General features: G+C 51.3%; 1 long non-coding RNA gene across 1 annotated transcript; it reads right to left on the bottom strand.

Moving 5' to 3' along the window:
• Positions 1 to 44,473: 44,473 nt before the first annotated feature.
• On the bottom strand, positions 44,474 to 131,819 carry LOC140386049 (uncharacterized). Its single transcript, XR_011933560.1, has 3 exons — positions 131,670 to 131,819; positions 54,637 to 54,752; positions 44,474 to 45,098 (listed from the first exon to the last, which is right to left on the bottom strand). It is a non-coding gene; the product is annotated as an uncharacterized lncRNA (long non-coding RNA).
• Between the last annotated feature and the right edge of the window lie 12,360 nt (positions 131,820 to 144,179).

Below are 144,179 nucleotides of genomic sequence, written 5' to 3'. Positions count from 1 at the left end.
GTACATATCCCTGGACACTAAGGGGCAATTTAACATGGCCAATCCACATAACCTGCACATCTTTGGACTGTGGGAGGAAACCGAGCACCCAGAGGAAATCCACGCAGACACGGGGCGGAAGTGCAAACTCCACACAGTCAGTCACCCGAGGCAGGAATTGGACCCGGGACCTGTGTCACCGTGCTGCCCATAATTGGACAGAGTATTCCAAGTGTGGTCTCACCAATGTGGGCCCTCAGCCTTTGTTCTTGCAATCTGCTCCACAAACTCTCTAGATCAGTGAGATCTGTCACCAAAACATTGGGCAGAAATGTTAGTAAATTGGACAACAGATCAGAGCAGGAAATTGGCAAAAGAATATGGTGCATGGAGTACAAACTCCCCAAGAGGAAAAGAGGTTGCTTCAAGGTATAAAGTTCCCAAAATATGTAAAGAAATCGTAAGCTGCACTTAATTATAAAAAGAATACAAGTGAATAAACTAGGTTTAACCGTACTGATGAAAATCATCAGGAAGACTGGGAACTGGTAATTCTACCGGGTGAGTCCCCATCATTTATACCAGGATTGTGACCAGCAAAGGTTGTAGGTGTAGAGGGCGAGAGGGTCTCCTAATTTGCATGGGGGAAATCGCACAAGGGAGTGTAGCTCTTTTTCCTCCTGAAGTGATGCAAACCAAGACACAGAAGTCTCGGTGTCCCACATGCCAGCACACCCTCAAACCCTCCACCCCTTCCAAGTATCAGATGTCCATTCGGGGGGTGGGGGGGGGGAGGAAGTAGAGAGCGAGGGAGAGGCAAATACATTGGTTGTCATACAGAGCAGGAATGAGCAGCAGTGGCTGCTGATGGCAGGACCCAGGGAAAACCCAGCCGGCTGGTTGGGTTGCCAACCCTCCAGGATTGCCCTGGAGTCTTCTGGAACTAAAGCAAACTAAACCCCGGGATGCTTCTTGGGGCTATTAAGGATTATTTTGTAAAAAAAATCTCTTTTTGGATCCCTTGGTTATTTATAATAGAAATACCTGAGGTGGGGAGGGTAAAATTGAGTGATGAGTGTTGCTGATTGTCTGCAGGGACGGCAGTGTACCGTGAGGTTGGAGGAGTTTGATGGGGATATGGGGGCAGAGTGGTTAGAGGCAGAAGGTCTAATGAAGATGCCTCCAGGAATATGTCCAACCAGAGTTGGCAACTCTAAGTTGGCCCCAGCACAGAACCTGGGGACTCGGCAGCTCACACGGGCCTTGTATTTAACAAATGAGCTGAGAGTGCATCAAGTGGCATTGCAGGAACTGGGGCCCCTAATTGACAATGAATTCTACCAGTGCTAAGTATGGCACTTTGTAAAGCCATTTAACAGGGTGTATTTCAAGGTTAGATTGAGGATCGCTTTCTGGAGAACACCTTACTGACACCTCACTGTCCCTGCAGCATCGGAGGCAGGGACCGCCCAGGAGTCTGGCACTCGGAGACCAGCAATCAGAGGCAGGGACCACCCTGGTCTCTGGTACTCGGAGACCAGCAGTCGGAGGCAGGGACCGCCCAGGTCTCTGGTACTCAGAGACCAGCAGTCGTTGGCAGGTACCGCCCAGGTCTCTGGTATTCCGCGACCAGCAGTCGGAGGCAGGGACTGCCCTGTTGTCTGGTACGCGGACACCAGCAGTCGGAGGCAGGGACCTCCCAGGTTTCTGGTATTCCGAGACCAGCAGTCGGAGGCAGGGACCACCCAGGTCTCTGGTACTCAGAGACCAGCAGTCGGAGGCAGGGACCGCCCAGGTCTCTGGTACACGGGGACCAGCTGTCGGAGGCAGGGACCGCCCAGGTCTCTGGTATTCCGAGACCAGCAGTCGGAGGCAGGGACTGCCCTGGTGTCTGGTACTCGGGGTCCAGCAGTTGGAGGCATGAACCGCCCAGGTCTCTGGTGTTCGGAGCACTGCTGGAGACCAGCTGCTTGTTCAGGCCCAGTCAGATGGTAAGCCTCTGGAAGTGGCTGCCAGCTCGTTGATGGAGTTGCCATGGCAGGCAGCAGAACATCATGCAGAGCTTCAAAAGTCTCTCAGCAGGCTAGAGTGCACGATGGAAGAGTCTCTCTGTGTTCCGCCTGCTGTCCTGGCTCCGACATGCGAGTGCGTCGAGGTCACCATGGGAAGATTGGTGACCACCATGGAGACCTTGGTCCAGCAGGTCCTGCTGGATTTGCGCGTGGCACACACTCAGGTGGGCACCAGCAAGATGTAGGGCATATGGGACAAGACACTTTGGTTATTCTCTAAGTCTGAATAAAGATTGTAGACTTCCAGTTAACACAAATACTTTATTCAATGGGTTTGTTCTGTTTCCAGAGCTTAACTAGATATAATACATACAAGAGGTATGACCAGTGAAGCTAAGGTAAACTGCCTATGCTGAGCTGTTTCTGTCTGCTGTTGCTCACCAGCCCTGTGCTTCTGAAAGAGGCGGGTCCTACCTTGGGCTGGACCCTTTATATGCTGCCCTCTAGTGATGCTGTGGCTGTTACATCTGTCTGTAACCCCTGGTATATGTGCAGATGTATGTACAGATGTACAGATCACTCCATCCCCCCCTTTTATTGGACATGTTTTCTAGACTGGCCTCAAAAAAACTGTACATAACAAGTGGTGAGAATATGCAAATAGGCACACTGTGAAAATGATAAAAGTAATACAGAAACAATTAACTGTGTTGTGAGTCCATCGTAAGAAATGTCCATATCCGTTTTGTGCGTGTGTTGACGTGTCGTTACAAATCTCGCCGGTCAGGTGCCTTACGGCTTCTGCTTGAGCGTCTTAATGGTGGTAGTAGGGATGATGGTTTGATGTCATCAAGAGTACTGTCTGGCGTTGTGTGGCGAGGAACATCCTGTGGACAAATGGACTCGGTCATTTGTAGGTCGAATCTCTAATAGATCCCGGCGGTTGCGGCGAAAAAGTACTCCCGCAGACGATTTGACAATGTAGGACTGCGGTGCCTCCTGCCTGATCACTGTGGCTGACTCAGACATTCCGTCTTCTGGGTCCCTGATTCTGATGGTGTCACCTATTGTCAGTGGCTTGAGTGGGATTGCATGTTGATCGTAGTATAGTTTTTGTTTGGAGCATAGTGCCCGCATGTCGTCGAGAACCAGTGTGTTGCCGGGGTCTCAGAATTGCTTTGCCGGTAGGGTTGTCCGGATGTCTCTGCCGAAGAGCATTAGCGCTGGCGACAGTCCTGAGCTCAATGGGGTTGCTCGGTACGATAACAGAGCTAGGTTGATGTCGGAACGTGACTTGGCTGCTTTGTTGATGAGTCGTTTAATGATGTGGACACCTTTTTCCCCTGTTCCATTTGATTGCTGGTCGCGATTCTGTGTCGCACCTTTATCTGACCTCGACTTTTTCTTGTATTTGTGGTATTGATTCTGTATGTCATCATTCGGGAAAGTTGTTTTGCTTGTTTGTTCTGGAGCAGATGTGAATTCGTGAGATTCTTTATCATGCCATGGCATGTTTGTAGTCTTGTTTCGCAGTGGGCTGTGGTATTGTCCTTCACATGCAGAGTTGTACCATGTTGTACAGGTCGTTGTTTCATTGTTGTTGTTTCTGTTGTTTCTGTCTTTGTTGTTTTCGTTGTCACTCTTGTTGTTTTTGTCGTTTCTATTTTGGTTGTTTTTATTGGCATTCTTGTTGTTGTCGTTCTTGTTGTTCTTTTTGTCGCGCTTGTTGATTCTGTTTTCGTTGTTTTTGCTTTTATTCTTGTTCTTTTTCTTGTCATGCTTGTTGTTTCTGGGATGCTTCTTGGTGCCTTTGTCGTTCTTGTTGCACTGCTTGTTGTTCTTGTTTCTACTGTGCTTCTTGCGGTTTTTGTTGTTCTTGTTGCGCTCAATGAGTGTGCCATGTGGATGAAATGAAAAAATGAAATGAAAATCGCTTATTGTCACAAGTAGGCTTCAAATGAAGTTACTGTGAAAAGCCCCTAGTCGCCACATTCCGGCACCTGTTCGGGGAGGCTGTTACGGGAATTGAACCGTGTTGCTGGCCTGCCTTGGTCTGCTTTCAAAGCCAGCGATTTAGCCCTGTGCTAAACAGCCCAATGAATGAGTCATTGTCACAGGTATTGGTGTCAGTGTCCGTTGTGGTCTCTGCTACATTGAGCGTATCTTCTTGAGAATTGTGAGAATGATCTGATGTTGCATTGATGTTGGTGACATCAGTCATTTGTGGTGGATTCGATTCCTCTTCTTTGCTTACTTGGTACTCCTCTTTTGGAGTCATTTCAGGGTCACTTGAATTATCATTGATTTCTTGGTGCTCCTCTTTTGGAGTCATTTTAGGTTCATTTGAATCATCTGTGATCTCTTTGTGCTCCTTTTCTGGAGTCAAAGTCTTCAAGATTTCTATTGACGTGGTCTCTCTGGACTCATGGTCCTCCTCTTCTGGAGTCAAAATCTTCAAGATTTCAATTGACGTGGTCTCTCTGGATTATGGGTGGCTGTCCTCTGATTATTGAGTGCTTCTGTGCAGACGAGCTGGGATATGTCAGTCTCGCTGTGATCCTGCACATCCTGTATGGGAATTGTGATTTCTTCATCACTTGTCTCACATATAGTGGGTAGACATTCAGTGTCTTCTTCTGGTGGCTCAAATAAGCTTGATCGATCTTCATGGTCTTGTACATGCATGGCGTTCGCTATGGAGTATTTGCTTGTTTCCATTTTTGAGTCTGTCACCGAGCTTTCTGTGGAGGCTTGCGTCACTCTCTTTGCGGAGGCTTGCGTCGCTCCCTTTGTGGAGTCATTCATCGCTCTCTCTGTGGAGTCCTTCATCGCTCTCTCTGTGGAGTCTGTCATTGCTCTCTTTGTGGAGTCCTTCATCACTCTCTCTGTGGAGTCTGTCATTGCTCTCTCTGTGGAGTCTGTCATCGCTCTCTCTGTGGAGTCTGTCATCGCTCTCTTTGTGGAGTCGTGCAGTGTTCTCACTGTAGCGTCGATCTGTGCTCTCTCAACGGAGTCATTCTGTGCTCTCTGTGTGGTGTCGTCTTCGTCTTGGGTATTGCTGTCATCCAATGTATCGACGATCTGCCATGGCACCATGGTATTGGATTCATCTACCATGAGAAGAGTCATATTGAGCTTTTGCTAATGCTGTGATCAGGATTTCCGAATAACTCAGCCATGTCTGAGCAGTATTGTGTGTATTGTTCGTTGGACAAATCATCGCTTTTTGTTTCGGAGTTGTGATCGTTCTCTTCATGTTCAATGAACAAATCATCTTGTGTGGAGGTTGGGACCCTTCGTGTTGCGTGGACCACTCTCTGTTTCTTGGCGTCAGGCCGCAGCATAATCCTGCACTCACGAGTCGGGATATATGCTGGGCTGCAGATTTCCCATTCCGAAGAACTCATCGTCGGGGTCTTCACGGTACAACACCTCTCGTTGCGGTTCGGATTTGGTACTGGGGTAGCCATCTCCCAAGATGAAATCTTCGTCTGTGTCATAGCCTACAAGAACGATATCATCTTCTAGGGCGGTGCTAACTGCTTATTCCAGGGTGTTGTGAAAGTTATTTTCAACTGCTGGTGTAAGTTTGGGCATTGTTCTATCTTTTGAGGCAAGAAAATTGGGTTTTGCAGCCTTAAATTTCTTTTTGTTCATTTTCGTACATTTCCCTTTTAAATGGGCGTGGTCCTGGTCCTCTGACGTCATGGCGCTCGTGTCGACATGCGTAGGACTCGATTGCCCATGCACACACCGAGTTTCCTGTACTGTGCCCTCTTTTCGCAACTGAGCATGTGTGGCTCCTTTCTCAAGATGGCTGCCGCTCAGAACCTCCGTCTTTCTCCGATTCAACCCTGCCTCCGCCTCGTGGTGAGTGTTTGCGCCATTTTTACCGATTTTGTTTTCTAGATGATGATTCCGTGTTTGTAGAGACTCAAAGTACTGATTTTGTTTTTGTTCATAAGCAAGGCATTCTTGTATAGCGATTTCTAGAGTTAGATATTTATTTTATGAAAGTTCTTCCCACAAATTTTTATCAGATAATCCAGAAATTAATTGATGCATTATTACAGTGTCTCTGAAATCAGCATAATCACAGCCTTATGGTATTAACTTGAGATTTGCAATAAAATCAGAGATGGGCCCTCCGTTTCTCTGTCAAGAGTTAAATCTTTCCAGCATCTCACCGGACTGACTGTTACAGCGTTCAACAAATTTTTTGAGTCTAACGCCTACTTTGGTGTTGTCCTCACCTTCTAAGTAATTAAGGCAATTATCGATTTCTCTAGCTTCATGCCCTCCTGTTGAGAGTAGAAGGGCTAATTTTGTTGCATCAGAGGCAGTGCTTAAATCAGTAGCTGTGATAAATATTTGGTGTGGAGATGCCGGCGTTGGACTGGGGTGAGCACAGTACGAAGTCTTACAGCACCAGGTTAAAGTCCAACAGGTTTGTTTCGATGTCACTAGCTTTCGGAGCGCTGCTCCTTCCTCAGGTGAATGAAGAAATCTGTTCCAGAAACACATATATAGACAAATTCAAAGATGCCAAACAATGCTTGGAATGCGAGCATTAGCAGGTGATTAAATCTTTACAGATCCAGAGATGGGGTAACCCCAGGTTAAAGAGGTGTGAATTGTACCAAGCCAGGACAGTTGGTAGGATTTTGCAGGCCAGATGGTGGGGGATGAATGTAATGCGACATGAATCCCAGGTCCCGGTTGAGGCCGCACTCATGTGTGCGGAACTTGGCTATAAGTTTCTGCTCGGCGATTCTGCGTTGTCGCGGGTCCTGAAGGCCGCCTTGGAGAACGCTTACCCGGAGATCAGAGGCTGAATGCCCTTGACTGCTGAAGTGTTCCCCGACTGGAAGGGAACATTCCTGCCTGGTGATTGTTGCGCGATGTCCGTTCATTCGTTGTCGCAGCGTCTGCATGGTCTCGCCAATGTACCACGCTTCGGGACATCCTTTCCTGCAGCGTATGAGGTAGACAACGTTGGCCGAGTCGCACGAGTATGTACCGCGTACCTGGTGGGTGGTGTTCTCACGTGTAATAGTGGTATCCATGTCGATGATCTGGCACGTCTTGCAGAGATTGCCATGACAGGGTTGTGTGGTGTCGTGGTCACTGTTCTGAAGACTGGGTAGTTTGCTGCAAACAATGGTTCGTTTGAGGTTGCGCGGTTGTTTGAAGGCAAGTAGTGGGGGTGTGGGGATGACCTTGGCAAGATGTTCATCGTCATCAATGACGTGTTGAAGGCTGTGAAGAAGATGACGTAGTTTCTCCGCTCCGGGGAAGTACTGGACGACGAAGGGTATTCTCTCGGTTGTGTCCCATGTTTGTCTTCTGAGGAGGTCGGTCCGGTTTTTCGCTGTGGCGCGTTGGAACTGTCGATCAATGAGTCGAGTGCCATATCCCGTTCGTACGAGGGCATCTTTCAACGTCTGTAGATGTCTGTTACGCTCCTCCTCGTCTGAGCAGATCCTGTGTATACGGAGCGCTTGTCCATAGGGGATGGCTTCTTTAATGTGTTTAGGGTGGAAGCTGGAGAAGTGGAGTATCATGAGGTTATCCGTAGGTTTGCGGTAAAGCGAAGTGCTGAGGTGACTGTCCTGGATGGAGACGAGTGTGTCCAAGAATGCAACTGATTTTGGAGAGTAGTCCATGGTGAGTCTGATGGTTGGATGGAACTTATTAATGTCATCGTGTAGTCGTTTCAGTGATTTTTCGCCGTGGGTCCAAAGGAAAAAAATGTCATCGATGTATCTGGCGTATAACATCGGTTGAAGGTCCTGTGCGGTGAGTAGGTCCTGTTCAAACTTGTGCATGAAGATGTTGGCGTATTGGGGTGCGAATCTGGTCCCCATGGCTGTTCCGTGCGTCTGGATGAAGAACTTGTTGTCGAAGGTGAAGACGTTGTGATCCAGAATGAAGCGGATGAGTTGCAGAATTGCGTCTGGAGATTGGCAGTTGTCGGTGTTGAGTACTGAGGCTGTTGCAGCAATGCCGTCGTCATGGGGGATGCTGGTGTAGAGTGCCGAGACGTCCATTGTGACGAGGAATGTTCCTGGTTCAACTGGTCCATGGGTGCTGAGTTTCTGTAGGAAGTCCGTCGTGTCGCGACAGAAGCTGGGTGTACCTTGTACGATGGGTTTCAAGATGCCCTCGATGTAGCCAGAGAGGTTCTCACACAGGGTCCCTGTGTGTATATTTGGACAGCTGTTCAAACATTTTCCAGTTATAACTTAAATTACCGGCTGTGTCCAGCTGCCATGGAGTTCCAACAAGTTTCATCGAATCAGTTAGTCGGCGAGGATCCATTTGCTGTGAAGTCTTCCACAGTCGAATATCCGGTTTAAGTTTTTCTTCTCTTGCTGGGGTGTCTAGCTAGCTTTCTGAAATCACTCCTGGCATCATATGTTATTCTCTAAGTCTGGATAAAGATTGTAGATTTCCAGTTAACACAAATACTTTATTCAATGGGTTTGTTCTGTTTCCAGAGCTTAACTAGATATAATACAGTCAAGAGGTATGACCAGTGAAGCTAAGGTAAACTGCCTATGCTGAGCTGTCTCTGTCTTCTGCTGCTCACTAGCCCTGTGCTTCTGAAAGAGGCGGATCCTCCCTTGGGCTGGACCCTTTGTATGCTGCCCTCTCGTGATGCTGCGGCTGTTGCATCTGTCTGTAGTCCCTGGTGTATGTGCAGATGTATGTACAGATGTACAGATCACTACAACACCTTGACCTCCCTTTAGGTCCTCCATCTCCTCCTGCAAGAGTCATGCTGGGGCCCTTAAAGAGGATGAGTATTAGCTGGACACCCAGGGGCCTCCACCCAGGATGCTCCAAGGATATGCAGCCACTCCGAGTCTCCTCTGTCTGTGCCTGCACCAACTCCAACAGCACAGGAGACCTTTATGAATCTGGCTCCCTCCAGGTCTCAGGCCACCAGAGGATTCCCAGGCATTAGGGTGTAGCAGTCAGCAGGCTGCCTCTGTCCCTGCTGAAAATGTCAGGGCTGCAATAGTCTTATGATTAGGAAAGTTTAAAAGTTTTGATGTCATCTCTATTACTGTGAATAAGTTTTGAAAACTATTACATGGGGATGTGAACTTAATGGTCAGATGAAAGCATTTTGATTTAGATCTTTGCAATCCCTTAATTCCGATGTTGAACCTTTCTCACACTCAAAGTGTCCCCTTTTAAGATTAACATTCATGTGATGTCACCCTGAATGTCACTTGGTACTTGTGTGTCACCCTCAATGCAATGCGATGTCACCCTGAATGTCACCTGTGTGTTGCCAGGGAGATGTGTGTCACCCTCAATGCAATGCGGTGTTACCCTCAGTGTCACCTGTGTGTTGCCAGGGAGATGTGTGTCACCCTCAATGCAATGCGGTGTTACCCTCAGTGTCACCTGTGTGTTGCCAGGGAGATGTGTGTCACCCTCAATGCATAATTCTTTATTTGCAGTGTATCTTGGATGAGTTCTCAATCATTAGTCCTCAAGGGAGAACAATGGCTGATGAGGCTTCATCAGATATGTGACACTCTGCGCATCAGGGTTTCCTAACTGATAGTTACCAGTGGAAATTACTTATATATTGTGCCATTTGCACAAACCCTTGTCTACTGTACAGTGTATAAAATTAAAAACTGCAATAAAAACATTTTTAAAAAAGAGCATGGTCTGCTCTATGAGGGAGCGTGTAGTGGAGTGAGCAGCGGAGTATCTTTCCTGCTGGAGTCTGAGGGGGGACACACCGGAGACATGAGCCACTGTTTAAGTGGATAGCTCTTATCCACCACGAGCCATCCCGGTTGACTTTCTGGTCCCTTGGTGATTCCAGGAACCTGGGAGCGACTGAGGATGCAGGAATCATGGTAACTCCCAGGGAACCGTGCATAAACATGCAGGATCTGCTTTCAATGGTCGCACATCAGCCATGTAAGAACCGTGTGTGTTTTCACACCACCCCCTTGCCAATTTAGATTAAAAACCTCCCCACCATGCTAGTGAACCTCCTCGTCGTCAGGACGTTGCCAGTCCTGTTGAGGTGCAACCCATCCATTTTGGGCGGCACGCTAGCACAGTTGTTAACACTTTCGCTTAATAGCGCCGGGGTCCCAGGTTCGATTCCCGGCTTGGGTCACTGTCTGTGCGGAGTCTGCACGTTCTCCCCGTGTCTGCGTGGGTTTCCTCCGGGTGCTCCGGTTTCCTCCCACAAGTCCCGAAAGACATGCTTGTTAGGTAATTTGGAGATTCTGAATTCTCCCTCTGTGTACCCGAACAGGCGCCGGAATGTGGCGACTAGGGGCTTTTCACAGTAAAAACTTCAATGCAGTGTTGATGGAAGCCTACTTGTGACAATAAAGACTATTATTATTATTAAAGGTGCCTTCTGTATTGGCTTGCCAATATTATTGGCAGTAAGTTTTTTAAAAACCATCATTTATTCTCCGCAGCTAAAATATCAGAAGTATTCAAAATTTGGAAGTTTGAATGATTATCGTCTATTGTACTGTGTAAAGTAAGTGGAAAACTGGGCCCAGCCCGTTACAAGGACCAGTCACTATAAAATATATTCTTGCACACTAGAGGTCACTCCAGTTTAACCATTGCCTGAAATTCAGTGCAACAAATTTATTTTGTGATGAACCTGCATTTAATTTGCCTGACTGTAAATGGGGTGATGTGGAGTGCCGAAACAGCCAGTCATCACAAGGTTATTATCAATCATGCAAACAGACTGACAATTCATTTCAATGCGAACTTCAATGAGAATCTTGGAGCAGAAGTTCAAATTAGCTGAACCTCCCAATAGTATCAGAGCCTGTCACGGTCTGAAGTGTAGCCTTGGGGTGTAACAAATTGATTTGCTCCTTTGTAGATGCAAAATGCCTTTGTTACACTTTAGCTACAGATGAGTTTATTAAACAAGGGCCATCCTCATTTAAAGCTCTTTGTCAAACCTTCCTTTGTGTTGGGCAGGGGTGGGGAGAAGAAGGACAAGTCAGTCATGTGTCTTTTTGTTGTCACACAGTACGACACACGAGTGAGGCGGCTAAGTGACGGTCTGGCAATGTGCCGGCCATTTGTGAAGCGACCATCGGAAAAGGATTCACCAGTCCTCTCTTAAAAGAAGATAATAATCATTTTTATTGTCACAAGTAGGCTTACATTAACACTGCAATGAAGTTACTGTGAAAAGCCCCTAGTCGCCACATTCCTGGTTGGGTATACTGAAGGAGAATTCAGAATGTCCAAATTACCTAACAGCACGTCTTTCGGGACTTGTGGGAGGAAACTGGAGCACCCGGAGGAAACCCACGCAGACACGGGGAGAACGTGCAGACCCCACACAGACATTGACCCAAGCCGGGAATCGAACCTGGGACCCTGGCGCTGTTCAGCAAAAGTGCTAACCACTGTGCTACCGTGCTGCATGATCTTATGATTTTGATATCACATCTCTCCCCTTCAGGAGAGCCCAGTTAGTCCTCCCTGCTTGACATGAATGCAAAACTGTAAATTGATTTCCAAACTGGCCTGATGATTGAAAGGTTAGCAGGAGTTGCCACATATTGTGGAGGCTGCTCCATTTGCTGCCTGTTGGTGTCAGCTGCTCGCTGCTATTTATGTGGGAAGGGCAGGGCTGAGTTTTCTCCTGTTCCAGCTCGGGGTCCACTGGGGACCTTCAGCTTATTCCGACATGTGGCTGTACTCGGGGGCGAGCAGCCTGTGACAGCTGCCCCTCTGTCTGCGGCAGGGGAAGCTTTCTCCTGCTGAACAAAAGGAAGGGAGGAAGCTGGTGCCTGAGGCAGACGCATGGGCGGTGCGCAGCAGGGAATCTGCTCGAGAATACTTTTAATTTGTCATCCAAATAAGGAGAGCCTGGGGAGTCGGCAAAGTTTCAAGCATGTTTCTCAATCGTGCCCGGCATGTTTTCCATCAGGAACCGATGGGAATGCTTCCTTTATCTTCGCCTCCAGCTGGCACAGGAGTAGAGCCAATGTTCCAGGTTGTAGACCCCGAGGAGAACAGGGGGCTCGGCCAACCAGGAAAATAGGTGGAGATCCGAAGAACCAGGTCTCTACGTATTGAACTGCCCACAAGCATCCTGCTCTCCTCTGAGAAGACTTCCACTGCACTGCATCTGAAGAATGGTGGTAAACGTGCTGGACTAGTAACATAGAAACATAGAACGTTGAAACAAGAGTAGGCCACTCGGCCTATCGAGCCTGCACTGCCATTCAATATGAGCATGGTTGATCCTCTGTCTCAACACCATATTCCCGTTGTCTCCCTATATCCCTTGACACTTTTAGAGTCTAGAAATCCACCTATTTTCTTCTTAAATACATTCAGTGATTTGGTCTCCACAGCCTTCTACAGTAGAGAGTTCCACAGGTTCACCATCCTCTGAGTGAAGAAATTTCTCCTCATCTGAGTCCTTAATGACTACTCCGTATCCTGAGACTGTGAGCCCTTGTTCTAGACACCTCAGCCGGAGGAAACAACATCCCTGCACCCAGTCTGTCCAGCCCAGTCAGAATTTTACACGTTTCAATTAGATCCCCTCTCATTCTTCTAAACGCCAGTGAATACAGGCACATTCGACCCGATTTCTCCTCATGTGCCAATCCTGCCATCCCAGGAATCAGGCTGGTGAACCTGCGCTGCACTCCCTCTGAGGAAAGTATATCATTTCTTAGATGTGATGTGGAGATGCCGGCGTTGGACTGGGGTGAGCACAGTACGAAGTCTTACAACACCAGGTTAAAGTCCAACAGGTTTGTTTCGATGTCACTGGCTTTCGGAGCGCTGCTCCTTCCTCAGGTATGTTCGAGAAACATATATATAGACAGATTCAAAGATGCCAGACAATGCTTGGAATGCGAGCATTAGCAGGTGATTAAATCTTTACAGATCCAGAGATGGGGTAACCCCAGGTTAAAGAGGTGTGAATTGTGTCAAGTCAGGACAGTTGGTAGGATTTCGCAGACACAATTCACACCTCTTTAACCTGGGGTTACCAGGTTAATGCTCGCATTCCAAGCATTGTCTGGCATCTTTGAATCTGTCTGGGAGCCGGTGTCGACAGGGTGGGCCGAATTGTGATGAAACAATCCTGTGACTGTGAATTCTGTACAATCAAGACACCACCCGACTTCTCTCTGCCTTTGCTACCTGTGGTAGTACCAGGTATTGCGGTACCTAAGAGGTGGATGACCATTGGTTGGACCCAGGAGTCTACCATTGGCTGTTGTACATAGCTCCGCCCTGAGAGGCGGAGTATAAGAACCGGTGCCGATCCCAGCAGCCTTCACTTTCTGTATCGAAGCTGCTGGGGAAGAGTTCTAGCAGATAAAAGCCTTCAGTTATGAATCACTTCGTCTTGAGAGTAATTGATTGCGCATCAATTTAATCTGCTGCAACTTCAGTTGGTAGGATGGATCTCCATATCAAACCGGAGTGCCTTCAGCTCAGCCCCCACGCGGACAACTCTGCTGCTATTTTTAAACATTGGCTGGCGTGCTTTAAGGGCTACCTCGACACGGCTGCCGACACCCCCACGGAAGGACAAAAGATGCATCTCCTACGCTCACGGGTCAGCACTGGGATCTACCCTCTTATCGAGGAGGGGGAAAATTATGCTGCCACGATCGAGCTGCTAGAAGGACATTATATCCGCCCTGTGAACCAGGTCTACGCTCGTCACCTGCTGGCAACTAGGCGGCAAAGCCCCGAGGAAACGTTGGAAGACTTCTACTAGGCGCTGCTGGTGCTGGGCCGAAACTGTGGCTTCCCGCCAGTTTCGGGGAGCGAGCACACGGAACTTTTGATCAGGGATGCTTTCGTGGCAGGTATGACCTCCCCCGCTATCTGTCAAAGGCTCCTAGAAAGGGACACTCTGGGACTTACAAAGGCACGGGCCCTGGCAGGGTCCTTGGACGTTGCCTATAAAAACGCGCTGTCCTTTGCACCAGATCGCACGGCGGCTCCCTGGGCTGCGTGGCACCCCGCAGCGGCAGCCCCTCAGACCTTCCCCCTGACCCCGCAAGCCTGCGCAGCGAGAAGGCCCGTACAAAACTTTGGTAAGGCCACATTTGGAGTACTGTGTACAGTTCTGGTCGCCTCATTTTAGGAAGGATGTGGAAGCTTTGGAAAAGGTGCAAAGAAGATTTACCAGGATGTTGCCTGGAATGGAGAGTAGGTCTTACGAGGAAAGGTTGAGGGTGCTAGGCCTTTTCTCATTAGAACGGAGAAGGATGAGGGGCGACTTGATAGAGGTTTATAAGATGATCAGGGGAATAGATAGAGTAGACAGTCAGAGACTTTTTCCCCGGGTGGAACAAACCATTACAAGGGGACATAAATTTAAGGAGAAAGGTGGAAGATATAGGAGGGATATCAGAGGTAGGTTCTTTACCCAGAGAGTAGTGGGGGCATGGAATGCACTGCCTGTGGAAGTAGTTGAGTCGGAAACATTAGGGACCTTCAAGCAGCTATTGGATAGGTACATGGATTACGGTTAAATGATATAGTGTAGATTTATTTGTTCTCAAGGGCAGCACGGTAGCATTGTGGATAGCACAATTGCTTCACAGCTCCAGGGTCCCAGGTTCGATTCCGGCTTGGGTCACTGTCTGTGCGGAGCCTGCACGTCCTCCCCGTGTCTGCGTGGGTTTCCTCCGGGTGCTCCGGTTTCCTCCCACAATCCAAAGATGTGCTGGTTAGGTGAATTGGCCAATGATAAATTGCCCTTGGTGTTGAGTTTGGGTAGGGTGCTCTTTCCAAGAGCCGGTGCAGACTCAAAGGGCCGAATGGCCTCCTTCTGCACTGTAAATTCAATGATAATCTATGATTAATCTAGGACAAAGGTTCGGCACAACATCGTGGGCCGAAGGGCCTGTTCTGTGCTGTATTTTCTATGTTCTATGTTCTATGTTCTATGTTCTAACGCCGCCGGACCCTGCTGTTCCTTCTGCGGGCAGGCGAATCATCCCCGCCCGCGCTGCTCGGCCCGCACCGCCACCTGCACAGGGTGTGGCAAGAAGGGCCACTCTGTTGGGGTCTGCCAGGCCCGCGCCGTGGCCGCGGTCTCCAGTGACTATCGGCAACCCCCCCTTCAGGCCCCGACCGCCCAGCGCTCACCGCCACCCCCCTATCCTAAGGCCACGAGCGACCCGCGGGCGCAGCCATTTTTCCCCCGGACACTACGCTGGGCGGGTTGGCGCCGCCATTTTGTCCCTCGCCGCCGCCATCTTCTTCATCCCCGCACACCATGTGCGACCCGTGGGTGACGCCATCTTGGATGGGGCCCCAGGCCCCCAGCACAGCCGACTACCCGCTGCCCAACCAGAACTCTCAATTGCTTCAGCTGGCCTCGGTGACTCTGGACGCTTGCAACAGCTACAACGACGATCTCCATCAACGGCCACGAGACGTCTTGCTTGATTGACTCTGGGAGCACGGAAAGCTTTGTTCACCCCGACATGGTAAGGCGCTGTTCTCTTGTCACCCATCCCATAAATCAAAGGATCTCCCTGGCCTCCGGGTCACACTCAGTGGAGATAAAGGGGTTCTGCCTAGCAAACCTCACTGTCCAAGGCAGGGAATTCCACAATTTCCGCCTGTACGTCCTGCCGCACCTCTGCGCAGCCACCCTCCTTGGGCTGGATTTCCAGTGCCACCTGCAAAGCCTGACCTTTAAATTCGGCGGCCCTATACCTCCCCTTACTGTCTGCGGCCTTGTGACCCTTAAGGTCGACCCGCCTTCCCTGTTTGCGAACCTCACCCCGGATTGCAAACCCGTCGCCACCAGGAGCAGATGGTACAGTGCCAAGGACCGGACCTTTATCAGGTCAGAGGTCCAAAGGCTGCTGGGGGAAGGGGTCATCGAAGCGAGCAACAGTCCCTGGAAAGCTCAGGTAGTGGTGGTAAAGACCGGGGAGAAACATAGGATGGTCATTGACTACAGTCAGACCATCAATAGGTTTATGCAGCTGGATTCGTACCCTCTCCCCCGTATAGCCGACCTGGTGAACAGGATCGCGCAATACAAGGTTTTCTCCACGGTGGATCTCAAGTCTGCCTACCACCAGCTACCCCTCCGTCATGGTGACCGCAAGTACACTGCCTTCGAAGCAGATGGGTGGCTCTATCACTTTTTAAGAGTTCCCTTCGGTGTCACGAACGGGGTCTCGGTCTTCCAGCGAGAGATGGACCGAATGGTTAACCGGTACGGCTTACGCGCAACGTTCCCGTATCTGGATAACATCACCATCTGCGGCCATGACCAGCAGGACCACGACACCAACCTCCGAAAATCTCTCCAGACCGCGAAAATTCTTAATTTGACATACAATAAGGATAAATGCGTGTTTAGCACCGACCGTCTAGCCATTCTAGGCTATGTAGTGGGAAGTGGAGTCATAGGCCCGACCCTGAGCGCATGCGCCCCCTCATGGAGTCCCCCCTCCCTCACTGCCTCGGGTTCTTCAGCTATTATGCAGAGTGGGTCCCCAATTACGCAGACAAAGCCCGACCCCTGATCCAGTCCACAAACTTCCCCCTGTCGACGGAGGCCCGCCAAGCCTTCAGCCACATCAAAGCAGACATTGCAAAAGCCACGATGCGCGCCATCGACGAGTCCCTCCCCTTCCAGGTCGAGAGCGATGCGTCCGACGTTGCTCTGGCCGCCACCCTCAACCAAGCGGGCAGGCCTGTGGCTTTCTTCTCCCGTACTCTCCCTGCTTCTGAAATTCGCCATTCCTTGGTCGAAAAGGAGGCCCAGGCCATAGTAGAAGCTATGCGACAGTGGAGGCATTACCTGGCCGGCAGGAGATTCACTCTCCTCACGGACCAACGGTCGGTTACCTTCATGTACGATAATGCACAGCGGGGCAAGATTAAGAATGACAAGATCTTGTGGTGGAGGATAGAACTCTCCACCTACAATTACGAGATCTTGTACCATCCGGGGAAGCTGAACGAGCCTCCTGATGCCCTGTCCCGCGGTACTTGTGCCACTGCACAAGTGGACCGCTTCCGATCCCTCCACGAGGACCTCTGCCACCCGGGGGACACCTGTTTTTTTTCATTTTATCAAGACCCGCAACCTGCCCTACTCCATCGAGGAGATCAGTACAGTCACCAGGGACTGCAAAATCTGCGCGGAGTGCAAACCACACTTCTACCGGCCAGAGAGGGCGCACCTGATAAAGGCTTCCCGTCCCTTTGAATGCCTCAGTATGGATTTCAAAGGCCCCCTCCCCTCCACCGACCGCAACACGTACTTCCTGTTCCCATTCGCCATCCCCTGCCCAGACATGACCACAACGACCGTCATCAAGGCCCTCCAGGGTATCTTTACACTGTTCGGTTTCCCCGCGTACATTCACAGTGATAGGGGGTCCTCCTTTATGCGCGACGAATTGCGTCAATTTCTGCTCAGCAAGGGCATCGCCTCGAGCAGGACGACAAGTTACAACCCCCGGGGAAACGGGCAGGTAGAGAGGGAGAACGGAACGGTCTGGAAGACCGTCCTGCTGGCCCTACGGTCCAGGAAACTCCCAGTCTCCCGCTGGCAGTAAGTCCTCCGGTGGCCCTCCACTCCATCCGGTCACTGCTCTGTACAACCACAAATCAGACACCTCATGAACGTTTCCTTGTTTTTCCCAGGAGGTCCTCCTCCGGGACCTCGCTCCCAACCTGGCTAGCGACACCCGGACCCATCCTGCTTCGGAAACATGTCAGGGCGCACAAGTCGGACCCGTTGGTCAAGAGGGTCCACCTGCTGCACGCCAATCCCCAGTATACCTACGTAGCATTCCATGATGGCTGGCAGGACACAGTCTCCCTTCGGGACATGGCGCCCGCTGGAGGCCCACGCACACCCGAACCCTTGCCCCCACTCCCACCCTACCCGCAGCACCTGACTGGAGGGTCAGTACTCCCGCCGCTCCTGCCTAGGCCCGACCACACACCGACGCCCCCTACAGGCGCTTTCACCCCCTGTCCACATTTTGCCCCAACAGCGCCGCCTAGGGGTGACGAAGCTGCCAGGGAGGACAACATCATGCTCCCGGAGTCGCAACCGCCGGGACCCTCATCAGAATTACCTCCGAGGCCCAGACCCTCCAGATGGACGACCAGGCTACCCGATCGACTGATTGCTGCACTATGAACACTTTGTAAATTCCCTCGACATCACGGTACCTCCATACCTGGTCATACCATGCGAAGGGCGACTATTAACGCTAGCCACCACACCCGCCGGGCTCTTTTTTTAACAGGGGGTGAATGTGGTAGTACCAGGTATTGCGGTACCTAAAAGGTGGATGACCATTGGTTGGACCCAGGAGTCTGCCATTGGCTGTTGTACATAGCTCCGCCCTGAGAGGCGGAGTATAAGAACTGGTGCCATCCCAGCAGCCTTCACTTTCTGTATCGAAGCTGCTGGGGAAGCGTTCTAGCAGATTAAAGCCTTCAGTTATGAATCACTTCGTCTTGAGAGTAATTGATTGCACATCACGACCTAAAGAGGAGGGTAGGCAGGAAGTTCCTTTTAGAGGCAGCAGCGCTCAGGCTGCACCTTGAGGAGGTTAGCATCAGTTTGGAGAAACCAAACTGATTCAGTTTTTAGGCCCTGATGAATATTTTTGTTCCGTAATTGGGAAGCGATGCCTCCGAAGACTCTGGGTCAGTAAACACTTTTTCAGACTGAGTGTCATCACCTGGGAGAGGACCTATAACTATGGTTCAAAGTATCTCCTTCACTGTTTGTATTAATTAATATTTCCCCAGAGCTCAGTTTCTATGACATTGCAAGGGTGACATTGTTAACATCAGCCGGTCGCATTGTATTGGTGCATCTACTAGGTCAGTGATTGTCTTCTTAGGCAAAGGAATACATCGTTTTCTCCATGGATCCTGGGGAATAACAAATACAGGCCTCTGGCTTTAGTTGACTTATTCCTGGTATAGTGAGTGACTGACAGAATTTATACGGATCTGCTATCTGGGGGCAGATTCTTAATCAGTAAGAGAATCAAGGGTTATGGGAATAAGGCAGGAAAGTGGAGTTGAGGACATAATGTGGCAAAGATTAGTGGGAGACGAGAGGATTGGGAAATCTTTAGGGGGCAACAGAAACCTACTAAAAAATCTATAAAGAAGAGTAAGATAGATTATGAGAGTAAACTTGCTCAGAATACAAAAACAGACAGTATAAGTTTCTATGAATATATAAAATAAAAGAGTGGCTAAGGTAAATATTGATCCTTTAGAGGATGAGAAGGGAGATTTAATAATGGGAGGTGAGGAAATGACTGAGGAACTGAACAGGTTTTTTGGGTTGGTCTTCACAGTGGAAGACACAAATAACATGCCAGTGACTGATGGAAATGAGGCTATGACAGATGAGGACCTTGAGACGATTGTTATCACTAAGAGGTAGCGATGGGCAAGCTAATAAAGCTAAAGGTAGACAAGTCTCCTGGTCCTGATGGAATGCATCCCCGGTTACTAAAAGAGATGGCTAGGGAAATTGCAAATGCACTTGTGATAATTTATCAAAATTCACTAGACTCTGGGGTGGTCCCGGCAGATTGGAAATTAGCAAACGTGACACCACTGTTTAAAAAAGGAGGTAGGCAGAAGGCAGGTAATTATAGGCCAGTGAGCTTAACTTCGGTAGTAGGGAAGATGCTGGAATCTATCATCAAGGAAGAAATAGCGAGGCATCTGGATGGAAATTGTCCCATTGGACTGACGCAGCATGGGTTCATAAAGGGCGGGTCATGCCGAACTAATTTAGTTGAATTCTTTGAGGAAATTAGCAGTGCGGTAGACAACGGGGAGCCAATGGATGTGGTATATCTGGATTTCCAGAAAGCTTTTGACAAGGTGCCACACAAAAGGTTGTTGCATAAGATAAAGATGCATGGCATTAAGGGGAAAGTAGGAGCATGGATAGAGGATTGGTTAATTAATAGAAAGCAAAGAGTGGGGATTAATGGGTGTTTCTCTGGTTGGCAATCAGTAGCTAGTGGTGTCCCTCAGGGATCAGTGTTGGGCCCACAATTGTTCTCAATTTACAGAGATGATTTGGAGTTGGGGACCAAGTTTGCAGACGACACTAAGATGAGTGGTAAAGCAAAAAGTGCAGAAGATACTGGAAGTCTGCAGAGAGATTTGGATAGTTTAAGTGAATGGGCTCAGGTCTGGCACTTGTCAACAATGTTGACAAATGTGAGGTTATCCATTTTGGTAGGAATAACAGCAAAAAGGATTATTATTTAAATGATAAAATATTAAAACCTGCTGCTGTGCAGAGGGACCTGGGTGTCCTAGTGCATGAGTCTTGCAAAAAGTTGGTTTACAGGTGCAACAGGTGATTAAGAAGGCGAATGGCACTTTGTCCTTCATTGCTAGAGGGATGGATTTTAAGACTAGGGAGGTTATGCTGCAACTGTATAAGGTATTAGTGAGGCCACATCTGGAGTATTGTGTTCAGTTTTGGTCCCCTTATCTGAGAAAGGACATACTGGCGCTGGAGGGTGTGCAGAGGAGATTCACTAGGTTAACCCCGGGGCTGAAGGGGTTGGATTACGAGGAGAGGTTGAGTAGACTGGGACTGTACTTGATGGAATTTAGAAGGATGCGGGGGATCTTATAGAAACATATAAAATTATGAAGAGAATAGATAGGATCGATGCGGGCAGGTTGTTTCCACTGGCGGGTGAAAGCAGAACTAGGGGGCAGATCCTCAAAATAAGGGGAAGTAGATTTAAGACTGAGTTTAGGAGGAACTTCTTCACCCAAAGGGTTGTGAATCTATGGAATTCCCTGCCCAGTGAAGCAGTTGAGGCTCCTTCATTAAATGTTTTCAAGATAAAATAGATTTTTTGAAGAATAAAGGAATAAAGGGTTATGGTGTTCGGGCGAGAAAATGGAGCTGTGTCCACAAAAGATCAGCCATGATCTCATTGAATGGCGGAGCAGGCTCAAGGGGCCAGATGGCCTACTCCTGCTCCTATTTCTTCTGTTCTTATGTTCTTATATCATATCAACCAAGACCAGGCCTGTTTCTGGCAAGAATTAAAGTGCTGGCTGCTAGGGGACCTTGGCGACTGACTGTTACCATGGTTAATTACATCACGATGAGTTCTACCTAATGATGCAGAGCAGCAACCTCACTGGGGGCTTTGCATTCTCTGTCCATCCAAATAAACATTCACGACTTGTGGTGGGTACGCTCTCCAATCCCCTGAATATAGAAGTCAGGTGTACTCATCATCAGCTCTCCCTTCTAACTGGAAAAGCCCCGAATGCTGACTTATTCAGACATATTGACGAGGATGAAAAGAGAGCAGGAATCCCTCAGCGAGGAAATGTCCACTTGTTTCAACATCTCCTGTCATCTTTCTCAACTTCCATTGTTGGAGACTTTGCCTAGACTTCCTGAACAGGAGCAGGTCCTGTTCCCAGTCGCTGTCACCTTTTGAGCTTTAAAAAGAAAGCTCACCACTGCCTTTTCAAAAGCACTTAGGAATGGACAATAAATGCTGGCCTTATATTACAATCCCAGACCCGACCCCAACAGTGTCCAGCATACTGGACCAAAACCCCAGTAGTTTGTTTTATTTTCTAAGACTGCTGAAAGAATGAATCACTCCAGGAGTGATTGCATGAACAAATAGGGATTTAGTATTTTAAAACAAAACTTTATTATGAATACAATATTAAACTTTTTAACTTTGCAACTGAAAAGAACAGCTTATAATTACCCCTCAAACAATCCTACTCAATTCCCCATTATAAAACAAGAAAAAAAAACAGATCTCAATCCAGCTTAAACTCACCATGGTGTAAAGTAATACTTGCTTCACAGAACAGACTTTGGTTTCTGTTAGAACCCATTCAGACTCTGGCTGGATATCTTCAAATAGCTGCTCCAACTAGCTTTCTTCAGCCTCTTCCTTGTCTTCAGACAAGACTGTTCTGTTTTAACTGTTATTACTCTTTTTTTAAACTATCCTACTGGGATAGAGAACGGCCTTTGCTTGTGGACTCTGTGGTAGCCAATCCAGACCTCTTCAACGGCTTTCACAAAAATCTCTCTCTCTCTTAGCTCCACTCAGCATTGGCATCATCTTACCTAGCTGAAAAACAAATGAACTTTCCAGGGACTGAAAGCACATTAACTCCCCAGAGACTATCTCCAGTCAAACCACAGTGCATTAGCCCCAGACTGAAAAACATATTCCTCTGTCACTTACACCTTCTACCTCCTGATGCACAATCAATAACTCCAGAAGCGAGTTTGGAGACAATTGAAGGCTTTAATACGCTAGATGTTTCCCCCAACAGCGCAGGTACAGAAGAAAGCTGCTGGGGCGGCACGGGCTCTTATACCCCACCTTGCAGGGCGGAGCTAACATACAAGCTTAACCAATGGGAACAAGTACTTTCTCCACCAATGGTATTCTGGCATTACCAGGTACCGTAATCCTTCTAACACAGACTACCACATTCACCCCCTGTTAAAAAAGAGTCCAGCAGGGGTGGTGGCTTCGTATTACAATGTGGTAAAGTGGTAGAAGTTACAGTTATGAAGGTACCGTAATACCTCCGTACAGCGTTTTGCCTTATTACATCTTAACTATTTACAACAGTAATGTACATTTCAAAATGAAGAAATTAGTTGGTCGTCCTCTGCGATCGTCGTAGCTTTGGTGGTGATGCCGGTGGAGGTTTGGGCGTCTGTGACTCTGGGAGCGTGGTTTTGGCTTCTGTGGCAGCTTCATCACCCCTAGACGGGGCTGGTGGAAGGACCGACTGACTTGTGAAGGGGACAGCTGTGGGGTGCGCCGGTGGGCGGGAGGGCCTAGACGGGGCCGGTGGAAGAACCGATCCACCTGGAGAGGAGGCGGCTGTGGGGTGCGCCGGTGGGGGGGAGGGTGGGACTGGTGGCGGGGGTGTGTGTGGGGATCCAGCGGGCGCCAGGTCCCATAGGGAGACCGTATCCTGTCAGCCGTCGGGGTACGCCACTTGTGGAGGCGGTCCACTTGTGCGTTGGCACATGTGCCGCGGGATAGGGCATCAGGAGGCTCGTTTAGCTTCCCGGGACAATACAAGATCTCATAGTCGTAGGTGGAGAGTTCGATCCTCCACCGTAAGATCTTGTTGTTTTTTATCTTGCCCCGCTGTGCATTATCGAACATGAAAGCAACCGACCGTTGGTCAGTGAGGAGAGCGAATCTCCTGCCGGCCAGGTAATGCCTCCAATGTCGCACAGCTTCTACTATGGCCTGGGCCTCCTTTTCGACTGAGGAATGGCGGATTTCGGAAGCGTGGAGGGTGCATGAGAAGAAGGCCACGGGTCTGCCCGCTTGGTTGAGGGTGGCCGTCAGAGCTACGTCGGATGCGTCGCTCTCGACCTGGAAGGGGAGGGATTCGTCGATGGCATGCATCGTGGCCTTTGCAATTGTGGATTGGATCAGTGGACGGGCCTTGTCCGCATAGTTGGGGACCCACTGGGCATAGCAGGAAAACAAACCTAGGCAGCGCTTCAGGGCCTTGGAGCAGTGCGGTCGGTGCTGAACACGCACTTATCCTTGTTATACGTGAGGTTAAGGATTTTTGCGGTCTGGAGGAATTTTCGGAGGTTGGTGTCGTGGTCATGCTGGTCGTGGCCGCAGATGGTGACATTATTGAGGTACGGGAATGTGGCCCGTAAACCGTACCGGTCAACCATTCGGTCCATCTGCTGGGGCGGCACGAGCTCTTAAACCCCGCCTTGCAGGGCGGAGCTAACATACAGGCTTAACCAATGGGAACAAGTACATTCTCCACCAATGGTATTCCGGCATTACCAGGTACCGTAATCCTTCTAACACAGATTCCACACCTCCTAAAGGCTCCCAACCCCTGAAAAACAGGAGTAAACACTATAGCCCCAGGCTCAGAGCACTTAAATAGCCCCAATCCTTAGAATCCAATATTCCTCAAATCCTCCATTCGTCACACCTTGCCAGTGATTTAAAAAAAAGTTGTGCTTTGTGACGAGAGAATCATTTCTTATTGTTCAGGAGCTATATTAGCCTTTCCAGCTGCTTTTAGCAGTATTATTCTATTGAGTAATAGGAAACGCCAGCCAGCTGCTGTCTGGTTCAGAAACACTTTTAAATCTGTGTAAAGGTTCATGTTGCTCTCTCCCTCCCTCCTGGTGAGCTTGCAAAACCTGGCACCGTGCTGCTGTCGTTGAGGGGACTCAGCCACCTCTTGCAATGCTCTACCTGCAAACCCTTCCTTCAATGGTAGGGAAGTAGATCATCGCCCCCCCTGCTCTACTCCAGCAGGAGCTGTTCTTTTTGCCTTCATAACAGGCTGTCTCTACGCAGCCAGCTGCCTTCGCTCTGTTACTGATGAAATTACTCATATTTCTGCCACAAAATCTTGCTCCTGTTGAACAGCCTCTTTGACAGCCATCTTTTGGCAACAACAACAAAAAAACTCTTCTCCAAAAGCACACCAGAATATTTATTACGTAGAATTTATAGCCTGGAAATAGGCCGTTCGTCCCAGTTCGTTTATTCTGGTGTTTTTGCTCCATGCCTCCTCGCACCTAGTTTATCCAACCGATCAGCACAGCCATTAATTGCTTCATTCCTCATTTGCTTAACTAACTTCCTCTTAAATACTATTTATGCTATTCACCTCAACCACATTATGTAGCTGCAGGTTCCACATTCTGACCACTGTCAGGGTAAAGATGTTTCTCCCGAATTCCCCATGAGATATATTTGTGGTTTTCTTATATTTATCACTTTGCTTTTTGTCCCCCCTGACAAATGGCAACATTTTGGGCAGAATTTTCTGGTCCTTACCACCAGCGGAATCTTCCGGTCCCACGGAAAGCGACTTTCCTGTGGTGGGTTCCCCGGCAATGGGCCTGGCGAGCCATGCATGCTGCCTTAGGCTTTGGAAAGTCCCATGGATAGCCAATGGTGAGCTGCCTTTGCCACTAGAAAGCAATAAGAAGGGTTTGTTTTGATAGAACCTGTTGGACTTTAACCTGGTGTTGATTGACTTCTTACTGTGCTTACCCCAGTCCAACGCCGGCATCCCCACATCGTGGCCAGAAATCAAGCCTGGGTGGGGGCTGGAAAATCCCGCCCTTTCTTTTGTTCTACTCCATAAACCCCCTTCATAATTTCAAAGGCCTTTAATAGGACCACCCCTCAACCTTCCCTTATCTTAAAGTTTCAGGTGATCACAGGCTCGTACAGGATACTTTAATGCTACTGGCATCCCTGCGCTTCCCCTGAACCATGACCTTCGGGGCGTGTATTGAGGTAATTTGCAAGCTGATAGAATTTCTATGGCAGGGTCAACTTTCTTGAAGCTGTCGTTCATCTCTTTTTGAGTTTTTTTGCTTCGTTTGTTTGCCTCTGTAACCTTGTTATCCAGCAATTGAAATCTTGTGTGTCTCTGCTTTGATTACGCATATTAGCCGGCCTTGGGTGACATTGGGAGTTTACATGTTCTCACAATATCTGCGTGGGTTTCCTCCGGGTGCTCCATTTTCCTCTCACAGTCCAAAGGTGTGCAGGTTAGGTGGATTGGCCATGAAAAACTGCCCCTTAGTGTCCAGGGATGTGCATGTTAGGTAGGGTCACAGGGATAGGGTGAGAGAGTGGTCCTGGATAGGATGCTCTTTCAGAGGGTCGGTGCAGACTCGATGGGCCAAATGGCCTCCTTCTGCACCGTAGGAATTCTATGATTCTATGATCACTATTCAGATTGCCTCTGCTTGGTCAAAGGTAAAGTTCTGAATGGATGTGAGGATGTAGCTGAGGTGATCTTGTGAGCAATGAGACTATATCGGGATAGGATACTCTATAATGAGGCATGAACAGCCAGCTCACCAGAGCACCAATCGTAGGCCACCTTAAGGATAACTTGCCTTCCCAGGGGACACATTATAATAATAATTATTATAAACATTATAATAATAATTGTTTATTGTCACAAGTAGGCTTCAATGAAGTTACTGTGAAAAGCCCCTAGTCGCCACATTCCGGCGCCTGTTCGGGGAGGCCGGTACGGGAATTGAACCCGCGCTGCTGGCCTTGCTCTGTACTACAAGCCAGCTATTTAGCCCACTGTGCTAAACCAGCCCCTATCCGGGGAGAATTCCACACACAGGCCATTTCAGCAGTCAAAGTCCTCTAAGACTTGCAGCAACACTTACATTTCTTGTCACGTCATGTCAGAATCCAATAAGAAATCTACTGACCACATTATATGAAAGGTAGCCAGTCAGGTTACCTGGTCACAAAGATGTGATGGTGCTATAGTGCGCTGTCCATGTATTTCATTGGGCTCCAGCAAGATTGACATGAAGCTCAACTTCTTTTTTTCTTGAAAATGTTTTTAGTAGGGCTTTTCTTTTCAGACAAAACAAAGATGAAAGTGAACATACACAGAAACTATATACATCAGTTACAATTCACATGTTTTACAAGTGCCCCGCTTTGACTCGGGAGGCAAAGGATAGGGCGTTGGCCCTCCTCTCCACAAAGAGTTCTGGCTGTTCTAATACCACGAAGATTGCCACATTTGGGCATGGCTTCACCCTCATCCCCACAACCTTGGCCAATGCCTTGAAGAAGGCTGTCCAGAATGCGACAAGTCTGGGGCATGCCCAGAACATCTGTACGTGGTTGGCCGGGCCTCCCTAGCACCGTCCATATTTGTCCTCCATCTCCGGCAAGGACCTGCTCATTCGGGAACTGGTTAAGTGGGCTCTGTGCACCACTTTTAGCTGCAATAGGCTTAACCTTGCGCATGGGGGGAGTTGACCCTGTGCAGTGCTTCGCTCCAGAGTCCCCACCCTATTTCAAACTCGAGGTCTTCCCCCCCATTTTTCTCTTGTCTCATCGAGTGAGGAGCCCATACAGGTCAACCTTACATATCCCCGCGAATCCCCCCCCCCCCCCCCCTCCCGCTAAGTTGTCTGCGTTCAGTAGGTCCTCTAATAGCGATTGTTTTGGTGTCCATGGGTGTGTCTTTGTGTCCTTACATAGGAAGTTTTTAACTTGCATATATCTTAGCTCCATTTCCCCAGTGAGTTGGAACTTCTCTGTCAGTTCCTCTAGTGTTGTTAGTCTGTTGTCTGTGCAGAATTCCCTAACTGTCAGTGTCCTCCATCCTGTCTCCACCTTTTGAAGGTGCCATCCATTGTGGCTGGCACGAAGCTGTGGTTGTTGCTGATGGGGCCTTGCCCGCCCCCCCCCCCCCCCCCCCCCCCAAAAAAAACACACCTTGGGGTATAGATCGGTATGGATCTGAATAGGAAGAGGGGCCTTCATCTTGATCGTCTGTACCCTCCCCGCCAGAGAGACTGGGAGTGTGTTCCATCTCTGCAGGTCCTTCTTAACTTCCTCCATCAGGCTGGCCAGCTTCCACTTGTGATCTGAGTCCAGTCGTGGGAAATTTGGATCCCCAGGTAGCAGAATTTGTGTTGGGCCTGTTTAACTGGTAGTCCCTACAGCTTTGCCCGTCTCCCTTGCAGGTTTACCGGGAATGTTTCACTTTTGCTCAGGTTGAATTTGTAGCCCGAGAAGGCTCCAAACCCTTTCAAGAGCGTCATGATTCCCTCCATGCTGCTTTGTGGGTCTGCGACGTAGAGGAGCCAGTCATCCACGGGGAGCGAGACTCTGTGCTGTCTGTCCCCTCTCCGGATCCCCTCCCAATTCTTTGCTGCTCTGAGCACGATCGTTAGTGGCTCGATCGCTAGGTCGAACAGCAGCGGGGACAACGGGCATCCCTGCCTGGTGCCCCCAAGCAGCTTGAAAGACTTAGCGCTGTGGTGTTCAATTCATACACTCGCCACAGGAGAGCGATACAGGAGTTTAACCCAGGCAGTGAATCCTGTTCCTAGCCCAAACCGTTCCAGTTCCTCCATGAGGTGTTTCCACTTGACTCTGTCGAAGGCCTTTTCTGCGTCCAGGGAGACGATCACCTCTGTGTTCTTTCCCTGGGTGGGGCCATTATCATGTTCTTTTAAAAAAAATTTAGAGTACCCAATTATTTTTCCAATTAAAGAGCAATTTAGCGTGGCCAATCCACCTAGCCTGCACATTTTTTTGGGGTTGTGGGGGCGAAACCCATGCAAACACGGGGAGAATGTGCAAACTCCACACGGACAGTGACCCAGAGCCGGGATCGAACCTGGGGCCTCGGCGCCATGAGGCAGCAGGGCTAACCCACTGTGCCACCGTGCTGCCCGCCATTATCATGTTCAGCAGGCGCCTGATGTTCGATGTGAGCTGTCTACCCTCAACAAAGCCCGTCCAGTCCTCTGCCACCACCTCTGGTATGCAGTCCTCCAGTTGCCTGGCTAGGATTTTGGCCAGTATTTTCGTGTCTACATTGAACAGCACACAGGCAGCTACCCGAGAAACACTTTGGTGGGAGTTTTCTACAGACCCCCCAATAGCAGCAGAGAGATAGAGGAACAGGTTGGGCGGCGGATCTTGGAAAAGTACAGAAGTAACAGAGTTGTTGTCATGGGTGACTTCAACTTCCCTAATATTGACTGGAACTTCATTAGTGCAAATGGTTTGGATGGAGCAGATTTTGTCAGGTGTGTCCAGGAAGGATTCCTGACTCAATATGTAGATAGGCCGACTAGGGGGGCGGCCAAATTGGACTTGGTGCTCGGCAACGAACCAGGCCAGGTGTCAGATGTCTCGGTGGGAGAACATTTCGGTGACAGAGATCACAACTCTTTGACCTTTACCATAGTCATGGAGAGGGATAGGAACAGACAGTATGGGAAGGTATTTAATTGGTGTCAACATGCCCCCAGGAGCAGCGATTCTGACCCCTACAGGGGGCTGACATGGCACTGGAGCGACCCACGCCGCTCCAGCTGCCGATACCGGCCTCAAATGGGCGCCGCGGATCTGCTCATGGGCAGTGCGACCAGCGCCAATGTGCGCATGCGCAGTGGGACCGGTGCCAATGTGCGCATGCACAGTGCGACCGGTGCAATTACGAGCATGCGCTGTGGCTCCTTTCTCCGCGCCGGCCCCGACGCATCATGGCGTAGGGCTAGAGGGGCGGGCGCGGAGCAAAAGAGGCCCCCAGCCCGAGAGGCCGGTCCGCCGATCAGTAGGCCTCAATTGCGGGCCAGGCCACAGCGGAGGCCTCCCCCAGGGTCGGACCCCCCTCCCCCTCCACCAGGCTGTCCCCGGATGGATGCACGCCAAGGTCCCACCAAGTAAGACCACCCGTGGATGGCGCCGGCAGGATTCGGATTTCTTTTACGGCCTCCCAGGTGGAGAATCGCCGGGGGGGGGGGGGGGGGGGTGCGTGTAGAGCGGCCCCCTTGCGCTGACCGCGCTGGCGCAAATTTTCCGCTCTCTGGAGAATCGGTGGACCAGCGCCGGTTGCGCAATTCACGGCCAGCCTGCCGATTCTCCGGCCCGGCATGGGCTGAGAGAATCCCACCCATGGTGTGATGGCAAAGTAAGTTCCTTTGGGAAATCAAGAAGTAATTGTTTTTATTTGTTCACCATCTGTCAGCATTGCAGGCAAGGCCAACACATTTCTCATCCTTAACCGCTCTTGAGAAAGTGGTGGTGAGGCCCCTTCTTGAACTGTTGCAATCCTTGCGATGCAGGTACATTCGCGGTGTTGTTAGCAAAATGACAATATGTTTCCAAGTCAGATGATGGGTGACTTGGAGGGGGCGGCGTGTAAATGGTGTGGGAGGAACAGAAAGAGAAACCATTGCTGGAGGAACTCTGGCCGTGGCTAGATATTAAAACCAGACAAGAGCAGTTCCGTGGAGCTGGACAATAGAAAATACAGCACAGAACAGGCCCTTTGGCCCACGATGTTGTGCCGAACCTTTGTCCTAGATTAATCATAGATTATCATTGAATTTACAGTGCAGAAGGAGGCCATTCGGCGCCCTGAGTCTGCACCGACTCTTGGAAAGAGCACCCCACCCAAACTCAACACCTCCACCCAACACCAAGGGCAATTTTGGACACTAAGGGCAATTTATCATGGCCAATCCACCTACCCTGCACATCTTTGGACTGTGGGAGGAAACCGGAGCACCCGGAGGAAACCCACGCAGACACGGGGAGGACGTGCAGACTCCGCACAGACAGTGACCCAAGCCGGAATCGAACCTGGGACCCTGGAGCTGTGAAGCAATTGTGCTATCCACAATGCTACCGTGCTGCCCTTAAAAACAAATAAATCTACACTATATCATTTTACCGTAATCCATGTATCTATCCAATAGCTGCTTGAAGGTCCCTAATGTTTCCGATTCAACTACTTCCACAGGCAGTGCATTCCATGCCCCCACTACTCTCTGGGTAAAGAACCTACCTCTGATATCCCTCCTATATCTTCCACCTTTCACCTTAAATTTATGTCCCCTTGTAATGTTTTGTTCCACCCGGGGAAAAAGTCTCTGACTGTCTACTCTATCTATTCCCCTGATCATCTTATAAACGTCTATCAAGTCACCCCTCGTCCTTCTCCGTTCTAATGAGAAAAGGCCTAGCACCCTCAACCTTTCCTCGTAAGACCTACTCTCCATTCCAGGTAACATCCTGGTAAATCTTCTTTGCACCTTTTCCAAAGCTTCCACATCCTTCCTAAAATGAGGTGACCAGAACTGTACACAGTACTCCAAATGTGGCCTTACCAAAGTTTTGTACAGCTGCATCATCACCAAAATGGACAACCTCACACTTTTCAGGGTTAAACTCCATCTGCCACTTCTCAGCCCAGCTCTGCATCCTATCTATGTCTCTTTGCAGCCGACAACAGCCCTCCTTACTATCCACAACTCCACCAATCTTCGTATCGTCTGCAAATTTACTGACCCACCCTTCAACTCCCTCATCCAAGTCATTAATGAAAATCACAAACAGCAGAGGACCCAGAACTGATCCCTGCGGTACGCCACTGGTAACTGGGATCCAGGCTGAATATTTGCCATCCACCACCACTCTCTGACTTCTATCGGTTAGCCAGTTCGTTATCCAACTGGCCAAATTTCCCACTATCCCATGCCTCCTTACTTTCTGCAGAAGCCTACCATGGGGAACCTTATCAAATGCCTTACTAAAATCCATGTACTCTGCATCCACTGCTTTACCTTCATCCACATGCTTGGTCACCTCCTCAAAGAATTCAATAAGATTTGTAAGGCAAGACCTACCCCTTACAAAACCGTGCTGACTATCCCTAATCAAGCAGTGTCTTTCCAGATGCTCAGAAATCCTATCCTTCAGTACCCTTTCCATTACTTTGCCTACCACCGAAGTAAGACTAACTGGCCTGTAATTCCCAGGGTTATCCCTGGTTCCTTTTTTGAACAGGGGCACGACATTCGTCACTCTCCAATCCCCTGGTACCACCCCTGTTGACAGTGAGGACGAAAAGATCATTGCCAACGGCTCTGCAATTTCATCTCTTGCTTCCCATAGAATCCTTGGATATATCCCGTCAGGCCCGGGGGACTTGTCTATCCTCAAGTTTTTCAAAATGCTCAACACATCTTCCTTCCTAACAAGTATTTCCTCGAGCTTACCAGTCTGTTCCACACTGTCCTCTCCAACAATATCGCCCCTCTCATTTGTAAATACAGAAGAAAAGTACTCGTTCAAGACCTCTCCTATCTCTTCAGACTCAATACACAATCTCCCGCTACTGTCCTTGATCGGACCTACCCTCGCTCTAGTCATTCTCATATTTCTCACATATGTGTAAAAGGCCTTGGGGTTTTCCTTGATCCTACCCGCCAAAGATTGTTCATGCCCTCTCTTAGCTCTCCTAATCCCTTTCTTCAGTTCCCTCCTGGCTATCTTGTATCCCTCCAATGCCCTGTCTGAACCTTGTTTCCTCAGCCTTACATAAGTCTCCTTTTTCCTCTTAACAAGACATTCAACCTCTCTTGTCAACCATGGTTCCCTCACTCGACCATCTCTTCCCTGCCTGACAGGGACATACATATCAAGGACACGTAGTACCTGTTCCTTGAACAAGTTCCACATTTCACTTGTGTCCTTCCCTGACAGCCTATGTTCCCAACTTATGCACTTCAATTCTTGTCTGACAACATCGTATTTACCCTTCCCCCAATTGTAAACCTTGCCCTGTTGCACGCACCTATCCCTCTCCATTACTAAAGTTTAAAGTCACAGAATTGTGGTCACTATCTCCAAAATGCTCCCCCACTAACAAATCTATCACTTGCCCTGGTTCATTACCAAGTACTAAATCCAATATTGCCCCTTCTCTGGTCGGACAATCTACATACTGTGTTAGAAAAGCTTCCTGGACACACTGCACAAACACCACCCCATCCAAACTATTTGATCTAAAGAGTTTCCACTCAATGTTTGGGAAGTTAAAGTCACCCATGACTACTACCCTGTGACTTCTGCACCTTTCCAAAATCTGTTTCCCAATCTGTTCCTCCACATCTCTGCTACTATTGGGGGGCCTATAGAAAACTCCTAACAAGGTGACTGCTCCTTTCCTATTTCTGACTTCAACCCATACTACCTCATTAGGGTGATACTCCTCGAACTGCCTTTCTGCAGCTGTTATACTATCTCTAATTAACAATGCCACGCCCCCACCTCTTTTACCACCCTCCCTAATCTTATTGAAACATCTATAACCAGGGACCTCCAACAACCATTTCTGCCCCTCTTCTATCCAAGTTTCCGTGATGGCCACCACATCGTAGTCCCAAGTACCGATCCATGCCTTAAGTTCACCCACCTTATTCCTGATGCTTCTTGCGTTGAAGTATACACACTTCAACCCATCTCCGTGCCTGTAAGTACTCTCCTTTGTCAGTGTTCCCTTCCCCACTGCCTCATTACATGCTTTGGCATCCTGAATATCGGCTACCTTAGTTGCTGGACTACAAATCCGGTTCCCATTCCCCTGCCATACAACACACAGCCGTTAAACCCTCCCGAAGAGTACTAGAAAACCTCCCTCCCAGGATATTGGTGCCCCTCTGGTTCAGATGCAACCCGTCCTGCTTGTACAGGTCCCACCTTCCCCAGAATGCGCTCCAATTATCCAAATATCTGAAGCCCTCCCTCCTACACCATTCCTGCAGCCACGTGTTCAACTGCACTCTCTCCCTATTCCTAGCCTCGCTATCACGTGGCACCGGCAACAAACCAGAGATGACAACTCTGTCTGTCCTGGCTTTTAACTTCCAGCCTAACTCCCTAAACTCGTCTATTACCTCCACACCCCTTTTCCTACCTATGTCGTTGGTACCAATGTGCACCACGACTTCTGGCTGCTCGCCCTCCCCCTTAAGGATCCTGAAGACACGATCCGAGACATCCCTGACCCTGGCACCCGGGAGGCAACATACCTTCTGGGAGTCTCGCTCGTGACCACAGAATCTCCTATCTATTCCCCTAACCATTGAATCTCCTACAACTATTGCTTTTCTATTCTCCCCCCTTCCCTTCTGAGCCCCAGAGCCAGACTCAGTGCCAGAGACCTGGCCGCTAGGGCCTTCCACCGGTAGGTCACCCCCCCCAACAGCATCCAAAATGGTATACTTGTTTTGAAGGGGAATGGCCACGAGGGATCCCTGCACTGTCTGCCTGTTTGTTTTTTTCCCCCTGACGGTAACCCAGCTATTCTTGCCCTGTACCTTGGGTGTAGTTACCTCCCTGTAACTCTTCTCAATCACCCCCTCTGCCTCCCGGATGATCCGAAGTTCATCCATCTTCAGCTCCAGTTCCCTAACACGGCCTTTGAGGAGCTGAGGTTGGGTGCACTTCCCGCAGGTATAGTGTGCGGGGACACCGGTGGTATCCCTCACCACCCACATCCTACAGGAGGAGCATGCAACTGGCCTAGCCTCCATCCCCTCTTACCTGACAGAATATAGCTGCCCTGTGGACTAATTAGATCTCCGCCCTCCGACTCTGCTCCCAGTCAGCTACACTTTCTGTAAACTCCTGGCTCTCTTCTCACTCTTTGCGGAAATGTCAGAAACAAAATGAAAGGAGCACCTTACTCCCTCCTCACCTAACTCCCTCGGTCACCAAACTCTTACTATAGCACTCAAAATGCACCAAATTCAGCACTCAGTGCAAACAAAGGAAGAGATACTGGAGGAGCGTATGGGCAACTATGCCAAATGTTCAGACAGACTGAGAAGTGTCAAAGAGGATAATGTGTCACAGTCATCGTCACTGTTGTGATTCCTGTTCAAATAAGCCTCCCCTTGTATAAGTTACATAGAATCCCGACAGCGCAGCAGGAGACCATTCGACCCATCGAGACTGCGTCATCCCTCTGAAAGAACACCCCACATAGGCCCAAGTCCCCACCCTATCCCCGTAACCCCACCTCACCTTTTGGCCACTAAGGGACAATTTAGCATGGCCATTCCATGTAAACTGCACATCTTTGGACTGTGGGACAAAACCGGAACCCACACAGTGTGGTAGTCTGTGTAGAGGTATTACGGCACCTAGCAATGCTGGAACACCATTGGTAGATATTGTATGTTTCCCATTGGTCAAGCTGTATGGTAGCTCTGCCCTGCATGGTGGGGTATAAGAGCTCGTGTCGCCTCAGCAGCCTTCCTTCTGTACCTGAGCTGCTGGGGGAAACATCTAGCTTATTAAAGCCTTCAGTTGGACTACAACCTCGCTTTAGTGGTCATTGATCGTGCATCACACAGACAGGGAGAATGTGCAAACTCCACACAGACAGTCATATATTACTTGCAAAGTGATCAGCACTTCATGCTAATGCAGGACATACAACACACAACCCTTTTTGCCGCTCTGTCTGCCCTCTGTTTCACAAGCAGAAAAGGCTGTGAACACACAATGGATCAGTCAGCCGCTGTAGAGGAGAAATATGAATTAATCCTTTGAGTGCTGATAGACCTGTTTACATATCTAACATTTTTGTTTGATTTATAAAATTGAGCTGTCTTTAGATTTATCCCATTTATAGTGATCTGCTGCATAACCATCTCCATAATTAATTTCAAAGAATATTTAAAATTAAATATGAAATGACTAGATACAAGGCAAATGCTTGTGTTCAAAGTGGTGGGAGCAACGTTTTGTTCAATTCTCAACACAGAGTGTGTGTTGGAAGTTGCATATTTTAATATACAAGAACATGTATACACATTGCGCCTATTTCAGCGAAACAACGTAAGTGACAGCCATTCACTGCTTCATTCCTCAGGGCAATGCCTTGATCAATCAAAGTCAAGCAGCCCTGTTTGAATTTCGAACAATGCTTGGCAATTGACCATCAGTCACTGTCAACTGGTGCATGCTCCAAGGCAATGCCTCTCACAATCAGAGCCCACTCAACACTCTCATCTCATGCAGTAAAAAGGTTTTGTTTCCCCTAACATTGATTTTCTTGCAATTATCCTGCTGAGTGCAAGTTAAAAATCTTCGTCAAAATGTTTTTCCCCACAATACTCAAGTTCCGCCCTACCAGATCTACAAACCACAGTATGAATGCTGCCGACTTAGTGAACGTGTGGTTTACAAACCCCTCCAGTAATAATTATTTTGTTCCTTTAATGGACACGCCGATGTGGTGCCTGTTGTAGCTCCCACCTTTGGGATATTGGCCGGAATTCTCTGGCTGTTGAAATTCTCTGTTCCCGCCGGCAGCGCATCCCCGCCCTTGGGTTTCCCGGCGGTGTGGGGTGGCTTCAATGGGAAATCCCACTGACACGCGGCGGGAGGAGGGGATTCCGTTGCGCTGCCGAGAAACAGGTGGGGGGGGGGGGGGGGGGGGGTGGAGACCGGAGAATCCCGCCTGTTGTGTTTCATCCTGAACTTCACTTAGTTCCAGATCTGAGAGGCTTGGCTGAATTAGCCAGGTCCATTGATTTTGCTAAACTGGTTTATTAGGGGCTGGTATAGCACAGGGCTAAATCGCTGGCTTTGAAAAGCAGACCAAGGCAGGCCAGCAGCACGGGTCAATTCCCGTACCAGCCTCCCTGAACAGGCGCCGGAATGTGGTGACTAGGAGCTTTTCACAGTAACTTCATTTGAAGCCTACTTGTGACAATAAGCGATTTTCATTTCATTTCAATTCCACACCGCTGCCCTTCTTACTGCCTTGAAGACATAGCCAATCATCCGAAATGACAACTGCAGGAACTTTATTCCAGCATATGTCCCCATTAATCTATTTCCCTCCTCTTGTTACCTGACGTGACTGCTGACTAAGAGAGGAGAATTGGGAAACAGTGTGTATGTATGAAAAGGAAGCAAGAGAAAGCAATTGCCTGGTCCATCGTGCAGACACGTTGCCATAACAACTTCATTGAAATGATCTGCAGGAGGCCGGATCATCTGCAAGCCTGCCTGTTGTAGATAATACAAGGGGTCATGTCGATATTTCCTTTTCCCTCTATTTCAGCGGAGCGGAGCCACTCATTCGCATACAGCTGGTGCCTTGCTCCAACTCTCCTTCGCAACAGGGATTGGTATGATAATGAATTCTGACAAGACTTCACACGGCACCACTTCAAGGAGAAATTAGTCCTGTGACTTTATTAACCAAAGCGTTGAACATTCATGAATCTATTTACCAATATTAGCCTCTCAACCCAATTTTTAATCGCATGTGAAAAAGCACTCTTGCCAATTTATTCATAAATCAGCTCGCAAGTTTCCATTTGACAAGTAGGCCTATGTGCAAGGAGAACTGTTTAGCTCTGTCGGAAGACACAATGGTGGTGGTGGGTGGTAGGTTGTGGGGGGGGGGGGGGGGTGGGTGGTAGGTTGTGGGGGGGGGGGGGTGGGTGGTAGGTTGTGGGGGGGGGGTGCGTTTGTGGGGGGGGGGTGGGTGGTAGGTTGTGGGGGGGGGTGGGGGTGCGTTGGCGCTACAGGGGCTGCTGTCTTGGTCACCCTGAAAAGCATCAAGCTGGCAGTTCGCCGATCCCATTAAAATGAAGCACATTAACAATGATCTGGCCCTTGCTAGTCGGGTAGGTGGTGCGATGATACTGCCCAATGCCAGCTCACTGTTCACTTCCCAGGCCAACGAGCCATTGTTGGCACTGTAGTTCCTTGTATTACTTTTAATATTTAAATTTAAAAATTGGTCCATTACAATGGAATTCAGTGCTGATTAAAATGATTTTTGGTATTTACGGGGCATTTTGTAAGTTTTCAAGGCGAGACATGAGAAGATGTTGGCATCAGTGTCATCCTCAGGTACTCCACCAGAAAGTATAATGGGGATAGATACTGGGAAACGTTCCACCCAGAAACAAAACTTTGTGCTCTTTATGTCTTACAACATAATAGGCATAGGCTAATCAGACATCTGTCTCTGTTCCGTCATTTCATTAAATCATGGTTTATCTCTATCTACGCACATTGGTTCTTAAACCTTTGGTTTCAATGTAATTTTTGAAATGTTCATTGAGGGCAGCACGGTAGCATTGTGGATAGCACAATTGCTTCACAGCTCCAGGGTCCCAGGTTCAATTCCAGCTTGGGTCACTGTCTGTGCGGAGTCTGCACATCCTCCCCGTGTGTGCGTGGGTTTCCTCCGGGTGCTCCGGTTTCCTCCCACAGTCCAAAGATGTGCAGGTTGGGTGGATTGGCCGTGATAAATTGCCCTTCGTGTCCAAAATTGCCCTTAGTGTTGGGTGGCGTTACTGGGTTATGGGGATAGGGTGGAGGTGTTGACCTTGGGTAGGGTGCTCTTTCCAAGAGCCGGTGCAGACTCAATGGGCCGAATGGCCTCCTTCTGCACTGTAAATTCTATGAAAATTATCTATGAAAATAACCTCAATGGCTTATTCTTAAGCAAGAGAAATCCAAATTTCCACCTTCCTTTGTGTGAGGGAATGTTTCCAGTCATCACTTCTGAATTTGATCTTGAGGTGATGTCCCTTGTTCTGGACTCCCCCTGCCAGAGACAATAATTTCTCTCTATCTAACTTCGCAAATCCTTGAAACATCTCAATCATATCATCAGTTAATCTTCATTATTCAAGTGAGCACAAGCCTACTGTGTGCAAGCTGCCCTCCGAGTCCTGGTATCCTGGTGTCCTGCATATCACCTGATTAAAGTCCAATATCCTCTTCATGAGGTGTGGACCCTGGAACTGAAAATATTTCAGGATGGGACTTTATATAACTAACATAACTACTCCCCCATTGTGTTCCAGGTCCCTTGTAATAATGACCAACATATCATCAGTCTTTGAACTTACTTTTTGTAGTCTGATGCTACTACTCCACCAGGGATGTGCTGGTAATGGATGATATGTTATCACAGCCTGGTTTACTCTCCAAGGTGTTGCATTGCCAGAATGGAAGGCCCATACTGCATAGAAGTGATTGAAGTACGGATTGATGCATGATCTGCTTGGATCATTTGCCCCGAGGTGTGAAGTGGACTTAACCAAGTAGCTGTTTGCAATTTTTAACAAAGTCATCGCTCCATGTTTTACAGCAGCTGATCTGGAGGGATGCATTTGAATTTTTACATTAAGTTTACATTAAGGGGCGGCATGGTGGCACAGTGGTTAACGCTGCTGCCTCACAGCGCCAGAGACCCAGGCTCAATTCCAACTACTGTGTGGAGTTTGTATATCCTCCCTGTATCTGCATATGTTTCCTCCGGGTGCTCCGGTTTCTTCCCAAGGTCCAAAGATGTGCAGGTTAGGTGGATTGATCATGCTAAATTGCCCTTAGTGTCCAAAAAGTTAGGTGGGGTTACTGGGTTGCAGGGATAGGGTGGGAGCACGGGCCTAGGTAGGTTGCTCTTTCAGAGGGCCAGTGCAGATTCTATGGGCCGAATGGCTTCCTTCTGCACTGTGATAATCCTATGATTCTATGAAGTTTCATCTATCTCTGTAAAGGGGCAACGCAGAACAGAAGTCCAACTGTGCCTGCATATGACCATTCATCTGTCCTATAAAGTTATTTTCTTTTGTCTTGTAGGTGACAGGCAAACACCTGCCATCCCTGTGCAGTACAGCAGGCATTGTCAAAGGCGGGGGCGCAACCCACCCGTGGGTCGCGGGCGAGTGTCGGGAGGGTTGGGGAGCCGTCCGTCACGGTGCTCCAGATCGCTCAAATCAGCGCGCAACAGCCGCAGCAGCCGGCTTTTAAATATGACGGCTGCGAGCGGCCTTCAAAATGGCCACGAACATATAAATAAATATGCGGTCGCACTGCGCATGCGTGCCCGCTCATTGGTGCGCACCGATGAGCGGGCACGCATGCACAGTGCGGCTGCAGTTTTTAAAACCTGGTTGCAGTCTTTTTGAAGGCCGTTCGCTGCCGGCATTGTTAAAAGCCGGCTGCAAAAAGTATGGAAAGACTGATGTGATTGGTTGCTTTCTGAACTTTGATGCTGATGAAGTGGAAGTCTCTTACTCCAAGAATGGTGAGTGATCCAACGATGGTTTCACCACAGCTGTAACTTCAACCAAGAGATGTCAACTTTTTAAATCTTGATTTGTAAACATTCCAAAACAAAGTGCCTGCGGGGCAGCAGGGTAGCACAGTGGTTAGCACAGTTGCTTCACAGCTCCAGGGTCTCAGGTTTGATTCCTGGCTTGGGTCACTGTCCGTGCGGAGTCTGCACATTCTCCCCGTGTCTGCGTGGGTTTCCTCGGGGTGCTCCGGAGTTCAGGGGTTGGTTTAGCACAGTGGGTTAAATAGCTGGCTTTTAAAGCAGACCAAGGCAAGCAGCAGCGCGGGTTCAATTCCCGTACCAGCCTCCCCGAACAGGCTCCGGAATGTGGCGACTAGGGGCTTTTCACAGTAACTTCATTTGAAGCCTACTTGTGACAATAAGCGATTTTCATTTCTTTTCAGGTCGTATTTGGAAGCTTTATTAATTAATTGATTTTTAAGTGTCTTATTTTTTTTCATTTTTAATTGTAATGTTTAGGTGAAATGTGGTGAACCTCCAATTTCTAGAGGATGAAAATATTTTCAGTTTCTGCATTTTTCTCCTGTAATATTTTATTAAATATAACCCCCCCTGAACTTGTAAAAGAAAAACGGCTGCTGCGATTGTTGCCTGCGAATTTGCGCAACCGGAGATGCAGAAGGTTTTTTATAAAATTTTCTGTAACCTTCCTGCCTGAAGGGAGGCAAAGAGCAGGCCACACCCCCTGAACATTGACATCATGTGCTTTGGGCACGATTGCGATTCCTCCGTTTTGTCAGCAGCAAACAAGGTAAGAGAAAATGGTGGGTCGCGAAGGTCGGCTGCCGTGGGTCGCGAAGGTCGGCCGTCATGGGTCGCGAAGATCGGCCGGGTTGCGTTCCGAAGGTTGGCCAGTTGGTAAAAATGGGTCCCCGGAAAAAAAGTTTGAAAAACATTGCAGTACAGGGATCGATGGCCAGTTGTTCGATATGGCTGGTACTGTCAACGCTATGCAGTTAGATGAGCAATTCAGATACCTGGGCTCATAATCCTGGGTCGGGTGCTCTTTCAGAGGGTCGGTGCAGACTCGATGGGCCGTATGCCTCGTGTACTGCATGAATTCTAGGGTTCTTTTGGAGCTGGGCAGGAAATATTGACCCTTTCAGTGGCGACTAACTACCTCCAGAGAATTAATTAAAGAAATGGGCTTGGGCACCAGGTGCATGCAATGGCAACAGGATGCAAAACTGGCGGATGATGTGCCATCACCAGCTGTACAGTGCAGCCAAAGATCAATTTAATCCACGCCAGAATCTAAACGTACTAAAACATTCAGGTTTATTTGTACCTCTTCTGCTTCACAATTGTAGCTTCTGTTAATCAGATCAAATCCTTCATTGGGTTGCCTGGGAAGGGAACTCATTTATGTGTCTGTAAATTACAATTGTGGTTTAAAATGGGTCCCATTACCTTTCTTCGAAATAATTCCCATAAGCAGTGATTGTGCCATTTAATGGTAGTGTCATACTGCATAATGGCTGTACATAATGTTGTGGGTAAAATATAACCCTGCAGTAGTTACTGGAAGCTATCTTATATTGCTCATGAGAATTACAGTAAATATTGTCTCCCACAACTGGATTCTGTCTTTAAGTAGTGGAACTACTTAACAGTAACATGGCGTCAAGGTAAATATAATTGCATGAATTAAATTGATTTTAGTATTTTAACATTTTAGCGTAGCTCCTTCATCAGGGCTCACCTAAGGAAGGGGCTGCGCTCCGAAAGCTAGTGATTCGAAACAAACTTGTTAGACTTTAACCTGGTGTTGTAAGATTTCTTGCTGTGCCCACCCCAGTCCAACGCCGGAATCTCCACATCAGGGCTGAATCTGAAGGTTATAGGTTCAAGGCCGACTCTGGAGACTTAAGCTCAAATATTTAGGCTAAATATTTAGGTACCTAGGGAGTGTCGCACTATCAGGTAAGTTCTGTCTCCCCCTCAGGTAAGTTCTGTCTCCTTCTCAGGTGTATAGTATTTCATGCCACGATTTTAAAGAGGGCAGCACGGTAGCCTTGTGGATAGCACAATTGCTTCACAGCTCCAGGGTCCCAGGTTCGATTCTGGCTTGGGTCACTGTCTGTGCGGAGTCTGCATGTCCTCCCCGTGTGTGCGTGCGTTTCCTCCGGGTGCTCCGGTTTCCTCCCACAGTCCAAAGATGTGCAGGTTAGGTGGATTGGCCATGATAAATTGCCCTTAGTGTCCAAAATTGCCCTTAGTGTTGGGTGGGGTTACTGGGTTATGGGGATAGGGTGGCGGTGTTGACCTTGGGTAGGGTGCTCTTTCCAAGAGCCGGTGCAGACTCGATGGGCCAAATGGCCTCCTTCTGCACTGTAAATTCTATGATAATCTATGATAATCTCCTGACCAATATTTATCCCTCAAGCAAGATCTCAGCAAGAGATTATCTTGTCATTACCACATGGCTGTTTGTGGGAGCTTGCTGTGCGCAAATTGGCAGCCACGTTTCCTATGTTACAACAGTGACTACACTTCAGTGGTTCTTTATTGACGAGAAATGCATCTTGAGGTCATGAAAGATGCTATATAAATGCAAGATTTTTTTTCTGGTTACCAACCGATCCATTAAATCCCACTCCTATTTTGTCCCATTGTAAACAATGGGATGAAAATTGAGCAGTTTCTACAGTGGACAAGCTACCAGATCGCTATACAGGGAGTAAAGGTGAAATAAAAAACATAAATTCAAAGCCCCTGAGTGCTTTGCTGTGCAGTTGGAAGGAGAGGGGTTGACAGTGAACCTAAGTGCCAGGTTGCTATCACCTTTTACTCATGTATATGCCTTAATATGGAAATTGTTCTCACTGCACAGTCATATATAGTTTACATTTCAGATCCAAACACCCCTAATAGTAACAACCTTTGATAGGCTGTCTTAACGCAGTCATTGGCCAAAAATGAATATTTTGATGGAAAGATTCAACCTATATATAGAAGACCAGAAGACCAGAGTTTAAGTGGTCTGGAAACGTACAGGTCTGGCATTAAAGATGCTCTGGCCTGCAATCAAAAGATACAATTTCAATTATTGCCAACCTTACATTGCTCAATTGATATTCTTCAGGATTACTTGGCAAGCTGGGTGTTCACACTTTGACGAGTTCAACCTGAATATCATTGTAGTCAATATGCATGTTTGAACAAGAAACCCTTGATAATATGAAAGCACTTTAGATGCTGGAAATGTAAAAACAGAAAATGCTGGATAAACGCTGCTCTCCCTCGCTCCAGTTTGTGCCGTGGCTACCTCAAGATCACCTCAGATATGACACCTACCTTCTGGCCCCTCAATCCCTAATTCTCACTAAGCTTGAAAGCATCCAACTGTTCTTCCCTATCCAGGTTTTAGGCAATTCTTCAGGTTCCGATCCCCCAACCTTTCTAAACTGGTGTCCTGACCCTCTCAATTCCCATCCCATTCTCAATTCCCTTCCCTCTCCAAAGGTCTTTGAATGTATTGGTACCACCCAGATCCCCGGTCCACCTTTGTTCCGTTTCCTACAATCAGGGAGAAATAACCCGAACCAAAGTCCAGAATGACAATAAGATAAAAGCAAATGACCGCGGGTGCTATAATCTGAAACAAAAGCAGAAAACGCTGGGGAATCTCAGCGGGTCTGACAGCATCTGAGGAGAGAGAAGGGACCTACCGTTTTGAGTCTGGATGATTCTCTGTCAAAGTTTGACAATCTCTGTGTTGGTGAGGATGGTGTATCAGCTTCTCTCATCCTCCTGGATCTAAGGATAAATGGTTGTCATTAAGGCTGCAGGAAAGTATGCGGTGCTGAGGCCCAGGCGTCAGTGCTAGTTTCCCCCAATAAACGTATTGTCATGTGAGAGTCCCTTTAAGAAAGGTTTGGCCTTACCACATGATCTGTAGCACAGCTACAGTGATGTCATTTGTGGGTGGAGCTGGGTTGTGGCTGTCAGGTGAGAGGGGGTTTAGTGGTTGGGTTTCAGTTTCGGTTTGTTGCTTTGGAATGCAGAAGAAAGAAGCAGTGTTTCCCTGTTTTTTTTTTGGTTTTATTTTAAAGCTGTTCCAGAGAACTGACAGCACATTGGGTGTGGCAAACTGTCTTGGTAACTTTAAAGATAGAGTTGCTTTCCGGTCTTGGTAACTTTAAAGATAGAGTTGCTTTCCGGAAGGAGTTTTGAATCTGCTGGTTGGAAAGTGGATCAGAATCTCCGGGAAAGGACCAATCCCATTCCAGTGAGATTACAGAGTGCTGGGCCACGCCCTTGAAAGGGGTTTTGGTTTATTGGATTTTGTATTGAATTGGAACAGTTACTAAGGGGGATTCATTAAGCGTTATATACATAGATTACTGTAGCTGTTGTGTTTTCTTTATGTTTGTAACTGCTAAGACAGTTTTGCTGTGTTTTATATATGTTAACTACAATCTTATAATAAACTTTGTTTTGATAAAAGTGCCTAGGAAGTCTGATGAATCACACCTGAAGGGAAGGCTCTTGTGCTCATCCTAGCCAAATTCAACATAAATGTTATAGGTCAGATGCGCTTCATAATACATTTGGAGTTTCTAAGCCCGGGCCGATAACAAATTGATGAACAAACCGAAACTGAAACCCAAACACTAATCCCCCTCTCACCTGACAGCCACAGCCCAGCTCCACCCACATATGACATCACTGAAGCCATGCTACAGGTCATGTGGTAAGACCAAACCTTTCTTAAAGGGTCACTCACATGACAGTATATTAATGACTCAGACTGCAGTGTACGGGGCATAATTTCAAAATTTGCAGAGACAAACTTGGAAGCATTGTGATACATATATATTGATAAACTCCAAGAAGGACATAGACAAGGTAGTAGGATAGGTGAATAAGTGGCAGATGGAATTTACTGCTGAGAAATGCAAAATATTTCATTTTAATAGGTACAATAAGGAAAGACAATATAAGATGAAGGACATAAGATGCAGGAACAAAGAGACCTGTGTGTGTAGCTATACACATCATTTAAGGTGGTATGGCAAATTGAGCAAGTGGTTAAAAAGACAAAGAGAATCCTGGGCCTCCTGAATGGAGTTGAGATTACAAAAGCAATGAAATTATGATGAACCTTTATCCCATGCTAGTTCAGCCTCAAGTGGTGTACTGTGTTCAATTCCGGGCACCACACTTTAGGAAGGAATGAAGACTTTAGGGAGGGCATGGAAAAGCTTCAAGAGAATTGTGCCAGGATGAAGGACTTTAGTTGAGAAGCTAGGTTGGAGAAGCTGGGATTGATCGCCTTCGGAAAGAAAAGATTGAGAGAAGATTTGATAGAGGTGTTCAAAATCATGCGGGGTCTGGACCGAGTAGAAAGGGAGAAACTGCTCCCGTTGCTTGAAGGTTTGAGAACCAGACTTGAGATGATTGGCGAGAGAAGCAACTGCGGCTTGAGAAAATATTTTTGATGCGGTGAGTGGTTCCGATCTGGAATGCGTTGCCTGAGAATATCATGAAGGACTTCGAGGCCAATCCAGCAGCCACATCAGACAGCGCTGAGTAAAGATGGCAGCTCGGCATCTGGCAGGACAAGCGGAAAAAGACAATCTCAGATCTGGGTGAACAATAGCTACTACTTTGCCCTGCTTTCAAAATATTCAGCACCCCAGATAGGCGGAGCAATGGCAAAATTGGTGAAAACATTTTCCCTAAAAGCACAACACCTCAGGCCTCACAACTGTAGAGAACAAACATCAAGTTAGCACTTTGTTCATACACTGTTGGGAGCACAGCCTCCTAGACGAGGAGCGACTGAAGAGGCAATCTCCCACGAGGATGTATTCAGAGCTTTGACTCACATTTCAGTCTTTGTAAATAAATATTGTCAGCGAGAGGGTGGAGTTTAACTGGTGCAGTCAAAAACTGGATGAGGGGATCAACCCATTCATACTGACTTGTACGGTAGCACAGTGGGTAGCACCGCTGCTTCACAGCACCAGGGTCTCAGGTTCGTTCCCCAGCTTGGGTCACTGTCTGCGTCATTCTCCGTGTCTGCGTGGGCTTCCTCCGGGTGCTCTGGTTTCCTCCCACAAGTCCTGAAAGACGTGCTTGTTAGGTGAATTGGACATTCTGAATTCTCCCTCAGTGTACCCGAACAGGTGCCGGAGTGTGATGACTAGGGGATTTACACAGTAACTTCATTCCAGTGTTAATGTAAGCCTACTGGTGACAATAATTAAGATTATTATTACCGCCTAGCCACAATTTGAGGGTATGGAACACTTTAAAAAAAACCTGATCACTGATTGGAAAGTTGTTAGCGTTTTAGATGGCAGTCTCTCTGACTCCCCGCAATCTAAGGAAAATTTAATATTATGTAAAGCTGAACAGGTGGTCAAACAAGAGTGGAGACTTTTGTTCGAGGTGTGAGGGAAATTTCCCAAGAACAGCCCAATGAAGTTGTTTAGCTCGTAGGCTATAAACCCGAAGGTAGAGCAAAGCACCAACCAGAGAAACACCCTGAACAGATGCCAACCACAGTTTTTCTATGTCCTCACTGTGATAGGAATAAGGTCCACAGGCGGGAAAGATTTTCTACCCATGGATGTGGGCAGTTCAGCCCTTCTGAAAGTTTCCAGGAAATCTGTGTTTTTATAACAGAGGGAGAATTCTGTTAAATTAACCTCCATTCAAGAAATTCCAGAGCTTCACAACTTTCCTGGGAAATATCAAGGAAGATCAAAACCACCTTTGGGGTGCTGTCATTGAAGTAAATCGACATCTGACCTAATTCCAGCTAGGCACAGGAGCTGGTGTTTCTGTGCTATCTGATTGAATAAACTGGCACTGCAACTGTCCTCTATTCAACTCCAAGGTCCAGGAGGGGCCAAGTTAAATAGTCAAGTCCAGCTAGAGATGACACTAAACTGCAAAGATAGAGAAATTCCTGAAACATTGTCTGACATCGAAAATTGAGCATACCCTCTATTGAGCAGAAAAGCATGCACAATTTTAAATCTGCTTCAAAAGGTTGGTGGTAAATGCAAAGAAACCAGAAAATGAATTTAGGAGGGAAATCCCCAAACTCTTTACAGACCGTGTATCACATTACACTCAAAACAGATGCTCTGCTCCTTTGTCTATTCATGCAAAGGAAGATCCCACGCCCACTTCTGAAAAGAGTCAGGTGTGGGTTTGAGGCGGTGCTGCAACACCATTTCACCAGCCACTAAACCAACCAAGTGGAGCTCTGGTATGGCCCTTTGGATTTCGGCGGGAGCGGTGCGCAAGTGATTTCTGGGAGGTAAGTTTTTCCTTTAAAAACACTTACCTAGTCCCGTTTCTGTTCTTCTTTTCTGTTTTATTTTTTTATTTTTTTTAATATAAGGCGGGAACCGGAAGTTCGACTTCTGGGAAGGCCCCCCCACCCTCCCAACCAATAAATTCTGGTGGAGAGGAAACCCGAGACACTACACGTGTAGTGTCTCCCACCCGCCCTCCTCCTCTAACCTAATAATAAGATCCATTGGTGTGAGGTAAGTGCCATATTATATTATTATTATTAGCATTATTATATTATATTATTAGCATTGTGCAGGTCAAGGAGACACAGCCGGAGTGAGAGAGATACAGACAGTGAGAATTTGGTAGTTTGGTGCAGTGAGGTAACCAGGAAAGGTAAGTGGTTAATCTAATTGTGCTGTTTTTCAGTTAAAAGTGCAGGGTAGATGAGTGTCTGATTGGCTGAAGCTGCCCCCACCATAAACTTAAATTAAACTAATTAGTGATGGCTGGTCAGGTGATGTGCTTGATCCCATTGCGAGCTGCAGCGACCACATCTGCAGTAAGTGTTGGCTGCTCGAAGAGCTCCGGCTCAGAGTTGATGAGCTGGAGTCTGAGCTTCAAACACTGAGGCACATCCGGGAGGGGGAGACTTACCTGAACACTGTGTTTCAGGAGGCAGTCACACCTGTCAGAGTAAATAGTTTAAATCCTGCCAGTGGCCAGGGACAGCAGGGTGTGACTGCAAGTCAGGCAGGTAAAGGGAACCAGCAGTCAGGAACTCAGGAGCCTCAGCCCTTGACTCTGTCCAACAGGTATGAGGCACTTGCTCCCTGTGTGGATGGCGAACAGGGCTGTAGGAAGGATGAGTCAGCTGACCAAGGCACCATGGTTCAGCAGGCCATTCAAGGGGAGGGAGTAAATAGGCAAGTTGTAGTTGTAGGGGATTCTATTATCAGGGGGATAGATAGTATCCTTTGTGAGCAGGATAAAGAGTCCCGCATGGTATGTTGCCTGCCCGGTGCAGGGGTGCGGGACATCTCTGACCGGCTTGAAAGGATACTGGAGAGGGAGGGGGAGGATCCAGTTGTTGTGGTCCATGTCGGTACCAACAACATAGGCAAGTCTAGGAAAGAGGACCTGTTTCGAGATTATAAAGAGCTAGGATTCAAATTTAAAAACAGGTCCTCAAGGGTCATAATCTCCGGATTACTGCCTGAGCCACGTGCAAATTGGCATAGGGAGGCAAGAATAAGGGAAGTTAACACGTGGCTGAAAGAGTGGTGTGGGAATGAGGGGTTCCTTTTCATGGGACACTGGCATCAGTTTTGGGACAGGGGGGACCTATACCGTTGGGATGGTCTCCACCTGAACCGAGCTGGGACCAGTGTTCTGGCGAAAAGAGTAAATAGGGTGGTCAATAAGACTTTAAACTAAAGATTGGGGGGGAAGGGAAAGTCAGGGAACCAAGAGATGAAGTAATCAGCGGGGAGCGTAGCTGCTTAGGAATACAAAAAAACACGAACAGACAAAACACAAGAGTGGTTACGATTGTCCCCATCCCACAAAATATGACACAGTGTATGGAAAGGCTCAGTAAACCGAGGTCCACCACACTAAGAAAACAAAAAGGGACGGTCAATAGAGAATTAAAGGTGCTTTATTTAAATGCGCGCAGTGTACGGAACAAGGTAGATGAGCTTGTGACCCAGATTGTGACTGGCAGGTATGATGTGGTAGGCATCACAGAGACATGGTTGCAGGGGGTTCAGGACTGGCATTTAAACATCCAGGGATTCACAACCTATCGAAAAGACAGAGAGGTGGGCAGAGGGGGCGGGGTTGCCTTGTTAATTAGGAATGAAATTAAATCAATAGCACTCAACGACATAGGGTCAGATGATGTGGAGTCTGTGTGGGTAGAGTTGAGGAACCACAAAGGCAAAAAAACCATAATGGGAGTTATGTACAGGCCTCCTAACAGTGGTCAGGACCGGGGGCACAAAATGCACCACGAAATAGAAAGTGCATGTCAGAAAGGCAAGGACACAGTGATCATGGGGGACTTCAATATGCAGGTGGACTGGGTAAATAATGCTGCCAGTGGACCCAAGGAAAGGGAATTCATTGAATGTTTACAGGAGGGCTTTTTGGAACAGCTTGTGATGGAGCCCACGAGGGAACAGGCCATTCTGGACTTAGTGTTATGTAATGAGCCAGACTTGATTAAAGATCTTAAAGTAAGGAAGCACTTAGGAGGCAGTGATCATAATATGGTCGAATTCAATCTCTGATTTGAAAGAAAGAAGGTAGAATCAGATGTAAAGGTGTTACAGTTAAATCAAGGTAACTACAGGGGCATGACGGAGGAACTGACGAAAATCAACTGGGAGCAGAGCCTAGTGGGAAAGACAGTAGAACAGCAATGGCAGGAATTTCTGGGAGTAATTGAGGACACAGTACAGAGGTTCATCCCAAAGAAAAGAAAGGTTATCAGAGGGGGGATTAGGCAGCCATGGCTGACAAAGGAAGTTATGGAATGCATCAAAGCAAAAGAGAAAGCCTATAATGTGGCAAAGAGTAGTGGGAAGTCAGAAGATTGGGAAGACTACAAAAGCAAACAGAGGATAACAAAGAGAGAAATAAGGAAAGAGAGGATCAAATTTGAAGGTAGGCTAGCCAGTAACATTAGGAATGATAGTAAAAGTTTCTTTAAATACATTAAAAACAAACGGGAGGCAAAAGTTGACATTGGGCCGCTCCAAAATGACGCTGGTAATTTTGTGATGGGAGACAAGGAAATAGCTGAGGAATTGAATAAGTACTTTGCGTCAGTCTTCACAGTAGAAGACATGAGTAATATCCCAACAATTCCGGTGAGTCAGGGGGCAGAGTTGAATATGGTAGCCATCAAAAAGGAGAAAGTGCTAGAGAAATTAAGAGGTCTAAAAATTGGTAAATCCCCGGGCCCAGATGGGCTACATCCTAGAGTTCTAAAGGAGATAGCTGAAAAAATGGTGGAGGCGTTAGTTATGATCTTTCAAAAGTCACTGGAGTCAGGGAAAGTCCCAGAGGATTGGAAAATCGCTGTTGTAACCCCCCTGTTCAAGAAGGGAACAAGGAAATAGGTGGAAAATTATAGGCCAATTAGCCTAACCTCGGTTGTTGGCAAGATTCTAGAATCCATTGTTAAGGATGAGATTTCTAAATTCTTGGAAGTGCAGGGTTGGATTAGGACAAGTCAGCATGGATTTAGTAAGGGGAGGTCGTGCCTGACAAACCTGTTAGAGTTCTTTGAAGAGATAACAAATAGGTTAGACCAAGGAGAGCCAATGGATGTTATCTATCTTGACTTCCAAAAGGCCTTTGATAAGGTGCCTCACGAGAGACTGCTGAGTAAAAAAGGGCCCATGGTATTCGACGCAAGGTACTAACATGGATTGATGATTGGCTGTCAGGCAGAAGGCAGAGAGTTGGGATCAAAGGTTCTTTTTCGGAATGGCAACCGGTGACGAGTGGTGTCCCGCAGGGTTCAGTGTTGGGGCCACAGCTGTTCTCTTTATATATTAACGATCTAGATGACGGGACTGGGGGCATTCTGGCTAAGTTTGCCGATGATACAAAGATAGGTGGAGGGGCAGGTAGTATGGAGGAGGTGGGGAGGCTTCAGAAAGATTTAGACAGTTTAGGAGAGTGGTCCAAGAAATGGCTGATGAAATTCAACGTGGGCAAGTGCGAGGTCTTGCACTTTGGAAAAAGGAATAGAGGCATGGACTATTTTCTAAACGGTGACAAAATTCATAATGCTGAAGTGCAAAGGGACTTGGGAGTCCTAGTCCAGGATTCTCTAAAGGTAAACTTGCAGGTTGAGTCCGTAATTAAGAAAGCAAATGCAATGTTGTCATTCATCTCAAGAGGCTTGGAATATAAAAGCAGGGATGTACTTCTGAAGCTTTATAGAGCATTAGTTAGGCCCCATTTAGAATACTGTGAGCAATTTTGGGCCCCACACCTCAGGAAGGACATACTGGCACTGGAGCGGGTCCAACGGAGATTCACACGGATGATCCCAGGAATGGTAGGCCTAACATACGATGAACGCCTGAGGATCCTGGGATTATATTCATTGGAGTTTAGGAGGTTGAGGGGAGATCTAATAGAAACTTACAAGATAATGAATGGCTTAGATAGGGTGGATGTAGGGAAGTTGTTTCTATTAGCAGGGGAGACAAGGACCCGGGGGCACAGCCTTAGAATAAAAGGGAGTCACTTTAGAACAGAGATGAGGAGAAATTTCTTCAGCCAGAGAGTGGTGGGTCAGTGGAATTCATTGCCACAGAGGACGGTGGAGGCTGGGACGTTGAGTGTCTTTAAGACAGAAGTTGATAAATTCTTGATTTCTCAAGGAATTAAGGGCTATGGAGAGAGAGCGGGTAAATGGAGTTGAAATCAGCTATGATTGAATGGTGGAGTGGACTCGATGGGCCGAATGACCTTACTTCCACTCCTATGGCTTATGGTCTTATAGTCTCTATGCCTAATGGCTCCATTTGTATCTCTGTAGATCTAGCACACCTCAACAAAGCAGTCAAAAGATAAATTTATCTGCTGGAATCAGTACATGAGAACTTGGCCAAATTTGCCAAGAGCACCATCTTCACCAACCGTGACGCCAACAGCCATTATTACGCCCTTTGGATGGTACTGTTTCAACGGTCTGCCATTCAGCGTCCCATCAGCCCCTGAAATATTCTAAAGGACAATGTCCAATACACTGCGGGGAATTGACAGTTGTTATTTGCCATTTGGATGACATCTTGATCCATGAGTCAACAAAGCAGGACATGACAAGCAGATCAGGGATGTTTTACTCGCACTGCAAGAGGCTGGCTTGACATTCAATGAAAAATGTGAGTCTTCTAGGTCCATAATAAAATTCCTAGGGCACATCGTCCTCGTAATGGAATAAGTGCGGACTCTCAAAAACAAAAGCAATAAGGGATTTTCCAGTCATCCAGAAATGCAGCAGAGCTCCTGAGGTTTCTAGGAATGGTCAACCAACTAGGCCAATTCCTGCCTCACTTTAGCCCAGGAGAATTAACCCTTCAGGCATCTTTTATGACAGAACCAGGCATGTTACTGGAGAGAACAACAACATTGATTGTTTGAAGAAGTTTAAATGATGTTGCCAACCTCAGCCTATTACGATGCAGAACTTCCCATGATTGTGGCAGATGATGCATCTGCAATGGGACTACGAGTAGTGCTATTACAGGTCCAAAGTGATAGCAAATGAAGGCCTGTTTACTACGCTCCAGGTCATTAACTGAGAATGAGAAGCGCTGTTCTGTTATCGACGAGGAAGCCATTGCAGCAACTTGGGCCTGTGAGAAATTCTCTGACTGTGCTGGGCCTCCACTTTAAGATCACAAGCCAGTAGTGGCTTTATGATTTGGTCAGTGATATGAAACTGGAAGCTGCCCTGTATGCAATGGAGAGTGACCATACCATCTATGTGGATGGTTCATCCACCATATGCCACGAGATCCACCTGGACTTTAGGGTCTGGTGCAGCATATGGGTCAATCTCCCACAGCAACTACCCGGACTGGCCGTTGTTCTTTGCTTCAGTGTCGACCTTTACCTTTAGTTTTGTGGTGCTGCATGCAATGTTTAAGGTGGTGAAAATCTCACCTTTTCCATGGTGGTCTCAAAACTCTCACAGCAGTGTGTTGCAAGCTCAGTGGTTTGGTTGCTCTGACTGAACTCTAATTTATTTATCTTGTTCATGCTCCGAACCTTAAGGGAATAGCCAGCTACAATGTGGCTGGTGGCACAGGCAGGCTGGTTGTGGCTTAGTTCTCCGTGGAGAACTCCCCTGCTCCCAACACGGGACCCTTTCTGCACCCCCATCACTCCAGCTTCCACGTGGTCACCTAGTCTACAAATTCCACACACACATATACAAATTTCAAAGGGAGCTGATTTGTAAAAGAAGAATATTCATAATATGGGAGCATGGCCTTACTGTTGGTAAATCACATTGAGAAGATTGTTTTTCTCTTGTGGCATTCTCTGGTTCTATGAAACAGGATGCCAGAAGGTGATGTTGAAGTCATAGTTTAAGCACACTAATACTAATTGTGAAGGGAATAAGATACAGCATAAAACCTTCTTATGTCCTGCATTATAGCAGCCACAGGCTACGGAGGTGGATGGTATAGAATTTACATGGATTTAATGTGACCTGGTCTTCTCTGATTGGATTGAGGCAGAGTGAGAGTTTTACTGAGTTTACCTCTCCTGGTTTAGCTCAGTTGCCTATACAGCTGGTTCATGATGCAGAGCAAGGCCAATATTGCGGGTTCAATTCCTGTACCAACTGAGAATATTCATGACGGCCCTGCCCTCTCAACCTTGCCCCTCACCTGAGGTGTGGTGATCCTCAGGTTAAATCACCACCAGTCAGCTCTCCCCCTCAAAGGGGAAACAGTCTATGATGACTTTACTTTTCCTTGCCCCAAGAATAACAGCTGTTGTCACTGGGTGGAAAAATGTTCATTTCTCCAACACTGATATACGCCCATGTTTGTGATAGAGGAGGGCTTGCTCACACCCTTGGGCTATTTCAAATGCTCATTAATACTGCACAATTATGCTAAGTTGACCCAATTGCCCAATTGTATTTAAATTATTCAAAGTGTTTGTGTATCTTTCTATTAATAACAGCCTGAGGTCTATTTAAGAGGCAATAATGCCAAGCCTAAACTGTTATTGTAAATTAGCAGCTTTTGTTCCCTATTAGAGTGTGTGAACTGAACTTGTGCCTGAGTTCATGTTCTGGTTCAACAAATGTTCTCACGGTCCACTTGCTGCCACACAATCTTCTCTCAACTATTTACAGAAATAGCTTCAAAGCTGAGGCCAGCGTAAAAACTCTGTTGACTCCTTTCAAAATCTCAAAGGAGAATGAGTTGTTGATTCAATGGTCCTCATTTGCAGTCAATATTGAAATAATAATAAACTTTATATAATAACCTTTATTGTCACAAGTAGGCTTACATTAACACTGCAATGAAGTTACTGTGAAAAGCCCCTAGTCACCACATTCCGGCGCCTGTTCGGGAACACAGCGGGAGAATTCAGAATGTCCAAATCACCTAAACATTTATGTATTGTGAGCCAAATGATTTAAGTGTAGGTAACATTCAACATAACCCCTCCTTTTAACCTCTGACATCTTAGTAAAAAATACAAAGCAATTCAACTGACAAATGGAAGTATAGGTTAAGTATAGAGGTGGACTTAACCAACATTTGAGAAAAGTATGTGTTACATCTCTCTGTTTCTCGTTAGAAATGAGTTGTCACAGATTCTTCCTGTCAAGACTTTCTTGACCTCAGAACTGTTCTCATCAGCTGGTAAGCTTAAATACAAACTCTCTCAGCTCCAACCTTCATATTGTTTAATTTGCTGCACCTCAGGCTTGAAGAGGGTTTTCAGCTGAGATTGTGTGTAAATGCTTGTATGAGTGTCTGTGAGTGTTCATGTCAGCATGTGAACAGAAAACCCGTTGACTCCAGTTGGCATAATATGTTTCTTCGGACAGAAATGTCATCTGTTTTTTTGCCGGAATGCATCGTTAAATCACTGTCCCTTGCTCACACTAAAAGGCAAATGATCTGCCTATGCCAGTTAACAATTCACTCAATTCATGGTAATCGGGCAGAGTCAACATGTTTTTTTGAAAGACAAATCACGTTCAACCAATTTATTAGAGTTCTTTGAAGAAATACCATGTGCTGTGGATGAAGGGGAACTGATGGATTTACTGTACCTAGATTTCCAGAAGGTATTCGATAAGGTTCCTCATCAAAGGATATTGTGGAAAGTTTCCTCAGGGTCGTCTCCTCGGGCCAATCATCCTCAACTGCTTCATCAAGAATCTTCCCTCTATCATAAGGTCAGAACATTATACAATGTTTATACAATGTTCAGCATTGTTCCTGACTCCTCAGATACTGAAACAGTCCAAATGGAGCAAGACTGGGCAATATTCAGGATTGGGCTGATAAATGGAAAATAACATTTGTGCCACATAAGTGCCAGGCAATGGTTATTGCCAACAAGAGAGAATCTAACCATTGCTCCTACACATTCAAAAACATCACCATCGCTGAATCCCCTCCCGATTATCAACATCTTGGGGCTACTAACAAACTGAACTAGACTAGCCATATAAATACTGTGGCTACAAGAGCAGGTCAGAGACTAGTACTCCTGTGGAGAGTAACTCACTACCTGAATCCTCAAAACCCGTTCACCATCTACAAGGTACATGTCAGGAGTGCGATAGAATGCTGTCTACCTGCCTGGATGAGTGCAGCTCCAAAAATACTCAAGAAGCGTGACACTATCCAGGGGAAACCTGCTTGATTGGCAGCCCATTCAGCACATTAAACATTCACTCCATCCTCACACCGGCGCACAGTGGTATCAGTGTGTACCATCAGTGATATTATAATAAATGTAAAGAACTGTAAGGGTTAATGTAATGTCTAAATCAACCACTAGAGGGAGCTAGATGTACAACTGTCCATGGCATCGATGCTAAGCCTTGTGGGTGAGAGGTTGAGGAGAAGGTTAGAGGACAGACTGAAGGAAAGATAGTGTGAGTGAGAGCAGGTCATAGTTAATGTAATAGTGTAGAGATTAGTTGTAGTTGAGTGTAGATTATATGTTTATTATCAACTGTGTATTATATAGGAGTAAGCGTCAAATCCAATTAAGTAGTGTTAATAAATCTATAGCTTTGTTCAAGTTAAAAGCTATTTGTGGTCTTTGTGAACACTACGCCAACCATCCTAGAATTAACAACACAAAGAACATCACACCATCTACAACATACACTGCAGCAATTCACCTCAACAGCACCCCCGAACCTGTGATATCTACCACCTAGAAGGATAAGGGCAGAAGATAGCTGGGAACATCACCAGCTGCAAGTTCCCCTCCAAGTCACTCACTATCCAGACTTGGAAATATATAATCGTTCCTTCACCGTTGCTGGATCCAAATTCTGGAACTCCCTTGCTACCAGCACCGTGGGTGTACCGAGACCAGTGGACTGCAGCGGTTCAAGAGGCAATGAACAATAAATGCTGGTCTTGTGCGCAATGCTAACATCAAATGAAAGGATTTTAAAAATTCTCTTTTTCGGGACTGGAGATTTGTTTCCTGATTTGATCAGTCCAGAGTTGTATGTTCAGTTAGAATTCCAGCATATTTCCTTATACTCCCAATTACCACTTGTTCTGTGCTTGACTGGAGACTAAAGGCCCTCCTGTTCCCGCCTTTTTTTGTCTGAGATGAGATGAGAACATGTTGTGAGTGACGTGGTAACCCCCATTTAATGTTTATTGTGGAATGTAGATATTGATGTCTCATTACTGCAACTCTGCAACTACCACATTGACGCTACTTAATCTTTTAAACACTATAAAAACACCTCGCCTTTATATAGCGCCTTTTAACATTGTAAAATGTCCAAGACTTGATTTTTTGATTTGGTTTGATTTATTGTCACATGTACCGAAGTACAGTGGCAAGTACCTTTACAGGAGCAGCCCTTTGGATATCGGCGGCAGCGGTGCGCAGGGCCCTTCTGGGAGGTGAGTAGTGAATTTAAAAACTCTTACCTTTACAGGAGCAGCCCTTTGGATTTCGGCGGCAGTGGTGCGCAGGGGCCTTAGAAGATAGAACATAGAACAATACAGCGCAGTACAGGCCCTTCGGCCCACGATGTTGCACCGAAACAAAAGCCATCCAACCTACACTATGCCATTATCATCCATATGTTTATCCAATAAACTTTTAAATGCCCTCAATGTTGGCGAGTTCACCACTGTAGCAGGTAGGGCATTCCACGGCCTCACTACTCTTTGCGTAAAGAACCTACCTCTGACCTCTGTCCTATATCTATTACCCCTCAGTTTAAAGTTATGTCCCCTCGTGCCAGCCATATCCATCCGCGGGAGAAGGCTCTCACTGTCCACCCTATCCAACCCCCTGATCATTTTGTATGCCTCTATTAAGTCTCCTCTTAACCTTCTTCTCTCCAACGAAAACAACCTCAAGTCCATCAGCCTTTCCTCATAAGATTTTCCCTCCATACCAGGCAACATCCTGGTAAATCTCCTCTGCACCCGCTCCAAAGCCTCCACGTCCTTCCTATAATGCGGTGACCAGAACTGTACGCAATACTCCAAATGCGGCCGTACCAGAGTTCTGTACAGCTGCAACATGACCTCCCGACTCCGGAACTCAATCCCTCAACCAATAAAGGCCAACACTCCATAGGCCTTCTTCACAACCCTATCAACCTGGGTGGCAACTTTCAGGGATCTATGTACATGGACACCTAGATCCCTCTGCTCATCCACACTTTCAAGAACTTTACCATTAGCCAAATATTCCGCATTCCTGTTATTCCTTCCAAAGTGAATCACCTCACACTTCTCTACATTAAACTCCATTTGCCACCTCTCGGCCCAGCTCTGCAGCTTATCTATATCCCTCTGTAATCTGCTACATCCTTCCACACTATCGACAACACCACCGACTTTAGTATCGTCTGCAAATTTACTCACCCACCCTTCTGCGCCTTCCTCTAGGTCATTGATAAAAATGACAAACAGCAACGGCCCCAGAACAGATCCTTGTGGTACTCCACTTGTGACTGTACTCCATTCTGAACATTTCCCATCAACCACCACCCTCTGTCTTCTTTCAGCTAGCCAATTTCTGATCCACATCTCTAAATCACCCTCAATCCCCAGCCTCCGTATTTTTTGCAATAGCCTACCGTGGGGAACCTTATCAAACGCTTTGCTGAAATCCATATACACCACATCAACTGCTCTACCCTCGTCTACCTGTTCAGTCACCTTCTCAAAGAACTCAATAAGGTTTGTGAGGCATGACCTACCCTTCACAAAGCCATGCTGACTATCCCTGATCATATTATTCCTATCTAGATGATTATAAATCTTGTCTATAGAACATATAAATCTTGTCTATAGAACGCCTTCTGGGAGGTGAGTAGTGAATTTTAAAACTCTTACCTTTACAGGAGCAGCCCTTTGGATTTCGGCGGCAGCGGTGCGCAGGGGCCTTCTGGGAGGTGAGTAGTGAATTTAAAAACTCTTACCTTTACAGGAGCAGCCCTTTGGATTTCGGCGGCAGCGGTGCGCAGGGGCCTTCTGGGAGGTGAGTAGTGAATTTAAAAACTCTTACCTTTACAGGAGCAGCCCTTTGGATTTCGGCGGCAGCGGTGCGCAGGGGCCTTCTGGGAGGTGAGTAGTGAATTTAAAAACCCTTACCTGGTCCCGTGTCTGTTTTTTTCTGTTTTATTTGTTTTTATATAAGGCGGGAACCGGAAGTTCGACCCGCGGACCTCTGGGAAGTCCCCCCCCCCCCCAGCCAATAAATTCTGGTGGAGAGGAAACCCAAGGCACTACACGTGTAGTGTCACCCACCGTCCTCCTCCTCTAACCTAATAATAAGACCCATTGGTGTGAGGTAAGTGCCATATTATATTATTATATTATTAGCATTGTGCAGGTCAAGGTTCAGAGGTGGAGGAGCAGTCTCTGTCAGCAAGAGAACCTGAGAACATCTGAGACACTCAGAAGGTAAGTAAGTGATTTTTACTTATTTTTACTTTTATACCTTTTTTCAAATTGTGTGTGTCGGGGGGAAACTGAAGTGACATCACAGAAAAGCTGTGGCTAGTATTTGGTAACTAATTAAACATAATAACTTAATTATAATTTAGAGGGATATCTAAGCCAGAGATCAGAGAGTACTATAGTTAGCTATCGCATTTCTATTAGAAATCTAGTGCTAGGAAACAGATAGTTGACAGTAACTTTGAAATTTAAAAAAAAATATTTTAAAAAAAAAAAGACAAATTTTAATTTTAATTTTAATTAATTGACGCAATGTCAGTTAGAGGGGTGCTGTACTCTGACTGTGAGATGTGGCAGGTCCGGGAGGCTTCCAGCGTCCCGGATGGCTTCATCTGCAGAAAGTGCACCCAACTGGAGCTCCTCACAGACCGCATGGTTCGGTTGGAGCAGCAATTGGATGCACTTAGGAGCATGCAGGTGGCGGAAAGCATCATAGATCACAGTTATGTAAATATGGTCACACCCAAGGTGCAGGCAGAGAAATGGGTGACCACCAGAAAGGGCAGGCAGTCAGTGCAGGAATCCCCTGTGGTTGTCCCCCTCTCGAACAGATATACCCCTTTGGATACTGTCGGGGGGGATAGCCTATCAGGGGAAAACAGCAGCAGCCAGAACAGTGGCACCACGGCTGGCTCTGATGTTCAGAATGGAGGGTCAAAGCGCAGAAGAGTAATAGTAATAGGGGACTCTATAGTCAGGGGCACAGATAGGCGCTTCTGTGGATGTGAAAGAGACTCCAGGATGGTATGTTGCCTCCCTGGTGCCAGGGTCCAGGATGTCTCCGAACGGGTAGAGGGCATCCTGAAGGGGGAGGGCAAACAGGCAGAGGTCGTTGTACATATTGGTACTAACGACATAGGCAGGAAGGGGCATGAGGTCCTGCAGCAGGAGTTCAGGGAGCTAGGCAGAAAGTTAAAAGACAGGACCTCGAGGGTTGTAATCTCGGGATTACTCCCTGTGCCACGTGCCAGTGAGGCTAGAAATAGGAAGATAGAGCAGCTAAACACGTGGCTAAACAGCTGGTGTAGGAGGGAGGGTTTCCATTATCTGGACCACTGGGAGCTCTTCCGGGGCAGGTGTGACCTGTATAAGAAGGACGGGTTGCATCTAAACCGGAGAGGCATAAATATCCTGGCCGCGAGGTTTGCTAGTGTCACACGGGAGGGTTTAAACTAGTATGGCAGGGGGGTGGGCACGGGAGCAATAGGTCAGAAGGTGAGAGCATTGAGGGAGAACTAGGGAATAGGGACAGTGTGGCTCTGAGGCAGAGCAGACAGGGAGAAGTTGCTGAACACAGCGGGTCTGGTGGCCTGAAGTGCATATGTTTTAATGCAAGGAGCATTACGGGTAAGGCAGATGAACTTAGAGCTTGGATTAGTACTTGGAACTATGATGTTGTTGCCATTACAGAGACCTGGTTGAGGGAAGGGCAGGATTGGCAGCTAAACGTTCCAGGATTTAGATGTTTCAGGCGGGATAGAGGGGGATGTAAAAGGGGAGGTGGAGTTGCGCTACTTGTTCGGGAGAATATCACAGCTGTACTGCGAGAGGACACCTCAGAGGGCAGTGAGGCTATATGGGTAGAGATCAGGAATAAGAAGGGTGCAGTCACAATGTTGGGGGTATACTACAGGCCTCCCAACAGCCAGCGGGAGATAGAGGAGCAGATAGGTAGACAGATTTTGGAAAAGAGTAAAAACAACAGGGTTGTGGTGATGGGAGACTTCAACTTCCCCAATATTGACTGGGACTCACTTAGTGCCAGGGGCTTAGACGGGGCGGAGTTTGTAAGGAGCATCCAGGAGGGCTTCTTAAAACAATATGTAGACAGTCCAACTAGGGAAGGGGCGGTACTGGACCTGGTATTGGGGAATGAGCCCGGCCAGGTGGTAGATGTTTCAGTAGGGGAGCATTTCGGTAACAGTGACCACAATTCAGTAAGTTTTAAAGTACTGGTGGACAAGGATAAGAGTGGTCCGAGGATGAATGTGCTAAATTGGGGGAAGGCTAATTATAACAATATTAGGCGGGAACTGAAGAACATAGATTGGGGGCGGATGTTTGAGGGCAAATCAACACCTGACATGTGGGAGGCTTTCAAGTGTCAGTTGAAAGGAATACAGGACCGGCATGTTCCTGTGAGGAAGAAAGATAAATACGGCAATTTTTGGGAACCTTGGATGACGAGTGATATTGTAGGCCTCGTCAAAAAGAAAAAGGAGGCATTTGTCAGGGCTAAAAGGCTGGGAACAGACGAAGCCTGCATGGAATATAAGGAAAGTAGGAAGGAACTTAAGCAAGGAGTCAGGAGGGCAAGAAGGGGTCACGAAAAGTCATTGGCAAATAGGGTTAAGGAAAATCCCAAGGCTTTTTACACGTACATAAAAAGCAAGAGGGTAGCCAGGGAAAGGGTTGGCCCACTGAAGGATAGGCAAGGGAATCTATGTGTGGAGCCAGAGGAAATGGGCGAGGTACTAAATGACTACTTTGCCTCAGTATTCACCAAAGAGAAGGAATTGGTAGATGTTGAGTCTGGAGAAGGAGGTGTAGATAGCCTGGGTCACATTGTGATCTAAAAAGACGAGGTGTTGGGTGTCTTAAAAAATATTAAGGTAGATAAGTCCCCAGGGCCTGATGGGATCTACCCCAGAATACTGAAGGAGGCTGGAGAGGAAATTGCTGAGGCCTTGACAGAAATCTTTGGATCCTCGCTGTCTTCAGGGGATGTCCCGGAGGACTGGAGAATAGCCAATGTTGTTCCTCTGTTTAAGAAGGGTAGCAAGGATAATCCCGGGAACTACAGGCCGGTGAGCCTTACTTCAGTGGTAGGGAAATTACTGGAGAGAATTCTTAGAGACAGGATCTACTCCCATTTGGAAGCAAATGGACGTATTAGTGAGAGGCAGCATGGTTTTGTGAAGGGGAGGTCGTGTCTCACTAACTTGATAGAGTTTTTCGAGGAGGTCACTAAGATGATTGATGCAGGTAGGGCAGTAGATGTTGTCTATATGGACTTCAGTAAGGCCTTTGACAAGGTCCCTCATGGTAGACTATTACAAAAGGTGAAGTCACACGGGATCAGGGGTGAGCTGGCAAGGTGGATACAGAACTGGCTAGGCCATAGAAGGCAGAGAGTAGCAATGGAGGGATGCTTTTCTAATTGGAGGGCTGTGACCAGTGGTGTTCCACAGGGATCAGTGCTGGGACCTTTGCTCTTTGTAGTATATATAAATGATTTGGAGGAAAATGTAACTAGTCTGATTAGTAAGTTTGCAGACGACACAAAGGTTGGTGGAATTGCGGATAGCGATGAGGACTGTCGGAGGATACAGCAGGATTTAGATTGTCTGGAGACTTGGGCGGAGAGATGGCAGATGGAGTTTAATCCGGACAAATGTGAGGTAATGCATTTTGGAAGGTCTAATGCAGGTAGGGAATATACAGTGAATGGTAGAACCCTCAAGAGTATTGAAAGTCAAAGAGATCAAGGAGTACAGGTCCACAGGTCATTGAAAGGGGCAACACAGGTGGAGAAGGTAGTCAAGAAGGCATACGGCATGCTTGCCTTCATTGGCCGGGGCATTGAGTATAAGAATTGGCAAGTCATGTTGCAGCTGTATAGAACCTTAGTTAGGCCACACTTGGAGTATAGTGTTCAATTCTGGTCGCCACACTACCAGAAGGATGTGGAGGCTTTAGAGAGGGTGCAGAAGAGATTTACCAGAATGTTGCCTGGTATGGAGGGCATTAGCTATGAGGAGCGGTTGAATAAACTCGGTTTGTTCTCACTGGAACGAAGGAGGTTGAGGGGAAACCTGATAGAGGTATACAAAATTATGAGGGGCATAGACAGAGTGGATAGTCAGAGGCTTTCCCCCAGGGTAGAGGGGTCAATTACTAGGGGGCATAGGTTTAAGGTGAGAGGGGCAAGGTTTAGAGTAGATGTACGAGGCAAGTTTTTTACGCAGAGGGTAGTGGGTGCCTGGAACTCGCTACCGGAGGAGGTAGTGGAAGCAGGGACGATAGGGACATTTAACGGGCATCTTGACAAATATATGAATAGGATGGGAATAGAAGGATACGGACCCAGGAAGTGTAGAAGATTGTAGTTTAGTCGGGCAGCATGGTCGGCACGGGCTTGGAGGGCCGAAGGGCCTGTTCCTGTGCTGTACATTTCTTTGTTCTTTGTTCTATTCTTTTGCTGCCGAGTGAAGGTATACAGACAAAAGAATAATTGACAGAGTACATTGACAAATGGTGCATCGACAAACAGTGATTGGTTACAGTGCGGAACAAGGGGCCAAACGAAGCAAATAAATGAACAAGAGCAGTATAGGGCATCATGAGTAGTGTTCTTACAGGGAACAGATCAGTCCAAGGGGGAGTCGTTGAGGAGCCTTGTAGCTGTGGGGAAGAAGCTGTCCCTATGTCTGGATGTGCGGGTCTTCAGACTTCTGTACCTTTTACCTGATGGAAGAGCCTGGAAGAAGGCAATGCCTGGGTGGGAGGGGTCTCTGATAATGCTGTCTGCCTTCCTGAGGCAGCGGGAGGTGTATACAGAATCAATGTGGGGGTGGCAAGCTTGTGTGATGCGTTGGGCTGAGTTCACCACTTTCTGCAGTTTCTTGCGATCTTGGCCTGTGATGCAGCCGGATAGGATGCTCTCTATCACCATCTGTAGAAGTTGGTGAGAGTCGATGCAGACATGGCAAATTTCTTTAGCTTCCTCATGGAAGTCTGGCAATACCTGATTTAAGAAACATGAGAGGATACAGGGAAAGATCCCACGAAGGGTTAACAGCAGCTGCAAAGAGCAGGATTATAAAATGCAGATTCTTTCTCCCAAACAGGCTTAGCAAACACAGGATTTTTGTATGTAGCTAAAAACAATGGCTCACACCTTCATTGAAAATAACTATCTTAGTGAGCATCTGGAAAAGCATGGATGAGGGTTTGAGTTGAGTGAGGTGATAAATGTAAACCTTCCAAGTTATAACCAAGTGGGTTTTTAGCATTACGCTAAAAGCAATGATTCACACCATCATTGAAGTAAAATCAGAAGCTGGAAAAGAATGACTAGGGGGGCAAGTATATAGGTGTGAAGCTCCGCAGAAAGTAGGTAAATTAAAGAAAACTGGAGACAATCAGTCTACGAGAAACATAATTTAAAGCCAAAATCAAAGTTAAAATTGTGAGCTGGGGACACAATTGGAAAATAAAACTATAGAAATGACAGGAATTAAAAGTAACACCTCTTGAAGTCAAAGCATTTTTGAACATCACAAAGGACAATGTAATCAGATCTGAGGGCTGAGGCCATGCCAAAATGAATACTTAGTAGTGTTAGAAAAATTCAGATTAAAGGTACCTTTTACAATCCAAGTGAAATAAAAGTTACTTTACAATAAAGTAATAAAAACGTAATAAGTGTTAGAAAAATATATAAACCCGAAGAAAGTGGACAGCCAGCAGAGCCAGCTCTCACAGCTCGGTATATGGGAAAGATAGGACACAGCAACCGAGCTCACCAGCGAATACATCTAAAGAAGACCAGATTTTAAAAAGAAGATTGATTGTCAAGTTGGGCCTGAAGGTCCCTTCAACCAACCAGAAGGATCCAGAAACAAGATCTTTTTACTTTTCTGTAAAGACAGTGATTGCATCTTTTAAAAGAAAAAATATATAATAATAAAATAACTTAAAAGTTTTAACCTGAAACAGTGGTTATTAGTCTACTTTACTTACTTAGCAACGCAGGACCCAGGATATCAATGCTACTAAGGGGTAAGTAGGTAAAATTCTTCTGTGAACGTATGGGTTATACTAGGGGATAACTTGAAAACATAGTTTGATCTGAATAGCACCCACTGAAGCCTGCATAGGAGTTGGGGAGTGAGAATCCCTGTTCACTATTTAGAATATCAACCCTTTTTGGTATAGGGGGAATTCTAAGAATAGTGGTGAGTTTTTAATTGGGAATGCCTCGCTTTTGCCCAGGTTAAGTTTGTAGCCCGAGAAGGTTCCAAACTCTTTCAGTATTTGCAGTATTGCCTTCAGTCCCTCCTGTGGCTTCGAGACATAGAGGAGCAGGTCATCTGCATAGAGTGAGATTCTGTGCTCTCTATCTCCTCGCCGGATTCCCTCCCAGCTTTTTGCGTCCCGCAGGGCTATCGCCAGGGGTTCGATGGTCAGTGCGAACAAGAGTGGGGACAGGGGGCAGCCCTGTCTTGTTCCTCTCTGCAGCTGGAAGTATTCAGAGCTGGTGGTGTTAGTTTGGACGCTCGCTTTGGGAGCATTGTACCGGAGCCTCACCCAGGCGGTGAACCCCGCTCCTCTCCCAGACCGTTCCAGTACCTCGAGGAGGTATTTCCATTCGACTCTGTCGAAGGTTTTTTCTGCATCCTGGGAGACGATCACCTCATTATTACGTTCAGCAGCCGCCTGATGTTCGCTGTGAGCTGCCTACCCTTGACAAAAGCCAGTTGGGTCCTCTGCGACCACCTCTGGTACACAGCCCTCCAGCCTTTTGGCCAGGGCCTTTGCGAGTATTTTCGCATCCACGTTCAGCAGTGAAATGGGTCTGTATGATCCGCATTCCGTCAGGTCTTTATCTTTTTTGAGTATCAGTGAAATTGTGGCCTGCGCTAGCGTTGGGGGCAGGGTGCCCCTTGCCAGTGAGTCCGCGAACATGTCCCTTAGGTGTGGGGCCAGGACTGGTGCAAACTTTTTGCATAAGTCCGCCGGGAACCCATCGGGTCCCGGTGCCTTCCCCGCCTGCTTGGAGCTGATGCTCTCCATGATTTCTCCCAGGTCTATTGGTGCTTCCAGCTCCGCCCGTTTGTCTTCCCCCACAACTGGTAGTTCTAGTCTGTCTAGGAACAGTTTCATCCTCGCGTCCCCGTTGGGGGGCTCGGAGGTGTACAGTCCCCGGTAGAAGGTCTCAAATGCCCGATTGACCTCCTTTGGTTCTGTTACCAGTCTGCCTCTGCTATCCTTTACCTGCGCTATTTCCCTTGTGGCTGCCTGCTTTCTCAGCTGGTGAGCCAATAGGCAGCCACCCTTGTCTCCGTGTTCGTAGAAGGTCCCCCATGTCTGACGGAGTTGGTACACTGCTTTCCTAGTGGATAGCAGGTTAAAGTCCATTTGCAGCTTTTTCCTCTCCGCCAGCAGCCCTATGGTCGAGGCCTCGGAGTATTTTCTGTCGCCTTCCAGGATGGAGTCCACCAGTTGTTGCCTGGCCACCCTCTCTTCCCTATCTCTGTGTGGTATTATCAGGTATTACGGTACCTGAGAGGCTGAAGTACCATTGGTTAAACCTAGGGGTTTTACCATTGGCTGTAGAGTATGGTAGCTCCGCCCCGATAGGCAGGGTATAAGAACTCGTACCGTCCCAGCAGCCCTCATTCTGTACCTGAGCTGCTGGGGAATACTTCTAGCTTATTAAAGCCTTCAGTTGTATTACAACCTCATTTTAGTAGTTATTGATCGTGCATCAATTTAATAAGCTAGATTTAAGTAGAAAGGATGACCTCCGAATCAAGCCGGAGTGTCTGCAACTCAGTCCCCATGCGGTGAACTCAGCGGCGATCTTTAAGCACTGGCTGGCGTGTTTTAAAGGCTATCTGGATACGGCTGAAGGCACACCCTCGGGGGAGCAGAAACTGCATGTCCTGCACTCAAGGGTAAGTCCAGAGATCTACACCCTCATCGAGGAGGCGGAAGACTTTGATGCAGCAATCGAACTTTTAAAAGGACACTATATTCGCCCAGTAAACCAGGTCCACGCTCGTCACCAGCTTGCAACAAGACGACAAACCCCCAGGGAATCGTTGGAGGAATTCTACCACGCTACTGGTGCTGGGCAGAAGCTGTGGCTGCCCGCAAGTTTCGCGAGCACACGGAACTTCTAGTCCGGGACGCCTTTGTAGCAGGTATGAGCTCTTCACTAATCCGCCAGCGTCTTTTAGAAAAAGACACCCTGGGACTTAGGGAGGCACGGGCCCTGGCAGGGTCCATGGATGTGGCCTCCAGGAAAGCACGAGCCTACGTGCCCGACCGCGTGGCGGCCCCTTGGGCAGTGTGGAATCCCGCAGCGGCCGACCCAGAGACCTTCCCCATTTCCCCACAGGCCTGCGCAGTAAGGTGGCCTGCCAACCCCGATGGGCCCCGCTGTTTCTTTTGTGGGTAGGAAAAGCACCCCCGTCAGCGCTGCCCAGCCCACACATCCATCTGCAAGGGATGCGGCAAAAAGGGCCATTTTGTGGGAGTCTGCCAGGCACGAGCGGTGGACGTGGTCTCCAGCGGCGACTCCGGACCGCCACAGCGAACTTCTCCACGGGCCCCGTGCGGCCAGCGGTCGCCGCCACCCCCATATCCAAGGGCCACGTGCGGACCCCGGGCGCCGCCATCTTGTCCCTTGGACACCACGCTGGAAGGATGGGCGCCCCCATTTTGTGCACCCCTGGCCACCATGTGCGACCAATGGGAGACGCCATCTTGGATGGGGCCCCAGGACCCCAGCTCGGCTGACCACGCACTGCCTCAACAAAATCCACAACTACTGCATCTGGTCTCGGTGACTCTGGACCAAACTCGACCTCGAACACTCTCAACAGCTCAACAGCAACGACGGCTATCTTCATCAACAGCCACGCGACGTCCTGCCTGATCGACTCTGGGATCACAGAGAGCTTTATACACACCGATACGGTAAGGCGCTGTTCCCTCCTTATCCACCCTGTTAATCAAAGAATCTCACTGGCCTCCGGTTCCCACTCAGTGGACATAAAGGGGTTTTGTGTAGCAAACCTCACAGTCCAGGGAAGGGAGTTCAAAAATTTCCGCATCTATGTCCTTCCCCACCTCTGCACGGCTACACTCCTGGGTTTAGACTTTCAGTGTAACCTGCAAAGTCTGACCTTCCAATTTGGTGGCCCGTCCCCCCACTTACTGTCTGCGGCCTCGCGACCCTTAAGGTCGACCCGCCTTCCCTGTTTGCGAACCTCACCCCGAATTGCAAACCCGTCGCCACCAGGAGCAGACGGGACAGTGCCCAGGACTGATCTTTATTAGGTCAGAGGTTCAAAGGCTGCTGAGGGAAGGAGTCATTGAAGCCAGTAACAGCCCCGTTAGGGGGCCGTACAAAATGGCCGCGGTCACCGCTCTCACCATGAGGTCGGGCTCCGGGGTTTCCTCTTGTCCAGGGGGCACCCACCATGGCCGCCAGCTGTGTGTACGCCACATGGCTGCGCCTCTGCACTCCAGGGTCTCCCTTCGTCCTGAAGCCCTCCCAAGTGGCTGTTTGTGGCACCATCTTGGTTCCTCGCCCTGCTCCATGCCCGCCGAGGCCTGTGTTCGTGCTGCTTATCTACCTCACACTTCCCTTTGCTTCTCTTTTATTCTGCGCTCTCCCACCGACTCCCCCCCCTTAGTCCCTGTTCCTCTGCCCCCCCCCCCCCGTGTTCTTCCCCCCTTCTGCCCTGCCCCCCCCCTTCACTTTGTGCCAGGCGCTCCATCTCCCCTGAGAGGTGCGCCGCGGCCCTCCTTTCTTCCTGCCCTCCCGTGTTAGCCCTCCTCGCTAGCACGGTTGCCCCCCTCCCAGCACTTGCCCTGCTCTGGTCCTGTTTTACCTTCCTTTTGCTAGCCCTTGTCTCGCCCTCCTGTCCGCCTTTTTCACCCTCATTCACCTTGCTTCGCTCCCCCCCATTGCATTGAGAGGTGGAACGAGCCCGGGAACGAATCAGCACAGTCCCGCACAGTGCACCAAGCACATGCGTACAGTTCATGATCGTATTGTCTCTGTTTGCGGTCTGCCAGCTGCTCTTTGTTCCGATTCTTCCTTTCTTTTCCATCCCCGTCGTTATCATGATGGCCATTGTGGCTGTCCCTCCCCCAGTTTGTTCGCTCTAACAAACTCCTCTGCTGCCGCTGGGGTGTTAAAAACAGCTCCTTCCCCTCAAATGTTACCCAGAGTTTGGCCGGGAATAACATCCCAAATTTCACATTACTTTTGTAGAGTGCTGATTGGCCCTGTTGAATTCAGCCCTTCTTTTGGCCAGGTCTGCCCCAATGTCCTGGTCCACCCTTATGGTCTTCCCTTCCCACGTGCTCGATTTCGTCTGCCGGGCCCACTTTAGGATTTTTTCCCTGTCTTGGAACCTGTGCAGCTTCACGATAATCGCTCTGGGCTGCTCCCGGCTTTGGGCCTGGGTCGGAGTGACCTGTGCGCACTGTCGATTTCTGGGGGGTTTGGAAACTTCTCCCTTCCCACTAGCTTGCCCAGCATTTGGGTGACGCAGCCTGTTGGATCTCTGCCCTCCATCCCCTCTGGCAGACCCACTATTTTAACATTCTGCGGTCTGGACCTATTTTCCTGGTCCTCCACTTTCCCTCTTAGGCTCCCCTGGGTCGTTACCAGCCTTTTCACCTCGGTTTCCTGAGTTACCATCCTGTCGCTCTGGTCCGAGGCGGCCGTCTCCAACTCCTGAATAGTTTTCTCCTGCACCTCCACCTTCCTTTCCAGGCCGTTGATGGCTCGCTGCATTTTTTCTGTTGTCTCCACCAGCATCTCCTTCATCATTGTGTGGAGCTCCGTCCTGAGTGCCTCCCTCATGGCGTTTATCTCCGTTTTTATCCCGTCCTTTATGGCGTTTATTTCAGTTTTCAGCACGTTTCTCCATTCCTCCCCCTGTGCGCGGGGGGCGGGGGGGGGGGGGGGGGGGGGTGGTCGCCGCATCCGGTTCCTGCTCCGCTGCTCGGCTCGGCAGCTTTTCCACTTCCTGATTCGCCTGAACCTCCGCCTCGCCCCGTGGGGTCGTCTGCCTGCCCGGCCGCAGCTCCTGCTTTTTTCCTTCGCCTTCGCTGCTGCTCCTTCTTACATCTCGCCGTCCCCCCAATTTATTATTTGGAGGCATATTTCTGTCTGTTCCTTTCTCTTTTTTTTCCTGGGTTTTGGTGCGAAAAAGAAATTCTTTTTGGAGTTTTAAAAAATATCTTTTTAAAAACGATTTTTTTAAAACAAAAAGGGATTTTTCTTTTTGAAAGTTTTTTTTTCCCTTTAAAAAAGTTTTTTTTCGAAAAAAAAATTTTTTTTTTGCAGGGGAGGAACAAGGAAGGTTGAATTAAAAAGTTCTTATTTTGTTCTTGTGATCCTCTCCGTGCTCCGACTTTCAGGGGCCGTTTCTGAGCGATCCCCACTCCTCCTCCACCTGCAGCTCACCGGGACCAGGCCCTCCTTGTTTTTTCTATCCCTCTCCAGCTCCGTGGATCGGAGCTTTGGCGCTTGGGCAGGGCCGAATTCGCGGGGCCTAAAGAATTTTTTTTTTCTTAAAATTCCCAGGGAATCCCCCCCCCCCCCCCCCCCCCCCCCCCCCCAAAAAAAGCCGTGATTTTGTGGCTGTGCGGGAGCGTCTTTGCTGCGGCTGCTCCGTTCGCGATCGCCACCCCTTTACAACCTTTTTTAATCATTTATTTTAATGGAGCGAGGCAACAGATTGTTAATGTTAAAGATTGTTTTCCTCGCAGGAACTGCTACTTATCTTTGACACAGCCACAGATTGTGCTAGAGTCTGGAATCACACCCTTTGTCAAACAGGCTGCTTGCTGTAAGGCCCTAATATACATTTGGTAGCACAGCGATTAGCACTGTTGCTTCACAGTGTCAGGGACCTGGGTTCGATTCCCGGCTTGGGTCACTGTCTGTGTGGAGTCTGCACGTTCTCCCTGTGTCTGCGTGGGTTTCCTCCGGGTGCTCCAGTTTCCTCCCACAAGTCCGAAAGACGGGCTGTTAGGTAATTTGGACATTCTGAATTCTCCCTCAGTGTACCCGAACAGGCGCCGGAGTGTGGCGACAAGGGGCTTTTCACAGTAACTTCGTTGCAGTGTTAATGTAAGCCTACTGTGACAATAAAGATTATTATTATTATCTGATCAAAATCTCTCACCTGAATAGCGTCAGTTCACCTCAGGTTTGTGGCTGATGTGGTGAGTGGTGAGTCTATTAACCAACGCTGGCTTAGAGCCCAGGCACAAGGACACAACGGCTTGTCAACGGGGATTCGGAAATAAGTAACAGAACTGAATTGTACGAGTGTAGAGACCTCAGCGGGCTGTGTGGATGGAGGAGGCTGCAGTGCTGGACAGTCAAGGCCATTGCTCATCATATATTGGAAGTAGGCTGGAAGACCAATAAAGGCGCCCAAGGGGCTAGATCCAAGTAAACAAAATGACAGTAAACATTCTATTAAATTCTTTCTGTGTCCATGGGGATATGTCTTTTTTTTACCTTGGTCTTGAATTTTTAGAAAATGTGTCCAATCTGAGCCAACCACTCAGGACAGAGTGTCTAAAATGGCCAAAGTTAGCGAGAGGAAAACAGTTTGCGTATCAGTCCAGCGGCTTTTCAAACTGAGTATGTAAATCAGCCTGTACAGCTGCTGACTGTAATACTCGAATTGGATTCACTGCCAAAGGCTGACCTGTCGCCTGAGTTCCTGCCAAGTAAGAATCCAGTGGAGCAAAGACGTCTGTTGACGTGGATTGAAAGTTCTTCATTGAATAAAGCAGAGTGCAGTTACTGTGTAATGTGTTCCATCATCGGTTCGCATGGACATCTAAGATGGACAGTCTATTTATATCAGGGATAAGCACAGTTCAATGTCTGTAAATTATGCAGGTGGGTATGGGGAGGCCTGAACTTACTCCATGGGATGATCCCTGGGGTTAGTCGGGGAAATGGGTGGAGTGTGTGAGCCTTTTAGGAAGTGATTATCTAGGGGCATGGGTTCTCTGCCCATAAATGCCATGGCACTAGCTGAGATTAAACCAGGGAAAGAATGTGGAGTCAGTAGATGCTGAGACGCGATGGACTGGCTGTTTCAATGGTGGATGTGAGGCCACCTGGGGGTCCCAGCCTGGGCCATAGACCCCATAGAAGAGGGGAATATTTCATTTCTATGTGGGTTGGGGGGGGGGGGGGGGGAGGCTGGTGGGGTATGTTCCCTCTGGCCCCTCCATCAGTACCCTCAAACACCTCTGTATCCCCGACGAGCTCCCAGGCCTCAACGCCCCTCCCTGCCCCGAGACATCAAAATGTACCTGGTCCTGGACACTTAATGTTTCCCGAAGTGTCAGATCCGTGTGGGGCAGTCACTGTCAGCACAATGTGTTCACTACTAACTCCTTGGGTGGAGGGAAAGGATAAATCCTGGCACAATGCGTCAAGGGGGCATCAAAAACTAACACATCATCAAGCTACCACCCTATTAAAGAACAAAGAACAAAGAACAAAGAAATGTACAGCACAGGAACAGGCCCTTCGGCCCTCCAAGCCCGTGCCGACCATACTGCCCGACTAAACTACAATCTTAAAAATTGTAGTCTTAAAAATCTATTCTGCCCACTGACCTCGAGACATGCAAGGTCAAGAGGAGGGGATTCGGAAGAACTGAAGACCGGTGTGGTCTCCCTGTGGAAGGCATCGTGGCGACCTCCAACGCTCCCTCCTGCCGGTCGGTGCCCTTGGGACCCTGGGTGACTCCATGGGACGGCGTGGCAGCTGTAGTGAGCTCCAGAGGCCCCTGTGCCATCCGCCCCTGCCGGCCCTGGCAGCTCCCCATTGACTTTCACGCTCGGCAGTGCCCCCCAATATCCACCTCCACCTGAGACACATACCTCAGCGACTGGGCCACGCTCCGCAGTGCCCCCCAATATCCACCTCCACCTGAGACACATACCTCAGCGACTGGGCCATGATCCGCAGTGCCTCCCAATGTCCACCTCCACCTGAGACACATACCTCAGCGACTGGGCCACGCTCCGCAGTGCCCCCCAATATCCACCTCCACCTGAGACACATACCTCAGCGACTGGGCCATGGTCCGCAGTGCCTCCCAATGTCCACCTCCACCTGAGACACATAGCTCAGCGACTGGGCCATGGTCTGCAGTGCCTCCTAAAGTCCACCTCCACCTGAGACACATAGCTCAGCGACTGGGCCACGCTCCGCAGTGCCTCCCAATGTCCACCTCCACCTGAGACACATACCTCAGCGACTGGGACATGCTCTGCAGTGCCCCCCAATATCCACCTCCACCTGAGACACATAGCTCAGCGACTGGGCCACGCTCTGCAGTGCCCCCCAATATCCACCTCCACGTGAGACACATACCTCAGCGACTGGGACACGCTCCGCAGTGCCCCCCAATATCCACCTCCACCTGAGACACATACCTCAGCGACTGGGACACACTCTCCAGTGCCCCCCAATATCCAACTCCACCTGAGACAAATACCTCAGCGACTGGGACACGCTCCGCAGTGCCTCCCAATATCCACCTCCACGTGAGACACATAGCTCAGCTACTGGGACACGCTCCGCAGTGCCTCCCAATATCCACCTCCACCTGAGACACATAGCTCAGCGACTGGGACACGCTCTGCAGTGCCTCCCAATATCCACCTCCACCTGAGACACATAGCTCAGCGACTGGGACACGCTCTGCAGTGCCCCCCAATATCCACCTCCACCTGAGACACATACATCAGCGACTGGGACACACTCTACAGTGCCCCCCAATATCCACCTCCACCTGAGAGACATAGCTCAGCAACTGGGACACACTCCGCAGTGCCCCCCAATATCCACCTACACCTGAGACACATACCTCAGCGACTGGGACACACTCTGCAGTGCCTCCCAAAATCCACCTCCACCTGAGACACATAGCTCAGCCACTGGGACACACTCCGCAGTGCCCCCCAATATCCACCTCCATCTGAGACACACAGCTCAGCGACTGGGCCACGCCTGCAGTGCCCCCCAATATCCACCTCCACCTGAGACACATACCTCAGTGACTGGGACACACTCTGCAGTGCCCCCCAATATCCACCTCCACCTGAGTCACATAGCTCAGCAAGTGGGACACACTCCGCAGTGCCCCCCAATATCCACCTCCACCTGAGACACATACCTCAGCGACTGGGACACACTCTGCAGTGCCTCCCAATATCCACCTCCACCTGAGACACATAGCTCAGCAACTGGGACACACTCCGCAGTGCCCCCCAATATCCACCTCCACCTGAGACACATAGCTCAGCGACTGGGCCACGCTCTGCAGTGCCTCCCAATATCCACCTCCACCTGGGACACACACCTCAGCGACTGGGCCACACTCTGCAGTGCCTCCCAATATCCACCTCCACACGAGAAACATACCTCAGCGACTGGGCCCCGCTCCGCAGTGCCTCCCAATATCCACCTCCACCTGAGACACACACCTCAGTGACTGGGACACACTCTGCAGTGCCTCCCAATGTCCACCTCCACCTGACACACATACCTCAGCGACTGGGACACGCTCTGCAGTGCCCCCCAATATCCACCTCCACCTGAGACACATAGCTCAGCGACTGGGACACGCTCCGCAATGCCTCCCAATATCCACCTCCACCTGGGACACATCCCTCAGCGACTGGGCCACGCTCTGCAGTGCCTCCCAATATCCACCTCCACCTGAGACACATACCTCAGCGACTGGGACACGCTCTGTAGTGCCTCCCAATGTCCATCTCCACCTGAGACACATAGCTCAGTGAGTGGGACACGCTCTGCAGTGCCCCCCAATATCCACCTCCACCTGAGACACAAAACTCAGCGACTGGGACACGCTCTGCAGTGCCTCCCAATATCCACCTCCACCTGAGACACATAGCTCAGCGACTGGGACACGCTCTGCAGTGCCCCCCAATATCCACCTCCACGTGAGACACATATCTCAGCGACTGGGGCACGCTCTGCAGTGCCTCCCAATGTCCACCTCCACCTGAGACACATACCTCAGCGACTGGGACACACTCTGCAGTGCCCCCCAATATCCACCTCCACATGAGACACACAGCTCAGCGACTGGGACACACTCTGCAGTGCCTCCCAATATCCACCTCTACCTGAGACACATAGCTCAGCGACTGGGACACACTCTGCAGTGCCCCCCAATATCCACCTCCACCTGAGACACATACCTCAGCGACTGGGACACGCTCCGCAGTGCCTCCCAATATCCACCTCCACCTGGGACACACAGGTCAGCGACTGGGCCACGCTCTGCAGTGCCTCCCAATATCCACCTCCACGTGAGACACATACCTCATCGACTGGGACACGCTCTGCAGTGCCTCCAAATGTCCATCTCCACCTGAGAAACATAGCTCAGCAACTGGGACACACTCCGCAGTGCCCCCCAATATCCACCTCCACCTGAGACACATACCTCAGCGACTGGGACACGCTCTGCAATGCCTCCCAAAGTCCACATCCACCTGAGACACATAGCTCAGCGACTGGGACACACTCTGCAGTGCCCCCAATATCCACCTCCACCTGAGACACATAGCTCAGTGACTGGGACACGCTCCGCAGTGCCCCCCAATATCCACCTCCACCTGGGACACACACCTCAGCGACTGGGACACGGTCCGCAGTGCCTCCCAATATCCACCTCCACCTGAGACACATACCTCAGCGACTGGGCCACACTCTGCAGTGCCTCCCAATATCCACCTCCACCTGAGACACATAGCTCAGCGACTGGGACACACTCTGCAGTGCCCCCAATATCCACCTCCACCTGAGACACATAGCTCAGTGACTGGGACACGCTCCGCAGTGCCCCCCAATATCCACCTCCACCTGGGACACACACCTCAGCGACTGGGACACGGTCCGCAGTGCCTCCCAATATCCACCTCCACCTGAGACACATACCTCAGCGACTGGGCCACACTCTGCAGTGCCTCCCAATATTCACCTCCACATGAGACACATACCTCAGCGACTGGGCCCCGCTCCGCAGTGCCTCCCAATATCCACCTCCACCTGAGACACACACCTCAGTGACTGGGACACACTCTGCAGTGCCTCCCAATGTCCACCTCCACGTGAGACACATACCTCAGCGACTGGGACACGCTCTGCAGTGCCCCCCAATATCCACCTCCACCTGAGACACATAGCTCAGCGACTGGGCCACGCTCTGCAGTGCCTCCCAATATTCACCTCCACCTGGGACACACACCTCAGCGACTGGCCACACTCTGCAGTGCCTCCCAATATTCACCTCCACATGAGACACATACCTCAGCGACTGGGCCCCGCTCCGCAGTGCCTCCCAATATCCACCTCCACCTGAGACACACACCTCAGTGACTGGGACACACTCTGCAGTGCCTCCCAATGTCCACCTCCACGTGAGACACATACCTCAGCGACTGGGACACGCTCTGCAGTGCCCCCCAATATCCACCTCCACCTGAGACACATAGCTCAGCGACTGGGCCACGCTCTGCAGTGCCTCCCAATATCCACCTCCACCTGAGACACATACCTCAGCGACTGGGCCACACTCTGCAGTGCCTCCCAATATTGACCTCCACATGAGACACATACCTCAGGGACTGGGCCCCGCTCCGCAGTGCGTCCCAATATCCACCTCCACCTGAGACACACACCTCAGTGACTGGGACACACTCTGCAGTGCCTCCCAATGTCCACCTCCACGTGAGACACATACCTCAGCGACTGGGACACGCTCTGCAGTGCCCCCCAATATCCACCTCCACCTGAGACACATACCTCAGCGACTGGGACACGCTCTGTTGTGCCTCCCAATGTCCATCTCCACCTGAGACACATAGCTCAGTGACTGGGACACGCTCCGCAGTGCCCCCCAATATCCACCTCCACCTGAGACACATAGCTCAGCGACTGGGACACGCTCTGCAGTGCCTCCCATATCCACCTCCACCTGAGACACATAGCTCAGTGACTGGGACACGCTCTGCAGTGCCCCCCAATATCCACCTCCACCTGAGACACATAGCTCAGCGACTGGGACACACTCTGCAGTGCCTCCCAATATCCACCTCCACCTGACACACATACATCAGCGACTGCGACACACTCTGCAGTGCCTCCCAATATCCACCTCCACCTGAGACACATACCTCAGCGACTGGGACACACTCTGCAGTGCCCCCCAATATCCACATCCACCTGAGACACATACCTCAGCGACTGGGACACACTCTGCAGTGCCTCCCAATATCCACCTCCACCTGAGACACATACCTCAGTGACTGGGACACACTCTGCAGTGCCCCCCAATATCCACCTCCACCTGAGACACATAGCTCAGCAACTGGGACACACTCCGCAGTGCCCCCCAATATCCACCTCCACCTGAGACACATACCTCAGCGACTGGGACACACTCTGCAGTGCCTCCCAATGTCCACCTCCACCTGAGACACATAGCTCAGCAACTGGGACACACTCCGCAGTGCCCCCCAATATCCACCTCCACCTCAGACACATAGCTCAGCGACTGAGCCACGCTCTGCAGTGCCCCCCAATATCCACCTCCACCTGAGACACATACCTTAGTGACTGGGACACACTCTGCAGTGCCCCCCAATATCCACCACCACCTGAGACACATACCTCAGCGACTGGGACAAACTCTGCAGTGCCTCCCAATATCCACCTCCACCTGAGACACATAGCTCAGCAACTGGGACACACTCCGCAGTGCCCCCCAATATCCACCTCCACCTGAGACACATAGCTCAGCGACTGGGCCACGCTCTGCAGTGCCTCCCAATATCCACCTCCACCTGGGACACACACCTCAGCGATTGGGACACGGTCCGAAGTGCCTCCCAATATCCACCTCCACATGAGACACATACCTCAGCGACTGGGCCACGCTCTGCAGTGCCTCTCAATATCCACCTCCACATGAGACACATAGATCAGCGACTGGGCCCCGCTCTGCAGTGCCTCTCGATATCCACCTCCACCTGAGACACACACCTCAGCGACTGGGACACACTCTGCAGTGCCTCCCAATGTCCACCTCCACCTGAGACACATAGCTCAGCGACGGTGCCACGCTCTGCAGTGCCCCCCAATATCCACCTCCACCTGAGACACATACCTCAGCGACTGTGCCACGCTCTGCAGTGCCTCCCAATATCCACCTCCACCTGAGACACATAGCTCAGCGACGGTGCCACGCTCTGCAGTGCCCCGCAATGTCCATCTCCACCTGAGACACATAGCTCAGTGACTGGGACACGCTCCGCAGTGCCCCCCAATATCCACCTCCACCTGAGACACATACCTCAGCGACTGGGACACGCTCTGCAGTGCCTCCCAATATCCACCTCCACCTGAGACACATACCTCAGCGACTGGGACACGCTCTGCAGTGCCTCCCAATATCCACATCTACCTGAGACACATACCTCAGCGACTGGGACACACTCCGCAGTGCCCCCCAATATGCACCTCCACCTGAGACACATACCTCAGCGACTGGGACAGGCTCCGCTGTGCCTCCCAATATCCACCTCCACCTGAGACACATACCTCAGCGACTGGGACAGGCTCCGCTGTGCCTCCCAATATCCACCTCCACCTGAGACACATACCTCAGCGACTGGGACACGCTCCGCAGTGCCTCCCAATATCCACATCCACCTGAGACACATACCTCAGCGACTGGGACACACTCCGCAGTGCCCCCCAATATCCACCTCCACCTGAGACACATACCTCAGCGACTGGGACAGGCTCCGCTGTGCCTCCCAATATCCACCTCCACCTGAGACACATACCTCAGCGACTGGGACACGCACCGCAGTGCCTCCCAATGTCCACCTCCACCTGAGACACATACCTCAGCGACTGGGACAGGCTCCGCTGTGCCTCCCAATATCCACCTCCACCTGAGACACATACCTCAGCGACTGGGACAGGCTCCGCAGTGCCTCCCAATATCCACCTCCACCTGAGACACATAGCTCAGCGACTGGGACACGCTCTGCAGTGCCTCCCAATATCCACCTCCACCTGAGACACATAGCTCAGCGACTGGGACACGCTCTGCAGTGCCCCCCAATATCCACCTCCACCTGAGACACATACATCAGAGACTGGGACACACTCTACAGTGCCTCCCAATATCCACCTCCACCTGAGACACATACCTCAGCGACTGGGACACACTCTGCAGTGCCTCCCAATATCCGCCTCCACCTGAGACACATACCTCAGCGACTGGGACACACTCTGCAGTGCCCCCCAATATCCACATCCACCTGAGACACATACCTCAGCGACTGGGACACACTCTGCAGTGCCTCCCAATATCCACCTTCACCTGAGACACATACCTCAGTTACTGGGACACACTCTGCAGTGCCCCCCAATATCCACCTCCACCTGAGAGACATAGCTCAGCAACTGGGACACACTCCGCAGTGCCCCCCAATATCCACCTCCACCTGAGACACATACCTCAGCGACTGGGACACTCTCTGCAGTGCCTCCCAAAATCCACCTCCACCTGAGACACATAGCTCAGCAACTGGGACACACTCCGCAGTGCCCCCCAATATCCACCTCCATCTGAGACACACAGCTCAGCGACTGGGCCACGCCTGCAGTGCCCCCCAATATCCACCTCCACCTGAGACACATACCTCAGTGACTGGGACACACTCTGCAGTGCCCCCCAATATCCACCTCCACCTGAGACACATAGCTCAGCAAGTGGGACACACTCCGCAGTGCCCCCCAATATCCACCTCCACCTGAGACACATACCTCAGCGACTGGGACACACTCTGCAGTGCCTCCCAATATCCACCTCCACCTGAGACACATAGCTCAGCAACTGGGACACACTCCGCAGTGCCCCCCAATATCCACCTCCACCTGAGACACATAGCTCAGCGACTGGGCCACGCTCTGCAGTGCCTCACAATATCCACCTCCACCTGGGACACACACCTCAGCGACTGGGACACGGTCCGCAGTGCCTCCCAATATCCACCTCCACCTGAGACACACACCTCAGCAACTGGGACACACTCCGCAGTGCCCCCCAATATCCACCTCCACCTGAGACACATAGCTCAGCGACTGGGCCACGCTCTGCAGTGCCTCCCAATATCCACCTCCACCTGAGACACATAGCTCAGCGACTGGGCCACGCTCTGCAGTGCCTCCCAATATCCACCTCCACCTGGGACACACACCTCAGCAACTGGGACACACTCCGCAGTGCCCCCCAATATCCACCTCCACCTGAGACACATAGCTCAGCAACTGGGACACGCTCTGCAGTGCCTCCCAATATCCACCTCCACCTGGGACACACACCTCAGCGACTGGGACACGGTCCGCAGTGCCTCACAATATCCACCTCCACCTGAGACACATAGCTCAGCAACTGGGACACACTCCGCAGTGCCCCCCAATATCCACCTCCACCTGCGACACATACCTCAGCGACTGGGCCACGCCTGCAGTGCCCCCCAATATCCACCTCCACCTGAGACACATACCTCAGTGACTGGGACACACTCTGCAGTGCCCCCCAATATCCACCTCCACCTGAGACACATAGCTCAGCAAGTGGGACACACTCCGCAGTGCCCCCCAATATCCACCTCCACCTGAGACACATACCTCAGCGACTGGGACACACTCTGCAGTGCCTCCCAATATCCACCTCCACCTGAGACACATACCTCAGCGACTGGGACACGCTCTGCAGTGCCTCCCAATATCCACCTCCTCGTGAGACACATAGCTCAGCAACTGGGACACACTCCGCAGTGCCCCCCAATATCCACCTCCACCTGAGACACATAGCTCAGCGACTGGGCCACGCTCTGCAGTGCCTCCCAATATCCACCTCCACCTGGGACACACACCTCAGCGACTGGGACACGGTCCGCAGTGCCTCCCAATATCCACCTCCACATGAGACACATACCTCAGCGACTGGGCCACACTCTGCAGTGCCTCCCAATATCCACCTCCACGTGAGACACATACCTCAGCGACTGGGCCCCGCTCCGCAGTGCCTCCCAATATCCACCTCCACCTGAGACACACACCTCAGTGACTGGGACACACTCTGCAGTGCCTCCCAATGTCCACCTCCACCTGACACACATACCTCAGCGACTGGGACACACTCTGCAGTTCCCCCCAATATCCACCTCCACCTGAGACACATAGCTCAGCGACTGGGACACGCTCCGCAATGCCTCCCAATATCCACCTCCACCTGGGACACATCGCTCAGCGACTGGGCCACGCTCTGCAGTGCCTCCCAATATCCACCTCCACCTGAGACACATACCTCAGCGACTGGGACACGCTCTGTAGTGCCTCCCAATGTCCATCTCCACCTGAGACACATAGCTCAGTGAGTGGGACACGCTCCGCAGTGCCCCCCAATATCCACCTCCACCTGAGACACATAGCTCAGCGACTGGGACACGCTCTGCAGTGCCTCCCAATATCCACCTCCACCTGAGACACATAGCTCAGCGACTGGGACACGCTCTGCAGTGCCCCCCAATATCCACCTCCACGTGAGACACATATCTCAGCGACTGGGGCACGCTCTGCAGTGCCTCCCAATGTCCACCTCCACCTGAGACACATACCTCAGCGACTGGGACACGCTCTGCAGTGCCCCCCAATATCCACCTCCACATGAGACACACAGCTCAGCGACTGGGACACACTCTGCAGTGCCTCCCAATATCCACCTCTACCTGAGACACATAGCTCAGCGACTGGGACACACTCTGCAGTGCCCCCCAATATTCACCTCCACCTGAGACACATACCTCAGCGACTGGGACACGCTCCGCAGTGCCTCCCAATATCCACCTCCACCTGGGACACACAGCTCAGCGACTGGGCCACGCTCGGCAGTGCCTCCCAATATCCACCTCCACGTGAGACACATACCTCATCGACTGGGACACGCTCTGCAGTGCCTCCAAATGTCCATCTCCACCTGAGACACATAGCTCAGCAACTGGGACACACTCCGCAGTGCCCCCCAATATCCACCTCCACCTGAGACACATACCTCAGCGACTGGGACACGCTCTGCAATGCCTCCCAAAGTCCACCTCCACCTGAGACACATAGCTCAGCGACTGGGACACACTCCGCAGTGCCCCCCAATATCCACCTCCACCTGAGACACATAGCTCAGCGACTGGGACACACTCTGCAGTGCCCCCAATATCCACATCCACCTGAGACACATACCTCAGCGACTGGGACACACTCCGCAGTGCACCCCAATATGCACCTCCACCTGAGACACATACCTCAGCGACTGGGACAGGCTCCGCTGTGCCTCCCAATATCCACCTCCACCTGAGACACATACCTCAGCGACTGGGACACGCTCTGTTGTGCCTCCCAATGTCCATCTCCACCTGAGACACATAGCTCAGTGACTGGGACACGCTCCGCAGTGCCCCCCAATATCCACCTCCACCTGAGACACATAGCTCAGCGACTGGGACACGCTCTGCAGTGCCTCCCATATCCACCTCCACCTGAGACACATAGCTCAGTGACTGGGACACGCTCTGCAGTGCCCCCCAATATCCACCTCCACCTGAGACACATAGCTCAGCGACTGGGACACACTCTGCAGTGCCTCCCAATATCCACCTCCACCTGACACACATACATCAGCGACTGCGACACACTCTGCAGTGCCTCCCAATATCCACCTCCACCTGAGACACATACCTCAGCGACTGGGACACACTCTGCAGTGCCCCCCAATATCCACATCCACCTGAGACACATACCTCAGCGACTGGGACACACTCTGCAGTGCCTCCCAATATCCACCTCCACCTGAGACACATACCTCAGTGACTGGGACACACTCTGCAGTGCCCCCCAATATCCACCTCCACCTGAGACACATAGCTCAGCAACTGGGACACACTCCGCAGTGCCCCCCAATATCCACCTCCACCTGAGACACATACCTCAGCGACTGGGACACACTCTGCAGTGCCTCCCAATGTCCACCTCCACCTGAGACACATAGCTCAGCAACTGGGACACACTCCGCAGTGCCCCCCAATATCCACCTCCACCTCAGACACATAGCTCAGCGACTGAGCCACGCTCTGCAGTGCCCCCCAATATCCACCTCCAACTGAGACACATACCTTAGTGACTGGGACACACTCTGCAGTGCCCCCCAATATCCACCTCCACCTGAGACACATAGCTCAGCAACTGGGACACACTCCGCAGTGCCCCCCAATATCCACCACCACCTGAGACACATACCTCAGCGACTGGGACACACTCTGCAGTGCCTCCCAATATCCACCTCCACCTGAGACACATAGCTCAGCAACTGGGACACACTCCGCAGTGCCCCCCAATATCCACCTCCACCTGAGACACATAGCTCAGCGACTGGGCCACGCTTTGCAGTGCCTCCCAATATCCACCTCCACCTGGGACACACACCTCAGCGATTGGGACACGGTCCGAAGTGCCTCCCAATATCCACCTCCACATGAGACACATACCTCAGCGACTGGGCCACGCTCTGCAGTGCCTCTCAATATCCACCTCCACATGAGACACATAGATCAGCGACTGGGCCCCGCTCTGCAGTGCCTCTCGATATCCACCTCCACCTGAGACACACACCTCAGCGACTGGGACACACTCTGCAGTGCCTCCCAATGTCCACCTCCACCTGAGACACATAGCTCAGCGACGGTGCCACGCTCTGCAGTGCCCCCCAATATCCACCTCCACCTGAGACACATACCTCAGCGACTGTGCCACGCTCTGCAGTGCCTCCCAATATCCACCTCCACCTGAGACACATAGCTCAGCGACGGTGCCACGCTCTGCAGTGCCCCCCAATGTCCATCTCCACCTGAGACACATAGCTCAGTGACTGGGACACGCTCCGCAGTGCCCCCCAATATCCACCTCCACCTGAGACACATACCTCAGCGACTGGGACACGCTCTGCAGTGCCTCCCAATATCCACCTCCACCTGAGACACATACCTCAGCGACTGGGACACGCTCTGCAGTGCCTCCCAATATCCACATCTACCTGAGACACATACCTCAGCGACTGGGACACACTCCGCAGTGCCCCCCAATATGCACCTCCACCTGAGACACATACCTCAGCGACTGGGACAGGCTCCGCTGTGCCTCCCAATATCCACCTCCACCTGAGACACATACCTCAGCGACTGGGACAGGCTCCGCTGTGCCTCCCAATATCCACCTCCACCTGAGACACATACCTCAGCGACTGGGACACGCTCCGCAGTGCCTCCCAATATCCACATCCACCTGAGACACATACCTCAGCGACTGGGACACACTCCGCAGTGCCCCCCAATATCCACCTCCACCTGAGACACATACCTCAGCGACTGGGACAGGCTCCGCTGTGCCTCCCAATATCCACCTCCACCTGAGACACATAGCTCAGCAACTGGGACACACTCCGCAGTGCCCCCCAATATCCACCTCCATCTGAGACACACAGCTCAGCGACTGGGCCACGCCTGCAGTGCCCCCCAATATCCACCTCCACCTGAGACACATACCTCAGTGACTGGGACACACTCTGCAGTGCCCCCCAATATCCACCTCCACCTGAGACACATAGCTCAGCAAGTGGGACACACTCCGCAGTGCCCCCCAATATCCACCTCCACCTGAGACACATACCTCAGCGACTGGGACACACTCTGCAGTGCCTCCCAATATCCACCTCCACCTGAGACACATAGCTCAGCAACTGGGACACACTCCGCAGTGCCCCCCAATATCCACCTCCACCTGAGACACATAGCTCAGCGACTGGGCCACGCTCTGCAGTGCCTCACAATATCCACCTCCACCTGGGACACACACCTCAGCGACTGGGACACGGTCCGCAGTGCCTCCCAATATCCACCTCCACCTGAGACACACACCTCAGCAACTGGGACACACTCCGCAGTGCCCCCCAATATCCACCTCCACCTGAGACACATAGCTCAGCGACTGGGCCACGCTCTGCAGTGCCTCCCAATATCCACCTCCACCTGAGACACATAGCTCAGCGACTGGGCCACGCTCTGCAGTGCCTCCCAATATCCACCTCCACCTGGGACACACACCTCAGCAACTGGGACACACTCCGCAGTGCCCCCCAATATCCACCTCCACCTGAGACACATAGCTCAGCAACTGGGACACGCTCTGCAGTGCCTCCCAATATCCACCTCCACCTGGGACACACACCTCAGCGACTGGGACACGGTCCGCAGTGCCTCACAATATCCACCTCCACCTGAGACACATAGCTCAGCAACTGGGACACACTCCGCAGTGCCCCCCAATATCCACCTCCACCTGCGACACATACCTCAGCGACTGGGCCACGCCTGCAGTGCCCCCCAATATCCACCTCCACCTGAGACACATACCTCAGTGACTGGGACACACTCTGCAGTGCCCCCCAATATCCACCTCCACCTGAGACACATAGCTCAGCAAGTGGGACACACTCCGCAGTGCCCCCCAATATCCACCTCCACCTGAGACACATACCTCAGCGACTGGGACACACTCTGCAGTGCCTCCCAATATCCACCTCCACCTGAGACACATACCTCAGCGACTGGGACACGCTCTGCAGTGCCTCCCAATATCCACCTCCACGTGAGACACATAGCTCAGCAACTGGGACACACTCCGCAGTGCCCCCCAATATCCACCTCCACCTGAGACACATAGCTCAGCGACTGGGCCACGCTCTGCAGTGCCTCCCAATATCCACCTCCACCTGGGACACACACCTCAGCGACTGGGACACGGTCCGCAGTGCCTCCCAATATCCACCTCCACATGAGACACATACCTCAGCGACTGGGCCACACTCTGCAGTGCCTCCCAATATCCACCTCCACGTGAGACACATACCTCAGCGACTGGGCCCCGCTCCGCAGTGCCTCCCAATATCCACCTCCACCTGAGACACACACCTCAGTGACTGGGACACACTCTGCAGTGCCTCCCAATGTCCACCTCCACCTGACACACATACCTCAGCGACTGGGACACGCTCTGCAGTTCCCCCCAATATCCACCTCCACCTGAGACACATAGCTCAGCGACTGGGACACGCTCCGCAATGCCTCCCAATATCCACCTCCACCTGGGACACATCGCTCAGCGACTGGGCCACGCTCTGCAGTGCCTCCCAATATCCACCTCCACCTGAGACACATACCTCAGCGACTGGGACACGCTCTGTAGTGCCTCCCAATGTCCATCTCCACCTGAGACACATAGCTCAGTGAGTGGGACACGCTCCGCAGTGCCCCCCAATATCCACCTCCACCTGAGACACATAGCTCAGCGACTGGGACACGCTCTGCAGTGCCTCCCAATATCCACCTCCACCTGAGACACATAGCTCAGCGACTGGGACACGCTCTGCAGTGCCCCCCAATATCCACCTCCACGTGAGACACATATCTCAGCGACTGGGGCACGCTCTGCAGTGCCTCCCAATGTCCACCTCCACCTGAGACACATACCTCAGCGACTGGGACACGCTCTGCAGTGCCCCCCAATATCCACCTCCACATGAGACACACAGCTCAGCGACTGGGACACACTCTGCAGTGCCTCCCAATATCCACCTCTACCTGAGACACATAGCTCAGCGACTGGGACACGCTCCGCAGTGCCTCCCAATATCCACCTCCACCTGGGACACACAGCTCAGCGACTGGGCCACGCTCTGCAGTGCCTCCCAATATCCACCTCCACGTGAGACACATACCTCATCGACTGGGACACGCTCTGCAGTGCCTCCAAATGTCCATCTCCACCTGAGACACATAGCTCAGCAACTGGGACACACTCCGCAGTGCCCCCCAATATCCACCTCCACCTGAGACACATACCTCAGCGACTGGGACACGCTCTGCAATGCCTCCCAAAGTCCACCTCCACCTGAGACACATAGCTCAGCGACTGGGACACACTCCGCAGTGCCCCCCAATATCCACCTCCACCTGAGACACATAGCTCAGCGACTGGGACACACTCTGCAGTGCCCCCAATATCCACATCCACCTGAGACACATACCTCAGCGACTGGGACACACTCCGCAGTGCCCCCCAATATGCACCTCCACCTGAGACACATACCTCAGCGACTGGGACAGGCTCCGCTGTGCCTCCCAATATCCACCTCCACCTGAGACACATACCTCAGCGACTGGGACACGCTCTGTTGTGCCTCCCAATGTCCATCTCCACCTGAGACACATAGCTCAGTGACTGGGACACGCTCCGCAGTGCCCCCCAATATCCACCTCCACCTGAGACACATAGCTCAGCGACTGGGACACGCTCTGCAGTGCCTCCCATATCCACCTCCACCTGAGACACATAGCTCAGTGACTGGGACACGCTCTGCAGTGCCCCCCAATATCCACCTCCACCTGAGACACATAGCTCAGCGACTGGGACACACTCTGCAGTGCCTCCCAATATCCACCTCCACCTGACACACATACATCAGCGACTGCGACACACTCTGCAGTGCCTCCCAATATCCACCTCCACCTGAGACACATACCTCAGCGACTGGGACACACTCTGCAGTGCCCCCCAATATCCACATCCACCTGAGACACATACCTCAGCGACTGGGACACACTCTGCAGTGCCTCCCAATATCCACCTCCACCTGAGACACATACCTCAGTGACTGGGACACACTCTGCAGTGCCCCCCAATATCCACCTCCACCTGAGACACATAGCTCAGCAACTGGGACACACTCCGCAGTGCCCCCCAATATCCACCTCCACCTGAGACACATACCTCAGCGACTGGGACACACTCTGCAGTGCCTCCCAATGTCCACCTCCACCTGAGACACATAGCTCAGCAACTGGGACACACTCCGCAGTGCCCCCCAATATCCACCTCCACCTCAGACACATAGCTCAGCGACTGAGCCACGCTCTGCAGTGCCCCCCAATATCCACCTCCACCTGAGACACATACCTTAGTGACTGGGACACACTCTGCAGTGCCCCCCAATATCCACCTCCACCTGAGACACATAGCTCAGCAACTGGGACACACTCCGCAGTGCCCCCCAATATCCACCACCACCTGAGACACATACCTCAGCGACTGGGACACACTCTGCAGTGCCTCCCAATATCCACCTCCACCTGAGACACATAGCTCAGCAACTGGGACACACTCCGCAGTGCCCCCCAATATCCACCTCCACCTGAGACACATAGCTCAGCGACTGGGCCACGCTCTGCAGTGCCTCCCAATATCCACCTCCACCTGGGACACACACCTCAGCGATTGGGACACGGTCCGAAGTGCCTCCCAATATCCACCTCCACATGAGACACATACCTCAGCGACTGGGCCACGCTCTGCAGTGCCTCTCAATATCCACCTCCACATGAGACACATAGATCAGCGACTGGGCCCCGCTCTGCAGTGCCTCTCGATATCCACCTCCACCTGAGACACACACCTCAGCGACTGGGACACACTCTGCAGTGCCTCCCAATGTCCACCTCCACCTGAGACACATAGCTCAGCGACGGTGCCACGCTCTGCAGTGCCCCCCAATATCCACCTCCACCTGAGACACATACCTCAGCGACTGTGCCACGCTCTGCAGTGCCTCCCAATATCCACCTCCACCTGAGACACATAGCTCAGCGACGGTGCCACGCTCTGCAGTGCCCCCCAATGTCCATCTCCACCTGAGACACATAGCTCAGTGACTGGGACACGCTCCGCAGTGCCCCCCAATATCCACCTCCACCTGAGACACATACCTCAGCGACTGGGACACGCTCTGCAGTGCCTCCCAATATCCACCTCCACCTGAGACACATACCTCAGCGACTGGGACACGCTCTGCAGTGCCTCCCAATATCCACATCTACCTGAGACACATACCTCAGCGACTGGGACACACTCCGCAGTGCCCCCCAATATGCACCTCCACCTGAGACACATACCTCAGCGACTGGGACAGGCTCCGCTGTGCCTCCCAATATCCACCTCCACCTGAGACACATACCTCAGCGACTGGGACAGGCTCCGCTGTGCCTCCCAATATCCACCTCCACCTGAGACACATACCTCAGCGACTGGGACACGCTCCGCAGTGCCTCCCAATATCCACATCCACCTGAGACACATACCTCAGCGACTGGGACACACTCCGCAGTGCCCCCCAATATCCACCTCCACCTGAGACACATACCTCAGCGACTGGGACAGGCTCCGCTGTGCCTCCCAATATCCACCTCCACCTGAGACACATACCTCAGCGACTGGGACACGCTCCGCAGTGCCTCCCAATGTCCACCTCCACCTGAGACACATACCTCAGCGACTGGGACAGGCTCCGCTGTGCCTCCCAATATCCACCTCCACCTGAGACACATACCTCAGCGACTGGGACAGGCTCCGCAGTGCCTCCCAATATCCACCTCCACCTGAGACACATAGCTCAGCGACTGGGACACGCTCTGCAGTGCCTCCCAATATCCACCTCCACCTGAGACACATACCTCAGCGACTGGGACACGCTCTGCAGTGCCTCCCAATATCCACCTCCACGTGAGACACATAGCTCAGCAACTGGGACACACTCCGCAGTGCCCCCCAATATCCACCTCCACCTGAGACACATAGCTCAGCGACTGGGCCACGCTCTGCAGTGCCTCCCAATATCCACCTCCACCTGGGACACACACCTCAGCGACTGGGACACGGTCCGCAGTGCCTCCCAATATCCACCTCCACATGAGACACATACCTCAGCGACTGGGCCACACTCTGCAGTGCCTCCCAATATCCACCTCCACGTGAGACACATACCTCAGCGACTGGGCCCCGCTCCGCAGTGCCTCCCAATATCCACCTCCACCTGAGACACACACCTCAGTGACTGGGACACACTCTGCAGTGCCTCCCAATGTCCACCTCCACCTGACACACATACCTCAGCGACTGGGACACGCTCTGCAGTTCCCCCCAATATCCACCTCCACCTGAGACACATAGCTCAGCGACTGGGACACGCTCCGCAATGCCTCCCAATATCCACCTCCACCTGGGACACATCGCTCAGCGACTGGGCCACGCTCTGCAGTGCCTCCCAATATCCACCTCCACCTGAGACACATACCTCAGCGACTGGGACACGCTCTGTAGTGCCTCCCAATGTCCATCTCCACCTGAGACACATAGCTCAGTGAGTGGGACACGCTCCGCAGTGCCCCCCAATATCCACCTCCACCTGAGACACATAGCTCAGCGACTGGGACACGCTCTGCAGTGCCTCCCAATATCCACCTCCACCTGAGACACATAGCTCAGCGACTGGGACACGCTCTGCAGTGCCCCCCAATATCCACCTCCACGTGAGACACATATCTCAGCGACTGGGGCACGCTCTGCAGTGCCTCCCAATGTCCACCTCCACCTGAGACACATACCTCAGCGACTGGGACACGCTCTGCAGTGCCCCCCAATATCCACCTTCACATGAGACACACAGCTCAGCGACTGGGACACACTCTGCAGTGCCTCCCAATATCCACCTCTACCTGAGACACATAGCTCAGCGACTGGGACACGCTCCGCAGTGCCTCCCAATATCCACCTCCACCTGGGACACACAGCTCAGCGACTGGGCCACGCTCTGCAGTGCCTCCCAATATCCACCTCCACGTGAGACACATACCTCATCGACTGGGACACGCTCTGCAGTGCCTCCAAATGTCCATCTCCACCTGAGACACATAGCTCAGCAACTGGGACACACTCCGCAGTGCCCCCCAATATCCACCTCCACCTGAGACACATACCTCAGCGACTGGGACACGCTCTGCAATGCCTCCCAAAGTCCACCTCCACCTGAGACACATAGCTCAGCGACTGGGACACACTCCGCAGTGCCCCCCAATATCCACCTCCACCTGAGACACATAGCTCAGCGACTGGGACACACTCTGCAGTGCCCCCAATATCCACATCCACCTGAGACACATACCTCAGCGACTGGGACACACTCCGCAGTGCCCCCCAATATGCACCTCCACCTGAGACACATACCTCAGCGACTGGGACAGGCTCCGCTGTGCCTCCCAATATCCACCTCCACCTGAGACACATACCTCAGCGACTGGGACACGCTCTGTTGTGCCTCCCAATGTCCATCTCCACCTGAGACACATAGCTCAGTGACTGGGACACGCTCCGCAGTGCCCCCCAATATCCACCTCCACCTGAGACACATAGCTCAGCGACTGGGACACGCTCTGCAGTGCCTCCCATATCCACCTCCATCTGAGACACATAGCTCAGTGACTGGGACACGCTCTGCAGTGCCCCCCAATATCCACCTCCACCTGAGACACATAGCTCAGCGACTGGGACACACTCTGCAGTGCCTCCCAATATCCACCTCCACCTGACACACATACATCAGCGACTGCGACACACTCTGCAGTGCCTCCCAATATCCACCTCCACCTGAGACACATACCTCAGCGACTGGGACACACTCTGCAGTGCCCCCCAATATCCACATCCACCTGAGACACATACCTCAGCGACTGGGACACACTCTGCAGTGCCTCCCAATATCCACCTCCACCTGAGACACATACCTCAGTGACTGGGACACACTCTGCAGTGCCCCCCAATATCCACCTCCACCTGAGACACATAGCTCAGCAACTGGGACACACTCCGCAGTGCCCCCCAATATCCACCTCCACCTGAGACACATACCTCAGCGACTGGGACACACTCTGCAGTGCCTCCCAATGTCCACCTCCACCTGAGACACATAGCTCAGCAACTGGGACACACTCCGCAGTGCCCCCCAATATCCACCTCCACCTCAGACACATAGCTCAGCGACTGAGCCACGCTCTGCAGTGCCCCCCAATATCCACCTCCACCTGAGACACATACCTTAGTGACTGGGACACACTCTGCAGTGCCCCCCAATATCCACCTCCACCTGAGACACATAGCTCAGCAACTGGGACACACTCCGCAGTGCCCCCCAATATCCACCACCACCTGAGACACATACCTCAGCGACTGGGACACACTCTGCAGTGCCTCCCAATATCCACCTCCACCTGAGACACATAGCTCAGCAACTGGGACACACTCCGCAGTGCCCCCCAATATCCACCTCCACCTGAGACACATAGCTCAGCGACTGGGCCACGCTCTGCAGTGCCTCCCAATATCCACCTCCACCTGGGACACACACCTCAGCGATTGGGACACGGTCCGAAGTGCCTCCCAATATCCACCTCCACATGAGACACATACCTCAGCGACTGGGCCACGCTCTGCAGTGCCTCTCAATATCCACCTCCACATGAGACACATAGATCAGCGACTGGGCCCCGCTCTGCAGTGCCTCTCGATATCCACCTCCACCTGAGACACACACCTCAGCGACTGGGACACACTCTGCAGTGCCTCCCAATGTCCACCTCCACCTGAGACACATAGCTCAGCGACGGTGCCACGCTCTGCAGTGCCCCCCAATATCCACCTCCACCTGAGACACATACCTCAGCGACTGTGCCACGCTCTGCAGTGCCTCCCAATATCCACCTCCACCTGAGACACATAGCTCAGCGACGGTGCCACGCTCTGCAGTGCCCCCCAATGTCCATCTCCACCTGAGACACATAGCTCAGTGACTGGGACACGCTCCGCAGTGCCCCCCAATATCCACCTCCACCTGAGACACATACCTCAGCGACTGGGACACGCTCTGCAGTGCCTCCCAATATCCACCTCCACCTGAGACACATACCTCAGCGACTGGGACACGCTCTGCAGTGCCTCCCAATATCCACATCTACCTGAGACACATACCTCAGCGACTGGGACACACTCCGCAGTGCCCCCCAATATGCACCTCCACCTGAGACACATACCTCAGCGACTGGGACAGGCTCCGCTGTGCCTCCCAATATCCACCTCCACCTGAGACACATACCTCAGCGACTGGGACAGGCTCCGCTGTGCCTCCCAATATCCACCTCCACCTGAGACACATACCTCAGCGACTGGGACACGCTCCGCAGTGCCTCCCAATATCCACATCCACCTGAGACACATACCTCAGCGACTGGGACACACTCCGCAGTGCCCCCCAATATCCACCTCCACCTGAGACACATACCTCAGCGACTGGGACAGGCTCCGCTGTGCCTCCCAATATCCACCTCCACCTGAGACACATACCTCAGCGACTGGGACACGCTCCGCAGTGCCTCCCAATGTCCACCTCCACCTGAGACACATACCTCAGCGACTGGGACAGGCTCCGCTGTGCCTCCCAATATCCACCTCCACCTGAGACACATACCTCAGCGACTGGGACAGGCTCCGCAGTGCCTCCCAATATCCACCTCCACCTGAGACACATAGCTCAGCGACTGGGACACGCTCTGCAGTGCCTCCCAATATCCACCTCCACCTGAGACACATAGCTCAGCGACTGGGACACGCTCTGCAGTGCCCCCCAATATCCACCTCCACCTGAGACACATACATCAGAGACTGGGACACACTCTACAGTGCCTCCCAATATCCACCTCCACCTGAGACACATACCTCAGCGACTGGGACACACTCTGCAGTGCCTCCCAATATCCGCCTCCACCTGAGACACATACCTCAGCGACTGGGACACACTCTGCAGTGCCCCCCAATATCCACATCCACCTGAGACACATACCTCAGCGACTGGGACACACTCTGCAGTGCCTCCCAATATCCACCTTCACCTGAGACACATACCTCAGTGACTGGGACACACTCTGCAGTGCCCCCCAATATCCACCTCCACCTGAGAGACATAGCTCAGCAACTGGGACACACTCCGCAGTGCCCCCCAATATCCACCTCCACCTGAGACACATACCTCAGCGACTGGGACACACTCTGCAGTGCCTCCCAAAATCCACCTCCACCTGAGACACATAGCTCAGCAACTGGGACACACTCCGCAGTGCCCCCCAATATCCACCTCCATCTGAGACACACAGCTCAGCGACTGGGCCACGCCTGCAGTGCCCCCCAATATCCACCTCCACCTGAGACACATACCTCAGTGACTGGGACACACTCTGCAGTGCCCCCCAATATCCACCTCCACCTGAGACACATAGCTCAGCAAGTGGGACACACTCCGCAGTGCCCCCCAATATCCACCTCCACCTGAGACACATACCTCAGCGACTGGGACACACTCTGCAGTGCCTCCCAATATCCACCTCCACCTGAGACACATAGCTCAGCAACTGGGACACACTCCGCAGTGCCCCCCAATATCCACCTCCACCTGAGACACATAGCTCAGCGACTGGGCCACGCTCTGCAGTGCCTCACAATATCCACCTCCACCTGGGACACACACCTCAGCGACTGGGACACGGTCCGCAGTGCCTCCCAATATCCACCTCCACCTGAGACACACACCTCAGCAACTGGGACACACTCCGCAGTGCCCCCCAATATCCACCTCCACCTGAGACACATACCTCAGCGACTGGGACACACTCTGCAGTGCCTCCCAATATCCACCTCCACCTGAGACACATAGCTCAGCAACTGGGACACACTCCGCAGTGCCCCCCAATATCCACCTCCACCTGAGACACATAGCTCAGCGACTGGGCCACGCTCTGCAGTGCCTCACAATATCCACCTCCACCTGGGACACACACCTCAGCGACTGGGACACGGTCCGCAGTGCCTCCCAATATCCACCTCCACCTGAGACACACACCTCAGCAACTGGGACACACTCCGCAGTGCCCCCCAATATCCACCTCCACCTGAGACACATAGCTCAGCGACTGGGCCACGCTCTGCAGTGCCTCCCAATATCCACCTCCACCTGAGACACATAGCTCAGCGACTGGGCCACGCTCTGCAGTGCCTCCCAATATCCACCTCCACCTGGGACACACACCTCAGCAACTGGGACACACTCCGCAGTGCCCCCCAATATCCACCTCCACCTGAGACACATAGCTCAGCAACTGGGACACGCTCTGCAGTGCCTCCCAATATCCACCTCCACCTGGGACACACACCTCAGCGACTGGGACACGGTCCGCAGTGCCTCACAATATCCACCTCCACCTGAGACACATAGCTCAGCAACTGGGACACACTCCGCAGTGCCCCCCAATATCCACCTCCACCTGCGACACATACCTCAGCGACTGGGCCACGCCTGCAGTGCCCCCCAATATCCACCTCCACCTGAGACACATACCTCAGTGACTGGGACACACTCTGCAGTGCCCCCCAATATCCACCTCCACCTGAGACACATAGCTCAGCAAGTGGGACACACTCCGCAGTGCCCCCCAATATCCACCTCCACCTGAGACACATACCTCAGCGACTGGGACACACTCTGCAGTGCCTCCCAATATCCACCTCCACCTGAGACACATACCTCAGCGACTGGGACACGCTCTGCAGTGCCTCCCAATATCCACCTCCACGTGAGACACATAGCTCAGCAACTGGGACACACTCCGCAGTGCCCCCCAATATCCACCTCCACCTGAGACACATAGCTCAGCGACTGGGCCACGCTCTGCAGTGCCTCCCAATATCCACCTCCACCTGGGACACACACCTCAGCGACTGGGACACGGTCCGCAGTGCCTCCCAATATCCACCTCCACATGAGACACATACCTCAGCGACTGGGCCACACTCTGCAGTGCCTCCCAATATCCACCTCCACGTGAGACACACACCTCAGCGACTGGGCCCCGCTCCGCAGTGCCTCCCAATATCCACCTCCACCTGAGACACACACCTCAGTGACTGGGACACACTCTGCAGTGCCTCCCAATGTCCACCTCCACCTGACACACATACCTCAGCGACTGGGACACGCTCTGCAGTTCCCCCCAATATCCACCTCCACCTGAGACACATAGCTCAGCGACTGGGACACGCTCCGCAATGCCTCCCAATATCCACCTCCACCTGGGACACATCGCTCAGCGACTGGGCCACGCTCTGCAGTGCCTCCCAATATCCACCTCCACCTGAGACACATACCTCAGCGACTGGGACACGCTCTGTAGTGCCTCCCAATGTCCATCTCCACCTGAGACACATAGCTCAGTGAGTGGGACACGCTCCGCAGTGCCCCCCAATATCCACCTCCACCTGAGACACATAGCTCAGCGACTGGGACACGCTCTGCAGTGCCTCCCAATATCCACCTCCACCTGAGACACATAGCTCAGCGACTGGGACACGCTCTGCAGTGCCCCCCAATATCCACCTCCACGTGAGACACATATCTCAGCGACTGGGGCACGCTCTGCAGTGCCTCCCAATGTCCACCTCCACCTGAGACACATACCTCAGCGACTGGGACACGCTCTGCAGTGCCCCCCAATATCCACCTCCACATGAGACACACAGCTCAGCGACTGGGACACACTCTGCAGTGCCTCCCAATATCCACCTCTACCTGAGACACATAGCTCAGCGACTGGGACACACTCTGCAGTGCCCCCCAATATTCACCTCCACCTGAGACACATACCTCAGCGACTGGGACACGCTCCGCAGTGCCTCCCAATATCCACCTCCACCTGGGACACACAGCTCAGCGACTGGGCCACGCTCTGCAGTGCCTCCCAATATCCACCTCCACGTGAGACACATACCTCATCGACTGGGACACGCTCTGCAGTGCCTCCAAATGTCCATCTCCACCTGAGACACATAGCTCAGCAACTGGGACACACTCCGCAGTGCCCCCCAATATCCACCTCCACCTGAGACACATACCTCAGCGACTGGGACACGCTCTGCAATGCCTCCCAAAGTCCACCTCCTCCTGAGACACATAGCTCAGCGACTGGGACACACTCCGCAGTGCCCCCCAATATCCACCTCCACCTGAGACACATAGCTCAGCGACTGGGACACACTCTGCAGTGCCCCCAATATCCACATCCACCTGAGACACATACCTCAGCGACTGGGACACACTCCGCAGTGCCCCCCAATATGCACCTCCACCTGAGACACATACCTCAGCGACTGGGACAGGCTCCGCTGTGCCTCCCAATATCCACCTCCACCTGAGACACATACCTCAGCGACTGGGACAGGCTCCGCTGTGCCTCCCAATATCCACCTCCACCTGAGACACATACCTCAGCGACTGGGACACGCTCCGCAGTGCCTCCCAATATCCACATCCACCTGAGACACATACCTCAGCGACTGGGACACACTCCGCAGTGCCCCCCAATATCCACCTCCACCTGAGACACATACCTCAGCGACTGGGACAGGCTCCGCTGTGCCTCCCATTATCCACCTCCACCTGAGACACATACCTCAGCGACTGGGACACGCTCCGCAGTGCCTCCCAATGTCCACCTCCACCTGAGACACATACCTCAGCGACTGGGACAGGCTCCGCTGTGCCTCCCAATATCCACCTCCACCTGAGACACATACCTCAGCGACTGGGACAGGCTCCGCAGTGCCTCCCAATATCCACCTCCACCTGAGACACATAGCTCAGCGACTGGGAAACGCTCTGCAGTGCCTCCCAATATCCACCTCCACCTGAGACACATAGCTCAGCGACTGGGACACGCTCTGCAGTGCCCCCCAATATCCACCTCCACCTGAGACACATACATCAGAGACTGGGACACACTCTACAGTGCCTCCCAATATCCACCTCCACCTGAGACACATACCTCAGCGACTGGGACACACTCTGCCGTGCCTCCCAATATCCGCCTCCACCTGAGACACATACCTCAGCGACTGGGACACACTCTGCAGTGCCCCCCAATATCCACATCCACCTGAGACACATACCTCATCGACTGGGACACACTCTGCAGTGCCTCCCAATATCCACCTTCACCTGAGACACATACCTCAGTGACTGGGACACACTCTGCAGTGCCCCCCAATATCCACCTCCACCTGAGAGACATAGCTCAGCAACTGGGACACACTCCGCAGTGCCCCCCAATATCCACCTCCACCTGAGACACATACCTCAGCGACTGGGACAGACTCTGCAGTGCCTCCCAAAATCCACCTCCACCTGAGACACATAGCTCAGCAACTGGGACACACTCCGCAGTGCCCCCCAATATCCACCTCCATCTGAGACACACAGCTCAGCGACTGGGCCACGCCTGCAGTGCCCCCCAATATCCACCTCCACCTGAGACACATACCTCAGTGACTGGGACACACTCTGCAGTGCCCCCCAATATCCACCTCCACCTGAGACACATAGCTCAGCAAGTGGGACACACTCCGCAGTGCCCCCCAATATCCACCTCCACCTGAGACACATACCTCAGCGACTGGGACACACTCTGCAGTGCCTCCCAATATCCACCTCCACCTGAGACACATAGCTCAGCAACTGGGACACACTCCGCAGTGCCCCCCAATATCCACCTCCACCTGAGACACATAGCTCAGCGACTGGGACACGCTCTGCAGTGCCTCCCAATATCCACCTCCACCTGGGACACACACCTCAGCGACTGGGACACGGTCCGCAGTGCCTCCCAATATCCACCTCCACATGAGACACATACCTCAGCGACTGGGCCACACTCTGCAGTGCCTCCCAATATCCACCTCCACGTGAGACACATACCTCAGCGACTGGGCCCCGCTCCGCAGTGCCTCCCAATATCCACCTCCACCTGAGACACACACCTCAGTGACTGGGACACACTCTGCAGTGCCTCCCAATGTCCACCTCCACCTGACACACATACCTCAGCGACTGGGACACGCTCTGCAGTGCCCCCCAATATCCACCTCCACCTGAGACACATAGCTCAGCGACTGGGACACGCTCCGCAATGCCTCCCAATATCCACCTCCACCTGGGACACATCCCTCAGCGACTGGGCCACGCTCTGCAGTGCCTCCCAATATCCACCTCCACCTGAGACACATACCTCAGCGACTGGGACACGCTCTGTAGTGCCTCCCAATGTCCATCTCCACCTGAGACACATAGCTCAGTGAGTGGGACACGCTCCGCAGTGCCCCCCAATATCCACCTCCACCTGAGACACATAGCTCAGCGACTGGGACACGCTCTGCAGTGCCTCCCAATATCCACCTCCACCTGAGACACATAGCTCAGCGACTGGGACACGCTCTGCAGTGCCCCCCAATATCCACCTCCACGTGAGACACATATATCAGCGACTGGGGCACGCTCTGCAGTGCCTCCCAATGTCCACCTCCACCTGAGACACATACCTCAGCGACTGGGACACGCTCTGCAGTGCCCCCCAATATCCACCTCCACATGAGACACATAGCTCAGCGACTGGGACACACTCTGCAGTGCCTCCCAATATCCACCTCTACCTGAGACACATAGCTCAGCGACTGGGACACACTCTGCAGTGCCCCCCAATATTCACCTCCACCTGAGACACATACCTCAGCGACTGGGACACGCTCCGCAGTGCCTCCCAATATCCACCTCCACCTGGGACACACAGCTCAGCGACGGGGCCACGCTCTGCAGTGCCCCCCAATATCCACCTCCACGTGAGACACATATATCAGCGACTGGGGCACGCTCTGCAGTGCCTCCCAATGTCCACCTCCACCTGAGACACATACCTCAGCGACTGGGACACGCTCTGCAGTGCCCCCCAATATCCACCTCCACATGAGACACATAGCTCAGCGACTGGGACACACTCTGCAGTGCCTCCCAATATCCACCTCTACCTGAGACACATAGCTCAGCGACTGGGACACACTCTGCAGTGCCCCCCAATATTCACCTCCACCTGAGACACATACCTCAGCGACTGGGACACGCTCCGCAGTGCCTCCCAATATCCACCTCCACCTGGGACACACAGCTCAGCGACGGGGCCACGCTCTGCAGTGCCTCCCAATATCCACCTCCACGTGAGACACATACCTCATCGACTGGGACACGCTCTGCAGTGCCTCCAAATGTCCATCTCCACCTGAGACACATAGCTCAGCAACTGGGACACACTCCGCAGTGCCCCCCAATATCCACCTCCACCTGAGACACATAGCTCAGCGACTGGGACACACTCTGCAGTGCCCTCAATATCCACCTCCACCTGAGACACATAGCTCAGTGACTGGGACACGCTCCGCAGTGCCTCCCAATATCCACCTCCACCTGAGACACATAGCTCAGCGACTGGGACACGGTCCGCAGTGCCTCCCGATATCCACCTCCACCTGAGACACATACCTCAGCGACTGGGCCACACTCTGCAGTGCCTCCCAATATTCACCTCCACATGAGACACATACCTCAGCGACTGGGCCCCGCTCCGCAGTGCCTCCCAATATCCACCTCCACCTGAGACACACACCTCAGTGACTGGGACACACTCTGCAGTGCCTCCCAATGTCCACCTCCACGTGAGACACATACCTCAGCGACTGGGACACGCTCTGCAGTGCCCCCCAATATCCACCTCCACCTGAGACACATAGCTCAGCGACTGGGCCACGCTCTGCAGTGCCTCCCAATATCCACCTCCACATGAGACACATACCTCAGCGACTGGGCCACACTCTGCAGTGTCTCCCAATATTGACCTCCACATGAGACACATACCTCAGGGACTGGGCCCCGCTCCGCAGTGCCTCCCAATATCCACCTCCACCTGAGACACACACCTCAGTGACTGGGACACACTCTGCAGTGCCTCCCAATGTCCACCTCCACGTGAGACACATACCTCAGCGACTGGGACACGCTCTGCAGTGCCCCCCAATATCCACCTCCACCTGAGACACATAGCTCAGCGACTGGGACACGCTCCGCAGTGCCTCCCAATATCCACCTCCACCTGGGACACATACCTCAGCGACTGGGCCACGCTCTGCAGTGCCTCCCAATATCCACCTCCACCTGAGACACATACCTCAGCGACTGGGACACGCTCTGTTGTGCCTCCCAATGTCCATCTCCACCTGAGACACATAGCTCAGTGACTGGGACACGCTCCGCAGTGCCCCCCAATATCCACCTCCACCTGAGACACATAGCTCAGCGACTGGGACACGCTCTGCAGTGCCTCCCAATATCCACCTCCACCTGAGACACATAGCTCAGTGACTGGGACACGCTCTGCAGTGCCCCCCAATATCCACCTCCACCTGAGACACATAGCTCAGCGACTGGGACACACTCTGCAGTGCCTCCCAATATCCACCTCCACCTGACACACATACATCAGCGACTGCGACACACTCTGCAGTGCCTCCCAATATCCACCTCCACCTGAGACACATACCTCAGCGACTGGGACACACTCTGCAGTGCCCCCCAATATCCACATCCACCTGAGACACATACCTCAGCGACTGGGACACACTCTGCAGTGCCTCCCAATATCCACCTCCACCTGAGACACATACCTCAGTGACTGGGACACACTCTGCAGTGCCCCCCAATATCCACCTCCACCTGAGACACATAGCTCAGCAACTGGGACACACTCCGCAGTGCCCCCCAATATCCACCTCCACCTGAGACACATAGCTCAGCGACTGGGCCACGCTCTGCAGTGCCTCCCAATATCCACCTCCACCTGGGACACACACCTCAGCGACTGGGACACGGTCCGCAGTGCCTCCCAATATCCACCTCCACCTGAGACACATACCTCAGCGACTGGGCCACACTCTGCAGTGCCTCCCAATATCCACCTCCACGTGAGACACATACCTCAGCGACTGGGCCCCGCTCCGCAGTGCCTCCCAATATCCACCTCCACCTGAGACACACACCTCAGTGACTGGGACACACTCTGCAGTGCCTCCCAATGTCCACCTCCACCTGACACACATACCTCAGCGACTGGGACACGCTCTGCAGTGCCCCCCAATATCCACCTCCACCTGAGACACATAGCTCAGCGACTGGGACACGCTCCGCAATGCCTCCCAATATCCACCTCCACCTGGGACACATCCCTCAGCGACTGGGCCACGCTCTGCAGTGCCTCCCAATAACCACCTCCACCTGAGACACATACCTCAGCGACTGGGACACGCTCTGTAGTGCCTCCCAATGTCCATCTCCACCTGAGACACATAGCTCAGTGAGTGGGACACGCTCCGCAGTGCCCCCCAATATCCACCTCCACCTGAGACACATAGCTCAGCGACTGGGACACGCTCTGCAGTGCCTCCCAATATCCACCTCCACCTGAGACACATAGCTCAGCGACTGGGACACGCTCTGCAGTGCCCCCCAATATCCACCTCCACGTGAGACACATATCTCAGCGACTGGGGCACGCTCTGCAGTGCCTCCCAATGTCCACCTCCACCTGAGACACATACCTCAGCGACTGGGACACGCTCTGCAGTGCCCCCCAATATCCACCTCCACATGAGACACACAGCTCAGCGACTGGGACACACTCTGCAGTGCCTCCCAATATCCACCTCTACCTGAGACACATAGCTCAGCGACTGGGACACACTCTGCAGTGCCCCCCAATATTCACCTCCACCTGAGACACATACCTCAGCGACTGGGACACGCTCCGCAGTGCCTCCCAATATCCACCTCCACCTGGGACACACAGCTCAGCGACTGGGCCACGCTCTGCAGTGCCTCCCAATATCCACCTCCACGTGAGACACATACCTCATCGACTGGGACACGCTCTGCAGTGCCTCCAAATGTCCATCTCCACCTGAGACACATAGCTCAGCAACTGGGACACACTCCGCAGTGCCCCCCAATATCCACCTCCACCTGAGACACATACCTCAGCGACTGGGACACGCTCTGCAATGCCTCCCAAAGTCCACCTCCACCTGAGACACATAGCTCAGCGACTGGGACACACTCCGCAGTGCCCCCAAATATCCACCTCCACCTGAGACACATAGCTCAGCGACTGGGACACACTCTGCAGTGCCCCCAATATCCACATCCACCTGAGACACATACCTCAGCGACTGGGACACACTCCGCAGTGCCCCCCAATATGCACCTCCACCTGAGACACATACCTCAGCGACTGGGACAGGCTCCGCTGTGCCTCCCAATATCCACCTCCACCTGAGACACATACCTCAGCGACTGGGACAGGCTCCGCTGTGCCTCCCAATATCCACCTCCACCTGAGACACATACCTCAGCGACTGGGACACGCTCCGCAGTGCCTCCCAATATCCACATCCACCTGAGACACATACCTCAGCGACTGGGACACACTCCGCAGTGCCCCCCAATATCCACCTCCACCTGAGACACATAGCTCAGCGACTGGGACAGGCTCCGCTGTGCCTCCCAATATCCACCTCCACCTGAGACACATACCTCAGCGACTGGGACACGCTCCGCAGTGCCTCCCAATGTCCACCTCCACCTGAGACACATACCTCAGCGACTGGGACAGGCTCCGCTGTGCCTCCCAATATCCACCTCCACCTGAGACACATACCTCAGCGACTGGGACAGGCTCCGCAGTGCCTCCCAATATCCACCTCCACCTGAGACACATAGCTCAGCGACTGGGACACGCTCTGCAGTGCCTCCCAATATCCACCTCCACCTGAGACACATAGCTCAGCGACTGGGACACGCTCTGCAGTGCCCCCCAATATCCACCTCCACCTGAGACACATACATCAGAGACTGGGACACACTCTACAGTGCCTCCCAATATCCACCTCCACCTGAGACACATACCTCAGCGACTGGGACACACTCTGCAGTGCCTCCCAATATGCGCCTCCACCTGAGACACATACCTCAGCGACTGGGACACACTCTGCAGTGCCCCCCAATATCCACATCCACCTGAGACACATACCTCAGCGACTGGGACACACTCTGCAGTGCCTCCCAATATCCACCTTCACCTGAGACACATACCTCAGTGACTGGGACACACTCTGCAGTGCCCCCCAATATCCACCTCCACCTGAGAGACATAGCTCAGCAACTGGGACACACTCCGCAGTGCCCCCCAATATCCACCTCCACCTGAGACACATACCTCAGCGACTGGGACAGACTCTGCAGTGCCTCCCAAAATCCACCTCCACCTGAGACACATAGCTCAGCAACTGGGACACACTCCGCAGTGCCCCCCAATATCCACCTCCATCTGAGACACACAGCTCAGCGACTGGGCCACGCCTGCAGTGCCCCCCAATATCCACCTCCACCTGAGACACATACCTCAGTGACTGGGACACACTCTGCAGTGCCCCCCAATATCCACCTCCACCTGAGACACATAGCTCAGCAAGTGGGACACACTCCGCAGTGCCCCCCAATATCCACCTCCACCTGAGACACATACCTCAGCGACTGGGACACACTCTGCAGTGCCTCCCAATATCCACCTCCACCTGAGACACATAGCTCAGCAACTGGGACACACTCCGCAGTGCCCCCCAATATCCACCTCCACCTGAGACACATAGCTCAGCGACAGGGCCACGCTCTGCAGTGCCTCCCAATATCCACCTCCACCTGGGACACACACCTCAGCGACTGGGACACGGTCCGCAGTGCCTCCCAATATCCACCTCCACATGAGACACATACCTCAGCGACTGGGCCACACTCTGCAGTGCCTCCCAATATCCACCTCCACGTGAGACACATACCTCAGCGACTGGGCCCCGCTCAGCAGTGCCTCCCAATATCCACCTCCACCTGAGACACACACCTCAGTGACTGGGACACACTCTGCAGTGCCTCCCAATGTCCACCTCCACCTGACACACATACCTCAGCGACTGGGACACGCTCTGCAGTGCCCCCCAATATCCACCTCCACCTGAGACACATAGCTCAGCGACTGGGACACGCTCCGCAATGCCTCCCAATATCCACCTCCACCTGGGACACATCCCTCAGCGACTGGGCCACGCTCTGCAGTGCCTCCCAATATCCACCTCCACCTGAGACACATACCTCAGCAACTGGGACACGCTCTGTAGTGCCTCCCAATGTCCATCTCCACCTGAGACACATAGCTCAGTGAGTGGGACACGCTCCGCAGTGCCCCCCAATATCCACCTCCACCTGAGACACATAGCTCAGCGACTGGGACACGCTCTGCAGTGCCTCCCAATATCCACCTCCACCTGAGACACATAGCTCAGTGACTGGGACACGCTCTGCAGTGCCCCCCAATATCCACCTCCACCTGAGACACATAGCTCAGCGACTGGGACACACTCTGCAGTGCCTCCCAATATCCACCTCCACCTGACACACATACATCAGCGACTGCGACACACTCTGCAGTGCCTCCCAATATCCACCTCCACCTGAGACACATACCTCAGCGACTGGGACACACTCTGCAGTGCCCCCCAATATCCACATCCACCTGAGACACATACCTCAGCGACTGGGACACACTCTGCAGTGCCTCCCAATATCCACCTCCACCTGAGACACATACCTCAGTGACTGGGACACACTCTGCAGTGCCCCCCAATATCCACCTCCACCTGAGACACATAGCTCAGCAACTGGGACACACTCCGCAGTGCCCCCCAATATCCACCTCCACCTGAGACACATAGCTCAGCGACTGGGCCACGCTCTGCAGTGCCTCCCAATATCCACCTCCACCTGGGACACACACCTCAGCGACTGGGACACGGTCCGCAGTGCCTCCCAATATCCACCTCCACCTGAGACACATACCTCAGCGACTGGGCCACACTCTGCAGTGCCTCCCAATATCCACCTCCACGTGAGACACATACCTCAGCGACTGGGCCCCGCTCCGCAGTGCCTCCCAATATCCACCTCCACCTGAGACACACACCTCAGTGACTGGGACACACTCTGCCGTGCCTCCCAATGTCCACCTCCACCTGACACACATACCTCAGCGACTGGGACACGCTCTGCAGTGCCCCCCAATATCCACCTCCACCTGAGACACATAGCTCAGCGACTGGGACACGCTCCGCAATGCCTCCCAATATCCACCTCCACCTGGGACACATCCCTCAGCGACTGGGCCACGCTCTGCAGTGCCTCCCAATATCCACCTCCACCTGAGACACATACCTCAGCGACTGGGACACGCTCTGTAGTGCCTCCCAATGTCCATCTCCACCTGAGACACATAGCTCAGTGAGTGGGACACGCTCCGCAGTGCCCCCCAATATCCACCTCCACCTGAGACACATAGCTCAGCGACTGGGACACGCTCTGCAGTGCCTCCCAATATCCACCTCCACCTGAGACACATAGCTCAGCGACTGGGACACGCTCTGCAGTGCCCCCCAATATCCACCTCCACGTGAGACACATATCTCAGCGACTGGGGCACGCTCTGCAGTGCCTCCCAATGTCCACCTCCACCTGAGACACATACCTCAGCGACTGGGACACGCTCTGCAGTGCCCCCCAATATCCACCTCCACATGAGACACACAGCTCAGCGACTGGGACACACTCTGCAGTGCCTCCCAATATCCACCTCTACCTGAGACACATAGCTCAGCGACTGGGACACACTCTGCAGTGCCCCCCAATATTCACCTCCACCTGAGACACATACCTCAGCGACTGGGACACGCTCCGCAGTGCCTCCCAATATCCACCTCCACCTGGGACACACAGCTCAGCGACTGGGCCACGCTCTGCAGTGCCTCCCAATATCCACCTCCACGTGAGACACATACCTCATCGACTGGGACACGCTCTGCAGTGCCTCCAAATGTCCATCTCCACCTGAGACACATAGCTCAGCAACTGGGACACACTCCGCAGTGCCCCCCAATATCCACCTCCACCTGAGACACATACCTCAGCGACTGGGACACGCTCTGCAATGCCTCCCAAAGTCCACCTCCACCTGAGACACATAGCTCAGCGACTGGGACACACTCCGCAGTGCCCCCAAATATCCACCTCCACCTGAGACACATAGCTCAGCGACTGGGACACACTCTGCAGTGCCCCCAATATCCACATCCACCTGAGACACATACCTCAGCGACTGGGACACACTCCGCAGTGCCCCCCAATATGCACCTCCACCTGAGACACATACCTCAGCGACTGGGACAGGCTCCGCTGTGCCTCCCAATATCCACCTCCACCTGAGACACATACCTCAGCGACTGGGACAGGCTCCGCTGTGCCTCCCAATATCCACCTCCACCTGAGACACATACCTCAGCGACTGGGACACGCTCCGCAGTGCCTCCCAATATCCACATCCACCTGAGACACATACCTCAGCGACTGGGACACACTCCGCAGTGCCCCCCAATATCCACCTCCACCTGAGACACATACCTCAGCGACTGGGACAGGCTCCGCTGTGCCTCCCAATATCCACCTCCACCTGAGACACATACCTCAGCGACTGGGACACGCTCCGCAGTGCCTCCCAATGTCCACCTCCACCTGAGACACATACCTCAGCGACTGGGACAGGCTCCGCTGTGCCTCCCAATATCCACCTCCACCTGAGACACATACCTCAGCGACTGGGACAGGCTCCGCAGTGCCTCCCAATATCCACCTCCACCTGAGACACATAGCTCAGCGACTGGGACACGCTCTGCAGTGCCTCCCAATATCCACCTCCACCTGAGACACATAGCTCAGCGACTGGGACACGCTCTGCAGTGCCCCCCAATATCCACCTCCACCTGAGACACATACATCAGAGACTGGGACACACTCTACAGTGCCTCCCAATATCCACCTCCACCTGAGACACATACCTCAGCGACTGGGACACACTCTGCAGTGCCTCCCAATATGCGCCTCCACCTGAGACACATACCTCAGCGACTGGGACACACTCTGCAGTGCCCCCCAATATCCACATCCACCTGAGACACATACCTCAGCGACTGGGACACACTCTGCAGTGCCTCCCAATATCCACCTTCACCTGAGACACATACCTCAGTGACTGGGACACACTCTGCAGTGCCCCCCAATATCCACCTCCACCTGAGAGACATAGCTCAGCAACTGGGACACACTCCGCAGTGCCCCCCAATATCCACCTCCACCTGAGACACATACCTCAGCGACTGGGACAGACTCTGCAGTGCCTCCCAAAATCCACCTCCACCTGAGACACATAGCTCAGCAACTGGGACACACTCCGCAGTGCCCCCCAATATCCACCTCCATCTGAGACACACAGCTCAGCGACTGGGCCACGCCTGCAGTGCCCCCCAATATCCACCTCCACCTGAGACACATACCTCAGTGACTGGGACACACTCTGCAGTGCCCCCCAATATCCACCTCCACCTGAGACACATAGCTCAGCAAGTGGGACACACTCCGCAGTGCCCCCCAATATCCACCTCCACCTGAGACACATACCTCAGCGACTGGGACACACTCTGCAGTGCCTCCCAATATCCACCTCCACCTGAGACACATAGCTCAGCAACTGGGACACACTCCGCAGTGCCCCCCAATATCCACCTCCACCTGAGACACATAGCTCAGCGACTGGGCCACGCTCTGCAGTGCCTCCCAATATCCACCTCCACCTGGGACACACACCTCAGCGACTGGGACACGGTCCGCAGTGCCTCCCAATATCCACCTCCACATGAGACACATACCTCAGCGACTGGGCCACACTCTGCAGTGCCTCCCAATATCCACCTCCACGTGAGACACATACCTCAGCGACTGGGCCCCGCTCAGCAGTGCCTCCCAATATCCACCTCCACCTGAGACACACACCTCAGTGACTGGGACACACTCTGCAGTGCCTCCCAATGTCCACCTCCACCTGACACACATACCTCAGCGACTGGGACACGCTCTGCAGTGCCCCCCAATATCCACCTCCACCTGAGACACATAGCTCAGCGACTGGGACACGCTCCGCAATGCCTCCCAATATCCACCTCCACCTGGGACACATCCCTCAGCGACTGGGCCACGCTCTGCAGTGCCTCCCAATATCCACCTCCACCTGAGACACATACCTCAGCAACTGGGACACGCTCTGTAGTGCCTCCCAATGTCCATCTCCACCTGAGACACATAGCTCAGTGAGTGGGACACGCTCCGCAGTGCCCCCCAATATCCACCTCCACCTGAGACACATAGCTCAGCGACTGGGACACGCTCTGCAGTGCCTCCCAATATCCACCTCCACCTGAGACACATAGCTCAGCGACTGGGACACGCTCTGCAGTGCCCCCCAATATCCACCTCCACGTGAGACACATATATCAGCGACTGGGGCACGCTCTGCAGTGCCTCCCAATGTCCACCTCCACCTGAGACACATACCTCAGCGACTGGGACACGCTCTGCAGTGCCCCCCAATATCCACCTCCACATGAGACACACAGCTCAGCGACTGGGACACACTCTGCAGTGCCTCCCAATATCCACCTCTACCTGAGACACATAGCTCAGCGACTGGGACACACTCTGCAGTGCCCCCCAATATTCACCTCCACCTGAGACACATACCTCAGCGACTGGGACACGCTCCGCAGTGCCTCCCAATATCCACCTCCACCTGGGACACACAGCTCAGCGACGGGGCCACGCTCTGCAGTGCCTCCCAATATCCACCTCCACGTGACACACATACCTCATCGACTGGGACACGCTCTGCAGTGCCTCCAAATGTCCATCTCCACCTGAGACACATAGCTCAGCAACTGGGACACACTCCGCAGTGCCCCCCAATATCCACCTCCACCTGAGACACATAGCTCAGCGACTGGGACACACTCTGCAGTGCCCCCAATATCCACCTCCACCTGAGACACATAGCTCAGTGACTGGGACACGCTCCGCAGTGCCTCCCAATATCCACCTCCACCTGAGACACATAGCTCAGCGACTGGGACACGGTCCGCAGTGCCTCCCGATATCCACCTCCACCTGAGACACATACCTCAGCGACTGGGCCACACTCTGCAGTGCCTCCCAATATTCGCCTCCACATGAGACACATACCTCAGCGACTGGGCCCCGCTCCGCAGTGCCTCCCAATATCCACCTCCACCTGAGACACACACCTCAGTGACTGGGACACACTCTGCAGTGCCTCCCAATGTCCACCTCCACGTGAGACACATACCTCAGCGACTGGGACACGCTCTGCAGTGCCCCCCAATATCCACCTCCACCTGAGACACATAGCTCAGCGACTGGGCCACGCTCTGCAGTGCCTCCCAATATCCACCTCCACATGAGACACATACCTCAGCGACTGGGCCACACTCTGCAGTGCCTCCCAATATTGACCTCCACATGAGACACATACCTCAGGGACTGGGCCCCGCTCCGCAGTGCCTCCCAATATCCACCTCCACCTGAGACACACACCTCAGTGACTGGGACACACTCTGCAGTGCCTCCCAATGTCCACCTCCACGTGAGACACATACCTCAGCGACTGGGACACGCTCTGCAGTGCCCCCCAATATCCACCTCCACCTGAGACACATAGCTCAGCGACTGGGACACGCTCCGCAGTGCCTCCCAATATCCACCTCGACCTGGGTCACATACCTCAGCGACTGGGCCACGCTCTGCAGTGCCTCCCAATATCCACCTCCACCTGAGACACATACCTCAGCGACTGGGACACGCTCTGTTGTGCCTCCCAATGTCCATCTCCACCTGAGACACATAGCTCAGTGACTGGGACACGCTCCGCAGTGCCCCCCAATATCCACCTCCACCTGAGACACATAGCTCAGCGACTGGGACACGCTCTGCAGTGCCTCCCAATATCCACCTCCACCTGAGACACATAGCTCAGTGACTGGGACACGCTCTGCAGTGCCCCCCAATATCCACCTCCACCTGAGACACATAGCTCAGCGACTGGGACACACTCTGCAGTGCCTCCCAATATCCACCTCCACCTGACACACATACATCAGCGACTGCGACACACTCTGCAGTGCCTCCCAATATCCACCTCCACCTGAGACACATACCTCAGCGACTGGGACACACTCTGCAGTGCCCCCCAATATCCACATCCACCTGAGACACATACCTCAGCGACTGGGACACACTCTGCAGTGCCTCCCAATATCCACCTCCACCTGAGACACATACCTCAGTGACTGGGACACACTCTGCCGTGCCCCCCAATATCCACCTCCACCTGAGACACATAGCTCAGCAACTGGGACACACTCCGCAGTGCCCCCCAATATCCACCTCCACCTGAGACACATACCTCAGCGACTGGGACACACTCTGCAGTGCCTCCCAATGTCCACCTCCACCTGAGACACATAGCTCAGCAACTGGGACACACTCCGCAGTGCCCCCCAATATCCACCTCCACCTCAGACACATAGCTCAGCGACTGAGCCACGCTCTGCAGTGCCCCCCAATATCCACCTCCACCTGAGACACATACCTTAGTGACTGGGACACACTCTGCAGTGCCCCCCAATATCCACCTCCACCTGAGACACATAGCTCAGCAACTGGGACACACTCCGCAGTGCCCCCCAATATCCACCACCACCTGAGACACATACCTCAGCGACTGGGACACACTCTGCAGTGCCTCCCAATATCCACCTCCACCTGAGACACATAGCTCAGCAACTGGGACACACACCGCAGTGCCCCCCAATATCCACCTCCACCTGAGACACATAGCTCAGCGACTGGGCCACGCTCTGCAGTGCCTCCCAATATCCACCTCCACCTGGGACACACACCTCAGCGATTGGGACACGGTCCGAAGTGCCTCCCAATATCCACCTCCACATGAGACACATACCTCAGCGACTGGGCCACGCTCTGCAGTGCCCCCCAATATCCACCACCACCTGAGACACATACCTCAGCGACTGGGACACACTCTGCAGTGCCTCCCAATGTCCACCTCCACCTGAGACACATAGCTCAGCGACGGTGCCACGCTCTGCAGTGCCCCCCAGTATCCACCTCCACCTGAGACACATACCTCAGCGACTGTGCCACGCTCTGCAGTGCCTCCCAATATCCACCTCCACCTGAGACACATAGCTCAGCGACGGTGCCACGCTCTGCAGTGCCCCCCAATGTCCATCTCCACCTGAGACACATAGCTCAGTGACTGGGACACGCTCCGCAGTGCCCCCCAATATCCACCTCCACCTGAGACACATACCTCAGCGACTGGGACACGCTCTGCAGTGCCTCCCAATATCCACCTCCACCTGAGACACATACCTCAGCGACTGGGACACGCTCTGCAGTGCCTCCCAATATCCACATCTACCTGAGACACATACCTCAGCGACTGGGACAGGCTCCGCTGTGCCTCCCAATATCCGCCTCCACCTGAGACACATACCTCAGCGACTGGGACACGCTCCGCAGTGCCTCCCATATCCACATCCACCTGAGACACATACCTCAGCGACTGGGACACACTCCGCAGTGCCCCCCAATATCCACCTCCACCTGAGACACATACCTCAGCGACTGGGACAGGCTCCGCTGTGCCTCCCAATATCCACCTCCACCTGAGACACATACCTCAGCGACTGGGACAGGCTCCGCTGTGCCTCCCAATATCCACCTCCACCTGAGACACATACCTCAGCGACTGGGACACGCTCCGCAGTGCCTCCCAATATCCACATCCACCTGAGACACATACCTCAGCGACTGGGACACACTCCGCAGTGCCCCCCAATATCCACCTCCACCTGAGACACATACCTCAGCGACTGGGACAGGCTCCGCTGTGCCTCCCAATATCCACCTCCACCTGAGACACATACCTCAGCGACTGGGACACGCTCCGCAGTGCCTCCCAATGTCCACCTCCACCTGAGACACATACCTCAGCGACTGGGACAGGCTCCGCTGAGCCTCCCAATATCCACCTCCACCTGAGTCATATACCTCAGTGACTGGGACACGCTCCGCAGTGCCTTGGCAATATCCACTTCTGGGATATGTCCTCCACTGACTAGGACATGCTGTCAAGGCCCGCAGCCATAGCTGTCACTGGCTGAACCACGCCGCATGTTGCTGACGTGGTGCTCCAGGCTCTCCACTGCGGTCGCCACCTCGGCAGTGTTGGCCTCAGTGTCACACATTCTCCTACACCCATAGTCTTTGGGACTCCTCCAATCGGCGATGCACTCGCTGGAGTCACTGACATCCCCTCTTAAATCTCACAGCGTCTGCATCAGCTCAGGTTAAGCTTGTCCAGAGGCTCAGCATCTGACTGGGACCCAGCTGAGCGCTGGGATCCAGCAAACCTCCGACTGCTGATTCCCTTGGATGTTCCTGCCTCCGCCTGATGTTGGGTTCTCCGAAACGTGGAGCAGGCCTCCATGGTGACATGGCTGTATGCTGACTGATATGTGTTCGGAGGAAGCGTTCATAAGCAGCACCCCGCTCATTAGCTGGCCGCTGTCCAGGTGTCAAGGCTGGCGGGATGGGCATTTCGTCTGAGATGTTCATTGGGGATCATTTCCGGCCCTAATTGCCATTAGAGACAGGGCGGCATCTCGCCGGGCCGGCAATTGGGTAGCACCCAGAAAGTCGCACCCACTACAGCACTTGGACTTCTGCCGATAGATTGCGCCCGTTAGCCTCCTTCTCTCTCCACAGATGCTGCTGAGATTGTCCAACATTTCCTTTTTCCGTTTCAGATCTCGGCATTCACAGTAACTTGCTTTCACCTTAGCACAGTTCTGTAACATTTTGCCTGGTTTAGATCTGTTGGCAATATGGGAGGCGGTATATTTAACAGCTCCACTATCGTAATGCTCAAGTGTGCAATTTGCAAAACTATATTTGGCCTATTTTAGTGGGGATTTAGCTGAATAAATTTAATATAATGAAGCATTATAAAAACTTGAAATTGAATGCTAGCAATTAAATACAAATGGTTCCTTGAATATTTTCACACTTTTCACAGTAACTTCATTGCAGTGCTAATGTAAGCCTATTTGTGACAATAAAGATTATTATTATGAAGTGATGGCGCTTGAGATCCATACTAGCTTGCTGTCCGTGTCACCACAGGAGTGATCCCGATCCTCCCCAGCACGGTCGGTTGCAGCCTCCTCAGACCCTGTGATCTCTGCCATCCCTGCGCCCAGTCTGGGCTCTCTCGCTTGTTGTGTACCAGCTTGCCCTGTATGAAGATGAAAGAAAGATATGTGATCAGAGGGGATGGAGCAGAGGCTGGGTGAAATGGAAATGCATATCTCCGTGTTTGGAGTGCCCTCCCCAGAAGGCCCAGAGGACAGAGTGTGAGCAATGTGACAGATGGGACGACGGTTTGGTGAAAGCCTTGTGGAGAGAGTGAATGTTGATAAGTGACCCCCCCCCCCCCACCTCCCCGCTAATGGATGGATGAGATCCGTGAAGAGAGTAGCCGTTTGAATACATGATGCCACGCTGAGAGGGGGAGTTGAGAGAGGACCTTCCCCCGTGAGGCAGATCAAATCATTTATCTGCTTCCTGCCTTCCGTGGCACTCCTGGCATTCCCAGCTGTGCTGACCTCCTGGGTAACAGCCTCCTGAGCTGGGGAGGCAAGGTCGGTGTGCATCCTCGAGTCATCGCTGGTTAGAGGGCAAGCTCCTGAGCCCAAACTCCTTGAATCAAGGCCTGGAGGGCAAGGTGGTTGAGGCTGCCCACCTTTTGCCTCTGGGTTGCTGACATCCTGTACCATCCCGTGAAGGCAAGTGGGCTGGAGAGAGTGAGGTGAGCATGTTGCACTGGTCTTTAAATATGGCAGCCGAACCTTCGAACCCACCAGCTGACGGTGGGCAGACAAATCACCTCCCAGGTGGTTCGGAGAGATACCCGTGCGTGAATAATTAATGCTTAAATCTCACAGCGCCTGCATCAGCTCAGGTTAAGCTTGTCCAGAGGCTCAGCATCTGACTGGGACCCAGCTGAGCGCTGGGATCCAGCAAACCTCTGACTGCTGATTCCCTTGGATGTTCCTGCCTCCGCCTGATGTTGGGTTCTCTGAAACGTGGGATGTGCTGAGCGGAGGCACGAAAGGTGGCTGTCCGTCTGGAAACTCAAATTTAAGCCCAAAATAGCCGCTAAGGCCAGGAGAAAAAACCCTCACTCTCCTCCAACACCATCAAGACAAGACTTGCCAAATGGCAGCACCTCCAGGGGCCGGAAAGTTGGCAAAGGCAGTAAGAGCCTTGAGAGAAGGACCGAGGCGATGGCAAGCATGTGGGGCGACGAGGTCCCGGTCACACTTGATTGGGAAGGACCACACGCAGGGCTTCCCGCCGATGAACAAATGGAGTGAGTTCCTCACGCAGGAACTCCAGGAGTTCAAGGATGCCATCAAAACAGAGATGATGGCAACGGTAAAGGTGGTGGTCGAGGAGGTGCTGGTCACCCTGCACTCGGCACTGGAAAAGGCAGAAAGGCAACTGCAATCTCGGGAAGCAACGATCAGGGAGCTGGAAAAGGCCTCGACCGGCCAGAGCGATCAGATCGCCGTACTGGAGACGGAAATGGCAAGGAGAGGGACACTAAAGTAGAAAGTCACGGCATGAGAACCCCCACATTATGGGCCTACCGGAGGAAACCGAAGGGCAGGAACCCTACGGAATACGTGGCCCAAATGCTCAGCAAACTGGTGGGAACAGAAAGATTCCCCAAGCCGCCAGAAATTGCCAGAGCCCACAGGTCACTCCGGCCAATGCCCAAAGCCTGGGAACAGCTGCAGCGGGAAAGGATCTGAAATTAGGCGAGACCCACAAGATCCTGCAGCTGGGGGGCTCACTTAATCCGGGTGTACCAGGGCATCGGGGCAGACCTGGCCAAGCGCCGGGCGGAATTTTACAAAGCCAAGCCGGCCCTTTAAAAAAACAAGGTGTGGGTCAGGATGCTGCACCCGGCCAAGCAAGGAACACAAAGGCACTGCTAATATTCCAGGGCAGGGAATATTATTTCACCCCACCAGCGGAGTCAAATTAGTTCATCCACAAACATGGGCTGGGAAGACAACAATGGAACCAGCATTGAACCAGATACCCAGCGCTTCGACACAGAGACTACTTGCTCGGGACTGAACTGCTCGTATTAAATTCAGGAGTTAATTCTCAGAAAGGAGGGGGAGAGAGCAGCAATGCGCAGGAGGGGTTGAGGAGGAGGAAGGGGGAACAGACAGAAACCTCCCATCAGAATATCACCTGGAATGTCAAGGAACTTAACGGTCTGTGGGCGGCACAGTAGCACAGTGGTTTGCACTGATGCTTCACAGCGCCAGGGTCCCAGGTTCGATTCCCGACTTGGGTCACTGCCTTTGCGGAATCTGCCTAGATCTTATGTATGCTTCCTTTTTCATCTTAGCTAGTCTCACAATTCCACCCGTCATCCATGGTTCCCTAATCTTGCCATTTCTATTCCTCATTTTCACAGGGACATGTCTGTCCTGCACTCTAATCAACCTTTCCTTAAAAGACTCCCACATTTCAAATGTGGATTTACCCTTAAACAGCTGCTCCCATCCACATTCCCTAGCTCCTGCCGAATTTTGTTATACTTGGCCTTTCCCCAATTTAGCACTCTTCCTTCAGGATCACTCTCGTCTTTGTCCATGAGTATTCTAAAACTTAAGGAATTGTGATCGCTATTCCCAAAGTAATCACCGACTGAAACTTCAACCACCTGGCCGGGATCATTCCCCAATACCAGGTCCAGTATGGCCCCTTCCCGAGTTGGACTATTTACATACTGCCCTAAAAAACTCTCCTGGATGCTCCTTACAAATTCTGCTCCATCTACGCCTCCAACACTACATGAGTCCCATTCAATGCTGGGGAAGTTAAAATCTCCCATCACGACCACCCTATTGCTCCTACATTTTTCTATAATCTGTCTACATATTTGTACCTCTACTTCACGCTCGCTTTTTGGAGGCCTGTAGTAAAGTCCCAACAATGTTACTGCACCCTTCCTATTTCTTAGCTCTACCCATATTGCGTCAGTGCTCGAATCCTCCATCGAACCCTCCTTACTCACAGTTGTGATATCATCTCTGACCAGTAATGCAACCCCTTTTAGCTCCCTCTCTATCCCTCCTGAAGCATCTGTACCCTGGGATATTTAGTTGCCAGTCTTGCCCTCCCCTCAACCAAGTCTCAGTAATGCCAATAACATCATATTCCCAGGTACTAATCCAAGCCCTAAATTCATCTGCCTTACCTGCTACACTTCTCGCATTGAAACAAATGCACCTCAGACGACCTGTCACTTTGCGTTCATCATCTCTTCCCTGTCTACTCTTCCTCTTAGTCACATTGAGTTTATTATCTAGTACCTTACTGGCTTTAGTTGCTGCCTCTTTACTGACCTCTAACTTCCTAATCTGGTTCCCATCCCCCTGCCACATTAGTTTAAAACCTCCCCAACAGTGTTAGCAAAAGCACCCCCAAGGACATTGTTTCCAGTCCTGCCCAGGTGTAGACCATCCGATTTGTAATGGTCCCCCGGCCCCAGAACCGGTTCCAATGTCCCAAAAATCTGAACCCCCTCCCTCCTGTACCATCTCTCAAGCCACGTATTCATTCTGACTATTCCTGAATTTCTACTCTGACTGCCTCGTGGCGCTGGTAGCAATCCTGAGATTATTACCTTTGAGATCCTACTTTTTAGCTTATCTCCTAACTCGCTAAATTCTGATTGTAGGACCTCATCCCGTTTTTTTACCTATATCGTTGGTGCGTATATGCACCACGACAACTGGCTGTTCACCCTCCCCCTTCTGTATGTCCTGCAGTCGATCTGAGACATCCCTGACCCGTGCACCCGGGAGGCAACATACCACTCGGGAGTCTCGTTTTCAACCACAGAAACACCTGTCTACTCCCCTTACGATTGAATCCCCTATGACTATAGCCCTGCCAGTCCTTTTCCTACCCTTCTGTGCAGCAGAGGCAGCCACGGTGCCATGAGCCTGGCTACTACTGCCTTCCTCTGGTGAGTCACCTCCCCCAACAGTATCCAAAACGGTATACCTGTTTTGGAGGGAGATGACCGCAGGGGACACCTGCACTGCCTTCCTGCTCTTTCTCTGCCTTTTGGTCACCCATTCCCTGTCTCCGTTAACAATCCTAATCTGCGGTGTGACCAACTCACTGAACGTGCTATCCACGACCTCCACAGCATCGCGGATGCTCCAAAGTGAGTCCATCCGCAGCTCCAGAACCGCCATGCGGTCTAAAAGGAGCTGCAGCTGGACACACTTCCCGCACATGAAGGAGTCAGAGGCATCAGCCGCGTCCCTGAACTCCCACATTGAGCAAGAGGAGCATAACATGGGTCTGGGATCTCCTGCCATTTTTACACTCCCAACAGTAAGTTTAAAAAAAAAATGTACTCCCCTTCTCAGCAAGCACTCACTCAGCAACCACTGCGCCCCGCACGATAACACCTCAGGGAAAAGAAAAACTACTTACCAGTCACAGCCAATCACTTACCTGCAGGCTGTGACGTCACGGTTCAACTTCTTTCTACTTCTTACCGGGTGCTCCGGTTTCCTCCCACAAGTCCCGAAATACGTGCTGTTAGGCAATTTGGACATTCCGAATTCTCCCTCTGTGTACCCGAACAGGCGCCGGAATGTGGCGACAAGGGGCTTTTCACATTGCAGTGTTAATGTAAACCTACTTGTGACAATAAAGATTACTTTTATTATAGTTGACCTGCGAACATTTACGCTCCCAACTGGGATGACGCAGAATTCATGAAAAATGCCATGGTGGAAATCCCCAACGTAGACACCGACTCATCATGGGAGGGGACTTTAACTGTGCACAGGACCCATGGACAGACAGATCAAACCCCGAAGTGGGGAAAGAATCAAACATGGCGAAGGAATAGGGTGTTCATGGAACAAATGGGGGCAGTGGATCCATAGAGGTTCACACACCCAGGGGAGAAGGAGTTCTCCTTCTTCTCTGAGGTACACAGGTCTACACCAGGATCGACTTATTTGTAGTGGGGAAATCAGTGCTTCCAGGGATAGTAGGAGTGGAATGCTCCTCAATCGTAATCTCCCACCACGCTCCACACTACATGGATGTGTGGTTGGGGGCTGGCCCCAACGCCCCCCATGGAAGTAGGGCACAGCCCACCTGTCCAATGAGGCATTCTGCGAATAGATATCACAAGCCATAGATGGGTATGTTACCAACAACCATAATGGGGAAGTCTCACCCTCCAGGTTCTGGGAGGCGCTGAAGGCAGTAATAAAGGGAGAAATTATTACTTACCAAGCATGCAGAGGTAGGAAGGAGAGGGAGACTCGGCAGCAACTGGTCGACTCCATACTGGAGGTAGACCAGTGGTTCTCCACGGCCCGACAATAGAATTATTGGCGGAGAGGAAGAAGCTACAAACGGACTTTGATCTGCTCTTCACGAGGAAAACGGTGCACCTGTTACGCCAGACACGGGACCTTTTACCAACATGGAGACGAAGCCAGACTGGCTCACCAGATGAGAAAGCAGACAGGCACAAGGGAAATAGTGCAGGTTATGACGACAGTGGCAGGCTAGTCGTCACGCCGGAAAAGGTCAACTTGGCCTTTGGGACCTTCTACTGTGCACCTCCGAGCCCTCTGAGGGGGACTCTGGGATGAAGCAGTTCCTCGATGGGCCGGACATGCCGATCATGGGGGAACATAGGATACGGGGCCTGGAAGCACCATTAGAACTGGGAGAGGTCATGAGGCATATCAACGCCATGCAGGCGGGGAAGGTGCCGGGGCCAGAATGCCGCTGATGCCGGGGGTGGGGGGGGGGGCGCGGAGACACGGACAGGCCACGGAACATAAAGGAAAAGGAAATGGAGGGAAGGAAGGGTTGGGGATGAGGAAGTGGGGAAGGGGCGGACAAAGGGTCACACAAAGCTCGCGATGATCAAGGGACAAAGCCGCAGGGGAGAGGCCAGAGGGCACGTGGAAATCCAGAATGAACAACTAAAACATGCCGGTTAATATACGTTTGGGCAACACTTGGGAAGACAATTGAAGCAGATCAGCCAAAGGGGAACCACAGCCACAGAGGGAGGGGAGACAAGTGTATGTAAATATATATAATGATCATTGTTTGTCTCTGTTTTCTTTTTCTCTCTTCGGTTCTCTTTTGTAATTAAAAAAAATTTCTTCGTTGTTTTTGCTGTGTTTTGTGCACGGTTATGCAACTTGTAATTGAACCTACGAACTGAAATGTGTAACATAAAATGTGAAAACCAATAAAAACGTAAAGAAAAGAAAATAACGGCATTTGCGCACACCGTGAATGGACCTGGAATCTTTCCCCACCCCCCATTGTTTGATCGGCAGCTAACGTTCTCTGTTCTGTGTGTGCAAATTCACAATGTTTGTTCATGCAAGTTAAGTGGTTTCAATGTTTTGTGTTTTTTTTTAAATTTAAAGGGCTTAGATGATTGATAGTTTTATTAGCTTGCATTCCAGACTTTTTTCAAGAGTAAGAGGACGTTATCAATGGATACTTTTTTCAAAAGCTTTTGTTTTGAGTAATACCAGTGTATACTATGGGTCTTATTAGTTTTATAAAGTGTACAGTGTATCAATGAGCATGGAAGTATCATAGCTTGGCATGGGGGCATGAGAAACCATAGGGAGTGGGTAGAGGGACATAGATTATCATAGAATTTACAGTGCAGAAGGAGGCCATTCGGCCCATCGAGTCTGCACTGGCTCTTGGAAAGAGCACCCTACCCAAGGTCAACACCTCCACCCTATCCCCATAACCCAGTAACCCCACCCAACACTAAGGGCAATTTTGGACACTAAGGGCAATTTATCATGGCCAATCCACCTAACCTGCACATCTTTGGACTGTGGGAGGAAACGGGAGCACCCAGAGAAAACCCACGCACACACGGGAAGGATGTGCAGACTCCGCACAGACAGTGACCCAAGCCGGAATCGAACCTGGAACCCTGGAGCTGTGAAGCAATTGTGCTCTCCACAATGCTACTGTGCTGAGGGCATGAGGGCTTTGAGGGAGTGGCACCCACTGTGCTATTGCACCGCAGATCTGGATAACGCTCAGTAAGGGCAAGATCCAGATCACGCGGAGTGGAGCAAGTTGCGTGACACGCGATCAGCCCGACACGCGGTCCGGAGCTCCGGCGGGGCTCACGTGCGATTCACCCGTTGCACCGGAATCTGTGCCAGGCACAGCAGGGTCGCTGAACCGTGCCTATAATTTTTATGGGATGTGGGCATCACTGGCTAGGTCAACATTTAATGCCCATCCCTAATTGCCCTTAAACTGAGTGGCTTGTTGGGCCATTTCAGAGGGCATTTTAAGAGTCAACCACATCGCTGTGGGCCTGGTGTCACTTGTCGGTCAAGACTGGGTAAGGATGGCAGATTTCCTTTCTTAAAGGGCATTAGTGAACCAGGTGGGTTATTTCAACAATCGACAATGGTTTCAATGTCATCATCATTGTCAGTGTAGGGGCAGCGCCTTGTAGTGGCCTCCCCTCTCTCCAGTTGACCCCAGAGAGTTCCACTGAGACCTTCCATTTGAATATTTAGGATTGAAGACCCCTTGCCAGATGTTCTGGAGCTGCGGACACATCCCTGATGTAGTCCGAGTGGGCTTTGGCACTCTTGCATTTCCTGACATCCTACTGGATGCCATGAATCCGACTTGAGTAACAAGCATAAAAAGCTTTGATATGGAAGGGTGAGTTGGAACTGGAGCATATATTGATGGGTGGTTGCAATTTTCACAAATTTCCACCTTTGGAAACCTTGTTCAGACTACTGAGCGATGTGTCCAAAGTTGTGGTTTCATTCAATTTCACATTCGGCTTAAGTAGGGCCAAAATACATCGGTTCACTTTACTCCTTTGGAAGTCAGGATCCAAGTCTTTTTTCTTATAGGAATGGGGAAGCTGGACAACCTTTTCACGGATTCTGGACACATTTTGCCAACTGTGCAGGAGGTGCCAGTTCCCATTATTCAACCATCAATTCCCAAAGGAACATAAATCAGTTCTCTGCCAGCTAGAGCCAACATCTTGTACACTGTCAACCTACTGTATTCGAGGGCATGCTGGCTCATCTGACAAGATGAAAACAGAGAGCTTCACTCTCATCAGAGAGGTTCTGCGCTTCCCCTCTCCCCTGTGGCATACATTCAGACCCAAGTTGCTGACTAAGTCGCTCTCAGTCAGCAGTGTGTAAGTCATTGTTCATTTCACCCTTTGATGCTGACTGTACGCCAAGGCCATAGTTTCTCCCTGCTGGTGGGGCTGACTTGAATCATAGTCAAACAAAGATGTGCTTGTCCATCCTGTCAACCGTGCCCCTTGTGTCAATGAGCACTTTTATCATAATTATAAAATGTTGCACTTTGTATTAATTACCAGGACAGTGTGCAGTAGCAAATAAAACACTGCTGAATATTTATGGACTGTTGGCATGGCTGTTTCAGCTTGGAATGCCGCAGCACACAATGGGTTTGTTGAAAGGCCAGCACTGATCAAGCCTGGGTTCCACATGGTCTGGGAGATGCTAACTAAGAACACAATAGGGACACAGTGCTTTGAGAGAGATCTCAGAGAAACAGAAGGCAAAAGAGCACCATGCCACGAGGCCTTTGTTACAGTCAGTGTCTGTCGCTGGAATGCCTGCAGAAGCTGCATCTGGTAAATTCCAATCAGCTCTGTAATACTGAACTAACATATTAGCATGAGTTTCTCATTCCTTGCTGCAATGGGCCAGGAATTGTAAAATGTAAACATTGTTCCTGTCTTTACTTGGCACTCCCCCTGGCACCAGGGCAACTTGCACTGCCAGGCTGGTACCCCAGCAGTGCCAGGGGGGTTTCTGGGGGCCTCCCCAATGTTGGGGGCGTGAGGGAGGGTCAAAGAAGTGGGAGGGGGCCTGAAAATGGGGGGGAGGGAGATTGTGACTATCGGATAAAATAGTGCCCCGATCCCCTCGAAGTGGTGGAAAAACTTCCCAAAGCCAAAAAAAGTGGTAAATGGCTTTGAATAGCGGGATGTTTTTGGCACTGCAGCTGCCAAGAAACACCCCGCTAAATATGCCAGTCAGCAGTCTTGAGTCCCCTGAATCACGCGCAACAACTAGTTATTAGTATGCAGGGTGTTGCTCCTGGCATGCCCTCCTGCAATCTTTATTGAACCAGGGTTGATCCCCTGGCTTGGTGGTAATGGTAGAGTGGGGGATATGGCAGGTGTTCTGGGCCAGGGTTTAGAGAACACCAAAGAGTATCATGGAGATCACCTGACCCACAACCTTTAATAGATTTTGGTTATGGGGAGCACAAGGGCCCACTTTACAGGTGTGATGCAACAGAGATCTAAAGCACTTTTTAAACAAAACTATGTTTATTTATAAATCCAGTTAACATTTTATAAACCCACAGTAAACATCTTAACAACAATCAACACCAATAATCCCCACAGATACAATATTCTATGTAACCCATCATAACTTTCCGAACAACATCCATAAGACCAAAAGACCCTTTTTCCAGAAAGACAGCAGGTTTAAATCCTGTACAGAAACAGGTATTACTTTCAAATCCTCAAATTTCCGTACCAGCCTCCCCGAACATGCGCCAGAATGTGGCGACTAGGGGCTTTTCACAGTAACTTCATTTGAAGCCTACTTGTGACAATAAGCGATTTTCATTTCATGATCTGGAGACAGTCTTTAGATTGCAGAGAGAGATCATTATACAGCTGCTTGGTTTGCCTGCAGCTATCCAGCTCTGAAAGCGAAACTAAAACACGCTGTAGCTGCCTGCGCAAAAACGAAAGTGAAAGACAGACAGCCCAGCTCCACCCACACTCTGACATTACTGCAGCTATTTGATAAACACCCATTTCTCAAAGGTACTCTCACATGACACGTGCCATGAGTTTACAGGTTGCGCTGGAGTAAAATTCTGCTGCTGCAACAATCTATTACACACAGCAATGTGAGAGTGACCAGCTCTGTTTTCGGGATGTTGATTGAGGGTTAAGATGGGCACTGGGTTAATCCCCCTGCTTTTCTTCAAAACAGTAACATGGGATCTTTCAGATTCACCCAGCAGGCAGGTCATCGGTTTAACGTCTCATCCTCAGGACTGCTCTGGAGTTTCAGCCCTGAACTTTGTGCTCAAACTCTAGAATTTGTCTTCAACCCAAAACCTTTTGACTCAGAGAGCCACCAACTGAGCCACGGCTGATGTACGGTAGAGGTACAAGTATGGATGCTCAGGAACTCATTTTATTTCTGTTTTAATTAGGTATAGTTGAGCAGAAATTTTAGATGATATGGTCTCATAATCACCACTGGACTTTTAACTCCAGGTTTTTATTGAATTCAAAATTCACCATCTGCAACGGCAGGATTTGAACCTGGCATCTCAGAGCATTACTCTGGGTGCCTGGAATACCAGCTCAGTGACAATACCACTGTGCCACCACCTCCCCTAAACATCATGCTGCAATAACTGAAAGGCATATTGCAACAACAACTGCTGTTATAGTGACCGGCATTAGCAAGGGCAGTGCTGACTGAAAGTTGTCCCTGGAATTGCTTGTTCCAGAGGTGACAGAAACTGCTAACCTTAGTCTTTAATCTTTGCACTCACCTTCGGCCATTTGGAGCTATTTTATGCCCTAGCCCCATGGTTGCAAAGAATTAGACCGAATTTACAGCACAGAAAGAGGCCATCAGCCTAGCTGGTTGACACCAATGTTTATGCTCCACACTAGCCTCCCTCCCACCTCACTTCAGCTAATCCCATCAACATATCCTTCAAGCAGGAAATAGGGAGAGTACAGGGCCAACATGTTTCAATCAAGAAAAAGGGTGGGACCAACAAATCCAGTGGACCCTGGATATCGGCTGAGGAGAAAAAGGGAGGCTTATGACAGATATCAAGGGCTCAAAACAGCAGAAGCCCCAGAGGCACATAGAATATGCCAGAGCGAGTGTAAAAAGGGAATTAGGAGAGCAAAAATGGGACATGAAAGGATACTAGCAGGTAAAATAAAGGAAAATCCTAAATTGTTTTGCAAGTACATTAAGGGTAAAAGGGTAACTAGGGAAAGAGTAGGGCCCATTAAGGACCACAATGGTAATTTGTGTGTGGAGTCGGGGGATGTAGGTTGGGTTCTAAATTAATACTTTGCATCAGTTTGGGTATATAAATCCAGGAGAAGGACTGTAATAAAATGAAAGAGACTAACATAGACAGAGAGGAGGTTCTGAGTTGTCTGGCAGGGTTAAAGGTAGACAAATATCCAGGGCCAGATAAAATGTATCCCAGGCTGTAGAATGAGGCAAGGGAGGAAATAGCAGAGGTGCTGGCAATAATTTTCAATTCCTCTCTGGCTACAGGAGAGGTGTCGGAGGACTGGAGGATAGTCAATGTGGTACCGTTCTTCAAGAAGGAAGGAAGGGGTAAACCAGAAAACTACAGGCCACTCAGTCTAACCTCAGTGGTGGGGAAACTATTGGAAGCAATTCTGAGAGACAGAAATAATCTGCATTTGGAGAGGCAGGGATTAATCAAAGGCAGCATGGTAGAATAGTGGTTAGCACAGTTGCTTCACAGCACCGGGATCCCAGGTTCGATTCCCGACTTGGGTCACTGACTGTGCGGAGTCTGCACATCCTCCCCGTGTCTGCGTGGGTTTCCTCCAGGTGCTCCGGTTCCTCCCACAGTCCAAAGATGTGCGCGTTAGGTGGATTGGCCATGCTAAATTGCCCTTACTGTCCAAAAAGGTTAAGTGGGGGTTACTGTGTTACCGTATTGGAACTGGATAAAATGTTGGTTAGGCCACAGCTAGAGTATTGTGGGCAGTTCTGGAATCAACATTATAGGAGGGATGTGATAGACCTGGAAAGGGTGCAGAGGAGATTTACCAGCATGTTGCCTGGGCTGGAGAGTTTTAGTTATGAAGAGAGATTGGATAGACTGTGGTTGTTTTCCTTGGAGCAGAGGAGATTGAGGGGGGTATGATTAAGGTGTATAAAATTATATGAGGGGCATAGATAGAGTAGACAGGATTAAACTTTTTCCATTGGTGGAGGGAGCAATAACCAGGGGGCTTAGGTTTCAGGTAAGGGGCAGGAGGTTTAGAGGGGATGTGAGGAAAAACTTATTTACCAGAGGGTGATGGGATTCTGGAACTCACTGCCTGAAAGGGCGGTGGAGGCAGAGACCCTCATCACATTTAAGAAGTATTTAGATGTGCGATCCCAGGGCATGCAAGGCTATGGGCCAAGTGCGGGGAAATGGGATTAGAATGGTTCGGTGGTTATTTTTGACAGGCACAGACACAATGGGCCTGAGGGTCTTTTCGGTGCTGAATGATTCTATGACTCTATATCCGTCTAATAGAAAATAAAAATAGAAAATGCTGGAAAAATTCTGGCAGCACCTTTGGAGAAAGAAACAGGGTTAATGTTTTGAGTCTATATGACTCTTCTTCAGAGCTGAAGAGAGAGAACAATGTGATGGATTTTATACTGTTTAAGGGGAGGAGAAAAATACAAAGTCAAGGATAGGTGGAAGCTCGGGGAGAAGTGACAAAGATGTCATAGGCACAAGACAAAGGAAATGTTAATGGCCGTAAAAGGTGCTGATAACATATCATTTTATTACTTCCCCAACTCATGTGTTTATCTAGCTTCCCCTTAAATGCAGCTATGTTCATTGTCTCAATTATTCTTTATTGTTGGCGTGGGTGGTCATTTTCAACTAAATTGGCTGTTCTGGCACTGCACAAACTGGCACAATGTGGATTTTAGAGTCAGTCTAATGTAAAATGATGCCCAGTCTGTTGCTCTCTTTGGTTGGCTTTGAATATGGCGGTCAATATGGTCGCCTTAATCCTAATTATGCTTGCTTTAGAGTCGCCAGGTATCTTTCGATACCGCCACAAGGTTCAAACCCGAATGCTGATCAAAGAGCCAATACACCATTTAGTTAGTTCAAAGTCAATACTATTTATTTACACACACAGTAATATCTACTCATGCACGAAATACTACAGACTAAACTATCTCTAACGCTAAAGCCTATACTTAGCTTCGGGCACCCACTCAGTCAGAGGAACAATGGCCATTTTTCGGATCTGAGGCTGCTGGGGTCGAAGTGGTGAAGGGGAACAGCTAAGGACGTCCGTCTGGTAGCGAGTGTTGACCTTGGACTTACTTGTTTCTGGTGTAGCTGGTGGAAGGGTCTCTACGCTGTGAGAGCCAAGTCCAAGAGAGCGATTCCCTCTCGGGGCCTTCTTTTTATATCTGAAGGGGGCTTCGCGCGCTTTTGGACGGGCCTTAAACCTGGCCCCAATCAATTGGGCCGTGTCTTGATCACTGGTATTGATCTTGACCAATAAAGGGGTGGGTGCCCTGATGGCGGGGCGTGTCCTAGGTGGCTGTTGGCCTGGCTTTGTTTTCTGCTTTCGGTTTGGGGAACTGGTGCCGCGAGGTCTGGGGCCAGATCGGTTACGAAAGTATCTTCCTTTGTTGCCGCTGTGGGGAACGGGCCGGGTGTGGGGTGCGGGTGCGTGGCTGGCCGAGGAGGGGTCATGGCTAGTTGGCGGGGGAGGGTGGCGGGTAGCCCCCTGATCCGGCTGATAACCTGGAATGTAAGGGGACTGAATGGGCCAGTTAATCGGGCCCGCGTGTTCGCGCACCTGAAGGGGCTCAAGGCGGATGTGGTTATGCTCCAGGAGACACACCTGAAGGTGGCAGACCAGGTAAGACTGAGGAAAGGGTGGGTAGGTCAGGTGTTTCACTCGGGTCTAGATACCAAAAATCGAGGGGTGGCGATCTTGGTGGGAAAGAAGGTGTCATTCGAGGCGTTGAGCATTGTGGCAGATAATGGCGGTAGGTACATAATGGTAAGTGGTAAGTTGCAGGGAGAGAGGGTGGTACTGGTCAATGTGTATGCCCCGAACAGGGACGATGCGGGTTTTATGCGGCGTATGTTGGGTCGGATCTCAGATATGGAAGTGGGGGGCCTGATAATGGGGGGAGACTTTAACACGGTGTTGGATCCCGCACTGGATTGCTCCAGGTCTAGGACGGGTAGGAAGCCAGTGGCGGCTAGAGTGTTGAGGGGATTTATGGACCAAATGGGAGGGGTGGACCCTTGGAGATTTGCAAGGCCGGGGGCTAGGGAATTTTCATTCTTCTCACATGTCCATAAGGCTTATTCTCGAATCGACTTTTTCATTTTGAGTAGGGCGCTGATAGCGAGAGTAGAGGATATCGAGTATTCAGCAATAGCCATTTCAGACCACGCCCCGCATTGGGTGGACTTGGAGATGGGGGAGGAGAGTGACCAGCGCCCGCTGTGGCGCTTGGAGGTGGGGCTGTTGGCGGACGGGGAGGTGAGCGAGCTGGTCCGAGGAAGTATAGAGAGGTACTTGGAGACTAACGACAACAGGGAGGTCCGAGTGGGGATGGTATGGGAGGCACTGAAGGCGGTGGTGAGGGGAGAGCTGATCTCTATTAGAGCCCACAAGGAGCGGAGGGAGCGGGGGGAGAGGGAGAGGCTGGTGGGGGAGATGGTGAGGGTAGACGGGAGGTATGCGGAAGAGCCTGAGGAAGGATTGTTGAGGAAGAGGCGCAGCCTCCAGGCCGAATTCGACCTGGTGACCACCAGGAAGGCGGAGGTGCAGTGGAGGAAGGCCTAGGGGGCGGTCTACGAGTATGGGGAAAAGACAAGCCGGATACTGGTGCATCAGCTTCGGAAGCGGGACGCAGCTAGGGAGATTGGGGGAGTTAAGGACAGGGGAGGGAGCGTGATGCGGAGTGGGGTTGGCATCAATAGGGTCTTTAGGGACTTCTACGAGGAATTGTACCGATCTGAGCCCCCACGGGAGGAGGGAGGGATGGGCCGTTTCCTGGACCAATTGAGGTTTCCAAAGGTGGAAGAGGGACTGGTGGCGGGACTGGGGGCCCCGATTGGGCTGGAGGAGCTGACCAAAGGGATAGGAAGCATGCAGGCGGGGAAGGCACCGGGACCGGACGGTTTCCCGGTCGAGTTCTATAAAAAATATAGGGACCTCTTGGGCCCGCTGTTAGTTAGGATCTTTAATGAGGCAAGGGAGGGGGGGCTTTACCCCCGACGATGCCCCGGGCACTGATCTCCTTGATCCTGAAGCGGGACAAGGATCCCCTGCAATGTGGGTCTTACAGACCGGTTTTGTTTGCTAAATGTAGATGCCAAGGTGCTGGCGAAGGTCTTAGCCGCAAGGATTGAGGATTGTGTGCTGCAGATCATCCATGAAGACCAGACAGGGTTTGTGAAGGGGAGACAGTTGAACGCGAATGTGCGGAGGCTTTTGAACATTATCATGATGCCGGCAAGATAGTGGTGGCGATGGACGCTGAGAAAGCCTTCGATTGGGTAGAGTGGGGGTACCTGTGGGAGGTGCTGAAGAGATTCGGGTTTGGGGAGGGGTTTGTCAGGTGGGTTAGGCTGTTGTATGAGGTCCCGATGGCGAGTGTGGCCACAAATAGGAGGAGGTCCGAATACTTTCGGTTGCACCGAGGGACGAGACAGGGCTGTCCCCCCCTGCTCTTCGCACTGGCGATTGAACCCCTGGCTATGGCACTGAGAGAATCGAGGAACTTGAGGGGGTTGGTGCGGGGTGGGAAGGAGCATAGGGTGTCGCTTTATGCGGACGACCTGCTGCTGTATGTGGCGGACCCGGTGGGAGGAATGCCAGAGGTAATGAGGATCCTTAGGGAATTCGGGGACTTTTCGGGGTACAAGCTCAATATGGGGAAGAGCGAGCTGTTCGTAGTTCAGCTAGGGGACCAGGAGAGGGGGATTGGTGAGCTCCCACTAAAAAGGGCGGAGAGGAGCTTCAGATATTTGGGGGTCCAGGTGGCCAGGAGCTGGGGGGCCCTGCATAGGCTTAACTTTACAAGGCTGGTGGAGCAAATGGAGGAGGAATTCAAGAGGTGGGACGCGTTGCCGCTGTCCTTGGCGGGTAGGGTGCAGTCAATCAAAATGACGGTGCTCCCAAGGTTTTTGTTCCTGTTCCAGTGCCTCCCCGTGTTTATCCCGAAGGCTTTTTTCAAGCGGGTTAACAGGAGTATAATGGGATTTGTGTGGGCGCGAGCGACTCCGAGGGTGAGAAGGGTGTTCCTGGAGCGGAGTAGAGATGGGGGGGGCTGGCGCTGCCCAACCTCTGTGGGTACTACTGGGCCGCCAATGCGACGATGGTGCGCAAGTGGTTGATGGAGGGGGAGGGGGCTGCATGGAAGAGGCTGGAGATGGCGTCCTGTGTGGGTACGAATCTGGAGGGCGCTGGCAATGGTGCCGCTGCCGCTCCCTCCGAGGAGGTATACCACGAGCCCGGTGGTGGTGGCGGCCCTCAGAATTTGGGGGCAGTGGAGGCGGCATAGGGGGGAAGTTGGGGCCTCGGCGTGGACCCCATTACGGGGGAACCACCGGTTCGCCCCAGGAAGAACAGGTGGAGGGTTTTCGGAGTGGCACAGGGCAGGGATACGAAAGTTGGGGGACCTGTTTGTGGACGGGAAGTTCGCAAGCTTGGGTGAGCCGGAGGAGAAGTATGGGCTCCCCCCGGGGAACACCTTCAGGTACTTACAGGCAAGGGCGGTTGCCAGACAGCAGGTGGTGGAATTCCCACGGCTACTGCCACACACAGTACAGGATAGGGTGCTCTCGGGGGGGTGGGTGGGAGTGGGGAAGATCTCGGAAACTTACCAGGTGATGCAGGAGGAGGAGGAGGCCTCGGTGAAGGAGTTGAAAGGTAAGTGGGAGGAGGAGTTGGGAGAGGAGATCGAAGAGGGGATGTGGGCAGATGCCCTAGGGAGGGTGAATTCTTCCTTTTCGTGCGCGAGGCTCAGCCTCATACAGTTTAAGGTGCTGCACAGGGCACACATAACCGGGACAAGGATGAGCCGGTTCTTTGGGGGTGAGGACAGGTGTGTTAGGTGCTCAGGGAGCCCAGCAAATCACGCCCATATGTTCTGGGCATGCCCAGCGCTGAAGGAATTTTGGAAGGGCGTAGCGAGGACGGTGTCGAGGGTGGTAGGATCCAGGGTCAGACTGGGCTGGGGGCTCGCAATATTTGGGGTGGCAGAGGAGCCGGGAGTGCAGGAGACGAAAGAGGCCGGAATTCTGGCCTTTGCGTCCCTGGTAGCCCGGCAAAGGATTCTTCTTCAGTGGAAAGATGCGAGGCCCCCAAGCGTGGAATCCTGGATCAGCGATATGGCGGGGTTCATTAAATTGGAGAGGGTGAAATTCGCCTTTAGAGGGTCGGTACAAGGGTTCTTTAGGCGGTGGCAACCATTCTTAGACTTTCTGGCAGAACGATAGACATTGGTCAATGCCAGTAGCAGCTCGGGGGGGGGGTTTACTTTATTTTTGTTTATGTTCTTTATACTGGAGGGTCTGAGGGGGTGTATACACCCGTTGTGTTAAGTCGGGGTGTTAATGTTAATTTATTATTTATGTACAGGGAGGGAGGGGTTTGGAGGGTTGCTTTTTTAGATTGTGTTTTGTACTTAACCCTTCTTTTTTCTTTCTCATTTTGTTATTGATATTTTATGAAAACCCTTAATAAAAATTTTTTTCAAAAAAAAAAGTACCTTTCTGTGTTCCCGGAGATGGGCCATCCATATGCTAATGGGCCTACAGTTTCAGTCTTGTCTGGGAGCTGCGGCTCCAATATGCAGACAGGCTCTGTGCCTGCTTGCTTTCTTAACATTGTCCATTTTTCCCTGCAATCTTTGCAAATGTCCATTTTGTATTCTGGAAGTGGCCATCCCAGATGGCTACAAGTCCCAGCCATGGAGGAACGCTGCTCACTGAGCAGCTTGTGGGGGGGGCCTGATTGCAGGAATTAAAATGGTTGAAAGTTTAAAGGGACAGGAAACCATTTTTAAAAAAATTTGCAAAGCTTTGGCCTGACAAGGAATGGATTAGTTTATGACCCAGTTCTCCAATAGGACTCTAGATACTCTCATCCAATCACCAAGAGAAAATGCAACAACCGGCCCAATTTGATATCATGTTAACACACTCACCTCTGATGTAGTTCCTCAGCTCAGGCACAATCATCTCTCTGCTTTTACTTTGTGACACATTGGAAGAATTTCACTCCTCCTCCTAAGTGTTTGCATTCCGCTGACATTGCGTTTTTGTTTTTGCATGTGGCCCATCTTGCTCACAGCTTGCCGCTTCTCCACCCTCAGCGTGAAGCTGCCTCAGGTTTCTCCACAGCCCTGGATAAGAACCATATGCTGGCTCACCCCGGCACTTCTCGCAGGAGAAGCTGCTTCGTAACAGCCAAGAGAAATTGAGGCGGAGTGCAGACAAACAAAAAGCTTGATTCGTGATCCAACCAAAGGTGCCCCAGACTGTTAAAACTACTGGTTTCTATCAACCGACACTCACATAAGAACAGACAGAGAAATGAGGATGGTCAGTGTTAAATGTTGATGAAAACCAGTGTTCCTTCTATCAAATGCAGTGTTGTACATATTGGAAATAGTTGCACACATTGAAAGAAGCATCAAATATATTCATATATTGCTGCATATATTTAATCTGTGTTAAAAATATGTTCATTACATTAAAACATGCATGGTAATTGGTGCATTGTGAGGCAGCACTGTGACATGGACAGTAGCCAACCGCCGTGGGTAAAAAGAGGAACCTTTCATTCTGTTTTCGCCTGAGTTCCATTAATAGTCTCTGCTTCAGCCATCAATAGCTGTGAACTGCATTGTGAGTGTTTCTCTCTCTTTGAATGGAATCTGCAGAGCAGCAGCTGAATATAACTCCATTGCAACTTAATTCCCCGGGATTTGTAAATATTCCAGAGCTCCCTGAAGATTGCTGTTTTCAGAAAATTGGAAGTCTCCGATTATAGAATTCGTACAGTGCAGAAGGAGGCCATTCGGCCCATCGAGTCTGCACCAACCCTCCAAAAGCGCACCGTAACCACATAACCCCACCAAATCCTTTGGACACTAAGGGGCAATTAAGCACGGCCAATCCACCTAACCTGCACATCTTTGGACTGTGGGAGGAAACCAGAGCATCTGGAGGAAACCCATGCTGGCAAGGGGAGAATGTGCAAACTCCACAGAGACAGTCATCCAGTGTGGGAATCAACCCGGGAGGCTGGCGCTGTGAGGCAGCAGTTCTAACCACTGTGCCACCACGATGGAGGAATGTTGCTACTAGTTAACTGTAAGGAAACAATCCGGGTGCAGTTTGAGCCATGATAGCCACACTCACTGTGGAACCTCACAAACCTTGACTGCTTGGTTTTGTAGACACCCGGTCACAAGGTTATTCTAGTTGTCCCCCAGCTAAAACTATCAAACTTCTGACCTTATTCTTTATTAAAAATTAAAAAGGCTTTGGCCTTTAATAGACTAATAGGTGCATTAAAATAAATGTTCAACACTTACACTGCTGCCTTTACTTGAGGAATGAACTGCAATTTAAGCACAAACTGAGTTGGCCTGACAGCATGAACAAACACTGCTAATTTTAATTAAGCCAGGATTGTATTAGCCTGCGGGCGAACAGCTGTACATCATTGTTGTTACCCTGACCCACTTTGACGTCATGTTGCAGCATCTGACAAACAAACAAAATGGTGAAATAAAATTAAAGCCAAGACCCGATGTATTCACTCATTCATCATGCAAGTTGTTTACGGCATAGTTTACGAGACCATGAGGCTTTTACATTTTCAACTGACACTCAACTGCTTAGCTTTGAGGTTCCCGAACTTTACTTATCATGTACCTGATGCACGATCAATAACTCCAGAAGCGAGACTGGAGACAATTCAAGGCTTTAATATGCTAGATGTTTCCCCCAGCAATGCACGGGGGAAAGCTGCTGGGGAGGCACGGGTTCTTATACCCCGCCTTGCAGGGCAGAGCTAACATACAGGCTTAACCAATGGGAACAAGTACATTCTCCACCAATGGTATTGCGGTATTACCAGGTACCGTAATCTTCCTAACACAGACTACCACATTCAACCCCTGTTAAAAAAGAGTCTGGCGGGGTGGTGGCTTCGTATTACAACGTGGTAAAGTGGTAGAAGTTACAGTTATGAAGGTACTGTAATACCTCCGTACAGCGTTTTACCTTATTACATCTTAACTATTTACAACAGTAATGTACATTTCAAAATGAAGCAATTAGTCGATCGGGGGCCCTGGTCGTCCTCTGCGATCGTCGTAGCTTTGGTGGTGATGCCGGTGGAGGTTCGGGCGTCTGTGACTCCAGGAATGTGGTTTCGGCTTCTGTGGCAGCTTCATCACCCCTAGACGGGGCTGGTGGAAGGACCGGCTGACCTGGGAAGGGGGCGGCTGTGGGGTGCGCTGGTGGGAGGGAGAGTGGGACTGGTGGCGGGGGTGTGTGTGGGGATCCAGCGGGCGTCAGGTCCCGTAGGGAGACCGTATCCTGTCGGCCGTCGGGGTATGCCACGTAGGCGTACTGAGGGTTAGCGTGGAGGAGATGGACTCTCTTGTCCAATGGGTCCAATTTGTGCGCCCGCACGTGTTTTCGGAGCAGGATGGGTCCGGGAGCTGCCAGCCAGGTCAGGATCGAGGTCTCAGAGGAGGACTTCCTGGGGAAGACAAGGAGACGTTTGTGAGGTGTTTGGTTGGTCGTAGTACACAGCAGTGACCGGATGGAGTGGAGGGCATCCGGGAGGACTTCCTGCCAGCGGGAGACTGGGCGATTCCTGGACCGTAGGCCAGTCTTCCAGACCGTTCCGTTCTCCCTCTCTACCTGTCCGTTACCCCGGGGGTTGTAACTGGTCGTCCTGCTCGAGGCAATGCCCTTGCTGAGCAGGAATTGACGCTCATAAAGGAGGACCCCCTATCACTGTGTATGTAGGCGGGGAAACCGAACAGCGTAAAGATACTATGGAGGGCTTTTATGTCGGGGCAGGGGATGGCGAATGGGAACCGGGAGTACTCGTCAATCACGTTCAGGAAGTACGTGTTGCGGTCGGTGGAGGGGAGGGGGCCTTTGAAATCCATACTGAGGCGTTCAAAGGGACGGGAAGCCTTTATCAGGTGCACCCTCTCTGGCCGGTAGAAGTGCAGCTTGCACTCGGCACAGATTTGGCAATTCCTGGTGGCTGTCCTGACCTCCTCGATGGAGTAGGGCAGGTTGTAGGTCTTGATGAAGTGGAAAAATCGAGTGACCCCCGGGTGGCAGAGGTCCTCGTGGAGGGCTCGGAGGCGGTCCACTTGTGCGGTGGCACATGTGCCGCGGGATAGGGCATCAGGAGGCTCGTTTAGCTTCCCGGGACGATACAAGATCTCATAGTTGTAGGTGGAGAGTTCGATCCTGGGGCTGGTTTAGCACACTGGGCTAAATTGTTGGCTTTGAAAGCAGACCAAGGCAGGTCAGCAGCACGGTTCAATTCCCGTACCAGCCTCCCCGAACAGGCGCCAGAATGTGGCGACTAGGGGCTTTTCACAGTAACTTCATTTGAAGCCTCCTTGTGACAATAAGCGATTTTCATTTCATTTCATTTCATTTTCATTTCCTCCACCGTAAGATCTTGTTTTTTTATCTTGCCTCGCTGTGCATTATCGAACATGAAAGCAACCGACCGTTGGTCAGTGAGGAGAGTGAATCTCCTGCCGGCCAGGTAATGCCTCCAATGTCGCACAGCTTCTACTATGGCCTGGGCCTCCTTTTCGACTGAGGAATGGCGGATTTCGGGGGCGTGGAGGGTGCGTGAGAAGAAGGCCACGGGCCTGCCCACTTGGTTGAGGGTGGCCGCCAGAGCTACGTCGGACGCATCGCTCTCGACCTGGAAGGGGAGGGACTTGTCGATGGCGTGCATCATGACCTTTGCAATGTCTGCTTTGATGCGGCTGAAGGCCTGGTGGGCCTCTATAGACAGGGGAAATACTGTATTTTGGATCAGTGGACGGGCCTTGTCCACATAGTTGGGGACCCTACTGGGCATAGTAGGAAAAAAAACCTAGGCAGCGCTTCAGGGCCTTGGAGCAGTGCGGGAGGGGGAACTCCATAAGGGGGTGCATGCGTTCAGGGTCGGGGCCTTTAACTCCATTACGCACTACGTAGCTGAGGATGGCTAGGCGGTCATTGCTGAACACGTATTTATCCTTGTTATACGTGAGGTTAGCTACACAAAACCCCTTGATCTCTACTGAGTGAGATCCGGAGGCCAGGGAGTTTTTTTGATTAACGGGGTGGACGGGGAGAGAACAGCGCCTTACCGTGTTGGGGTGTATGAAGCTCTCCATGCTCCCAGAGTCGATTAGGCAGGACGTTTCATGCCCATTGATAAGCACCGTCGTCGTAGCAGTCGAGAGTGTTCGGGGCCGAGATTGGTCCAGGGTCACCGAGGTTAATCGTGGCAGCAGTTGGATGTTCTCTTCGGGCGGTGTGTGGTCAGCCAAACTGGGGTCCTGGGAGTCCATCCAAGATGGCAGCGCCCACTGGTCGCACATGGCTGGGGGTGCACAAAATGGCAGCACCCATCCATTGCACGTGATGGTGGCGCCCGGAGGCCACACGAGGCCCTGGAGGAAGAAGATGGCGGCGCCCGCTGGCCACACAGGGTCCGTGGAGAGGGTTGTGGCGGCGGTCCGTATTCGCCTCCAGAGACCGCAGCGACGCCCGGGCCTGGCATACCGTCACGAAGTGGCCCTTTTTGCCACATCCCTTGCAGCTGGATGAACGGGCCGGACAGCACTGTCGGGGGTGCTTGGTTTGCCCACAAAAATAGCAGCGGGGCCCCCCGGGGTTGCCAGGCTGTCACGCAGCACAAGCTTGTATGGGGATGGAAGATGCCTCGGGGTCGGCTGCGGGGGGGGTTCCACGCTGCCCAGGGGGCTGCCGTGCGGTCGGCGTCGTAAGCGCGGGCGTTTCGGGAGGCCACATCCAGGGAGCCGGCAAGGGCTCGTGCCTCCTTGAGGCCTAGTGTGACTTTCTCCAGCAATCGCTGGCCGATTTGGGAGGACAGCATACCTGCAACGAAAGCGTCCCAGATCAGAAGTTCTGTGTGGTCGCTCGCTGAAACTTGCGGGCAGCTGCAGTTTCTCCCCAACACCAGGAGCGCACGGTAGAATTCTTCCAGTGATTCCTCAGGGATTTGTCGCCTCGTCGCTCGTCGATGTCGGTTTACAGGGCTAATATAATGTCCTTTCAGCAGCTCCATTGTGGCATCGAAACCGTCCTCGATGAGGGGGTAATTTGTGGGCTCACCCTCGAGTGCAATTAAGGGGCAATTTAGTGTGGCCAATCCACCTACTCTGCACATTTTTGGGTTGTGGGGGCGAGACCCACGCAGACACGGGGAGAATGTGCAAACTCCACACGGACAGTGACCCAGAGCCGGGATCGAACCTGGGACCTCAGGGCATGAGGCAGTTGTGCTAACCACTAGGCCACCGTACTGCCCACCTGACTTGTAACGATGTCCTTTAACATTGCTGGATCAAAATCCTTCCTAACAGCACCATATAGACTGCAGAGGCTCAAGGAGGCAGCCCACCACCACCTTCTCAAGGGCAATTGGGGAATGAGCAGTAAATACTGGCCTAAACTGAAAAAAATCATAACCACTGCACCATCCATTCCCCAAGGCCAGTGTTTTCTTTTGGTAAGTCAATAATGTCCTTCAACAAATGATTTACCAGAACAATATTTAAAATGTGTTTGGTGAAATCAACCTGATGTGTGGGTTCTGAGAGATGAGTCTGATCCTTAATTTAACTTAGTTTAATATTTGTTTTTCTTACTACAGAGTTGCAAGAAATGTAATTGACTATGTTTTCACCCTTACTCTATTTTACAGATGTTTTAAGCTTACCTGAGTTCAAATTTACAAAATTGAATCCTGTGCTCCAGGCTCGAAGTTCTTCCATTTTAAATTTGGAATTGGATAGAAATGTTTCAAAAAGTTTTCCCGTTGTGTGTGCTTGCATGACATTGCAGTGCAAAGGTTAAAGTGGGATCGGAGAATAGCACCACTGCCCATGGTATAATGTATAGAGTCACATGGTAATAAACGGGGCGAACAATCTGGAAGGACCCAACCTGCATGGGAGCAGTAACTGGGATCTCTATATAGTTAAAATGACCAATAAATGATTCATGTATAAAGATACAAGATCCCATCAATGAGACACCAAACAAACCTATAAAGTGTCCATTTTGTTATTAAAATTCAAAATTCGGTCAAAGGAATAGAGAACAAGGTGGAGTATCCATCTATCTATTTTAGTTTCTTGTGATGGAGAAGCCCATCTCAAGGTGGCAGTGCGCTACCTGCTGATATACCAAGCACTTGAGCTATGATCTTGTTCATTCAAGGCTCAAAGAAGATGTTTATATTCAGGTCATGCATTAATTTATTTATCAATACTAATTTTCTGACATCATTGATGCCACCTTTTCATTTATAAAAGTTAAAATAAAAATGTTAATGTACCAAAGTATTATGAGCTAACCGCCCCCTTCCCCACATTGATCCGCTGCACAGGACAACACACCCGGGGCTCCAACAGACAGCACCATCATCTTTCTCAAATACTGGGGCCGATTCAGGAAACAAAGCATCGAACCACTGGGGACGTGGTAGTGTGACTAGTGTTCAAAGACAGAACAAAAAGTGCCACATTTTCCAAAATCTTTTTGCTGGGGATTGTATTCATTTGTGGCTTTCAATAAGCAAAAAAACCCTCTTATTCGTTTACGTTACACCTTTTTGAATTGGAATACATTAATGCATTTCGACTAATTTTGAATTTGTGCTCAGCTAATAAATTATAAACAACCCCCCACTCCCCTGCCCCCCACCCCACCAAGGCTGGATTGTCAGAATTGTGTCAGGGACTACAATACAATTTGAATTAGCACATTCAGGAGAAGAACAGGAGCCCATTAAGCAGGAAACTAGACATGTTCTCACCTTGCCACGTATTAAAGTGACTCATTATCCCAGCAACAAGGTTTGTAAATGGATGGAAAATGAATTGATTTGCGAATTGCACTGTAGATCACAGCTACATTAAAAACGAATCAAGATGTGCTTTTAATATACTGCATCCTGCTTAGTGTCTCTGCAACGTAAGACCTGGAAATGAAATTGTATTGTTAATGAACAAACATCTACTCTGTCAGTGCAAACGCCTGTCTGATTGTTTTAAGTGGTAGCTCCCCAAAAAACACCATAATGCTTCTTTAGGAGATAGTCCCTTCACTTCTGCCTCATTTATTCTGCAGCCAGGCAGTAGATGGATCTGGAATGATTCCAATGCTAATGCTGCAGTTCATTGTTGATTGCTGGTCTAGCTCTTGCAGGCAGTTTGTGTGCATTTACTGTCTTCCCTGTAAACTGGAATTAGCGTGCCTGGAATTGGAACCTCTCCAATTTGCACTGACTTCACCGAGGGGTCAAATGGGGCCCAGTCCCTCAGGCGGTGCAAATTTACTGATGTAGGTTAGGCTTCCTCGTTGTGTCCTGAAAGAATTTACACCGCAGGTGGGCTTTTAAAGAAAAATTACAAGGTTGTTCTTCCTGTGAGATTTGCTGGGTTTAAAATAATCACATGGGACAAATTGTGAGAAGTATTTTCGATTCTGACTGACCTGGGGCAGGAAATATATATACAAAATACTTTAGATACACTATCCCTCTGGTAAGTACTTTCCAGCTGTTTTGAAATAAATGTTTTTCATTTTTACAATTTCTGAAGCAAATATTGATTGATGGAGGTACAAGCCCTGATGGGGCTAAACATTTTGAGCCCTGATATTGACTCCTCCCTTCCTCTGTGCAAGGAAGTTTTGTTTTTATTTAATGGCAGGGAACATAATCGCACTTTGTGAGGTAAAATAGTCACATTTTTCATTCAATAAATACTTCCCTCATCTGTTCATTTGATAATCTGTACCTTTGTCGCTTGTACCAAACTGACTTCATAGTGGAAAACTATGCAGCAGGGGTCAAGTCAGCCTTCGTGGATTGAAGGAGGACGAGGCAGAAGAAAGAAGGAAATGGAAAGATTCCCCCAGCGCACACATTTCTAGTTGTATGTTAATATTATTACGGCTATATAAGTCAGCAGATAAAGAAATCTGGGAATGGGCAGACTCTGTTTTACACATTAGCTGATTCTATGGGTGAGAATTTGGCGGAACTATATCCACCCACCCTCTCCTGTGAATCACCTGGAGCAGGCTGACAGGTGTTGGGGTGTGGATGTAGGGAGCTTTGGGGGGCATAAAATGTGTGGGGTTGTAGGGCACTCTGTGCCAATTAATGGCCATTCAATCGCCTCTTCCTGCTGATGCTGGTAAGGTATCAGCAGCAGTGGTTGTTGGGAGGGTACTGGTTACAGAACGCTGCCTCTTAAAGAAGTCCTCGGCATTTTCAGTGGGTTAAGTCTTCATTAACAAATAGAACTATTTACACCTGTACAGATAGGCTCAAAGCTATTTGCATGCTTATGTCTTTACACATTTCTGCTTAACGCCATACTGACCGCTGGGTTTGAGTCATGCACTTTACATTGCTGTGATGGCAATAGAGTACTCAGACCCATGTTAACCCTATATGTGTCAGAACCTCATACCACAGTGGTGGCCCATGCCACATCGTGAAGCTGCCTAGTATATCCTGGCAGTCTGACTGCAGGCTCAGGGGCTGGGATGGGAGAGTGCCTCCTTTGGGGGCACCCTGTGCCCCTGTAAAGGCATCCCTAACCTGGTAGGACCAGTCCTGCTTGAACCCAATTTCCACTGCATCCCCTCACCTGGGTGTGCCTTACTGGTCCCAGTGAGTCCGCCCCACTTACCTTACCAGCAGTGGTCACCACTCCCAGTGAATCCAAGGGCTGGGACTCCACCTCCATGTTAATGAGTTTTACATTAATTTAAATCTCATTCTATGACTTCAATGAAGAGGAAATTCAGGTGAGGTGCGAAATGGCAGCCTGTTCTATCCCCGCACCATTCACGCCAAGAGGATTATGTTTAAATTTGAAGGGGTGGAACTGAGATTTGTTTGCATCAATGCACAATAAAGGTGCTGTGATCTTTCTACATCTGCATTTAATACAGCTCTATGTCAGGTGGCAGATTTCATATTAATTTTATTTGTTTTCTCATCCTTAGCCTATTGGATTGAGAACATAAGCACATGAGAAATAGGAGCAGAAGGAGGCCATTCACCCCTTCTAGCTCGCTCCTCCATCCATCATGGCGGATCTTCTATCTCAGCCCCATTTTCCTGCACCAACTCTTGATATTTGTAATATGTAGAAATATAATCATCCCAGTCATGACTACACTCCATGACTGAGTTTCTACAGCCCTCTGGGGTGGAGAATTTCAATTTGTAACATAACAATGTAGTTATAGCTGAAAGTGTTGGATTTGTGTTAAAGTGTCTGATTGAGTAAAAATGCCAGAGACACTAAAGGAGTAAAGAGGGAGGGGTGATATGTATCAGAGTAACACCATAGGCTGGTGTAATGTGACATGTTACACAATTATGTCATCGGAGCATTTCGCGGGCTTTTGTGGAGTTCACCATTGTGCCCTGTTTGAGCGGCATCTTGTAAGTAAACCCCTTGCACTTGATGTTGCCAACTCTGGTTCTTTCTCTTTGCGGCTACAGCAAAGAATATAACAGTAATTCTGAAATATATTTGGAGGTTATCAAGCACATTGCCAAACCAGCAGGTTAAATCTTGCAGCACGAAGATGCAACAAGAAATAACGAGATAAATCGATACGTGTGTTAGAACCTGCCTGCTTACCACTGGCTGGGGACTAATGGAAATCCCACAATCTCTAGGGAGTATGAGCTTCCCCAATAAGGGGGGCGGAGAAATCATTAGCAGGTCCCTGCATAAATAAAGCTGGCCAGTATGGAACTAGCTGGAGAGGAGCGAGCAGCAAGGAGTTACTGCTGCTGTTGTATATGTTATTGTAAATAAAGTTTTCTTTCTGTTCTACAAACTCGTGATGGATTCTTCGTGGCCCTCACAAAACTGGCGACGAGGGTTAAAGTGGCTAGCTGCCTACGCTGCTGAAGCCACCTCCCTGGATTTTTGTTGGATACAGGTTGGAAGTTCTTTTTCTGTTACACCATGCCTCTTAATGGACGTTTGGGTGTCTTTGATGCTGGCTGGAGAGCTGGAACCAGTATGCACAACGGATGCGTTACTATTTCCGGGCAAACAACATTACCGAGCGGAAGGTGGTCATTTTGCTGACCGCCTGCGGCCCGCATATGTTTGGAGTGATCAGGAGCCTTACGTAACCAGCTGCGCCGGACACCAAGACATTTGATGAACTTGTGAACTTAGTGGGGCAACATTTTAACCCAACCCCGTCCATGATAGTCCAGCGTTACCGGTTTAATACCGCTGATGGGACCCCAGGAGAATCCCTTGCAGAGTTTCTATCCAGGCTCCGCAGGATTGCGGAGTACTGTGACTATGGTGAGACATTATCAGAAATGTTACGTGACCGTTTGGTTTGCGGTATTAACAATGCGGCCACCCAGAGAAAGTTGTTAGCTGAGCCAACATTGACTTTTCAACAGGCCATTCAGATAGTATTGTCCTGAGAGAGCACAGAACGGGGAGTGCAGGAACTGCAGGGAATGGAGGTGCACGCCTTGTGGCGCAACCCTTTCATCCAAAAGCGTCTCCCTGCACTTCTGCCATACATTGGGCGGGGCGAATCAATGCCTGTGGCCGCCGGACGTTCCTCCCCGAAGGGTACCTTCTCCAGAACCGATGGATGAGGAGCCATGTCAGTGTCGGACTTGTGGATGCCGACCCCGTCGCGGACGCCGGTCCTGGGAGCGCCAGAGACGCCGTCGTTCCGACAGAAACTGGGACCAGCCCAAGGGCTGTACCTTCCATTTGGATGAACCTGCGGTGACTACTCCCGACGGCGTGGAGCCGGAGGACGACTGCATGCAGCTGCATTGTGTGGCAGCTCCCCGTGTGGCCCCCATTAAGCTGACAGTGCGGGCCTATGGTCACCCGCTTGAGATGGAGTTGGACACTGGCGCAGCGGTCTCCGTGAACATCCAGAGGACATTCGACCACATCAAGCAGGGTATACAGACCTTTACATTGACCGATACACAGGCCAGGTTGGCCACCTACACGGGGGAACCATTGGACATCGCTGGAACTACGATGACTCCTGTTGTTTATGGATGCCAGGAGGGGCATTTCCCACTTATCGTGGTGCTCAGCCACGGGCCCAGCCTGTTGGTTCGGGACTGGTTGCGCTATTTGTGGCTGCAGTGGCAGTACATCCTTCAAACAGGTTCTGGAGGGTTGACTGAGGTGCTAGGACGGTACCCAGATGTATTCCAGCCCGGTTTGGGGAAGATAAAAGGGGCCATAGCCCATATCCAGGTCGGACCAGGAGCCACGGCGCGCTATTTCCGGGCACGCCCCATGCCTTATGCCTTGCTTGAGAAGGTAGAAGGGGAGCTCACTCGTATGGAGTCCTTGGATATTATCAGGCCCATCTGTTTCGCTGACTGGGCAGCACCAATTGTACCTGTAATGAAGCCAGATGCCACAGTTCACTTGTGCGGTGACTATAAACGTACAGTGAATACGGCTTCCCGGCTCGACCGATATCCAATGCCCCGCATCGAAGATCTCTACGCGAAGCTTGCAGGCAGACTCTCTTTCACAAAATTAAATATGAATCATGCCTACCTACAGTTGGAGTTGGCCATATGTAACTATTAATACACACAGGGACCTGTATGAATATCCACGGTTGCCCTTTGGGGTATCTTTCAACGCGTCATGGAGGGCATCTTGAGAGGTTTACCGCATGTCGCTGTCTACTTAGACAACGTTTTGATTACAGGGACGTCGGAGCAGGAAAATTTGGAAGCTGTCCTTAGACGCTTCTCAGAGGCTGGAGTCCGTTTATGTCATACAAAGTGCGTATTTCAGGCGAAGGAAGTAGTCTACCTGGGTTATCGGGTGGACCACGAAGATTTGCACCCTGTCGCAGAGAAGGTGCGCGCGATTCAACAGGCCCCCGCCCCGACTGACACTTCGCATATTCGTTCTTTTCTCGGCCTCGTAAACTATTACGGGATGTTCCTCCCCAATCTGGCAACTACGCTGGCCCCATTGCACCTTCTGCGAAAGAAGAATCACACCTGGGTTTGGGGTCAGCCGCAAGAAACCGCTTTCCGGCGGGTAAAACAGCAATTGTCGTCGGGGTTACTAACCCACTACGATCCTGGAAAGCCTTTGCTCATCACATGCGATGCATCCCCGTATGGTATTGGGGCCATCCTATCCCACAAGATGGAGAATGGGGCCGAGCAGCCGATAGCTTTCGCCTCCCACACATTGACTGCAGTGGAAAAGAAGTACGCCTGGCAGTGGTCTTTGCGGTGAAACGCTTCCACCAGTAGGTGTACGGCCGCCATTTCACTATCGTGACTGATCATAAGCCTCTGCTGGGACTTTCCGAGAGGATAAGCCAATACCGCCCATTGCTTCTGCACG

This window comes from Scyliorhinus torazame, chromosome 11 (genome assembly GCF_047496885.1).
Source record: "Scyliorhinus torazame isolate Kashiwa2021f chromosome 11, sScyTor2.1, whole genome shotgun sequence".
In the NCBI taxonomy this organism is placed as follows: domain Eukaryota; kingdom Metazoa; phylum Chordata; class Chondrichthyes; order Carcharhiniformes; family Scyliorhinidae; genus Scyliorhinus; species Scyliorhinus torazame.
The sequence above is the reverse complement of the archived record's forward strand: the minus strand, read 5'-3'. Positions and strand labels throughout refer to the sequence as shown.